The sequence below is a fragment of the Leptodactylus fuscus genome, chromosome 2 (genome assembly GCF_031893055.1).
Source record: "Leptodactylus fuscus isolate aLepFus1 chromosome 2, aLepFus1.hap2, whole genome shotgun sequence".
NCBI lineage: Eukaryota > Metazoa > Chordata > Amphibia > Anura > Leptodactylidae > Leptodactylus > Leptodactylus fuscus.
Genome location: NC_134266.1, coordinates 113969849 through 114086354, shown reverse-complemented (window position 1 = coordinate 114086354; position 116506 = coordinate 113969849). Strand labels below are relative to the sequence as shown.

Genomic DNA, 116506 nt, shown 5'->3' with positions numbered 1-116506 from the left:
CAAACTGGGCTGTTTAGCGGCTCCCTCCACCATGAATTGGTCCAAACTGGGGTTTTTAGAGGCTCCCTCCACCATGAATTGGTCCAAACTGGGGTTTTTAGAGGCTCCCTCCACCATGAATTGGTCCAAACTGGGGGTTTTTAGAGGCTCCCTCCACCATGAATTTGCCCAAACTGGGCTGTTTAGAGGCTCCCTCCACCATGAATTGGTCCAAACTGGGGTTTTTAGGGGCTCCCTCCACCATGAATTTCCCAAAACTTGGCTGTTTAGAGGCTCCCTCCACCATTAATTGGTCCAAACTGGGCTGGTTAGAGGCTCCCTCCACCATGAATTTGCCCAAACTGGGCTGTTTAGAGGCTCCCTCCACCATGAATTGGTCCAAACTGGGGTTTTTAGGGGCTCCCTCCACCATGAATTTCCCAAAACTTGGCTGTTTAGAGGCTCCCTCCACCATTAATTGGTCCAAACTGGGCTGGTTAGAGGCTCCCTCCACCATGAATTTGCCCAAACTGGGCTGTTTAGAGGCTCCCTCCACCATTAATTGGTCCAAACTGGGCTGTTTAGAGGCTCCCTCCACCATGAATTGGTCCAAACTGGGCTGTTTAGAGGCTCCCTCCACCATGAATTTGCCCAAACTGGGCTGTTTAGAGGCTCCCTCCACCATGAATTTGCCCAAACTGGGCTGGTTAGAGGCTCCCTCCACCATGAATTGGTCCAAACTGGGTTTTTTAGAGGCTCCCTCCACCATGAATTTGCCCAAACTGGGCTGGTTAGAGGCTCCCTCCACCATGAATTGGTCCAAACTGGGCTGGTTAGAGGCTCCCTCCACCATGAATTTGCCCAAACTGGGCTGTTTAGAGGCTCCCTCCACCATGAATTGGTCCAAACTGGGGTTTTTAGGGGCTCCCTCCACCATGAATTTCCCAAAACTTGGCTGTTTAGAGGCTCCCTCCACCATTAATTGGTCCAAACTGGGCTGGTTAGAGGCTCCCTCCACCATGAATTTGCCCAAACTGGGCTGTTTAGAGGCTCCCTCCACCATGAATTTGCCCAAACTGGGCTGGTTAGAGGCTCCCTCCACCATGAATTGGTCCAAACTGGGTTTTTTAGAGGCTCCCTCCACCATGAATTGGTCCAAACTTGGCTGTTTAGAGGCTCCCTCCACCATTAATTGGTCCAAACTGGGCTGGTTAGAGGCTCCCTCCACCATGAATTGGTCCAAACTGGGCTGGGTTTTTTAGAGGCTCCCTCCACCATGAATTTGCCCAAACTGGGCTGGTTAGAGGCTCCCTCCACCATGAATTGGTCCAAACTGGGCTGGTTAGAGGCTCCCTCCACCATGAATTTCCCAAAACTTGGCTGTTTAGAGGCTCCCTCCACCATTAATTGGTCCAAACTGGGCTGGTTAGAGGCTCCCTCCACCATGAATTGGTCCAAACTGGGTTTTTTAGAGGCTCCCTCCACCATGAATTGGTCCAAACTTGGCTGTTTAGAGGCTCCCTCCACCATTAATTGGTCCAAACTGGGCTGGTTAGAGGCTCCCTCCACCATGAATTGGTCCAAACTGGGTTTTTTAGAGGCTCCCTCCACCATGAATTTGCCCAAACTGGGCTGGTTAGAGGCTCCCTCCACCATGAATTGGTCCAAACTGGGCTGGTTAGAGGCTCCCTCCACCATGAATTTCCCAAAACTTGGCTGTTTAGAGGCTCCCTCCACCATTAATTGGTCCAAACTGGGCTGGTTAGAGGCTCCCTCCACCATGAATTTGCCCAAACTGGGCTGTTTAGAGGCTCCCTCCACCATGAATTGGTCCAAACTGGGGTTTTTAGGGGCTCCCTCCACCATGAATTTCCCAAAACTTGGCTGTTTAGAGGCTCCCTCCACCATTAATTGGTCCAAACTGGGCTGGTTAGAGGCTCCCTCCACCATGAATTTGCCCAAACTGGGCTGTTTAGAGGCTCCCTCCACCATGAATTGGTCCAAACTGGGGTTTTTAGGGGCTCCCTCCACCATGAATTTCCCAAAACTTGGCTGTTTAGAGGCTCCCTCCACATTAATTGGTCCAAACTGGGCTGGTTAGAGGCTCCCTCCACCATGAATTTGCCCAAACTGGGCTGTTTAGAGGCTCCCTCCACCATGAATTGGTCCAAACTGGGTTTTTTAGAGGCTCCCTCCACCATGAATTGGTCCAAACTGGGCTGGTTAGAGGCTCCCTCCACCATGAATTTCCCAAAACTTGGCTGTTTAGAGGCTCCCTCCACCATGAATTGGTCCAAACTGGGTTTTTTAGAGGCTCCCTCCACCATGAATTGGTCCAAACTGGGCTGGTTAGAGGCTCCCTCCACCATGAATTTCCCAAAACTTGGCTGTTTAGAGGCTCCCTCCACCATTAATTGGTCCAAACTGGGCTGGTTAGAGGCTCCCTCCACCATGAATTTGCCCAAACTGGGCTGTTTAGAGGCTCCCTCCACCATGAATTTCCCAAAACTTGGCTGTTTAGAGGCTCCCTCCACCATTAATTGGTCCAAACTGGGCTGTTTAGAGGCTCCCTCCACCATGAATTGGTCCAAACTGGGCTGTTTAGAGGTTCCCTCCACCATGAATTTGCCCAAACTGGGCTGTTTAGAGGCTCCCTCCACCATGAATTTGCCCAAACTGGGCTGGTTAGAGGCTCCCTCCACCATGAATTGGTCCAAACTGGGTTTTTTAGAGGCTCCCTCCACCATGAATTTGCCCAAACTGGGCTGGTTAGAGGCTCCCTCCACCATGAATTGGTCCAAACTGGGCTGGTTAGAGGCTCCCTCCACCATGAATTTGCCCAAACTGGGCTGTTTAGAGGCTCCCTCCACCGTGAATTGGTCCAAACTGGGGTTTTTAGGGGCTCCCTCCACCATGAATTTCCCAAAACTTGGCTGTTTAGAGGCTCCCTCCACCATTAATTGGTCCAAACTGGGCTGGTTAGAGGCTCCCTCCACCATGAATTTGCCCAAACTGGGCTGTTTAGAGGCTCCCTCCACCATGAATTGGTCCAAACTGGGTTTTTTAGAGGCTCCCTCCACCATGAATTGGTCCAAACTGGGCTGTTTAGAGGCTCCCTCCACCATGAATTTGCCCAAACTGGGCTGTTTAGAGGCTCCCTCCACCATGAATTTGCCCAAACTGGGCTGGTTAGAGGCTCCCTCCACCATGAATTGGTCCAAACTGGGTTTTTTAGAGGCTCCCTCCACCATGAATTTGCCCAAACTGGGCTGGTTAGAGGCTCCCTCCACCATGAATTGGTCCAAACTGGGCTGGTTAGAGGCTCCCTCCACCATTAATTGGTCCAAACTGGGCTGTTTAGAGGCTCCCTCCACCATGAATTTGCCCAAACTGGGCTGCTTAGAGGCTCCCTCCACCATGAATTGGTCCAAACTGGGATGGTTAGAGGCTCCCTCCACCATGAATTTCCCAAAACTTGGCTGTTTAGAGGCTCCCTCCACCATTAATTGGTCCAAACTGGGCTGGTTAGAGGCTCCCTCCACCATGAATTTGCCCAAACTGGGCTGTTTAGAGGCTCCCTCCACCATGAATTGGTCCAAACTGGGTTTTTTAAAGGCTCCCTCCACCATGAATTGGTCCAAACTGGGCTGTTTAGAGGCTCCCTCCACCATGAATTTGCCCAAACTGGGCTGTTTAGAGGCTCCCTCCACCATGAATTTGCCCAAACTGTGCTGGTTAGAGGCTCCCTCCACCATGAATTGGTCCAAACTGGGTTTTTTAGAGGCTCCCTCCACCATGAATTTGCCCAAACTGGGCTGGTTAGAGGCTCCCTCCACCATGAATTGGTCCAAACTGGGCTGGTTAGAGGCTCCCTCCACCATGAATTTGCCCAAACTGGGCTGTTTAGAGGCTCCCTCCACCATGAATTGGTCCAAACTGGGTTTTTTAGAGGCTCCCTCCACCATGAATTGGTCCAAACTGGGGTTTTTAGAGGCTCCCTCCACCATGAATTGGTCCAAACTGGGGTTTTTAGAGTCTCCCTCCACCATGAATTGGTCCAAACTGGGGTTTTTAGAGGCTCCCTCCACCATGAATTTGCCCAAACTCTGCTGGTTAGAGGCTCAATCCACCCTGATTTTCAAAACAAATGTTGGTGCCAACCTCAACTTACTACAAGGGCCAAATTCACTGCTGGTGACAAGCTCTCCTCACTGCAAGTGCCAAATACACATGTTTCAAGGTGTTTTCCTACTGTCAGAGAGGTGGTATTGAGTGTGTAAAGTGTGTAGTTGTTAGGCTGTGATGTTGGGGTAATAGAGGGTCTTTGGTGTGTTAGATGCCCCCAGACATGCTTCCCCTGCTGTCCCAGTGTCATTCCAGAGGTGTTGGCATCATTTCCTGGGGTGTCATAGTGGACTTGGTGACCCTCCAGACACGGATTTGGGTTTCCCCCTTAACGAGTATCTGTTCCCCATAGACTATAATGGGGTTCGAAACCCGTTCGAACACACGAACATTGAGCGGCTGTTCGAATCGAATTTCGAACCTCGAACATTTTAGTGTTCGCTCATCTCTAAACATTACCCCTAATTATGTTTCCATTATTTGGATTTTCTTGTGTAAATACCGTAAAGAAGTCATTTAATAGTTGCGCCTTTTCCTCATCATCCTTCGCCAGAGGTGTTTTTCTCCCCTGTCTGAATGGATTAGTTATTAGAAAGGTGCACCCCTGCTCCATTGATTTCATTGGGACAGAAACAAAGAGCTGAATGTCTGTCTCTGACAGTCTGATTGAAATGGATGGAGAACTTTCTAATGACTACTGCGTTCAGTGTCAAGATAAAGTTTGCTACATCTGTGCACAACAAATAGGTACTCAGAGAGTTAACCTCTATAAAAAGTTAATTTAAAGACTTCTATTTCTGGACACAACATGTGAAGACACAGGAAATGCCAACTCCATTCACAATCCAGCCATTTAAATTTAAGGAGCCTTGACCGGACCTGCTGTTGCTCATATCCCACTTGAATATCTTCCTCTGTGGCTAAAATACATCTGGGAGAGATAAGGTTGAGTCTGAGATGGACAAAGCACAAGAAGATGGCGGCATTGTGCACATCTTTAGAAAGAGATAAGCTAACATGGTTGGATTTAGGGAAAACTGACACCTGCTCAAAATGGGTCAAAATCAATAAAAAAAACTGGCCTCTGATGTCCTAGGAAAAATCATTCATTCAATACAAGAAGCAGTAACAGCAACTACAGCTGAAGCCATACAATCTTTACGACATGCCACGATAAGGCAGAACAGTGCATCCTAGCGATAGAAAATGATATGGCAAAAATCCATTACTGCATTGGTGATCTAATGGGCGTAATATAAAATTTGCCAATAAGTTAGACAACCTGCAAAACCACTCCAGAAGGACCCATCTGAGATCCATTGGTCTCCCAGAGTCAATTCAAGTGAGCACTCTATTTTATATCTCTTCAGTTCAACAGTCCTTACTGAGTGCAACGCGTTCTCTAACTGGGCCTGAAACAAAACTTACAGAGACCCCAACAACAGCCTGCTGACCACTGTAATAAACCTAGGCAAGTCATTGTCAAATAAGTAGATTATTACAATAAAGAGGCTATTCTAATGGCCTATAGATGGCTGACAGCCCCACGGTACCCCACAACCCTCTGAGTATACCAGCCTGATGGCTCATAGAAATCTTACACAGACCCACAGGAGGCAGAGTTGGCATTTGGAACCCTCAACCTGGAACAACCACTGATTGCTGCCTCATTGTCTGCCTCTGAAGTTGACTGGTTGTCCATATGTACTAGACAAATATGTCCATATGTACTTGCCTACAGCAAAAGTCCACAGGTCAAGACTCATGGCAACATCTAAAAGACATGCCGCTGAATCTAGATGAACTAGCCATGGACAAGGAGAGGAAATACTCACACAGCGACCTGGGCATGTAAGCAATATAACCCTATGTCTTAATTATTCCATCCAGTTAAAAAAACATCCATGCTTATTATACATTTCCATAGTTTGGACCTTGTTGCTCGGAACTATTTTGCCATGCCCCTAGACTCTTAATGTTAGTCTTCGTTGCTAGAATTGTTATGGACTTAGACACATTGGAAATATGAGAAGTCTGTGACAAATTATTCCCTACCACTTGAAAAACATGCATATACCATTTAGTATATAATCCTTGAATGTTCAGTTTATTATTTCCAGTTATGTTCATCTGTTAGATGTTTCAGGTATACATTCATTAAATTTGCACAATAGTACAATGTGACAACAGTCAAAACCACTATTAAAATTATTTCCTGGAATGTTAAGGGCCTTTTCATCACCACAAAAGCTATCCCTAGTCCTATGTCATCTAAAAAAAAATCCAAGCTGACATTGCACTTCTCTACGAGGCTCATCTGTAAGCAGCAGTCTGTCACAGAATAAAAAAAATACTGCATAGGGGAGGTTTTTAAGTCGGCAACCAAGCACAAAAAGGGGGAGTCCTGATTTCAATCAACAAAGCCTTACCTTGCACTATCAAATCAGGTTATGCAAATGATAAGAGCTGGATAGCACATATCTTGCACGAGACTTCAGCAAGGTCATATGCGCCCATTGGAGGACCAAAGGAAACGCTCTCTATAAATCAAAAGCAACAACTAACAGAGCTATTATCCAATAATGGACTGACTAATGTGTGGCTCTATCAACATCTAGTCTGTAGAGCGATCACACACTATTCATATGCCCATCAATCTTGGTCCAGAATTGATTGATTGACTATTGATAACACCACCTTTGCCACATTGTTCCATGCGGTTATATCTGATCATTCTCCAATTGCGATAATGCCAGTGGCTCAGATTTTATTTAGCACTACCAGCCTTCTTAGCCAAAGGAAAGGCTTTCTCACAACTCTTAGAAGGATGGTGGCCAGAGTAATGAAAGGGCCAGGGATAACCACCCCCTCTTTTGGGAAATTACAAAGGTAGCAAATAAGAGGAAATATAATAGCTTATGTTGGTAAGCTTAAGAAACAAGCTAATCAAGAATATGATATAAATAGTGAAACCCCCTGAAAAGGCTCAGACTGAGCCCACACATTTTCATCCTGCAAAACTGCAAGGACACACTTCAAGCAGATACTAGACCACAAAAAATGGTTCCGTAGGTCGCAATATGAAGCCTCTGTTTTCAGATAATAATAATAATAAATCTGGCAGGATGTTCGCAAATCTAGCTAACGGAACAAGATGGTACATACACACATATATACAAATCCAGGACAGACAAGGCCAGATACATACAAGCCCTAACAAATTGTAGAAATCTTTAAAGAATATTACGCTGATCTTTATAAAGACTCAGGACATTATGACTCAGACCAGGGCAAACGATATCTGCAACCTTTAAAACTACTAACAGTTAATCCGGAGCAACTAGAGTCTTTAAACGCCCCTTTGTCCCCCCAAGGAATTGACGCAAACCAATAAAATACTGAAAAAACTGAAAGCCCAAGGGCCTGATTTCAATCCAGCTGAATTTTATACAGCACTGCAATAACAACTTTCCCTGACATTAACATCTTGTTACAGTGATCTCTTACAGGATTCACCAGTGTTCAAGGCCTCAAACATGGCTTATATTAATGTGTTGCCTAAATGTGTTAAAGATTCCCTCAAATCAGGATCCTATCGACCCATATCATTAAAAAAACACCAAGGTCTAAAACAAGGTAATATCAAAACAGATAATATCAAATTCAATATAAAGTTGTCAGATGGGATTTGTGCCAGAAAGAGCATTAGTAACTAACGTTTGAAAAGTCATATTGGCCCTGGACACAATGAAAGGGATCCTATCAATGGGAAAACATTTTTAGTTAAGCATATATTTGCATAGCTTTTAGAAAGGCTATTCCACACATACCTTTAATTTGTTAATCCTCCCAGCCGTTTTTAAATTAGCCCACTTTTATTCATATGCTAATTATCCAGAAAGGTGCACCCAGAAGTGTCTGTGATGTTCTCTGAGCACAGTACACAGGGGGAGGTGAGAGCAGGGGGGCTGCTGCTGTTGATGAAGATGATGACTTATCAGTCTCTCTACTCTTACCTGCCCCCTGTGTACGCATATCACACAAGCAGTGTTCAGAGAACATCACAGACACTTCTGGGTGCACCTTGCTGGCTAATTAGCATATCAATAAAAGCGGGCTAATTCACAAACGGCTGAGAGGATTAACAAATTAAAGATATGTCTGCAATAGCCTTTCTAAAGGCTATGCAAATATATGCTTAGTTAAAGGGACTCTATCACTAGATTTTTGCTATTTTAGATAAACATATGACTGAATAGCCTTTAACTCTTTCACTGTCAAGGGTCTCTGGAAATTTTGCACCTCCAATAGCCAGTGCAATTTTCACAGTTTTTAGATGGCTAAATTAAAGCTAAATTGCAACATTAAAAAAGCATCCAACCCCCACATACCTATATATTTTCTTAAAGTAGACACCTGCAGCATTGTCTCAATGCCACTTGGTACTGTATACGAACAGGCACCTTCATTTTGATTTAAAGTGAATGCTTTTATGAAAAAATGCAAATAAATGTATATTAGTTGTTAAAAGTGGAAACCAAACAATAAATTATATGCACCAAACCTCCTAAAAATAAGAGTTCAACATGTGCAGAGTTCATTCATATCACTAAGGCCTACACCCACATACACGTGTCTTCAGAAAATCGCTAGAACTGGAAGGAACAAAAATCTGCTTTGACGCTGGAAATGTTAAAAAGTATCATCCCATAAAATGTAGGGATTACACACCATGAAAAGTAAGTGAACCCCTAAACCCTATATATTTTTTGAAAGTAGACAACCTGAAGATTACATATGTCTCAATGGGTCATCAATAGCAACATCCACCTTCATGCAACTTTGTGACAAACAAAACATTTTTTTGAAAAAATGCACTAAAACACATATTAGCACCTAAAACTCATGTTCAATCTCAGATTCATATACAAAATACATCTAAAATAATAGCTTATGGTGTATACAATATGTATATATACTATATGTACTGCAAACATCAAGCACAAGAAGAGCTCGGACTCCCAAAAACATGAATACAGAAGACAAGCAGGATTTTGCTGTTATTCACTAATATGTTAAAAAGCTATACTGCACCTAGAAAACTGTGACACCAAAATCTAACACAGCATACCGTATATAAAAACACAACTTTTCATATATACAACCACCTTCATGCAACGTTGCGGCAAACAGAGATTGTAAGCAAAAATTGCACAAAAATTCAAATTTGCCACTAAAGTGCGACTCAAGCAATCCCTTTCTGCAAACATAATGTACTGACCATAAAACTGCAATATGTGAGGAGTTCATACATACCACACATGTATATATTTACAGGGGCGGGTGTTAAAGAAACGCCAAAATCACAGAAATGCACCATCCCATTTTGTGCATGTAAATTAAATAGGACTTTACATAAAAATATTATTTTCCAACCCCCTATGAAAATTTTAGCAACCTATACATTCATCTCTAATGATAATCATTATTACTATTATTTTAGCGTGTAACAGATATCACTAGAAATGTATGGACAGGACAGGGTAGGGTGAAATGTAAACTTTATTCACGACTTTGTGTATATGTTGTGTAAGTCTTTGGTGCGACTTTTTTTTTTGGCGTTGCGACCTGGACAATGGTAAATGTCTGGGTCACAGTGCCAATAAACTTCCTGGTTATGTTCAGGGGGTATAACATAAGAATAAAAACTCCATGTGTGCAGTAGATCTATGCTATGATAGAAAAAGGGATCTGAAGCCCCTGCTCTACATAATCACTACTTAGAAGGACTTTGTAGTGACGTCATCACAGGGACAGGCCAATCACAGAGCAGTAGTAACATCATCACAGGTCCTGTACCACTAGCAGAGAAGAGACAGTTGTGAGGCTGTGAATAGAAAGCAGGAGGAGGGTCTTACATAGAAGAACCACAGAGGAGGGCGTGAACAGAGTATGACATGAGGGGCGAATGGGAACACCCACAGTGCATGGAGGGCTCATTTACATATACGTTTAAAAGGTAATTCATTAAAATGGGGGGGGGTGTCTTTTAACAAACGATTAGCAGGACTTAAATAGACTTTTTAAAGGCTATTCAGGAATATGTTTATCTAAAATAGCGAAAATTCAGTGATAGAGCCCCTTTAAAAAATCAGTTTTTCCAATGATAGAATCCCTTTAAGGCCTAGCTCCTTCACGTCTGAGCCCTGTAGTAGTTCCAGGCAAAAGATTAGGGCCACATATAGGATGCTTCCAAAATCAGGAAATAAGCATAACAACTAGAGAGCTGACCTTTCACAGTGCCACGAGCTCGGCATGACATATCCAACACTGAAGTAGCAGATATCTGGAAACATTTCAATTTTCATTTTGCACCATCCACTGCACATTTCTTTTAGGAAACCATCTCTTGGGTCAAAATTCTCATTATATTGCTTGATAAATTCTGTGAGTGGTGTAGTTTCCAAAATGGGGTCATTTTTTGGGAGTTTACATTGTATCGGTACTCCAGGATCTCTGCAAATGAGACACGGCACTGAAAACTAATCTGCTTTTCAAATGCTCAGTGGTGCTCCTTCCTTTCAGCATGCTGCTATGTGCCCAAACATCATTTTACCTCATTTTATTCTGCTCTTTCTATTTCAAGCCCTGCCATGTTTTTTTTTTCTTTAACCCCTTGTGAAAATGAAAAATTTGGGGCTAAATTGACTGTTTATTGGATAAAGAAGTAAGTTTTCACTTTCATGACCCAATGTTAAAAACTTTGTAAAACACTCGTGGAGTCAAAATGCGCATTATACCCCTTGATATATTTTGTGAGGGTTGCAGTTTCAAAATGGAGACACTTTGGGGAGGAGTCCATCATAGGGACTCTGAAAATGTGACATAGCACAAGAAAAATAGTAGAGCTTCGCCATGGACCCATTCAGAAGATTATGACCACGCATGAGGTACTGCCATTTTCAAGAGCAATTTTGTAACACATTTATGGTGCTTTTTCTCTGTGAAACAGCTGTGCAGTCAAAATGGTCACTATACCCCTTGATAAATTCTGTAAGGGGTGTAGTTTCCAAAATGGGGTCACTTTTTGGGTGTTTCCATTGTATTGGTACTCTAGGGGCTCTGCAAATGAGACATGGCACCTGAAAACTATTCCAGCAAAATCTGCCCTCCAAAAGCCAAATAGTGCTCTATCCATTCCAAGCCCACCATGTACCCATACAGCAGATTACGACCACATAATGGGGCATTGCCACGTTCATGAGCAATTGTTTAACAAGGTGTGGGGTGCATTTTCTTCTTTTCCCCCTTGTGAAAATGAAAACCTTGGGGATGAACTGATGTTTTAGTAATTTTTCATTTATACATCCAAATATTAATAAAATCTGTGAAATAGCTGTGAGGCCAAAATTCTCACTATACCCCATGATACATTCTATGAGGGGTGTAGTTTCCAAAATGGAGTCACTTTTGGATGGTTTTCATTCTATTGGTACTCTAGGGACCCTGCAAAAGAGACATGACACCCGAAACCTATTCCAGCAAAATCTTCTTTTCAAATGTCCAGTGGAAATATAAAGCAGAGATAAAGCGGTAGATAATATTTAGTAATGTATTTGAGTGGTATGACTGTCTGAAAAGCAGAGCATTTCACATTTTGAAAATTGCTAATTTTTCGAAATTTCCATCAAATTTCCTATTTTATTTTTTATAAATATTTGCAAAAAAATATTTATCAATGTTTACCACAAACATGAAGTACAATGTGTCACAAAAAAAATCTCAAAATACTTGTGTAAGTTAAAGTTGTTGCCACATAACGTGAAACATCAAAATGTTGAAAAATTGAGCTGTTTCCTTAAGGTGCTTTTTGGTTGTGTCCTTAGGGGGTTAAATAATGATCTGTTACCATTCCATAGAATTAGTATGTTGTCAATATATCTGCCCCCCCCCCCTCCAAAAAAAAAAAATAGGGGACTGGTATAGAAAGACAAATCATCAGTACAAACTATTGTTTGCTCCTACCAACATAAGTTAAGGTTAGCATAAGTGAATGCACATACTGTGCCCATGGCAGTACATTTTCTCTGGTGATAAAAGGCATTGTCAAGAAGAAAATAGTCATGAGAAGAAACTATAAAAGTTTTAAAACAAATTCATTATGTGATCCAAAGTGAACACTTCTGGTGCTCAAGGAAAATCTTTCTGTTTTGATACTTAATTTGTATCTTAATTTGATATTACTGTACAAAGACTCAACATCTAAGCTAGCCAGAAGTGTTGTGGATGTAATGTGAATGTCCTAGACAGCATCTTTTGTCTCTAAGATATGAGGGCAGACTAAGGACAAAGGGAGAGAAGATCTGGTCCACGTATGTGCTGATACTTTGTGTCAAGTTATAATTTCCTGATATGATAAGTCTGTTAGGGATAGAGCAACATTATTTATGCACTTTAGCCAATGCATAAAATTGACTATTATAGTGTTGGGGTTATACAGAAATTTAAATAAGAAGGTTAACCTTTGCCTTAATAATAATTTGCCATAGCTTTTTCAGGTACACAGATGTGGATTATTCTCCAAAATCTCAAATGTGCCGCGATCCTACAAAAAGCTCATGCCCATTGCCATATAGTCTTGCTAGTTCATTCTAACAAAATCCCATCCTTTATCTGAGGATTTGAAGATAATTTCATTATTTTGATACAACACAGGTAGGGCCCTCGGGTACCTAGGAAAATGCCTTTCGAAAGCACCTAAGAAACACTGCATCATCAGTACTAGAAGGAACAGTGCGTTGTAACATAGCAGGACCCACGCTGCTACCAAACCGATGTGGCTTTGGGCCACCTCTAAGAGTGTTATCAGAGCACATTTCCCAGTCTTTACTCTTGAACTCCCATAGGCTGACCTGGTCTTCACTATGGGAAGTCCATCAGACCGCTACCTCCCGAGGTCCTGTTTTGTTTTATAAGAGGTAGGATACCACAGAAACACGATGGACAGATATACAGAAGCTTTGTCTGAGGTCAGGACAGGACATAACACAAGTAGCAGAAAACACAAGACCACAGGTACCTGAAATATTGAAGAAAGCCTGAAGATTCAGGGATATTGCAAGAAGCCTGGAGGATACAAGTATCAGAAGCCCAAAGGCCACAGATACACAGAAACAGAAGAGGACTAGGACTGAAAACAAACTATGCAGACAGAGTCCCTGGAAAACAGAAGTATGTATATATACAGAACAAGAGCAGAAGCTGAACACAACACACATATTACTCTAAAGCTAAAGTAAAACTTTTAAAGCAGACTTAAATATACATAGACACATACGGATTGACAGGAGGAAGTCAAACAGGTAGCCTGACAGCAAGGTCAGCTGAGAAGGCATTGCACCAGTGCATACAGAGAGCTGGCATTACAAGGAGTGCGACAATGGGGTGCTGCGGAATTGTCTCTAACCAATTCACCACAACCAGGGGAGTGATAAGTGAAAATTATGCTATGCATACCCACAGTTTCATCTCAATATGTCTATGCCAGTTGACTATTAAAGATAAGTGAGCAGCTATATGATATGCTCATACATCCAGTGGAACCAATCCCCCCGAAACTTAGGTTTGAAAAGTACTGGTTTGGTGATCTGCACCAGTTTGCTTACCTAAAATTACTCACTAGACAAAAGAAGAGCTTCATAAAGAAGTCTCTGAGAATCTGGATGGGTAGGGATCAGAGGTGAACCTAGCTGCTCTACTACTCCTTGAGACGAACGATCAAAAGAGCCCCCCCCCCAGTATTGAGTCCGGGGCGGGGACTGTGTTCATCTTTTGATCGTCCGCCTCAGGCAGCGCAGGGGGTACGATGCACTAATATTTTGTCCAGTAATACTTACAGGAGACGTCTTCCCACATGTCCCGTCTCTTCCATTTGGACCGCCATGACCACTTCCAGCTGTGACTTCACTCTGTAAAGTTTGCAACACAGAAAACAGATTTTTCTGGCACTCAATTGAAAAAATATTATTGCGTTTATTTAAGGCATCCAAAGTTACACATATACAGACGTTTCGGTCTAATGACCTTCCTCAGTATAACGGATGCAGCAGAAATGGATGCATGGTACAGGGGAAAAAAACCAGTGTTACTGGTTTTTTCCCTTGTACCATGCATCCATTTCTGCTGCATCCGTTATACTGAGGAAGGTCATTAGACCGAAACGTCTATATATGTGTAACTTTGGATGCCTTAAATAAACGCAATAATATTTTTTCAATTGAGTGCCAGAAAAATCTTTTTTCTATGGAATATGGCGGTGAGATGCCTTTTCTGAGCACCTAATTTCCATTTTATTCCGAGTGAAGGATCATTATATACAAGTTTGCAACACAGACATCTTTGACTCCTCAATTCTCCACACACCCAACCCCTATATATATTGTAAGCCGATCGCTGGTCAGGTAATGGAAGGGGTGTACATCTCACCCAGACTACTAAGGTGGGTGACATGAGAAAACTCCAGAAAGAACGTTTCTCAGCAGATAACTATTGTCTGCTGAAGGTTATTGCAGAGTTCTGGTTATTGGGCTGGATTTTTAGGAATGGCAGGTAGGTTGGTAGTAGGACCTGTCATTTCACCCCCCCTCCAGTCCACACTTTGGGGATGTTCCAGCAGGGACTCAGCTGCAGAGAGTCTGCTCATCAAGGGAGGCTTAAGAAGTCAGCTACAGCAGCAGACTGTGGGCAGAGCTTGGCTGGACAGCCAAAGAAAGAGGTCATATTTTTGGAGTCCTGAGTGGCTTTTTTTATTTCTGTTATTCTAGGTGAGGTAACCTATTCTATGTTTAGTTAGAGCCTAGACGGGCAGGTATTTATTTTTATATTGTTTCCTTTTGTTGCTGCACTATATTTTTGAGTGAAGATAAAACTCTACCTTTGTTTTGGACTAAAGAAACTGGACTTGTGTGTCTATGCCACCCCACCTAGCAACCCCAGACCCTGACTATATATATATATATATATATATATATATATATATATATATATATATATATATATATATATATATATATCCCACAGCGGCCCCTATATTATGCCCCACAGTGGCACAATAGACAGTGGGGCATAGTATAGGTTGCAGGGGGGCCACTGTGGAGCATAATAGAGCTTACAGGGGCCACAGTGGACCCTTCAAGCTCTATTATGCCCCACAATTGACCACCCAACTATTATGCCCCACAGTTACACACCAATGAACTATTATTATACTCGAGGGTCTTTTCAGACCCCCGAGTATAATAATCGGAGCCCCAGGGGAGGTGAGGGAACATAATAGACACATAAACACTGTTACTCACCTCTCCGGGACCCCATGTTAAAGGGGTATTCCCACGTCACATACTCACCAGTCTTCGATGCTGTAAATTCTTCTTTCTTCCGGCTTTGTTGCGTCATTGGTGGGCAGGGTTACATATGCAAAGCCAGCGGCGAGAAGACGCTGCTTCTATGCCGCTGGCCCTGCATGTGCGCTCCTGATGCAGCTAGGCATCGGACGTACAGCCTTCACAATGCAATTTAGACCCGGCATCCGCTGTAATAGAGAGGTGGATGCCGGGGAGGGCTAGACGCCGGCACAGGTGCCTGCAAAATCGCTACGCTCCTGCCCTGCATGAAGCCAGCAGCGGCAGGAGCGATGCTGCTATTCCGCTCCTTTGCCCCCTCCTCCCCCTCCGGAATAGCAGCGTCTAACCCTCCCCGTCATCCGCGTCTCTATTACAGCGGATGCCGGGTCTGTATTGGCGGCCCCTTCCCCCCCCAAAGTGTAAACTAACCCCCCCAGGCTCGCTCCCGTGCACTTAGCCCCTCCTCCCTCCCCCCTGAGAGCAGCAGATACATCACTTGACTTTGGACCAGCTAACTCAAGGGATGTGTCAAAAGAGAAATTAATAAAGTAAGATAGTGGACAAAGCAGTTTTGCTGAAGCAATGTATTTAGGAAAAGTCTTACATTCACATTAACAAGCAGTGTAGATAGGATCCTTGTGATGGGACAACCCCTTTAATCCTAGCAGGCTTTAGCCTGTATGATAATGTCCCAGATGTCACGTGATGTCTGGGACATTACCATATAGGCCCGAAGCCTGCTAGGATTAACATCGGATCCCAGAGAGGTGAGTAACACTGTTTATTATGTTCTCCCCTGGGGCTCCGATTATTATACTCGGGGGTCTGAAAAGAACCGTAATGAATCATGGCCTGGGCCCAGGCCTGTTCACAGCCGCCCCCAGCGGCCTATAGTAGAAGGGGAAGCGGGGACAACAGTAAGCAGGCCCAGGTAGGTTGGTAAATAGACCACTACCTGCTGGGGATATTCCAGCAGGTAGCGGCCTATTATAAAACAAAACAAAAAAGTTATTTTAGTTACCGACTTCATTGCTGCTCCTGCTGCTGCCTCCTCTTCACCTCACAGTAAGACGTCTGCGTCTCAGCGTAGGTGGCGTAATGATGCCGCCTGCGCTGAGACACAGAGGTCAGCGCAGGAGAGAGGTTGCTTTCCTGCGTTAGTAGGAGAAAAAAGTAAAAAAAAAAAAAAAAAAATGGCTGCGGCTGCCTCCCCCTCTGGAGCGCCGCCTGCAGCTGTCACCTCGCCTCATTAGAGGTGCGGCACTGGTAGTGCTTAAAGAAGGTATACAATATGCAGAAGGACATTCGTCTTAAAGCGGTTTTTCCATCTCCATTTCAGCAGCTGTGCCTGCTGTCTTGTCTTCTCACTTGCTGTATTCCCCCCAGCTTGCTGAATAGGACACTATGAAGTATCACAATACTTATGATTACTAGAAATATAATATAAATGCAGATCAGATAATATGCATATGCTTGTAAAGAACGGAAAGGCAGGGCTATATCAGCAAACTGCAATTAGCTGAACTGATTGTCCTGCCTGCTGAACTGTAGCTAAAAGTGAGAGTAGAGAGTGACATCACTTGTTCTATCCCACAGGTCTGGCATTATGGAAACAGTGTGTAAGCAATGGGAAGAATAATTTCACAAAGCAGGAAAACAAAGCAGCATTGCAAAAGCAAAAGTTTTCAAATTACATAAACTACCAATATAGATAGGATCCTTGAGATGGGATTACCCCTTTAACCACACACACAGTTCTGAACGAATCTAGCTGGGGGTAATCTATAAGGCACTTTGCTTAACCCCTTCTCAACATTTAAAAATAATAAAAGTTCAAATCACCCCCCTTTCCCTACAACACATATAAAAATACTTAAATGCTTTGAAACATATACACATTAGATATCCCTATGTCTGAGAATGCCGGTCTACAAATCTATAAAAATATTTTTCCCGTACGGTAAACGCCGTAGTGGGAAAAAAAATGAAAAGTGCCAAACCGCTGTTTTTTCACAGTTTTGTATCTGATAAAAATATGAATAAAAATTGATCAAAGCCATAGCAATTCCCCAAAATGGTATAACTAAAAAGTACACTTGGTCTCGCAAAAAAAAAGACGCCCTATACATCCCTGTACATGAAAGTATGAAAAGTTACAGGTATCAGAATATGGTGACTTTTAGAAAAAAAAAAAATTTGGCACGGTTTTGGATTTTTGTTAAGGGGTTAAAATATAACCCTATAAATTTGGTATCCTTGGAATCGTAACAAAACGTAGAATACAAGTGACATGTCATTTTGGCTGCACAGTGAATGCTGTAAAAACTAAGCCTGTAGAAAATTAGCAAAAATGCACTTTTTCTTCAAATCCCCCCCACTCTGAATTTTTTTCTAGCTTCCCAGTACATTGTACAGAATAATTATTGGTAGCATCATGCAGAAAAATTTGTCCTGCAAACATTAAGACCTCATATGTCTCTGAGAGCAGAAAAATGAAAAAAAAAATGTTATGGGGTTTGGAAGGGGAGAGGGGGTGGAGGAGTCAAAAATGAAAATCGAAAAATACCCACGGCGGGAAGGGGTTAAACTCTGATAGCTATGAATATTTTTAGCCCTGAAACGCGAAAGATCAGCATGGACCACGTGTAACTTTGTGTTACTGTCCTTTTTAAAGTTATGAATTAAAGCTTCATTATTATTTTTCTCATCGTTGGATACTGGTGGAATCTTTTTACATTTTGTGGATACTCTCCAAAATGGTATAACTAAAAAGTTCAAAGTTTTCCTCACATTGTTATTCTTTTCGCATTCTTCATCAAATACTGTACAATTTGATTTTAGGCTTTTTTATACATATCACTTCTGTGGTACATGATATTTGATCAATCATATGTGGGCTGCCCTTTTGACTTTATTAAAAGTCTGGACTGTTTTGTTCCACTGTGTAACTTTGACATGTTATTATTTGTGTACATATGTATTTTTTTATAATTTAATTTTCAATAAAGTTAGTTGTAGATAACTAGAGACATGCAGTCTTGTTTGCATGCATTTCTTTTGCTCTGTTTTAACTTTGTACATTGATACATGCAGACTTGCATTCACTAGTGATATAGACCTTTGCTGTGCTGACAATAAAAACAAATTCAATAAGGTTGGGTTGTGGATTTGGCCTTCGTCTGGGAGGCCATTTGCTACGTCATCCTTCCCTGCTTTTACACCACTTATTAATGTATCACTTACTTTTAGATGCAACTTGGCAATTTTGTGGGTCCTCGTGTTCACTACACGACTACATTTCATAGACTACTTGACTACCTATAGATGTCTATACATTGAATGTATGTCATACTTGCAAGCTCCTTACTAGATAAAGGGTACCATGCCTTTAAGGAACCACTCAACAGCAGTAGTACAGTTGCAACTTTAGCACAACTATGGTTGTAAAAAAGGCAGTAGGATTATGCAAATATTCAAAAAGGCAAATAGTAATACCCTCTTTGCTCCAAAGACCTCATTTGTATAATGAAAAAATGGTGGTATCTCTGCACCAATTCACCTTTTGATTGAGGTGACCCTATTTATATGTAGGGCTGGATTGACATGCCGGGTTCTGGTGACTTCTTTGTGATAAAATGGTGTTGTTCTAATCTGTACTTAGAAACTGGTTGTCCTTGATGTTTTGTTTGACTATGTAGTCCAGAAAACAACAAGTGACATTACCAACTCTAAATGGAATTTTTTTATGCTGACATGTACCCTACAGTTTTTGTTTCTAAAAACCTCTTTCATTGTGGATTACTTTTATACAGCCACTGTAAACCTGAAGCGATAGCTCAATATGAATTCTGTTCTTTTATAGCTATAAGCTATTTCAAGGCCAGAGAAATCTGGGGCAAGGTTGCTGCAATGTACAGTAACAGTGTAGTGGATGGGATTTAAACAAATCCCATCCACACACTGTGTTAAAAAATAAAACACTCAAAGCGCAAAGTATCTGGAGCTGCAAGCTTCGGTTTCAATTGTGGATTCTGATCTTTGCAATGCATTGTAGCTGAAAGTGGCAGCAAGCACTGGACAATTTCAGAAGTTTTTTTTGCTGTGTTGGAGTCCTCTATGGAATATCCACATATCTTAAAGGGGTTGTCCAGGTTTCAAAAATGATCTGTAAATACATCCACAGCAGTGCTAATCACTCACTGTTCCCTTGTGTACCCTTTTCTTGGCTTTATTTTACTTGAGACTTCTTGTATGGATGTTATTTACATGCAGTGAAATAACAGTGATACAAGGAATGTCAAGCAAAATAAAGCCAAGAAAATGGTGCACAAGAGAACAGTGAGTATTTAGCACTGCTGTGGATGTATTTACAGATCATTTTTAAAAGTTGGATTACTTCTTTAATTTTCTTATAATCGTAGGGATCAGTGTTGGAGTCCAGGTCTTATTATTTGTGAATATAGAAGTAGAATTGTAATATCTGTATATTTTATAAATCTGTCACAGGATCAGAACATTACTTAATACATAAACTTTCCATACGGGCCAGCTTCAGAAGGAGAACAAAGGCTCTAGAGATACAAATACACTTATTGCCTCTTAGGTTGCTCTAAAAATAAATTAAGTAGCTGCCCTAGTGGTCTTTTGGTCTTTGTCAATTGTCCATGTGGCTTTTCATTTCCCGGATGTCTGTTTAATACATTCAGATAAATTACACAGCTTTTAAATCTTGCTACTGTTACTATGGTTAAGGTCCTCAGCTACATTTAAGTCTCCTTGAAGTCTAATTGGACAAATCTACAGATGACTAAAGGCCCAATTAAACAATTCGATTATCAGGCCAATTATCAAAAAAGGCTCATTCCTGATAACTGGCCTAACTTGGCCAATTGGCAAAACAAACAAATCAGGGGTATCCACAGCAGATTGCCTGGTAGCAATGGTTACTCTCCTATTCAAAAAAAAAATCTACTTGTGAACACTCTTTAGGGGTGGTCGAATAGCAGGTTTATGCACAACTGCAACCTTCTGGAGTCTCATACATCTTGCAGTTTGTGGGACTCCAGAGGTACCAGCAGCTTCAAATACATGTTTGCTGCTTTGTAATGGTATTTTAGCAGCTGCTCTCTTAATCTGATGTATTTGTCTGGCATATACTGTACCTTCCTCGTTGTGCCTTTATCTGCACAAACCTGTCTGTGCTTTGAATCAGCCACAAATCTGTTCACAGTACGATGATCATCCTTAAGTTTTTGTGAAATGTCTAGTGTTTTCATGCCTTGTTTAAGGCATTGCACTATTTGATGCTTCGACAGGAGGGGACATGAAACTGGGGGCAGAAATGGATGGGCAGACATGAATCTGGGGGCAGAGATGGAGGGGGAGACATGAAACTGGGGGCAGATGAAGGGTGTATATGAAGCTGGGGGAGAGATAGAGGGGGGACATATAATGTACGGGTGACTGTAGGAGGATTATACTGTGTGCGGGCACATGAAAAATTAATGAGAATGGGCGGAGTCAACATAACAGTGGGTGGGGCTAAATTTGCTGCGGCGCACCGCACATTTTGTCCCTCTTTTGGTTCTTCAAAAGTTGGGAGGTATGGGTACAGGGGGCAATGGAAAGATGTTAGAAGGTGGACGGGGGGGGGGGGGGGGGGAGGGGGATTGTTGGGGCATCGGGTGTGCGGCACTGCGGAGAGGGAACTGGGGCAATAATATATAATATATAAGTTTTTAGCTGGAGAACTACAAAGCACACAATACCTCTACAGGTATGTGTGCTTTGTATTAATAATGATGTCGGCTGCTAACAGCCTGTTTGGGGGTGCGACTTTCACTTTAAAGGAGTGTTCACATTGCGTTTTTGGCCTCCCTTGCCGGGATACGTTGGTAACCAGTCACAATCAGCTACCCACTTATCCCTGCATGGAGAACTGCAGGCCCCCCTTTTTTTTTAATGGCCAGTTCTTCGTGCAGGGATAAGTTGACAGCTGATTCTGACTGGTTACCAATGTATCCCGGCAAGGGAGGCCAAAAACGCAATGTGAAAAAGCCCTGAGGATTTATTAGGAGGGCTCTTATAGATGGTGTCGGCTCTCTATAGACGCTGTCACACGTAGCAGATTATACCTGCAAATAGAATCTGATTAAGCCTTGTAATGCTGCTAAATAAAGGGAAATCTAATACAGAATTGGTATGTCGCAAAATAAAGTAGTTTTAAAATGGCGGAGGGGGGGGGCCCAGACACTTAGGCTGTATGGGGCCCCAAAATTCCTGATGGCGGCCCTGATAAGGACCATCCAGCTTATTACTATTGGACATTTGTAATGCATGAATCTCTGATGGTATGGAGTTGAATTAGTACATATTACACACCTTGAATGGTACCTTCAATGCTGAGTAGTATATAGTAGTTTTTAGAACAACATATGCTCCTATCCAAACATGACTCTTTCAGTGAAGGCTTTGCATATTTCAGCAAGACAATTCTAAATCACAGCAGCGTGGTTTTGCAGAAGAGTGCAAATATCATTGCATTCTTGGTTTTGTTTTGTTTTACACAGTGTTTCAACTTTTACTGGAATTGGGGTTGTATAATGTGAGCTTTTGGGTCACATCACTATTATTCCTGCCTTAGATACTTTAGGATCAAGACCCAGCAGAGACATATTATGGGTATATAATTACCTGGAATTTTTACAGGCATCTCAAGATACATGTGAGAGTTGTGAGAGATTACCATGACTTGACAGAGAAAGGAGGGTCAGCATTTTCTCCTGCGTCCAAGGAGAAGATTCCTGACATGAAAGATGGGGGAAAAGTCATGTAAGATATTTAAATTTTTAAAGTTAGTATATTAGAAAAATATCTACACCGCAAAAAGCTATAATGGAAACTATTTATTTTTGCATAACAAACCCTTTATTGTATTTTTTTTTTACTCTCACATGTACCCTATGACTTGAATGGCAATAAAACTTAACATTACTATCAATAATAATTAAAATAAAGTGAGAATTCTTTTTCCTAAAATAAGCATTAACTATGGGGATAGTATACTAAGTATTATTGCCACGTATGCCAACCTACACTGGTATGTTGTGAAATGTATAACAAATAGCATTTGAAGCATAAATCAAAACAAATAAAAAAATATATATTCACAACCATATATTGTCTGAATCAGTAATTTTCAGCTGTGTCAGCATCATATGTATTTTATACAACTGCACACTTCTTTCCATATTAAATCTCCATTTCTGAAAATCGTGATTAACTGATTTTTGTGAACAGAACAGAAGCATAGATGGTAACTTTCCTATTTCTGTTTGCTGCCTGATCCCTCAACTTCTCCTTGACTGCTTGTCCTCGCAGCTTACATACAGAGAAAATCAAGGCTATGCTTTCAGTTATATAACACATTAAAGCTTTGTGACCTCAGAACTTTCATGTGTTTAATTGCGCCAGGCTATGGGCAGTTATCGTCTGTGTCTTCTGCAATAGGGTGGCAAGACTATGAATGCTTCTGACCCCATTCAAGGTGTTTCTTTTCTGCCATGCTTTTTTCTTTTATTCCTGTTGTACCACAGGTTTGCATAAAAAATCCTGATTGTAAAACGCCACCAATCACTAAATCTATTGCGGAACAATCCTGTTGTATTTGACATACAATTGCCTTTGATGCAATTATATGCTCATTTTCCATCATCTCATTCCCTCACATACATATAATAAGGGAATTATGCCAGGAAAATTATTTACCTTCTCTCAATAGGATAGGGGATAGCTACCTGATCAGTGGGAGTCTAACCACTGAGAACCTCACAGAACCCAAAAACACAGGCCATCTCTTCCCCTGCTGTGCATTCAGCCTGACTGCAGCCAGTCTGAATGTAGGCATGACTGGTGGTGGACATTGCTCCCAATGACTTTAATGGAAGCGCTAAAGACAGCTGAAATACAGCACTAGGCTATCTCTGATGCTCCCACTAAAGTGAATGGGAGTGCTGTCCACCACCAGTCATGTCCATATGCAGTTTAGTCAAGCTTGATGTCTAGCAGGGAAAAGAACCTCACCTTTTATTATAATATCTTTAAAGGGGTTGGCCACTTTCAGACCAATATTGAGACACAAATGTTATGGTTTGTATAATAAAAAGTTGTACTATTTTCCAATATACTAACTGTATCAAATTCTCATAGTTTTCTAGATCTCGGCTTGCTGTCATGCATTCTGTTACTTCTAGTGGATAAAACTCTGATCATGGTCATGTGATTTACGGTCCATGGTCATGTGATGGGCGCAAAGGTGCTGCTTGTTATAGTCACAGCTCAGTATGAGACATCTGCCTGGTAATCAATTGTCTAGAAAACTGCGAGGAATTGATACAGAAAGTATACTGGAAAATTGTATATCTTTTTATTTGTACAAATAATAACATTTGTTTCTCAATATTGGTCTGAAAGTGGCCAATCCCTTTAACACTGGAAGTCCCAGACATTTCGAGCTCCCATTTGAAGCAATGGGAGAAATGTTAAATGACCCCTCTCTGGGACTTCTAGTGTTAAGGGTATGTTCACACGGCGGAAACCTTTTCTGCCGTGTGAACACTCAGCATAGCTAGCCGCCACAGGATGAAGATGCAGCGCACTGGCATCCCATCGCAGTATCCCACTTCTGATTAGGCCCGAATGAATGGGCCTAATGGGGAGAGAGTCTCGAGTCATGGACGCCACAGCTGTCTCAGCCGCGGAAAGATAGGGCATATCGCTTCTTTTTCCCACTAGCTGAAAAAAATCACTAGCGGGAAAAAGAAACGAGCAACTCCCATTGAAATGAATGGGAGCCTTTTTTGAAGGCGAATTTTGAGGTGGATTCCACGTCAAAATCCGCCTGCAAAAAAACTCTGTGTGAACTAGCCCTTATCGCACATATTTCTGTTTTTCCTGAATACTTACACTTTAGTATGCAATTAAATTGTGCCTATACATGTGGATGCCTTGGCTTCCTTTCCAGGGTAAACAGACATACAGAACCTGGCCGGTTGAGGTTCCCTGGCAGATGACTGGGTGATCGCGGGCACTGGAGCTCTGTTCCTCCCCCTCCCTTTTTATTTTTTTTTCCTTTCTGCTTCCCTCCTTTTCCCTTCCACTTCCTGATTGTTTTTGTCATGTTATCTGTGATTTTGACTGTCTAGGTTTGTTCCGTCCTTGTGGACGCACTTTTGTTATGATTTGGAGCGTGCTGAGCTGGGTACCTTGGTCCTGTCATGCTCCTGTTTTGTACTTTGTTACTGTTTATCTATAAATAAAGAGTCTATAAAAATAAATTAATAAATAAATTAATTGTGCCTATACAGATTGTTAAATGAGCCCAAATCCCCAATGTTACCAAATTGTGAACATTCACACTTTTTTCCTCATTACAAATGGCAGACTAACGTCTACATGGATTACCAACACAGTATGCTTTGTAGATCTGCATAAAAAAAGGCCCTATCAGATGACCAATATTCAGTGCACTTATAGGCTACAAATAATACTAGGAATGCTTTTGCCAAAAACGCCCCATGTTGCAGAAAAGCTTTTTGTTTTTTTTAGCCAAAGTCAGTAGTAGATTGAGCAGAACAGAAAAGTATAAGAACTTCCTCTATATTTCCCATTAATTTTATAGTCACTCCTGGTTTGCCTGAAATAAATGCAGCAAAATCTGCAACAACAACAAAAAAACCCTGCTTTTCCACAATGACGTTAGTGCACCCCCACATGACTGCGAAGGACCAATCACAGGCCTTAGCTGGGACGTCTGAAGATGCTGAAGACATCGCTCCGCCTGGCTCTCTTCAACATCTTCTTTGGTCCTCTTCTGTCTGCAATTGAGGTGATGTCATTATGCCATTTGACCGCTGGGGCAGAATCACAGGCCCCCGTAGTGATGTCTGGGGTGTATGACCTCAGTCACAGGCCAGAAGAGCTCCAGAGAGGATGCAGAGAACCCAGACGAATAGAAATAATTTTTAGTCGTGTATTGGAAAGGGCCGATGACATGGCGGACCACTTTCCACTAACAATATTTAGAGCAGTCGGGAACCAGACTATCTCCACCTAACTCCACCTGGCCATGGGCCCCTGCTGCCACATTAATAATCACTGTGAATGCTATCAAGAATATGTCTTTTAAATTTTGAATTGCTGACTTCCATGGGCACCCGGATAGGAAACTATACTGAACGACTGAGGAGTGCATAGCTTACACAAAATTGTTAGCAAAGAATCTGCACACTGATACAGTCGCCATGCTTTTTCCTACAATGGTACTACGCACGAGTCTCGTGTACTATTCTTGTACTATTTTGCAGCCCAGCTCATTAAAGATAATAGATAGATCTGAGGTGGCACATGAATATTAGCTATGAACTTTTTTTTTTTTTTTTTTTTTTTTATCTCTCACGGATGTGTGCATGTAGCCTAAGGATATGTTCATATCTGTTCTGGAGTCTCCGTCTGGAGACTCTTTCGCATTGAAAATCACCATCCGAAAAAGTGCTGCAAGTCTGACTTTTTCTTGTGTTGGTTTCAGTTCAAAAGAACAGACACCTGACAGAGCCCATTAGAGTCAGTAAGGTCTGTCAGGCACTGTTGGCGTCCATCAATCAGGTAATACAATGGACACGCTGGCACGGATGTGAACATAGCAGAAGATGTACATTGCATAGTATACAGTAGAAGTAATATAGGCCAGTATATGGCTGTTTGGGTCAAACGTCCCAGGCATCCATAGTGAAATAGTACTGTTATATACTCTCAGTGCAAACACAGTGTAAACTGAGTGAAAACAAAGAACAGAAGATAAACATGGGGAAACCAATGAAAATACTTGGGTCTAAATTATTACTGCTAGTGAAAATACCGATCAAATAAGTGTGGAAACAAAGTTACTTAAAGATATCCCCTATGACTCCATGGAGACAACTTTCCTTCATATACAGCAGTGTATGTAAACGAGACAGTATGTTCATGTATGGCAGCCTAAACACCACCCAAACACGTCACAGCACCGGTTAGTAAGATGGGCAGCTGTTACAACGAATCACGTCACGTACTGTCTCCCCTAACAGTGGACATTTTATCTTCGGGCTTCGAAAAAATGGCTCCTCTCGCACTCCATCTAGTGCAGAAAGCCAAATATAGCTACTGATATAACCAATCAATGCCAGGAAGGAAGCAACTCTCAGCCAATCAGAAATCAGACGGAAGTGCTCTAGTCCAATCCTGAGCAGCGACCAAATAAACGCAGCCAATCAACAGCGGTTATAGAAGTCCCTTATCCAATTACAGTATTCCAGGGGAGGGCTCAGGTGGGGCGGTGTCCAAGCTGGTTATCTTGGTGGTTCCCCGGTGTGAGGAGCGGAGACCCGGGGCTAAGGTGAGGAGCAGGAGGGGGTTTTAGGTCCATAGTAGGGGGTGCTTGGCGACAGCTCACATAGGCTTTAGCCGGCTAGAACGAGAGTTGTAAAACCTTCTATAAGGCTGCGGTCTCACAGGTTGGAAAGTTTGTAACTTGTGACATGTTGGGCTAAACTTTACCTGAGATGTGGCAAAGCCTATGACAAGATGAGCGACTGCTCGGGGCCTGTCAGGGTCGCTGTATACTGCTTCATCTGAAACTTCTTCGGCCTGTCAGCAGGCTGTGGCTGTTGTGTCATAGCAGGAACATCCAGGTGAGAAATACTGGAGAGTCTACAAAAGTACTAGAGAGGACCTGGCACATAAGAACCTGCTGGTGTTCATGCAGGGAAGAGGATATGCATTTATATAAATGACTGATCTGTGACAGACCCCATTTGTAACCAGTGTTTTTGGGAGTCCAGGTATTTGTTGTTTGGTTCTCCGATGGACTGGAATAACTGGCGACATTGGGATGAACTTAATGTAAACTTAAAAATTTCCGTGGCGACAGCCTGGTCCCTGGCTTTATTGTCCTTAAAGGGGTTGTCCTGACTAAAATCAAATTTTCATAATGGTGACCTATCCAACAGAAGCCTCCAGAGGATGGGTAGCCCATAAACTGCTTCTATACAAGTAATGGGAGAAGCACTGCAGTTCACTGGAACCACCGCTATGTAGTGGATGACGCTGCTAGGCCACTCCTGTCATTTGTATAGGCGCGCCGCTGAATGTCCACTACCTTGAAGCTACTAGAACACATGATCTGTGTGGGGTCTGGGTTTCAAGCTCCCACCAGATCACATACCGATGGCCTAACCTGTGCCTAGGTCATCAGTATGAAAAGAACAACCTTTTTAATAGCATTTGTGGATGACTTTCCATATGTGCTTGGGTAACCGCTGCAGCTAATTCCTGGCCTGAGAGGTGTTCTGCGCACCAGCTGAATGCCTGCACTGATTGCATGAGCCTTATAGCCCCAGGTCACATCTGCGTTTGGCAAATCCGTTCAAAATCAGTATTTGAAATCTTGATTTTGAACGATCCGGATTAAAACCCATTGAATTCAATGGGTTTTAAAAGTAATCCACAAGTATCAGTTTGTGCCATTTACATCTGGTTTCCGCTTTACAAAAGTAGAACTTGCAGCACCTCTGTTTTCCATAGATCTCAATGTTTAAAAAAAAAAAAAATTGGTTTCTGTCTGACATCCTACCTTATAGCACGGAGACAAACTGATAGCAATCAGTTTGTGTCCATTTTGCAATCCCTTTTTCCTTCTGTGCATGCTCAGAATGAAAGAGGGGGAAGAAAAAGAATGGATTGGTCAATAAGGGCTCGTTCACATCTGCGCCCTGTCTCCGTTCTGCAGGTTTCCGTTTCCTGCACAAAACAGGGGCAGGAGATGGAAAGCCGCAGGACTCTTTCAAACCCATTCATTTGAATCGGAAATGCAGTACTCTGTGTCCGGTTTTAAAAAAACGGTTTCGCGGTGGAAAGCATAAAACGCTCACCGGCGCACACGGCCGGACCCGGTCTGACAGCTTTCCGTCAGCTCAGAACGGACTCCGGGCGCTAGTGTGAACCTAGTGTTACAGACCCAAACGGTCAGGTTTTTTTTTTTTTTTTTTGAACGTTTGGAATCCCCTTTTTTTTTTTATTTCACCAAACTTTTTTTTTTTCCTCTTAATACGGTTTGGATATCAACCCGGCCTTAAGCCAAGGCCCCACGTTGCAGAAATGCAGCTTTTTCTGCATTTTTTTTTTTTTTTTTTGAGCCAAATCCAGGAGTGGATTGAGCAGAAGGAAGAAGTATAAGAGCATCCTATATATTTCCCATTCCTTTTGTATCCATTCTTGGCTTTGAGTCAAAAAAACGCAACAAAATCTGCAACAAAAAAAGCTGCTTTTCCACAACTTAGGGCCTAAGTCTAAGGCCCCACATTGCGGAAACGCAGCTTTTTCTGTTGTAGATTTTGTTGCAGTTTTTTGAGCCAAAGCCAGGAGTGGATTTAGCAGAAGGGAGAAGTATAAGAACTTCATATATATTTCCCATTCCTTTTGTAGCCATTCTAGGCTTTGGCTCAAAAAACTGCAACAAAAAAAAACTGCGGTTCTGCAATGTGAGGCTTAGCCTTAGTCAATTTTTTTTGTGAAGTTGCATGGGTGCCACCATCGGAACGAGATCCAGGGCTGGCGATCATTTTGCAGGAGGGTCACTAAAAGGTTAACCCCTTAGTGACCCTGAGCTCTCTCCATACATGGCGGATGCCAGCTGTATAATACAGCCAGCACCCACCACTAACAGCAGTGGTCAGTGCCCGCATCGATCATGGCTGTTAACCCTTTAGATTCTGCGGTCAAACGGGACCACAGTGTCTAAATTGTGCAGGTCGCACGGGTGCTGCCATTTTTCGCCAATTGATGCCCTCCTGAATGGCACCGGAGGGCGGCGATCGGTTGCTATGACAACTGGAAGCCTATTGAAGGCTCCCAGGCTTGTCAAAGCATTGGTTCTATTGCACGATGCCAGAGGCAGCATCTGATAGAACTGATGGCATTTTGCTATTCACTGCAATACAGTAGTATTGCAGTGAATAGTATGAGTGATCAGACCTCCTAGGTTTCAAGATTCCTAGGGGTCTGGTCATAAATGTAAAAGAAAAAAAAAATTAAGTATTAAATTTTTTTTAAAAAGTTCTAATCACCCTCCTTTCCCTAGATAAGATATAAAATTAAATAAAGAAAAGTAAACATATTAAGCATCCCCGTGCTCCAAAATGCCCGAACTATTAAAATATTTATCCTATACGGTGAACGGCGTAGCGGCAAAAAAATCAAAATAGCCAAATAGCAGTTTTTTCAACACTTTGACTCCTATAGAAAAAAATTGAATAAAGAGTGATCAAACCATCAGATCTTTCCCCAAATGATATCAATAAAAACGTCATCTTGTCCCACATAAAAAAAATGCTGCACCCAGCTCCATACATTTAAATATGAAAAAGTTACAGGTGTTACAACATCGCAACAAAAATTTTATTTTTTTTCTATTTTGCAAGGTTTTTCTTTCTTTTTTTTTTTTTTTTTTAAAAAAAGTATCAAAACATTACACTATATAAATTTGGTATCGCTGTGTTTGTACTGACACGCAGAACACAGTTAACGTGTCATTTGTATCAAACAGTAAACGCTGTAAAAATTAAACCCATATGAAATTGGCACAAATGCATTTTTTCCTCCAATTGCACCTCATTCTGAATTTTTTTTTTCCAGCTTCCCAGTACATTGCACAACATATTGAATGGTGCCATTACAAAGTACAATTTGTCCCGCAAACAATAAGCCATCATGTGACTCTGTGAAGTGCAAAATTAAAAAGTTATGGCTCTTGAAATGTGAGGAGGGAAAAACGAAAATGCGAAACTGAAAAATAGCCTGGTCCTTAAGGGGTTAAAATGTCTGTAAACAAAGTCTCATTCTAGCTGAATTTCTGAAAGTTGCTCAGTCTTATGAACCTTGCATGCTACATTACATCAGGGCCTCAACGGTAGTGAAACAAATGTTATGGTGCCGCACACAATACCTACAATCGCCACTGTCAGAAATCGAGATCTGCATTGGCATCTCAATGTCAAATAGCATTTTCAACAGTCAATCGCTCTGGATCTTTAAGGACTATAATGATGAAATAAAATTCTCATCTTTAAAATGAATCCAAAATCATCTTCATAGCCCTAATACTTGGTTCACACATCAGTATGCCATCCGTCCGTTTGAATTCAGTTTGAGACTTTGAAACGGATTGATGCACATACTGATTGTATACTGACACCTTTTTATACTGATAGCAATTAGCAAACACTGTCCGTCCCCTAGAGGATAATTTTGGTACATCTTGGATAGTCCTGTACATGAGAATTGAAATCTATAACAGTACTACCACTACAGTGATTACCATGTCAGCTCATCTGTTTTACAAATTGGTCTCTGCTTCTTCATGTATATGGCTATATGCTGTGTATCAGTTGTGTGCTGTCTTGCTTCCACAAGACCTCTGGAGACCAGGAAAGTTCTGGAAGGATGCTATATCTCCCCCAGAGTCCCTCTCTTATGTGTGGTGAGGAAGGTTAACACAGGGCTGTAGCAAAACTTCACCTGTGAGCTTAACCACTTCTTGACCTACAGCAGAAAGAATGGTTCAATGACAATGAAGTAAAGGTGCTGGATTGGCCCCCACAATTAATTACCAAGGAACTTTTTTATATGCTTTTCCAGACCAGCATACATAAAGACACCCTGACGGACCTTGGAACTCCTTTTATGTTCAGGGTAATGAAAGAGATGTGAAAGCTCCTGAAAATGAAACACCTGCGAATATATCACCCCCAGACAGATGGCTTAGTTAAGAGGTTCAATGAAATCCTTAAGGACACGTTAAAGAGGGTGGTTAGCAAGGATGGCAGGGATTGGGATTGCCTACTGCCCTATTTAATGCTTGCCATCCTGGAGGTGTCCCAGTCCTCCACAAGCTTTTCTTCATTTGAGTTGGTTTATAGTAGATACCCACATAGTCTCCTAGACATTGCTAAGGAAACCCAGGTCCCTGTCTCTGCGTGTTTGGGTCCACTCTACTGCTGCTACCAAGCTAATTTCCTACAAGGAATACAACTATAGTACCCACAGCTGTGGTTATCAAAACTATGGTGAGTGAGCAGCACAGCACCCAACACAGAAATAACCCTGGGAGCTGCATGCTCTGGGAAACAGCTGATCTACAGGTTTCTAACATTCTAATGCTGTGTTCACACATCAGGGCTCGTTCACTTCTGCGCCGGCACTCCGTACTTCAGGTTTCCATTTCCTGCATAAAACAGAGGCAGGAGACGGAAACCTGCAGGAGTCTTTCATACCCATTCATTTGAATGGGTGAGAAAGCTGTCCGGCCGTGAGCGGCGGTGAGCGTTTTAGGCTCTCTGCCGCGAAACTGGGTTTTATAATCCGGACACAGAGTCGGACATGCAGTACTCTGTGTCCGGATTAAAAAGACCAGTTTCGCGGCGGAGAGCCTAAAACGCTCACCGCCGCTCACGGCCAGACCCGGTCTATGGTTTCAGTCTTCTGGCATGCAGAAGACGGAAACCATAGAACGAAGACCCGAACGCAGGTGTGAACCTAGCGTCAGTATGCCATCGTCCGTTTGAATTCAGTTTGAGACTAAAAACGGACTGATGCACATACTGATTGTATATTGACACCTTTTTATGCTGATAGCAAAGCTGTCCATCCCCTAGAGGACAGATAAGGGGATTAAAAGTAGAAATTGTAAACAGAGTAGAGATAAGGATATATAATAAATGTCCTTATCTCTACTCTGTTTAGAATGTTCTACTTTTAATCCCCTTATCTTTCCTCTAGGGGATGGACAGCTTTGCTATCAGCATAAAAAAGTGTCCGTATATAATCAGTATGTGCATCAGTCCGTTTTAAAGGCTCAAACTGAATTCAAACGGACAGATGGCATACTGATGTGTGAACCAAGCCTAACCAATCCTGGGATATCCTCAGCTAGAAAAGTGCCACCCTGGAAGGAAAATGTATGTTCTTGTACCGTGTTAGCCAGTGGGTAGGAAATATAAAGAAAAAACAAAAAACTTTATAGTCTTCAGTAGTTGATACCTTTTTAATGTCTAACTAATAATGATGACGGATTACAACGTTTTCGAACTCTCGGCTCCTTTCTCAAGTAAATTTTATGTATAGATAAGTGGGCATCAGGGAAAGGGTTAAAGGAGACAAAACACATACAAAAAAACCAAAACATCATTTTTACTGCATGGTGACCTGCAGTTACACTGGAACTTACTATGACATCAACATAAATGATGCGAGTCTAGGTCAGGAAAACCAGTCAGTTCAGGGAATGTGGCCATATGAACTATAGGCTCCACATTCTTGTCTGAATCAAGTCTCAGGTCAGCTTAGGCCACACATTGCCAGTTCGTAGCTGGTGATAATGTGAATACAGTAACAGTGAAATGGAAGAGATTTAAACAAATCCTACCTACACACAGTGGTAAGAACTGCAGTACAAAACATTTAGTGCTGTGGGTTTGGAACCCACAGGCTGTCCTTTATTGGTGAAGACTCTGGTGCAGTTTTTTAACCTTCACAATGCAGAGGTTGAACACCAATCCATAGCCAAAAAAGTTAAAACCAGCCAATTTGCAGCAGGCAGGTTTGGTGCAGGATTTGCAACTGCAAATATCCCACAGTGAATCATCGTCTTGTGTAGCCACAGCCTGAGGCTCCGTTCTCACGGAGTTACGCGCTGCTCATTTATACACGTGTCAGAGCATGGCGCTTCAAAACCGATCCCATTGACTTCAATGGGTGCCGGCTTACGCGCGCTACAGATTGAAATCAAGGCTTTGTAACACATTGATTTCGGTGTGATACGCGCGTAAGCTGGAACCCATTGAAATCAATGGGATCTGTTTCGAAGCGTCGCGCTCTGACACGTGTATACGTGTCTATAAATGAGCGACACGTTACTCCGTGAGAAGTGAGCCTACGACATTCTTGTCCCCATGGCTCTGTGCCTTCCAAACACAGTACATAACTTTAGACTACATAGAGTACTAACTAAACAAGTTTTGCCTGCACCATAGACATTTTACAGAAACAGCTCACTTCCTCTATTCACATTACATCCTTGCAATGGTGTGACATATCCAGAAGCACCCACTTCTTGCAGATCAGCTGTGGAATACTCATTTAAGCATGTGGTTAGAGAATGACTTCATTTATACAACATACAATATGAAATATACCCCAGGAACAACTTTTCCTCTTCAGTAAGCAACAATAGAGAAGTAGAAAATGAAACAAATGGATGAAGGAATGGGAAGTTAAAATGTGCACAAGATCAAGAATAGGGCAGAAAGAGTAAATGAATCATGTTTACACTGCATTTATAGAGTACACTTGGCCCTGAAGCTGCCATATACACCAAAAATATTCACAAGGTCCTACTAACTGAGTATGACATGCTCATTACCAACATAGAAAAAAGTAAATGTTGGATTGATGTAAAACTTTCCACCAGACAGACCTATACCGTAAATGGTTACAGATGTGCTCTGTTTAGATACTGGGTCTTCCCACAAGAGGGCCTAAGGCTGAGGCCCCACTTTGTGGAAACGCAGCTTTTTCTGTTACAGATTTTGCGGAGTTTTTTTCAAGCCAAAGTAAAAAATTGGTACAAAAGGAATGGGAAATATAGAGGAAGCTCTTATACTTCTCCTTTCTGCTCAATCCACTCCTGACTTTGGCTCAAAAAACTGCAGCAAAACCTGCAACAAAAAAAGCTGCATTTCCGCAATGTGGAGCCTCAGCCTAAGGTTAAGGCCCCACATTGCGGATATGCAGCTTTTTTTGTTGCAGATTTTGTTGCGTTTTTTTGAGCCAAAGTCAAGAATGGCTACAAGTGAAACGGGAAATATATAGGAAGTTCTTATACCTTTTGTTCAATCTACTCCTGGCTTTGGCTGAAAACACTGCAACAAAATCTGCAACAAAAAAAGCTGCATTTCTGCAATATGGGGCCTAAAAGAGTTTTTCCCACTGCCCTTTAAAAGGGCTCCCAAAAGATATTTCTGTGTACTCACCTCCTGGTGAGAGGCTGGGTTCTTTGTAGAGAAATGTCAGAGGCATTTTGCCCAGTTGACTTACATTGAGAGGACGGCCATCACTGGAATGACAGAACTAGGATGGTTGTTTTGATCAACTGTCCACCATCTGGGCTGTTCTGACTTAGCTATTGGAAGGTGTTCGTAGTATTAGAGTGGGCGATGGGAAAACCTGCAGGCATGTAGCTCAGTATAATATGGACTGCACTTGCGCAATCCATATTATACTGTTCAGAGTGCGCAGGAACATAATTTGAAAATACTGACTCGATGGTACCGTTGCCTTGATCTCCTCCATAGGTTTTATCCTGGTGTGTCTGACCGGTGTTGGTTCTGTGGCTCTGAGAAAAGGACGCTTTATGATATCTGGTGGGAGCACAACACCCTTAGACACTTTTGGGATGGTGTGTTTACTGTATACACTAAAGTGAATGGTCAATCCCTCACACCCTCCTCCCTATCATACCGGGGTGAAGAGATCTCCTACGACATTTTCTAACCACCGCCAGAACGGTCATTCTCAGGCATTGGCTCAACACTGCTACGCCCACCCTGGTTGAGTTCTTACAAGAGCTTCTCCTTATCCATAGAATGGAGCCCCTGGTGGCGGAAGATTCTCCAGATCCCTCTAAATGAGTCCCTCTGGCGGCCGTGGGTGATTTGTCTTTCTTCTCCTGATCTGGGGATGTCTTGTCGTTTACTTCTAGGAGACTGGTTGTTTGCCTTTGTTACCCCCTTTTCTCCCCCATTCTGTCCGTCCACTTTCCGTTCTTTTTTTTTTTTTTTTTTTTTGATTTCTCATATTGTTACTTGTAAAAAAAAAAAACAAAAAAAAAAAAACTGCTAATAAAAATTGAATAAACGCTGTGCAGGGGATCACTCTGTAGCATATTATACTGTTTGGGGGACCACAGTGGAGCATTACACTGTGGGAGGAAGGGGGGGGGGGCTCAAAATTTCTGCTGGCAGCCCTGTGTGCTATGTGATATTTAACCCTTAAGTACTATCATGGTGTCTATTATAATGATATATGTATGGTAGTGGTGTATGATAGACTCCATGATAGTATTTAAGGGATAGATAGATGGATTGCCATCTCTACTGCACACATCTTGAACTGAGCTCCAGACTGCGCAGGCGCTGGAAGAGGGGAGAAAAGGACCTGTTCCGGATACAGGAACACTTGTAAATATTGTTGGAGGGGGGGGGGGGGTTACTGGTGACGTTCCATTTCGGAAGCGGTACCTCACCGGATTATAGATAATTATACTTTTTTTTTTTTCTAAATTGATGTAAACTAGAAGTTAGGCGGGGGGCTAGTTTATAGGTAGAATTTATGTGGACAACCCCTTTAATGCTGAATGGTAGTTTTTGCTTGACAATGCTAGGGTGAGATTACTGCTGCACTGTGGAATTTGACTTTTCTGAGAAGCATTATCTGTTGCCCACTAGTAGGTTTCTATAAGTACATGTGCTTTTTTTTTTTTTCTTCCCCCAGTGGCGAAGGTATTGTGTACGGCAAAATAACATTTGTTTCACTACAGATGTGGCCCTGATGGTACCAGCCACAATTATTATTGAGATACAGAAAAAAAATATTGTATTGTTGTATGCAAGGTTCATAAGACTGAGCAGCTTTCAGAAATTCAGCTAGAATGAGACTTTGTTTACAGACTTAGACATTTTAACCCCTTAAGGACCCGGCCATTTTTCCGTTTCGCATTTTCGTTTTTCCCTCCCCACATTTCAAGAGCCATAACTTTTTCATTTTTCAGTTCACAGAGTCACATGATGGCTTATTGTTTGCGGGACAAATTGTACTTTGTAATGGCACCATTCAATATGCTGTGCAATGTACTGGGAAGCTGGAAAATGCATTTGCGCCATTTTCATATGGGTTCAATTTTTACAGCGTTCACTGTTTGGTATAAATGACATGTTACATGTATTCTGCTTGTCAGTACGAACATAGCTATCAATCAGAGAGCATACTATACCTTTGCAATCTGATTGTCACATAGAGGAATAATGTAATACCCCTCTGAGCCTAATCATAGTGGGTGTTCTTATGTAATACCCCTCTGAACGTAACTAAGAAGTTTATTGGTGCTGTGACCCAGCCATTTACCATCGTTCAGATCGCAATGCCAAAAGAGTTGCCCCAAACACAACACATGCACAAAGTCATCAATAAAGTTAGCATTTTACCCTGTCTGTACCTGATATTTCTAGAGTAAAATACGCCTCTAGGGCTATCCATTACATGCTAAAATAATAGTAATAACAATTATCACTAGGGATGAACGTATAAATTGCTACAATTTTTTTTATAAGAGGATAAAAAATTATGTGCAAGAATAGAAAAATATAGCGGACACTACCACATTGTGTATAAAGTCTATATATGGTGATAGGAGTACTAGGCTGTATCGATGATATTCAGGAGAGGATCCAGTAGGACTGTCAGCTGTGTATCCACCTGACTTCTGCACAACACAACTGATGGTCCCAACCCCATTTATAAGGCAAGAAATCCCACTTGTTAAACCTGACAGGGCACAGCTGTGAAGTGAAAACCATTTCCGGTGACTACCTCTTGAAGCTCATCAAGAGAATGCCAAGAGTGTGCAAAGCAGGAATCAAAGCAAAAGGTGGCTACTTTGAAGAACTTAGAATATAAGACACAGTTTCAGTTGTTTCACACTTTTTTGTTAAGTCTATAATTCCATAGGTATTACCGTATTTTTCGGACTATAAGGCGCACTTTTCCCCCCCCAAATTTCGGAGGAAAATGAGGGTGCGTCTTATAGTCTGAATGTGGTGGGAGGAGCGGATTTACAGCATGGCCGCGCTACTACCACCGCTGGTTTTCTGCAGTGGCAGGAGCGTGACAATACTGCAGGCCCTGGCAGCTAAAACACTCCCCGGCATCCGCCGGTCTGTTACAGCAGATGCCGGGGACTGTCTTAGCTGCCGGGGCCTGCAGATTGCCACGCTCCTGCCGCTGAAGAAAACCAGCGGTGGCAGTAGCGCGGCCATGCTGCAAATCCACTCCTCCTCCGCAGGTCCCGGCAGTTTAAAGTTAGCTCCGGGGCTGGTCCCCACCGGCCCCATACCTTTAGTGATGCAGGCCGGCTCCTGCACGGCGAGGCCGCAGGAGCCGACCTGTTCCGATGACAGCCGGGAGCCTAATGAAGGCTCCCAGGCCTGTTATAGATATACAGTATATTACTATCGCGGCTGGTCTGTGACACTCCGCGATAGTAATGTATAGAATCTCCCATAGACTGCAATACACTTGTATTGCCGTCTATGGGACTTGCAATCAAATGATTGCAGGTTCAAGCCCCCTAGGCGGGGGATAATAAAATAGTAAAAAAAAAAAAACACTTAAAAAAAATATAATAAAAAATAAAATAAATAAAAGTTCACCTCCTTTCCCTAGAACATATATAAAAGTATAACATTACTGTGAAACATACACATTAGGTATCCCTGTGTCTGAAAATGCCCGGTCTACTAATATTTTTATGTACAGTGAACGTCAAAATCAAAAGTGCTAAACTGCCGGGTTTTTCTCTCCGTTTTGCCTCTGATTTAAATAAAAGGTGATCTAAGCAATAAACATTTCCCAAAATGGTATAACTAAAAATTACACCTGGCCCCACAAAAAAACCTCCCTATACATCCCCGTACAGCCACAGGGTCACCTGTCAATGTGGCCTTGCAGCTGTTCCCATACATTAAATATTTTACCATTTTTTGCCTGAAATTTTTTTTTCCCTATTTTTCGCCTCTAAAACCTGGGTGCGTCTTATAGTCCGAAAAATACAGTAATTCATAGTGTTGATGCCTGTGAATCTACAATTTTCATAGTCATGAAAATACAGGAAACTCTTTGAATGAGAAGGTGTGTCTAAACTTTTGGTCTGTACTGTATATAAATTATGTACACCTGGGTCTATTATTTTATATGTATTTTGTATGTGAATGTAAGATTGAATACGAGTTTTAGGTGCAAATATAGGTTTTAGTACTTTAATTTTTTTTTGGGGAAAAAAAAAATAAAATTGTTTTTTCACAAAGTTAAATGAAACTAGACATGGCTATTGATAACTCATTGAGACACACAATATTCAGGTTGTCTACTTTCAATCAAGTAATTTTATAAGGCTTCACTTGCTTTTCTTTCCAGTTCTGGTGATTTGTGCATGCAGGTGTAGTGATATGAATGAACTCTGCACATGTTGAACTCTTCCTTTTAGGTTTGGTGTATATAATTTGTTTGGCTTCCACTTTTAGCATCTAATATAAATGTATTTGGATGATATATATATATATATATATATATATATATATATATATATATATATATATATATATATTCGGGTCATTCCGTGTCAAGTGAACCAATGATTTTTTCCCTCTATATTTTTAATTCTTTTGAGATTTTATCATTTGGTAATAGTGTGTCAGAGAATGAAAAATGTGAAGAAAAAAAAATTCTAGAAATTTTTTTGGATTTTTAATTGATTTTCAAAGTTCAGAAAGTGCGAATTTCGGTGTTTCCTGCCTTTACATTTCTCCTCATAACTTAGGCTAGAAAAAAGATAGAGAAACAAAATAAACGCCATTCTACTCAGAACTATACAGGCTTTCACCAAATATGTCACAAGAGTATCTTTAATATTTTACCCATGCGAACGCAAACGCAAAATTTTAAAACGCATTTCCGAAAAAAACGTTTTATTTAAAAATTTCAAAAAAATGCACATGGGCCTGCTATGCCCTTAGCCACATCTGTACCAAAATTCAAGTTGGGATCGAGATGGGATAATATTTTAAAATATAACTATTACAGTGTCATTCCGAAAATCTTGAATTCAGATCGGTTCAGCCTGTGGTCTAAAATGACAGTGAAGTCCATGAAGTGGTAGAAGGCGGCACAAGATTGGCAATGGATGACATAACTGGTTATGTGACCTGTGAATATGATCGGCGCTGGTGGCTGGCTACTGTACTCTCCAAAGATTGTGAAAATGAAGACAATAAAATTGACTTTTTTGCATCCTTCTGGTCCAGCACCATCCTTTGTGTATCCAAGAAAACCAGACATTTTACAAGTCAACAAAAATCAGATATTAACTCAGGTGGAGCCGAGCACCGTGACAGGCCGTACTCTTTGACACAAAAGGAAATGGCCATTGCTAGTAAGCGCTTATGGACAAGATTACATTTCACTCACTAGAAAGGACAAATTGATGATAAAAGGCCAGTAGTTTAAAAATGTCCTATTAATTGTTTGATTGGTTCATATTTTATAGAATGAGGATTTATCTACTGGACTATTTTTCTTAATTAATTACATGTTTAGTGATATACCGTATTTTTCGGACTATAAGACGCACTGGACTATAAGACGCACCTAGGTTTTAGAGGAGGAAAATAGGGGAAAAAAATTTTGAAGCAAAAAATGGTAAAATATTTAATATATGGGAGTTGTAGTTTTGCAACAGCTGCAAGGCCACATTGACAGGTGACCCTGCAGCTGTACGGGGATGCATAGTTTTTTTTTTTTTGTGGGGCCAGCTGTACTTTTTAGTTATACCATTTTGGGGAATATCTATTGCTTAGATCACCTTGTATTGAAAAAAAACCCGGTGGTTTATTTTATATTTATATATATATATATATATATATATATATATATATATATATATTTTTTTTCTAGGGACAGGAGGTGATTTAGAACTTTTATTCATATTTTTAAAGCTTTTTTTTTTTTTTTACTATTTTATTCCCCCCCGGGGGCTTGAACCTGCGGTCACTTGATTGCAAGTCCCATGAAGTCCTGGCCCCGGGGGAGAAGGGGCCACCGATACTGACCCGGCATCCGCTGTACTAGAGAGGCGGATGCCGGGGAGGGATAGACGCTGGCACAGGTGCCGGGCCTGAGACATCGCTGCGCTCCTCTGCCCTGCATGAAGCCAGCGGCGGGGGGACGGAGGAGCAGAATAGCATCACTCCTCCTGCTGCTGGCTTCATGCAGGGCAGAGGAGCACAGCGATGTCTCAGGCCCCGGCGTCTATCCCTTTCCGGCTTCCGCCTCTCTAGTACAGCGGGTGCCAGGCGCCACATTCAGACTATAAGACGCACCCTTCTTTTCCCCCCAAATTTTGGGGGAAAAAAGTGCGTCTTATAGTCCGAGAAATACGGTAATAAAAAACAATTGTTACATGTAGAAATAGGTGTTTATAAATATTGGTTCTTGTACTCTTGTTAACATATAATTAGGATGAGACTATTTAGAAAATCGTACTTGAGGATATGAGCAGCTCTTTTCTTTTGGTTTGTTCAATGCATTCAGGTTGAAAATGCTGGACAAGTTGTGTTATGATGATAAGATGTATTTATTCTGGCACTTATGGGATTTGTTTTTTGTTTCTCTTTATTGTTGCATATAAATGTTGAATTCAGCAAGTTGGAATTTGAAAAGAAAAAAGGAAGAAGCTCACACAAACATAAAATCAGATGATTCAAGGCTTAAAATTTTTTTTTTAAAAAATTGATCCCAATTGGGTCCAAGTTGAAAACCTGTACAAATATAACCAAGAACACAAGTAACACAAATGAATTTTTTCACAATTTTAGAACATACGATTTTTTCACAATTGCGCATCAAAATTTTGAATTTGATTTCTCCAAAACAAAATATAAAGAAACATCGTTTTGTGACATATCAAATGAAAGCCGGTACCGTTCTGAGAAAAAATGATGCCTCTCCCACCTATTTATCTTAATTCTAGCCCAAGATATGTTAAAAAATGTAAAGCCATACCAGGCCAAAATTCACACTTTTTCAAAACTTTAGAAGTCTATAAAAAAAAATTAACTGATGAAGAAAAAAATTCAAAACTTTTTATTTGTAATTAACTTAAGTTGTACTTCATAAAAAATAAAAATAAAAAAAATCTAAAGACGTCAGGTAAAAAAAATATTCCTATTTGGATCACTTGATATGGAATGACCCTATCACGAATGTGTTCGTATACAGTAACAAGTAGCGTGTTGACAATGATGCAGGTGTCTTCTTTCAGAAAATATATGGGTATGGGCGGGTAGTATAAATTTTTTTTGTTACAATTTTTATTTTTTTTCGTGTGAAAGAAAAAAAAAAAAAAAAAAAAAAGCCCCTACATAGCTTCATAAATAGGAAAAAAATATTAAGGCACAATATGGTTAAAAAAAAGAGAACTTAGTAAAAGAGAGCCTATTATAATTTTTTAAAAAATTTCTTTTAGTAAAGCATAACAAAAGCTGCATGATTGTGATATCACTATGGCTGTCCTGCAAAATACAGGTAACACTTAAGGAATCCGCCTCAAAATCCACCTGCAAAAAAAGGCTCCCAGAAGCAAGATGCCCTATCTTGCCACGGATTCTGCAGCTGAGTCAGCTGCGGCGACCATGGCTCAAGACACACTCCTATTTAGGCCCATTCATTTGAGCCTAATCTGGAGTGGAATCCTATGACGGAATGCTGATGCTGCATATGGGCATCCCGTCGCGGCTGGCCCCCGGAATGTTCACAAGGCGGAAAAGTTTTCTGCGACCTTTTCCTCTGTGTGAACATACTCTAATTGTTTTACTGTACAATGAAACAAATACTGTATGTAACTGGCACAGTTGCATTTTTTTTCCCAGTTCCAACCTATGCTAATTTATTTTCCTAGTAGATTGCAAATATGAAATGGTGCCTTTATGAAGTGTAATTTGACCTGTAAAAAATAAGCACTCATGAAGCACTCATGTGAAGTAAAAATTTAAAAGCTTATAACTTTTAGGCCTGGTTCACATCTGGGTTCGGTAATCTGTTCAGGAAGTCCGCATGGGGACCATCCATACGGAATACTGAACGCATTGACAAGTGGTGAGCAATGAAAGCACATGGACCCCATAGACTGTCCCCATATGGACTCCCTGAACGGATTACCGAACGGAGATGTGAATCTGGCCTGAGAAGACAAGAAGTAAAACTTAAATGGGCTCTATCTTTGGCAAATTCATTTTCATCACATCCTTGCATAGCCTTTAGAAAGTCTATTCCACACCTACCTTTAGTATGTAAATTGCCTCAGTAATGTTTGAGTAATGGCTCATTCACATCTGCGCCCGGTCTCTGTTCATACAGGTTTCTGTTTCCTGCACAAAACAGAGCAGGAGACAGAAACCTGTAGGACTCTTTCATACCCATTCATTTGAATGGGTTTGAAAGATGTGCGGCGGTGAGCGTTTTATGCTCTCCACCGCGAAACTGTTTTTTTTTTTTAAAACCGAACACAGAGTCTGACATGCTGTACTCTGTGTCCGGTTTTAAAAAAAAAAAAAAAAACGGTTTCGCGACGGGGAGCATAAAACGCTCATGGCCGGAGCCGGTCTGACAGGTTTCCGTCTTCTGCATGCAGAAGACGGAAACCTGAAAACGGAGTCCGGGTGCTGTTGTGAACCCAGCGTAAGTCAGTTTTTATCCATATGCTGATTGTTCTCCAGCGTGCACAGGAAGTTGTCAGCCAGCTCTCCTCTCTATGCTGTGTGCTATGTATGAGAGCAGGGAGGAGGAGTCAGCAGCAGCAGCAGCAGCCTGTGCTGTATATACAGAAGATAGTTTCTCTGTGCACTAATTAGTGTATGAATAAAAACGGACTTATTCAAAATCTGAGGCAATTTACATACTAATGGTAGGTGTGGAATGGCATTTCTAAAGGCTATGCAAGGATGTGATTAGTTAAAAATTACTTTTACTCCAATGATAGAGCCTCTTTATTGCAAAAAATAAGTCAACAACAAAACATGTTAGTAGTGGGAAGGGGGTTAATTATTTCCACTTATGTCTCTGTATATAACTTAAGTCTGGAGAGCTTCTAAATGCATCTTTAGTGGGAAGCCTTTTATTGACTGAACAAACAGGTGAATAGATTTACAGCATCATTTGACAGGCGGCCACCTCAACAGGAGAAACCACGCTCATGTCACTTGGGTTCTCAACATATATTCAACGACTTACAACAAAAAACGCTCCAAGAATTGTTGAAATTGAATGGAACATTCTCTGCGTCAATATAATGATGATCTATGTGATATAGTTGAAGAACTATTGAGGAAAACTGTACAATTGAAAAGAGGCTCTAGTATCCTGTTGGGTAATCTCTAGCCTGGAGACTGTGAGATATGGTTGGGCACGGAGGCAATACAGGTTCTATATAGTAACCTGTCACATATTTGTCCACAGATATTGGAGCTGGGTCTGTAGATTCTGCATATGTGTACGTTGCCAAAGCTGGCATTCTAATCACTCCCATAATTGCTCACTTGGTGATAAATTTGGCGACAGGGCAAGCTGAAGATGTGTTGCAACCTGGTGAAAGTATAGAATAATGACTAAAACAGTGACTAAAATAGTTCAACATAAAACTTAACCCTTGCTATATAGGTAAATTGCCTATATTGGCTAAAAAAAAAAAGCTGGTGGAAACATTCCAGGGAATCTCTCTCTGTGCTTGGGTGAGCATTATCCTACTGAAATGCCAGTCAGAAGCCCTACCATGAGAGGCAAAATATGGGGTCACATGGTGTCAGCCCTATATCGCTAAGCTGTTAGTGTCCCATGTATCGCTACTAGGGGAGACCGACTGTAATTTCTGATGTCTCAATGGATCATCACAGAGGCAAATTGGGCAGTGTGTTGCTCCACAGCAAAGGTAGGATTAAAGTGCTCCCCACAAGGCCTTCATATTTGAACCCAAGTAGAGTAGTAGTGCATTTGTTGACAATACCGATACTATGGTCGTCCAAGTTTCTCATTCATGACACCACTGCAAACAAAGACTCTGCATTTAGGAGCTGTGATCTAGAGCAGACAGTGAAGCCCCGGCAGGAGAAGAAACTCCCATAAAGCTCTTTTCAGCTAGTTTGGATAAAAATAAAATCCTGTTTTTATGATAATGGAGCTGCAATGCAGGATAAGAAAGGTGTTTTTGGAAAGTGTAGAAACCGTCCTACAAAGTACTGTCATTAGTCTGACAGAGTTTCCTGCTGACAGACTACTTTTAAATAGGTTATTTAACCCCTTGCAATGTTATACAAAAAGCTTAGAATACTATAAAATAATGGAATCCGAAATGCTCTCCTTACCAATACCTTCCTGCCATTTCATCACTTTTGAGTTCTTGAGGTGCAAACCTTTTTCTGGCAGAAAATCCATTCTATGTATCCATCAGAGTGGTGCTGTAAATGCATTAAGACCATGACTGTGTAAGCTCCATGCAGATGAATTTGGGAGCTGCAGAAATGTCCCACAGATCTGCTGTATGTGAATATGTATAAATGTCAATTGGGTTATTCCTATAACTTTTACCACTCAGACATGAACATGTTAAACTTGGAAATAAACACTTTTGATATACACAGAAAAAACTTGTATTACACAGCACTTACTGCAGTTTTTGGGGTCAGTTCACACAGGTTTTTTTGCAGGTGGAATTTGCCTGAAAACCGCCTCCCATTAATTTCAATGGGAGTCACTAGCAGTTTTTTTCCACTTGCATTTTTTTCTCAGCTAGCGGTGGAAAAAAAAGGCAACATGATCTATCTTCAGGTGGATTCTGCAGCCAAGTCATCCACGGCGTCCGCGGTTCGAGACGACCTCATGGTTAGGCCCATTCATCTGGGCCTAATCAGGAGCAGGCTGCCACGATGGAATGCTGATGCACTGCATCCCCGTCGTGGCTAGTCATGCGAAAAAGCCGGTGGCGGAAACTGAAGAGGAATTTCCTCTTCACTTTCCGCCGTATGAACTGACCCTTAGGCTGAGGCCCCACAGGGCTGAAATGCTGCCGGAAAACTCGCGGCGTTTTACAGTAGTGGCAAAGTGAATGGGATTCTAGCGAATCCCATGCCCACTTTGTGGTAAAAAAACACCGCGCGGACACGCCATGATTTCCAAAACCGGCACGGTTTAGGAAATCACAGCATGTCATTTATACCTAGAGAAACGCCGGCAGTCTCCCCATAGGTATAATTGTTACAGAAAGTCCGTGGAGGAAAACTCCAAACTTTCTGTCTAGAGCACTACGAGAAGTTCCGCAATGCATTGCCGCCGCGGTTTTTCCCACATCAATTTATTGCTGCGAGACGTCCTGTGGGACCTTAGCCTTTAATGTGCTCATTACCATGTTTTTTATTCACTTATGTTTTTTTCCTGGTGTTGGATATTTTGTACCAATGAAAACCATGAAATCGGACAAAATGCATTGAATAACACCTGGCAATCTGCATTACGTAAACATATTGTTGTGCTTGTCATTGTAGAATTGCAGAGTTTTCTGTTGAAACTTTGTGTACATACCTACATGTAGTGTTTGCCTCTATGTGCATTGAATATTAGACTGTGAGAGATGAGCTGTTGTGTGCAGTGTGACTGTAGTGTTGAAGGGGTTACAGCTGCAGATCTGGCTGCAGGCTCCGAGCTGTAACCAATGAGATGTGGAGAAGGGGTGTGCCAGCCTTTCACACCTGGATCTCTTGGCAGCTCTCTGTCTCTCTGTTAATCCCTCCAGGGCCTGCAGCCTCCGCCTGCATGATCAGGCCAGCGCTGGCCTCTGAAGTGGGGGGGATATAGTGACTCCTCCCATAGACACCAGCCAGATAGCAACAGTAAACATATTGACACTATTCATGAAAAGAAACATATGTGTGCGCGTGTCAGGTACATGCAACACTCCTTGCCATTGCTGACCTATTTCTGGCCAAGTCACAAGTGGCTAGTTGTTAGGCCCATAGATTGAGAGCTGTTTTCCTGTGCATTCAGCAATGAACATGTATGAGGTGATTGCTGACTGCCCTAAGCATGCCCTCTGTCTATGATCCAGCTGAGCAGCTTGGAAAGTGGAATTCAAGTCTGTGTACGTATATGGCGAAATCTATCCGCAGTCCAGTGACCAAGCTGTCTGGTCTGTGCTAAACACTGGAACTCCTACAATCCCCCTTTTTTTTTTTTTTTTTTTTTTTTTATCCAGGACACAAAAAGCCTCTAAACTTTCTGTACAGCGAGTTTTATAATGAGCTTATGTACTATAACTGTGCCACGTAGAAATGTATTGTGGATATTGTGCACAGAAGCTGTGTGTGTGTGTGTGTGTGTGTGTGTGTGTGTGTATAATATATATATATATATATATATATATATATATATATATATATATATATATATATATACACACACACACTTACTAGTGGTACAGCTTAGTGTTGTTAACATAATGAATAAGAAAGTTTCTCTAGATATCCGTTCTTTCCCTTTCTTTAGTGACAATATGTATCTTCCTCTCATTATATAAAAGAATGTGATGTAGGTTAAGTCGGTGGAACACTAATCCTGAATTTTTCCTTTCTAGCAGTCGCTGGTTTCTAGTGTGCCCAGGATAGACAGCGATTTTCGCTTGCACATTTCTAAAGCACAGGCTGTCGTGTATACAGCCGATTAGCAAGTCTTGTGGCTAACAGTGCATGCTGGGAATTGCTAATTAAGGATGTCCGGCAGAGACTCAACTCTCCTCCCGCCTCTCTGGCAAAGCATTACATCCTGTCTATCCGCAGAGCTATCCAGAACATTCTGCTGCTGCCGCTGCTCAACTCCCTTCTCTCTCTCTGCCTCTGATGTGAGGAGAGATGTACAGTATCTCTGTATAGACCAGGAGAGATTAATAATACTTATATATCATTTTCTATACAATATCATGTTGATATAGTTGTAATAAATAAATATATCATTTGATACCCCAGTTCACTTAGCAAGGACTGTGCTGGTTGCATTGTTTAGATATTAAATCCGTCTTCTGTTATGTGCAGTCCTTAGTGTAATTTCCAAATGGAATTGCTGTAGTTTACAGGTATCAGCTTTACCCACAAGCCAGCTGAGAGCCGCCGATTGTAATGATAATCGCCATGTAGAAATGGTCATCAAGATAATCTTCGATTTGTCATCCAACCTATTTTAAAACTGCCCGAATCTATTCACAATGGTTTTCACAAGTACACAGTGTAATTGTCATTGTGGGTTATAAGAAAGTTCTTTTTTCTATTGATGTTTCTTTAGAAAAATTACTTTGCTTTTGTTCAAGGCTTTGTTCACACAATGCAGTTCATAAGTTATTTTATTCCTTTGATAATCCTCTTTTGTGTGTGGTTTTAGCAGAACTGAAAATAAACTCAAGGCCTTACAGTGTGCCTTCAGTCCTTCATGTGCCTCTATGGTTATATTCCATTGTATGTACATTCAGATTTCTGATCTAGAATTTAAAAAGTGACCTTTATGCTGTTTATTATCTTCATTGTGCTCCCTCATTTCAGCATAGACAAAGCAGGAACAGACTTGAATTTCTGCAGGCCTTTTACCTTTCTCCTGCTTGTTCCTGTTTTTTTTTTTTTTTCATACATCAACAAGCACAAGCATCTCTCACGGCTTTCTTGTCCACCATACAGACAAGATGCAGTACACATCTGGGTCTTTGACCAGACCATTTCCAGGCACTTGGCAGAAGGAAATTGTTTAAATAGGAGTGACGTTGCATTGCATCCACCTCCTATCCACTAGCAACTTCCGGCATCCAGAAGCTGCTGGAATGGATGATCTGTGCAGGATCTGGGTGTGGGGTCACAACAGATCACATAGTGATGACCTATCCTGTGGATAGATCATCCGTGTAAAGATTCAATTGTGAGCTAGAAAACTAAACCAACATTGTACACATGCCTAACGTTTACAACGCACAATTTTATCTTGTCGTATAGCAGTAGACTTCCTGATCAATACAGCGTATTACAATTTCTGTGAATGCATGTTGTTGTAAAAGAAACCATGACCAGTGTAGTAATTGGTGACCCTTTCCTTATTTTCCCAGAATGCCACTCGTTGCCCGCTGCATCGAGCCGCGCCATGTGTGTCGGCAGAAGCTTCCCAATGTCCGAAGTGAACTGGAATGTATGACAAACCTTTCCCTGTCTAATGTCATTCGCCAGCTAGGAAGCCTTAGTAAGTGATGAAAATGATAATACTTCAATGTAAAAATAGTTATTTTGTAACTGGAACACAAACTCGAGGAGTTCACACAACACTGGCTTTCACCATACTCTTACACTTCTAGTGGGTACTGTAGGAGAACTTGGCTATAGTCTAATATAGTATATCTAGAACGTCCAATTAGAAATCATGTTACAAAATGAATTGTACAATGTGATATATAATATAACAATTATATTTACTAGCTTATTAAGTCTCCTGTAACCACTGGGCTTTCTTCACTTGCCTGTAGAGATGACATGTCTGTCTATACAAGTGACTGCTGCAGCCAATCATTGGCCCCGGCTACCACAAGCCGCACAGAGATGGCCAGTGATTGGCTGCTGCCGCAGTCGTGTGTATGGGCATGTTATCTTTGTTGTCAAGTTAACAATGACTATGCACCAGTATTAATCTGTAGGTCACTCAAGCACATTGCACCAAATTAAGAAGCGCATGCCTGGGCATCTTGATCTGTCCTTGTGTCTGAATTTGAATTGTACACCAGCTTTGTGCATAAGTGGGTTTGTGCTAAACTTTTCACCAATTTCTGGCACATTTCGTGTCCCTACTACTAAACCCATACTCTACCCATTAAAGAAACTGAGTTAAAAGTAATGGTAAGCTCTCCTAAGGATCGGTCACCTGTATCAGATTGTTGGAAGTCCTAGCACATTTATCCTGCTGTTCTGCACAGCTAAGACACAGAGAATGGCGCAGGAAACAGGCAGGAAGCATCAAAATTATCAAGAGATGCATAAATAATAATTTTGGTACATCTTGGGTGGTCCGTATACCAGATTCTGAACTGTTTACCATTTAAGGGCTGTTAGCTTATCCAGTTTTCTGCTGCAGAGCCCTAAAACTTACCTGCCCACTTTTTTTTTCTTTTTTAGAAGTGGTGGAAGTGTCACAAAAAGTCACAATATTTGACAAAAATACGATGTGCATGTAAAATGGCAACTATTATCATACATTTTACATCAGAAACTAGTGAAAAATGTATAATAAATCTCCCTTATTGTGTTGCATGAATAATAAAATGTATAATACCTTTTGTCACATTTATCTAGAATGGCCTAGTTAAGTCTCTTAAAGTTGTTTTGTAAATTTAATTGCATTGCCTATTGTCCCTGAAGGTCGCTATGCAGAGGATATATTTGGAGAGCTGTTCAATGAAGCAAGTCTGTTTGCACAGCGCGTGGGAATGCTGGGTGAAAGAGTGGAGAAGCTACAGGTCAAAGTGACCCAGCTGGATCCTAAGGAAGAAGAAGGTAAGCGCTTAACAAACCATCACACTGATGAGCATAAGAATCTGCTATGAAGCTGATGCTGAAATGCTCCGTGATAAATGGTAATTCACTACTACGGTGATGTGTTCTTTTTGTAATAGTTATTAAGATTTTCTCTCCCCCTCCCCAGTGTCTTTACAAGGTATAAACACAAGAAAAGCATTCCACAGTAATACCTTGCAAGATCAGCAGCTGTTTGTACGGGACTCTCTATCTATTCCTGTCTTGGAAACCTACTTCACTTGTGACATGCCGCCACCTCTCAACAATCTTTCTCCTTACAGGTAGAGAAACTTTTTAAAGTACAGCTTTTAGTTCAATGTCCTTTTCCAGTAAACAGTACATAATTCCTCTTACAGGGAGGATGGGAAGGAGGCGTTGAAGTTTTACACTGACCCCTCATATTTCTTTGACCTATGGAAGGAGAAGATGTTGCAAGATACAAAGGATATCATGAAAGAAAAACGTAAACATAGGGTGAGTTAAGCTGTCCATACAGTCTGCAATTGAGAATGCTTTAGAAAAATTCTAATATTCTAGTCACATGCATCAGCATAAAGAGTTACGTTATGGTACAACCAAGCAAATTAAAGGAGTTGAACTTTTTTTTTTTTTTTTTTTTTTTTAGGGGGCGTTCACACTACCGTCGGTGTCCGCTGCTAATGTCCATTCAAAATCTTCTGCGGACATTAGCAGCAGACACTAGCTGTGTCCGTGACATTTTGCATTGATTTAAATGGACATCGGGTGCGTTCTTTTACTGTCCGTGTCTGTCCTGTCCGTTCCCAAAGATGTCCGACTCTTCAAGCGGACAGAAAAACCCGACATGTAGGTTTTTGCTGTTCGCTTGAAAAGTCGGACATCTTTGGGAACGGACAGTTAAGGACAGACACGGACTGTAAAAGAACGCACCCGATGTCCATTTAAATCAATGCAAAATGTCATGGACACAGCTAGTGTCCGCTGCTAATGTCCGCAGAAGATTTTGAATGGACATTAGCAGCGGACACTAGCTGCCGGACACCGATGATAGTGTGAACGCTCCCTTAAAGTGTTTGATGCATGATACAAAGGTTCTGTAGTGTTTAAATCGTTGTCATGTAGTGTGCCTTTAGATTGTACACTAGGAAGTGGTTTCATCAGCCCATAAAGGCACAAGATAGATAAAGATATATATGAAACCACTTAGATGTATGGTCAAGGTTGATTGTAATATTTAACACCTGCAATCGGAGTTCTTCCTCTGGGTGTTGCATGACAAGTGACACCCGCGCCGAAGTTATCTGCTCAACTTGTGAGCATCTAATATTACCATGATATAAGCTCACCGAACAAAAAATTAGTCGCCCTAGTGCACAAGCACAGATGAATCGTCAAGCCTATACAGATGGGGCAGCGGTTGAGTCATGTGGTCAACAGCGCACACACTGCCTCTATGTGATCAATTAGACAGTTTGTTTACAAGAAAATCTTAATAAGACAGGCATGTTTGAAAACTGTAGAATCGCAATCTACAAGGTACTGTGGTTAGGTTTATAACCAATTTAATGCTGACAGACTCCCATTAATATTGTATTCTGGTGAAATCTGTAAAGAAATTCCCACAAGCCCTCATCAGAAATGCTAGGATGAAAAACCAAACAATTAACAGCATTTTGTAAAAATTGGTTATGTTCTTTAAGAGGAGCTTTCATGTCCTCCTGCAGATGCGTTTTTATATACCGATAGAAAGCCGACAGTGTGCTGAATCCAGCGCACTGTCGGCTTTCCCGTGATGAGCTGGAGATATTGGTGCCGTTAATTTTGGCACCAATCTTTCCCCACCGTCAGGAGGGCGTTCCTGGTAGCCTAACATCATAGCTGGACTGTGGGGAGGCATTCCGCAGAGCTCAGCATCATCTCTGAGTGTTAAGTAAAGTCCCCCGGTGACAGTACAAGGCTGTGACCGAGTACTTTCCAGGGGTGGAGGCGTTCCTTACAGCCCAGCGATGATGCTAGACAGTCAGAAGCGCCCTTCTGACAGTGGGGATATCTCCAGCATCAGGGCTACTCCAAAAAAACAAATGGGGCAGTGCGCCTTCTCTTCTGAGACCTGCTGTTTACCCAAAAAGCAGTTTACCCAGGATAACCCACTTAAAAGGAATGCGCAATGTAATGGGAACTGACATGGCATATTTATTTAAAAACGTAGGTTTTTACTTTGTACAATAATTTTTGAGAAGCACCCTTGGGCACAAAATAACATCCCATAAGATATTCCTTGAGGGGTTTAGTTTCCAAAATGGGGGTCACTTTTGGGCGTTTCCATGGCACCCGTACTTTAGGGGCTTTGCAAATCATGGCATCCAAAAACGTTGGAACTGAAGTGGTCCCTAATAGAGATGAGCAAACGGCGTTTGATCAAATTGGTATTCGATAGAATATAAGGCAGTTTGATATATTCGATTCCAATCGAATAACACACGGCAAACGTAGTAAAAATTTGTATCCCCTCCCACCTTCCCTGGCAAGGTTTTTTTGCACCAATAACTATGCAGGGGAGGTGGGACAGGAACTACGACAACGTAGGCATTGGAAAAAGCCATTGGCTGCCAAAAACATGTGACCTCTGATACATAAGAATTAGAGATGAGCGAGTACTGTTCGGATCAGCCGATCCGAACAGCACGCTCGCATAGAAATGAATGGACGTAGCCGGCACGCGGGGGGGTTAAGCGGCTGGCCGCAGTCAAAGCGGAAGTACCAGGTGCATCCATTCATTTCTATGGAGCGTGCTGTTCGGATCGGCTGATCCGAACAGTACTCGCTCATCTCTAATAAGAATAGTGTCGGCCATCTTCGTCTCATTTTCGTTTTAGAGTAATAGGGAGAGCTTGGTCTCAGTGAGAAAAATAAAGTAAAGTGAACCTGCCAATTATGCAGCAGGGTAGCAGCAAGGGATGTGGGCGAGGACATGGATATCCAGCTGGGTATCCAGTCCACAGTCCAGGTACTAGATAGGGACTGCCAGCAGTGCCCCTCGACAGTAGCAGCAGGGGACGTGGGCGAGGACGTGGATATCCAGCTGGGTATCCAGTCCACAGTCCAGGTACTGGAGAGGGGCTGCCAGCAGTGCCCCTCGTCGGTAGCAGCAGGGGACGTGGGCGAGGACGTGGATATCCAGCTGGGTATCCAGTCCACAGTCCAGGTACTGGAGAGGGGCTGCCAGCAGTGCCCCTCGACAGTAGCAGCAGGGGACGTGGGAGAGGACATGGATATCCAGTCCAGGTACTGGAGAGGGGCTGCCAGCAGTGCCCGTCGTCGGTAGCAGCAGGGGACATGGGCGAGGACGTGGATATCCAGCTGGGTATCCAGTCCACAGTCCAGGTACTGGAGAGGGGCTGCCAGCACTCATCATCCTCCTCCAACCTCAGCCCCTTCACCCTAATGTAATTGTTAAAAAAACTTTAAATTTTTTTAATTTTTCATGGATACCCCCAAGGGCCTGCAAAGCAATTTTTTAGGGCTTCAGCCCAAGGGCCTGCAAAATAATTGTTTAGGGCTCACCCCCAAGGGCCAAAAAATAAAACGCTGCTGGTGCATAGCTCCAATAGCCTCAAGGGCCAAAAACACTGCTGGTACAAGGCTCTACTCACTCCAAGGGCCAAAATCACTGCTGATGAATTTTGTTCAGTTTCAAAGGACTCTGTGTTTAGATTTGGCTCAGTCGCAGCTCCAGGACATGCCTTTGAAGGCAAGGTTTCCTTTAGTGGCTCCATCTCAGCAGGATGATGATGGTGAAGCTTGGTTAAATCTGGTGTCGGAAGGGAAAGTGGTTTCTGATCTACATCTAAAGTACTGGAGCATGTTGTTTGGACTATTAACACCTGATCAGAACCATGTAGAGTCTGATATTAGAGGACCATTACCGGTAGTAGTGGTTGCAGCTGATTCTCCACCTTTGCGGTTCTCTAAATAAAAGTTACCCCCAGAACGTCATGCCAAAATGTTATTGATTTCCCAATCAAAATCAAGGTCAATGTCTGGGTCCTCAGTCCAATTCACTGCATCAATCCAACACAATGAGAGTGATGGTTCTGGAACCACTGTTTTAAAGGGGCTAACAGTCTGCTCACCCAAAGGGCAAAAAACTCTGCTGGTGCAAGGCTGAACTAAGTTAAAGGGCCTAAAACTCTGCAGGTAAAAGGCTGAAGTCACCTTAAGGACCTCAATCTCTGCTGGTAGCTCAGCTTAAAGAGGACCTTTCACCATATCTGGGCACAGGCAGTGTTATATACTGCCGGAAAGCTGACAGTGCACTGAATTCAGCGCACTGTCGGCTTTCCCGATCCGTGCCCGGTGTAAAGCGCTATCGGTCCCGGTACCGTAGCGCTTTACAGTCAGAAGGGCGTTTCTGACCATTAGCCAGAGACTTCCTTCTGCCTCGCGGCGCCAATCGTGCTGTGGAGCCGGGAGGAACGCCCCCCTCCCGCTCCTGATAATGCTCGTCTACGGACAAGCTGTGTGAGCAGAGGGAGGGGACGTTCCTCCCGGCTCCACAGTACAGCGCGATTGGCGCCGCGAGGCAGAAGGACGTCTCTGGCTAATGGTCAGAAACGCCCTTCTGACCATAGAAGAGCTACGGTACCGGGCCGTAAGCTCTTCACACCGGGCACAGATCGGGAAAGCCGACAGTGCGCTGAATTCAGCGCACTGTCAGCTTTCTGGCAGTATATAGAACTGCCTGTGCCCGGATATGGTGAAAGGTCCTCTTTAAGGGCCTGTAACTTAATTTGGAAGGGCTCATGTTAAGGGCTAGAAAAGGGAATTTTGGAAGGTCTTACCACATCACACTCACACACACACACACACACACACACACACACACACACTAACAGTTCTGGGGGGGTACTGTTGGATTTCCCATTGCCTATTCCATCTGTGGTTGTCATGGGCAACGTGATTTAAAGGAGTGCTTGGTAATATTTCTTTAGCTTAAAATTTGGGTTTCTGTCCATCCAATTGGGGAGGAAGGAAGGTTTCCAGGTATTTTTCCACTTTCATAGTGGGTTTTTTGAGTGTGGACAGTGTGTAGTTGATGGGCTGTGATGTTGGGGTAAAACAGTGACTTGGGCTTGTTAGACGCCCCCAGACATGCTTCCCCTGCTGTCCCAGTTGCATTGCAGAGGTGTTGGCATCATTTGCTGAGGTGTCATAGTGGACTTGGTGACCCTCCTGAGTCGAATTTGGGTTTCCCCGGAAACTAACGGTTTTTCCCCATAGACCATAATGGGGTTCGATATTCGTTCAAATAGCCAAATATTGAGATGCTATTTGAAACAAATAACGAATATTGAATATTTCACGGTTTACTCATCTCTAGTCCCTAACAAAAGGTTTGGGAAATTTGCTATCATACTTGTAAGCCTTTTAACGTCCAAAATAAATTAAAGGATGATTAAAAGATGATGCCAGTATAAAGCAGAGATATGGTAGATAATATTAATGTATTCAGGTGGTATGACTAGCTTCCTGAAAAGCAGGGCAATTCACACTTTGAAATCGTGAATTTTTTTTTTTTTTTTTCAAATTTCCTATTTTTTTTAATTTTTTATAATTGTATACAAAAATAGATGATGAATGTCCCACTTTCACAATGCACGGGATTACTACGATCACTCATCCTCCGCATCGGAACGCGAGTAAGATCAGCTGCTCCCACCTGTACTGATCACACCCTATTGTTGCTATGGTAACCTAGTTGCTCGGTCATGCTTCCCAGTATAGGGGAGATTCTACAATGCATTCTGAAAGTCTTTAAACCCTTTTACCTTTTTTCACATTTTATGCTGTGGCCTTGTGCTGAAATAAAAAAAAATAAATCAAGTTTTCTGCATTAATACCACATACTTACAAAGTGAAAATAGAATGTTAGAAATCTTTGCTAAGGGAGCGTTCACACTACCGTCGGTGTTCGACAGTTAGTGTCCGCTGCTAATGTCCACGCAAAATCTTGCACGGACATTAGCATCGGACACTAGCTGTGTCAGTTACATTTTGCATTGATTTAAATGGACATTGGGTGTGTTCTTTTACTGTCCATCGGTGTCCTTAAAGGGGTATTCCCACCTCACATACTCATCAGTCTTTAGTGCTGTAAAATCTTCTTTCTTCCTGGTTTCTTGCATCATTTGGTGGGAGGGCTTTCACATGCAAACTGTCGTTTAGCTCCGCCCCCAAATTCATGTGTAGCTCCGCCCACCCACATTGGACTATGAAGTACAGGCAGCAGCAACTCCATTCTGTGTTACATACAGAGACTGCCTGTCTCTGCCATAATGAACACAATTGAATTAGCTAGCCTGATAACTGGGAGAACAGATGAAAGCAGCTCCTCTCCTCTGAGTGCAGGACCTAGGTCACGTGGTGTAGACACAGGAATAGCTAGATACACAGGCTCGCTCCCTGCACTTAGCCCCTCCTCCCTCCCCCCTGAGAGCAGCAGATACATCACTTGACTCATGAGCAGCTAAGTCAGGGCTGTGGCCACAAAGAATTGAATAAAGTAAGATAGTGGACAAACAAAGCAGTTTTGCTGAAGCAGTGTATTTAGGAAAAGTCTTAAAGCCACATTAACAAGCAGTATAGATAGGATCCTTGTGATGGGACAACCCCTTTAACTGTCCGTTCACAAAGATGTCCGACTTTTCAAGCGGACAGCAAAAACCTACATGTAGCTTGTAAAATCGGACATCTTTGTAAACGGACAGTTAAGGACACCCACGGACAGTAAAAGAATAGAGATGAGCGAACAGTAAAATGTTCGAGGTTCGATATTCGTTTCGAGTAGCCCCTCAATATTCGACTATTCGAATCGAATATCGAACCCTATTATAGTCTATGGGGGCAAAATGCTCATTTCAGGGGTAGGCAACATTCGATCAAATTATGCCCACACTACAAGCGGACATGTGCAGTCGGCTCTGCCCAGGCCCGATGCCTGGCAGAGTGAATGAAGAGCTGGAAGATGCCACGGGGAAGCTGCACAGAGAAGACTTCTAAAGGTAGGAGAAGAACCAGCGTTAATTGGCCGACTGTATAGCATTCAGCCAATCAATACTGGTTCTGCATCGAACTTTTACATTCAAACAGCGAGTGGTACTTGATCGAGTACGAGTATTTCGAATACCGTAGTATTCGATCGAATACCTACTCGATCGAATACTACTCTCTCATCTCTATAAAAGAACGCACCCGATGTCCATTTAAATTAATGCAAAATGTCACGGACACAGCTAGTGTCCGATGCTAATGTCCGCTCAAGATTTTGAACGGACATTAGCAGCAGACACTAGCTGTCGAACACAGACGGTAGTGTGAACGCTCCCTAATTCATGGAAAAGGAAAAACTCCAATGTTGCATTCATATAAATGTAAAGATCTTTTGCTCTTTATGCTACTTTCTGGCCTCTCTGCTTTTAAAGCTGATTCAGTTTGGTACTGTGGGACTTATGGGGAAGGTGGATGGTGTCAAAGACCACCATCGACCTGTAGGTCCTCAACTAGTAGTTCTCTCTACATATCATGGCCTCGGCTGGGTTAAATGAACTGATTTTACATTTTATATCTAGCCATTGGGGTAATTATATCGGTCTAATACGAGTAGTAGTAACCAGTATTTGTTTTTTTTCCTCATTTTTTATATTATTTCTTCATCTGCTTTTTAAGTAAGGTCCAGTAGAGCAGCAAGGTAGTGGGAGACTATAAAGAGATAATTGGGGTACTATAGTTCAATGTTTGCCTTTGACCCCATCCACCTCTCCCATAGGTTTTGAGGGTATCTAAATACTGGGAGACAGTATTTTGTCCCAGAAATGGCGACTTGCTATAGGTGGGGTTTGTATCTGTTACTGGGGCGGGGGGGCACCGAATTGGAGTATGTTGGACAGTATATAGACAGATCCCTGCTATCATCCAGGGCTGTGGAGTCGGTATGTCAAAACACCAAACCCAACTGACTCGTTCACAAATGGTTGACATCCATTGCCAGATAGATGTAGTAAAGCTCCTCTAATTCAATAAAAAGATTGACTTCCTACAAAAGTAAATGTGCAACAAACTATGTAGCTAATTATATAATATCAATAGTTATAAAAATATTTAAAATATTTAGTTTTTTTTTTTCTTGAATCGGAATCCAAAAACGCCTAAAACTGCCAACTGCGTCTCCACAGCCCTGCTTTTTTCTACATCTCTCCAGGACTGAATGAGTATTACTTTTGTCTAAACCACATATTGTGGTGCCTGTACCTGAGATGGTATATTTAGTACCTATGGCGGAAGGTTATCTGAGATGCCATATTAGGATGCGTCCTACTATTATAAAAATGCCTGCATGTGCACAGTTTATACAAACTTAACTGGTAACACGCTTCCTTGTGATCTTTAGAATGATGATACCTATGTGCAGTAAAGAAGAGGTACCTGAGATGCGATATTACTAATATTAAAATGGTACTTCTGAACTTCAGAAATACTGTACATAACAACATTAGAGTAAGTTCACATGGCGGAAACCTTTTCCGCTTTTTGTCGCGGCTACCCACGACTGGATGTTGATGCAGTGCATTGGCATTCCGCTCCTGATTAGGCCCAGATGAATGGGCCCAATCAGAAGGGTGTCTCTAGCCGTGGACGCCGCAGCTGACTCAGCTGCGGAATCCACGTGAAAATGGGGCATGCTGCTTTCTTTCCTGCTAGCTGAAAAAAATGGCTAGCGGGGGGAAAAAATGTGAGTAACTCCCATTGAAATGAATGGGAGACTTTTTGCAGGCGGATTCCACCTTAAAATACGCCTGCAAAAAAACTCCGCCGAACACACCCTGAAAGGCAAAACTCTTGAGGTAAAGCAGGCTGTAGTATGAGGTACACTCAGTGTGTAACCTGCAGTACTTCCTATCCAATACTTTGTGGACCATGTACAAAAGTATTAACTTTATATCTTTATCATGTTTTTGTGTACAGCTATAAGTTGTTGGCTAAGCCTCTGAGGGATACTGGCTGTTCCAATGGGAAGCATATTGGGCTGATGTGATTATTTCAGTTCCATGGTAGAGTGTGCGTATATTAATACATTGCTACCAAGCAGTATGGCATTGTGCTATATACTGTATGCATGGTGAATTTAAGTGGTTTGTAATATTTTGGGTTTCCACCCAAACATTACTGATACTATTACTCTCTTATGCATTTTTAGTAAATGAGGCACATGAAAATACACCTCAGAACAGTTAAAATGGGACAAAAAATAAACTCCCCACACTATTGTATTAATTTTTGTATTTTTTTTTTCAGAGAGAAAAGAAAGATAATCCGAACCGCGGAAATGTGAATCCTCGGAAGATTCGCACACGGAAAGATCAGTGGGAACAATTAAAAATGGGGCCGGAATTTGTGGATGCCAAAACTCAACAGCCTGGGTATGGTTCCCCAGATTTAGAAACCTGCAAAACATGATTTCAATTTACTGGATTATTCTTATAAACTGTATGATGCAATAGTGGGACAAGAAGTTTTAGGCCCCGTTCATACGGGGCACAGGACTGCGTATTTTGGTCCTGATTTTTGACTCTGGAAGCCGCGTAAGAATGGGTCAAATGAATGGGCCTAGTCCGGAGGGTGCTGCCACGAGGCGGACGCCGTGGCTAAATCAGCTGCAGAATCCGCCTGAAGAAAGGCAGCTCGCTTCTTTTTTCCGCTAGCGGGAACAAACTGCTAGCGGAAAAAAGGAAGCTAGCGGTCTGCATAGACCTCTATTGTGAGAGGGTGGATTTTGAGGAGGATTCAGTGCCAAAATCCGCCCCCTCTTGCCCTGTGTGAACGATCCCTTAAAAATTTTACTATGTGATAATTATGGTATAGAAATTATTCTACACACTCATAAAAATGTATTGTCCATCTTTTTCAGCGTCCAAATAACTCACAATGGATCTCTCAGCCCCATGGATATGGGGGACATTAACCATTACCCTCCTCCACCTCCAAATGAAGACATCATGCCAAGCCCAATTCCAACTCCTGATGACGTGTTGCCACCTCCTCCCATGGAATTCAGGTAAAACAGAGAGTAATTAGTAATTAGTATGTTTAAACATGTATTAATTCTGCCTGCATGTCTTATGCCAGTTGGTATCACCTTGTCTGTACGTTATAGAATGGTATAGCCCGTGGTATAGTCAGTGGTATAGTCAGTCTTGTATGATGCACCCATAAACTGACTAGGACTAAACATGATGTTTGTCATGTGACCATTTTAAACACAATCATACTGTTCAACCTCATATTACTCTCTTGGCAATCCGTATGCAAAAGTTACCATCCATCAACTATGGGATGAATTTACATGAATATCATAACATTGCTTTTTTTGTTCAAATAAAGGTAACTTTGTAAAAAAACAAAAAAAAAAACAAAACAAAACACATAACTGCCTGTAAATGATGCTGTTATTTTGAAGATAAAGTTAATTGAAGGGGGAAAAAAATGCACAAAATAAAAGTATAGCCCTATGCATCACTTAAAAAATTCCCCAAAAAACTAAAATATGTGTGGTCCTGAACCAGGAAAAATGGCCCAGGCCTGAAGTGGTTAACCAACTTAGCATCTGTTAATAGCTCCACTATTTCAGGCACAGTTGGTATTTTTTTTTTCTCTAGCTCCCTCTGTTACCGAACAATCAATACCGTTAGTTGATGACTGATATGCTATTTACTCTGTCAGGAAGGCCGTGTCAGGCAAGAGCAGGCAACGGGTGTGATGCTTAGTTCTGAAACTGGCTGTCATCCCCCTGCCCAACACTGCCATTCTGACATTACAGAGCTTAGATAGCACATCAGACACCAAAATTAACTCCACTTGTTGCTCTGGAATGGGGGACTAAAGACAAAATTCCAACTGTGCTGCAATCAGTGGAACGGCTCCTATTAAAAGATCCTAAGAACGACAATTGGTGGACGTGGTGAAATGGTCCTCTTTAACCACTTCTGAACCACCCATTGGGTATATATGCTAGGATAATGGCTATCTTGTTCTGCAAGGACGTACCTGTTAATACAACCAAAGCTCCTCTAGTGAAGGCAGGGATAGTTTATTACTGTCCCTGCTTTCTCATTAGCTGTGTACATAGCTATGGAAGCTGCCATGATGCGGCTCTCCTCTGACCCAGTAGTCATTTGATCCACTGGGGGTTTGATCCACTGTTAGAGCTGCTAGGTCCTAGAGGGAGGCAGGAGGCTGCATCCTCCTGTAACTAGGGCTAAGGTATCAGCCCCAGTTACAGGGAAAATCACCAAAATAAAAGTGTTAAGATTCCCCCAAAGGTCTATTATGACCTTATGAGGACACAATGTAAAATAAATCAATAGTAAAGTAAAAAATAAAAATTAAAGTAAAATAATAAATTAATACTACTGCAATATCACACCCACATGACAGGTTGTAGTCCGACCCCCAATGACCCAATACAAAGTAAAAATTACCATGACACCGCGACTTGCCTGAGGCGGAAACGTTGCAGAAAAAATCGTGGCGTTTTACAGTCAGAGCAAAGTGGATGGGATTCTAGCAAATTCCATGCCCACTTTGTGGTAAAAACCACGCTGCGGACACTGGGTGATTTTTTTTTTTTTTTTTTTTTTTTTTTTTTTCCAATCCGGCAGAGTTTTGGAAATCGTAGCATGTCAATTTATACCTACGGAAACGCTGGCGGTTTTCCCACAAGTATAATTGAAACAGTCTGCAGAGGAAACCTCTGCAAGCTTTCTGTCTAAAGCACTGCAGGAAGAACTACAATGCATTGCCGCCGTGGTTTTTCCCGCAGCCCCCATGTGGGGCCTTAGCCTTATTTTCTAATAAATTAGCTTGCATGGCTGGCCATGACCATTTCCCTGTCCAGGAACTGGGGCCTGCTGTGGTCTGTCAGACATTGGTTTATCACAGTATGTAAGTCATGTCATATATTCATCAGTTAAACTTACTATGTCATAAATTAGATTGCTAAGCATGCTAATAGTATAATCACTTCATAAATAAATCCTAGTGTGACCATTGTACACTTATAAGGGCTTTATCTCCGCTAATGAAAGGCAATCATAGTTGAAGAAGTTTTCAGCTTCAGACAGTCCCACCCATGCTCATGCCACGCTGAACCCACCCCTTTTTAGTAACCATAGAAATGGGATAGACATTGTCCAAACTATGTAACTGTCTTGATTGTAATTGGGTAAGATATGTTGTAATATCTTGTTTACTGTGGCATTCTTTAAGGCTTACTGAAAAATGAAAACTTGAGGTAATCCTCTGCTCTTTATTTATATATTTTTTTTTAATGTTTCAGTTCACCTGGGAACTCTAATCGATCAAGCCTGGTTAGCCCAATATTCCCACCCCCCGCACCACCAACAGGTCCTCCTGTTGGTGGAAGACCCAGTTTCTCTCCTCCTCCACCTCCACCTGTTGGTGTATTCCCAGATACCACTTACCTACCACCCCCCTCACCACCAGAGTGCCCTCCTGCTCCTGGCTTCCCTGCTCCGCCCCCTCCTCCGGTGCCTTCTGTGGTAGATTATACAGCTGTCTCTCCTGTTCCTCCTCCCAATCCTCCTGCAGGAGGGCCTCCTCCTCCACCACCCCCTCCACCTCCACCAGGCCCACCACCTCCTGGTCCCCCTCCTCCTGGCCCACCACCACCTTCATTTTTCTCCTCCCAAGATGGAGAATCTGCACCACAGATATCCAAGCCCAAATCTTCCCTACCACCAGTAAGCGATGTTCGGAGTGATCTCTTATCTGCAATTCGTCAAGGTAATTATGCACCTTGTTATCTGTTTGCTTGTACCTTGTAGAATTGTGATGCCTAGTTTTATTCAGGTTGTGTTTCTTGTATTGTGTTTCATACAATACTGACTTATTAATATTTTGACTTTTTATACAATTTAAAGTAATTGGTGTGCATTTATTAAAAGCAGAATGGTAGAGCACATGAGTGAGGCTTTTATTGTTTAGTTTTAGCCAATACTAAGGGCATAAATCTGTTGTGAGAAATATACTTTCTTGGCCATGTTTGTATGGGGCCAGATGATGAAAAGACCCATACTAAAAACACCATCCTATACCATTAAACAGAAAATTGCCGTTTATTCATAATTTTACTGTAAGTTTTTTTTATTGCATTATGACAAGTGACAATTTTTGCATAAATTTGTAATGCAATAGAATATGCAAATCTTTGTAATATATCTTATCAAAGCAAAATGCTTCTTTTGCTACTTATCTTGCACTTTTTTTCTCCCTCACTTCTGACCTGAAATTCACTCTGAAAACTCTGCTGAGTTTGCTTTGCTCTAGAAAGATGGAGTGGACTCTCAGAGGTATCAGATTACAAAGAAGTCTATAGAAAGGAGAGGGGAAGAGATGATCAGTAGCTTAGTGGGAGTGGAGAGACACAGAGACCAATGCTGCTGGAGTTATAGTAAGGTTTATCTCACCCCAAGTGCTTAATTTAAATCAATCTATGGTCAGAAGATCTCAAAGTTATCATCTTACAACTCCTAATACAAGTCTATAGAGAGGGGAGTGGTAGCAGTGAACAGGAGTTCAGTGAAGTAGAAAAGAGGTGGACACTGACAGAGATTGCTGCAGATAACAGTAAGTTTAGCATTGCCATAGTAAAGGTCAGTGCTGCTTTATAATGTGCAGCTGCATATGATGCTGCTGATGCTTCTGAGTGTTAGACAGAACAGGAGCAGATGTTTTTCTGATATATATATATATATATATATATATATATATATATATATATATATATATACACACTTAAATGTGATCTTGGCAGCTAGTCTCCACCTTTCAACTGAGACAAATGAAAATAGAGACACAGCTTACTAAAAGCAGGATACAAGTCATATAGTGGCCACAAAAGACCAGGGAGATGGTGGTGGACTTTAGTAAACGGAGAGGTTCTCTGACCCTAGTGGAGATCCAAGGAACATGTATTGAGATAGTCAGGACTTATAAGTATCTGGGCGTGATCCTCAATAATAAACTAGACTGGGCTGACCACCTGGAGGCGCTGCACAGAAAGGGCCACAGCAAACTCTACCTGCTCAGGAGGCTGAGGGCCTTCAGAGTCCAGGAGACACTTCTTAGGGCCTTCTTCAACTCTGTGGTTGATTCAGCCATCTTTTTCGGTGTGGCCTGCTGGGGGAGCAGTATATCAACCAGGGACAGAAACAGACTTGACAGGCTGATCAGGAGGGCCAGCTCTGTCCTGGGGAGCCCCCTGGACTCAGTACAGGTGGTGGGTGACAAAAGGATACTGTCTGTGGTGACCTCCATGCGGGAGAACAAATCCCACCCCATGTATGGGACCTTGTTGGGACTTGGCAGCACTGTAAGTGAACGTCTGCTTCACCCCAAGTGTGAGAAGGAGCGCTATCGCAGGTCCTTCCTTCCAACCGCGAACACATACAAGCTCAGAATAGCAGATAGAAAAGATACTAGGAGTCAGAGAAACTAAAAAGAAAAAAAAACTTCAGGATCATTTAGTTCTCTGTGCGGAGTGATCTCCGCTTAGCCTGATGTAGATTATGTAGCCTGACCGCAGCTAGGAGGAAGGACTTGCGATAGCGCTCCTTCTAACACTTGGGGTGAAGCAGACGGTCACGATCAGTACTGCCCAGTGCTATCACGGTCTCTTACATGGGATGGGATTTGTCTCCAGCATGGAGCTCTCTATGGACAATGTTCTTCTGTCACCAACCACATGTACCGAGGACTCCCCAGGACAGAGCTGGCCTAGTCAGACTGTAAAGTCTATTTCTGTCGCTGGCTGGTATGCTACTCCCCCAGCAGGCCACTCTGAAGAATATGGTTGAAAAAGGCCCTAAGAAGTGGCCCCTGGACTCCGAAGGCCCTCAGCCTCCTGAGCAGGTAGAGTCTGCTGTGGCCCTTTCTGTGCAGCGCCTCCAGGTGATCAGCCCAGTCTAGTTTATTAATGAGAAGCACACCCAGGTACTTATAAGTCTTGACTATCTCAATGCCTGTCCACTGGATTCGGGGCACTCCTCCGCTTACTAAAGTCCACCACCATCTCCTTGGGCTTCCCAGCATTAATCCTGAGTTGGTTCTGCTGGCACCATTCCACAAAGTCCTGGTTTAAGTCTATGTACTTCCTGTCGTCTCTGTCTGTGATGAGGCCTCATGCACACACGCCATGTACTACTGATTTGTACAAAGCTTGTTAAATACACTAAGTGTAAAATTTTTATTTGCTCCAAATGTACATATATTTGTATCCTCTTTTCTACTTTTTAATATTTTGATATGATTGGTTTATTTTCCTCGCAGTGACTCTGTGATTAGACTTGCTGGTCTTACACGGCCGTAATGTAAGACCGCAATTGAGGGTTTTCAATTGCTGACCATTTGCAGACACATTATATTCAATGCGGCCTCTTACACCACCGGATATTTTATCCGTGGTGTGCCGGGCCACAACTGAGGTCCGCAATTTATAGAGCAGGTCTGTAATGGCCGTGAATTGCGGCACTGCACGGACTCGCCCATAACAACTCCATGGGCGAGTGCGGCAGTTCACGGGTGTCTGTTGCTGATCAGCAACTTGCGGACCGTAAAATCATTACGGCCGTGTAAGACCAGCCTTAAAAGTAGAAATTAAATGTGTCTCTCTCTCTCTCTCTCTCTCTCTCTCTCTCTCTCTCTCTCTCTCTCTCTCTCTCTCTCTCTCTCTCTCTCTCTCTCTCTCTCTCTCTCTCTCTCTCTCTCTCTCTCTCTCTCTCTCTCTCTCTCTCTCTCTCTCTCTCTCTCTCTCTCTCTCTCTCTCTCTCTCTCTCTCTCTCTCTCTCTCTCTTCTCTTTCTCTCTTTTTTTTTTTTTTTTTGTTTGTTTTAATTTGCTTTTCACTTTGTTTAGGATTCCAACTACGCAAGGTGGAAGAACAGCTGGAGCATGAAAAGCGAGATGTTGGAGGTAATGATGTGGCTACCATCCTGTCCCGCCGTATAGCAGTGGAGTACAGTGACTCAGAGGATGACTCTTCGGAATTTGATGAAGATGATTGGTCTGATTAAACATGCCAAGATTGGGTGGTGGGATCAGTGTTATGTAAGTTCTGCACTGCCAAGAGATAATCCTACAGTGTGTGTCAGGAGAAAGCTATCAATTTAATGTTTATACAAGGAAAACACATTTAACACTGTTGTAAAACACCATTACCTATGGGCAGTCTGAAACAATAGGTATTGATGGTTTGACTTTTTTCTTAAGCTGTAGGGTGAATCTGTTACTTTGCCTTTAAACTTTCCCTCTAACACTTCGACTACATCTACACATAATGGAAATGCTGCAGATTTCATGTTCAACTTTGCAGGTGGAAAAATCCACAGCAGAGAATGGTCGCAGCAAAATGGATGACATTTCAACAAATCTCATCCACGCGCTGCCGAAAAATATGTATCTTATTCTGTGGTGCAGACATTAAATACAAATTGTTGGTTCTTTTTGCTGAGTTTCACTTTGGTTCTTGCCATGCGTAAGATAAAACTCACTTCAGAACTACTGCAAAATCCGCAATATGGATATACCTATAAAAATGGCAAAATGATTTAGTTACAGAATTGATTGGTAAAGGAAATGGCCCAGATCTAGCATGGCTTACAGAAGATTTGGTGAAATAAGAGTGTTTTCATGTCTGCTGGTGATGACAATCATGACTTTGTGACACAACTGGACAGTAAATGGGTAATCCAGTCCTTGTGGTGTGAACATTCCTAAGGAGAAATGCATATTTGCACTTGATGTGTCACTTAGAGGTTTTTAGGTTCACGTTGAAATAATTGTGCCTTAATTTCGTTTACCTTAAATTAGTTTTCAGTAGTAAGGGAACGTTGGTGGGAGTGGAATTTCTAATCCTATATTCCTATTGTTCTCATAATATAGAGACTATAATAGTGATTTAACAACAACAGATGAACATGTCAGGGATTTACACATAGCCTGCTATTATATTTAGTATTGAGGCAGGCGGGGTACTACTCTATACATATGCTATAGTTATCGATTTACTTTTTGTTATTGTAATTTTGGCTTAGTATCAGACCCAGTGGGGAATATATGCCCTTATGACAGTAGTTTATTGGGATAAACTATTTGGGCCCCTGGGGAGCAACTTAATCTAATGGGGAAGAATTCTAAACCTAATAATTATGTGTAATTTGTTGTTATAATGTATCTAAAGAACAGCTTAACCTATTCCATTCTTTAAATCCTAGTCTATGCAAAGTATAAGCGTACATATTGTGTGTATTCAAATTGTGCACCTCAAGTACATAGATATATCTACACTCATGAAGCTGAGTGACCGATAAGGAAATCTGATGTGCCTTAACAGAAGCGACTTGGGAACTCTGTGCCAAAAGAAAAAAATGTCAACATCCTTTGTACTGCCTGTCCCATGTCCTTCTCTTTATAACTTGCTTTTATAGTTTTCCAAATGATATATTTACCTGTATATGTATACTGTTTAATAATAACTCTAAAACAAATCTATTCCGTGTGCTGTGTTTTGTGATTCGCTCTTTGGGATTTGACCTAAGCATGAAATGAATGTTTATACTCAAGCATTGCTGATGGGACAACCCTTTTATTCCCTATTCAGATGATAAATGTCTGATTTCTGGGACCTCCACTGACCATGAGAACAAGCGTCTTGTAATCCCCCAGCATCACGTATACATGAAACTTGTTTTAATGAATCAGGAAGATACAGGATTCCATTCTTGGGGTCAGTGGGAGTCACAGACATTGGGGGCCACAGCAAACAGACTTTAAAAAGCACTTCAAAGCAAAAGCAAGGTGTGATGTTTAATTCTGTGATTCAGTCCTGTTTCCTCTTTCCAAGAACGTATCCTGGTTAATATTAAGGGTGAATCATCTCAGGGCTCAGGATAGTTTCCTTAAGGGAAGCCATGTCGGTAATGAGCCTCTTGAATTGAATGGGTTCAATTCCACTCAAGAGTTTTGCTGGGGCAGATCCTCCAGGTCTGGGACAGAATTCAGCAGTCCTTAGGTCAGAAGCTTCCAATCTCCCAACAAACAAGGCGCTCTCTTTCCTGGTGGACAATTCAGACAAACCTAGAGAGCGACAGGCCAATTTGCTTTGACCACACATGCTGGCTCATGGGCATCCCTTTTTCTTCAGAGAGCCTGGGATCTTTCCTCACAGGGAATCTCATAACTTCAGAGAATTGAAGGCTGCTTTTTTGGTTCTAAATAAGGCAAGTGGGTACAAGGTCCCTGACTCTGAAGAACCTCTCATATTTTTCTTCTAGCAGAGCCCTCCCTTCTCTCCCTGTCGGCAGTTCACCTGAGGGGGTCAGTCATCTGTTTCAGCTGGAATGGGCCCTGAGTCAGCAGGTTTACAATCAAATTACAGCCTGGGGGGGAAGGTTCGCCTTTATAGAGCTCTTTACCAGGCATGTCAAACTCAGGGTACCCTGAGGGCCACATGAGTAACAAAAGGTTGTTGTGTGGGCCGCACACAGCAGCTAATGGCTAGTGCCTAGGGGACTGATCACTAATACCATGCATCGCAAAAATCCGGCATTTCTATTGCAGGCTACATAGAGTAGCCTACAATAGAAAGTATAGAATGACAGGCTGGAGCCTCACAAGGCTCCCGACTGCCATAAAAATCCACGCAGGCCCCAAATCTTGCTCTGGGTGCCTGCGATTGCCGGTAAAATGGCACCTCAGTTAAAGCTGGCGGACACCATTATTGTGTTGGAGGGCTGGGGGAGGGGGGCTTCTGGATGTCTGGCCCTTCCTTGGGCCTGAGGACTTTTTTTTTCCCACCCACTTGCAATTCTTGCACTTGGGGGTTAATAGGAGCTCTACAGACTGTAATGCTCCAATTAACCCCCAAGTGAAAGAATTACAAGGTGGGTGGGGAAAAAAAAGTCCTCAAGCCCAAGGAAGGGCCAGACAGACATCAAAAAGCCCCCCTCCCCCAGCACCCCAACCCTTCCCCAGCACTCCAACACCCCCCCCCCCAATCATCATAAATCTAGTATTTATCCCCTTAAATACTTGAAAAATCACAATTTCTTCTGCAGAAGCTTACCTGCTTCTGCTCTTCAGCCTGCGCAGCGGTCTTGTGAGACCGCGTAGGACGCAGGCACACGTCGGGTGCGGGCCTGATTACGTGGCCACGTCACCCGTCGTGTGGGGAGGAGGGGCGGAGTGGAGGGGGCAGGGAGGAGGGGGCGGAGCAGGCAGGGAGACCTGCTCTCTGCGAAGGGTGAGGGGCGGCCGCTGGAGCAGCGCTGCGTCCAGCAGGGCTGCCCCAATCCACCGTTCACTTTCCTTGTACATCTGTACATCTCTAAAGTTTAGGGACAAAGTTTGAGACTTTTGTGCGGGCCGAAGATATGCCTGTAAAGGGCCGCATGTTTGACATGCCTACTCTTTACAACCTTTCAAACAGGACAGTAGGCAGGTTTTATTCTCTGTCCCCTCAGGACCTGCCAAAGGGAGGTGGAGGTGGAGCTGGCCTTTTGCCAGCAGTGGAACGAGATCCTCCCTTTTTGACAATTTAAGTTGCTTCTGAGTTCTGAATAAGGTCAGAGAGGATGGAGTCAATGTAATTGCGATTGTACCCTCCATGCTCAGACTGTCCCTTTCCATCAGTTCAAAAATTCCTTGAGACCCGAATCTGGTTCTGAATGCTCCGACGGCCTCTTCTTTGGAAACACTAAATGAGGTTTCTTTTGTCTGTTAAACCAGGCTCTGAAAGGGAGAAAGTTTTTCACACTCTTAATGTAGGAAGGTGTCTTTTGCAATATTTAGAAGTTTCCTACAGGAAGTCATCATAGCTATTGGTGCAGGTTATGGATCCTATTAGGGTTGCAGACAGTAGCAAAGTGGATTAAGAAAACAGTCCTCAAACAGTCCTCAAGCTCAGGGAAGAGGCAGACAGACAACCAAAACACCCCCTCCCATTTCTCAGCACCCAGCATCTACTGCACCCAAAATCTCCAACCTTTTTAACCGGTTAAGGACCGCTGGCCGTAAATTTACGGCCAGCAGTCCTGGTCTCTAAGACCAGCCGATTGTAAATTTACGGCCGGTCTTCAGAGACTCACTAGGCAGGGGGTGGGGCGGGGGGAGGGCAGGGGTTAGGTGTTACTAACACCTAACCACCCCCTCAACAACATTCAGTCGGACTCAGTTCCGACTGAACGTTTTAACCCTTTTGATCGTGCCGTGAAACATCACGGCGCGATCGAAAGGGATCCGCCGCATATTGAAGCTGATCGGCACCCCCCGCGGCGAGATTGGGGGGTGCCGATGTCAGTAAAAGGTAGTCTGGGGTCTGGCCAGTGACCCCAGACTACCGGAGCCCCCACATACCTGGTTGATCCTGCCGACCGATGGAGGAAGTGAGCGATGTGTCTCACTTCCTCTGCTGCTTGCAGGACACGAGCAGGCTCATGTCCTGCTCGTGTCCTGCAAGCTACTATACAAAATCAGTTGATGCTTTCATGAAAGCATCAACTGATTCAAGTGTCCTAAAGGGACACATGAAAAAGTTAAAAAAAAAAAAAAAAAGTTAAAAAAAAGTAAAGTGTATGAAAAAAGTAATAAAGTTATAAAGCCCAAAAATCCCTTTTTCTCTATACAAAATGAACTATATAAAAAAAGTACTAAAAATTAATAAAAACAATGCATATTTGGTATCGCCGCGTCCGTAACAACCTGTACAATAAAACTGAAATAATATTTAATGTATACGGTGTACATCTGAAAAAAAAAACGGAAAAAACCCGCCAGAATTAGTGATTTTTCACCATATCACCTTACAAAATATGCTATAAAAAGTGATCAAAAAATCATATGCACCCCACAACAGTACCAATAAAAAGCGCAGGTTGTCCCGCAAAAAATAAGCCCTCAACCAACACTGTCAACCGAAAAATAAAAATGTTACGCCTCTCATAAGATGGCGATGCAAAAATCACTGATTTATGTCCCCAAATGTGTTTTTGTTCTGCAGAATTAGTATCGCATAAAAAAATAGTATAAATGAGGTATCGCCGTAACCGTACTGACCCGCAGAATAAAGGGAACATGTTACTTTTACTGTGCGCTGCATGGCGAAAAATTTAAAGGGTACAACTCAATGCCAGGATTTTATTTTTTTTTAAATCCAGCAAGAAAGAGTTAATAAAATGTATTCAGTATGTTGTAGGCACCCAAAAATGGTGTCATTACAAAATATATCACATCCACAAACAACAAGCCCTTATATGGCCGCGTCACCAAAAGAATAAAGAAAATATAGCATCTACCAATGTGAAGACAAAAAAACCCAAAATCGCCAAATTATTAGAATACAACTGGCGGCGTCAGGAAGGGAATGTATAAGCTGTGTCAGTGTACTTCAGGAGACACCCCAGATTTACAGTTTACAAGGGAAAGACACCAGAAGTGACCCCCAAAATGAGCCCCAGAGTGACTCCCCCAATCATAGGAGCTACTGGGACATAGTAGGGAATTTGGTGTCTGCAATGTACTCCGCACCGCTTACACATTCCCTCTTCGCCATCCGCTGTGCAGTCATGTCCGGGATACTAATACTCACTACACCCCCTGATACATTCTTTGAGGGGTGCAGTTTTCAAAATGGGGTCACTCCTTTGGGGAATCCACTTTTCTGGTACCTTACAGGCTCTACAAACATGGCATGGCGTCCAGATACCAAACATCTGAATCTGTACTCCAAAAGCCTCATCGCGCTCCTTCCCTTCTGCGCCCTGCCGTGCGCCCAAACTGCAGTTTATGCCACATGTATGACACATGTATGACACTGGTGTACCCAGGATAACGGACATAATGTCATATGTGGGTATAAACTGATATTAGGGCACAGCCGGACACAGAAGGGAAGAAGGGTTATTGGGTTTTTGGAGCACAGACGGTTTGGTTTTTGGATGCCATGACACTTTTGCAGAGACCCTAAACTTGCCCCTACAAAATGGGGTTTACAGTTACCTCCAGGTCTCTCCAAAAGGAACATGGCCCCCAGAAAGTCCCTCTAAATCTGTACCCCAAAAGCTAAAAAGCGCAGTGCTCCTTCCCTTCTGAGCCCTCCTGTGTGCCCAAGCAGCAGTTTACACCCACATATATATATTTTTTGCCCCTCGGGATGGCCCCTTAATAGTTTTAGGAGTGCAGGTCTCTGACAACACAAAGTGGGTGCAATGTATGGGGCACCGAAATGGCATATTTCTTTCAAAATTTAAATTTTCATTTTGGACATTCATTTTTTGGAAGCATTTTAGGCACAAAATGATAATACCCCCTTGATTCATTCCTTGACAGGTGTAGTTTCTAAAATGGGGTCACAATGGGGGGTTTACATTGTATTGATACTTTAGGGGCTCAGCAAATGCGACATGGCACCTGAAAACTATTCCAGCCACATCTGCCCTCCAAAATCCAAATAGCTCTCTTTCCATTCTGAGCCCCACCATGTACCCATACAGCAGATTATGGCCACATATGGGGTATTGCCGTGTTCAGGAGAAATTTTGTAACAAACTGTGGGGGGCTTTTAATTCTTTAACTACTTGCAAAATTAAAAATATGGCGCTAAATGGATGATTCATTGGGAAAAAAAGTAATTTTTCATTTTTACATCCCAATGTTAATAAAATCTGTGAAACAGCTGTGAGGCCAAAATGCTCAGTATACCCCTAGATAAATTCTATGAGTGGTGTAGTTTCCAAAATGGGGTCACTTTTAGGGGGTTTCCACTGTATTGGTACTTTAGGGGCTCTGCAAATGCGACATGGGACTTGAAAAATATTCCAGCAAAATCTGTCCTTCAAAAGCCAAATAGCCCTCTTTCCATTCTGAGCCCCACCATGTTCCCATACAGCAGATTATTACCACATATGGGGCATTTCTATGTTCAGGAGAAATTGTTTAACAAACTTTATGGAGCTTTTTCCCCTTTATCCTCTTGTGAAAATGAAAAATTTGGGGCTAAATTGACAGTTTATTGGAAAAAAAGTAATTTTTCATTCTTGCAAATCTAGAAAATCGCTGTTACACTTGTAAGCCTTGTAACGTCCAAAATAAATTAAAAGACAATCAAAAGATGATGCCGATATAAAGCAGAGATATGGGAGATAATATTTATTTATGTATTTGGGTGGTATGACTATCTGCCTGAAAAGCAGAGAATTTCACATTTTGAAAATTGCAATTTTTTCCAAATTTCCATCAAATTTCCTAGTTTTTTTTATAAATAAATACACAAATATTGATTAATATTTACCACTAACATGAAGTATAATGTGTTACGAAAAAAACAGTCTCAAAACCACTTGTGTAAGTTAAACCGTCTCAAAGTTATTGCCATTTAAAGTGACACATGTCAGTTTTGAAAAAAAAAGGCCTGGTCTTTAACATACTTTTGGGCCTGGTCCTTAACCGGTTAATTTGTGAAATATTCCAGTAGCTGCTGCGAAGACCCCGACTGACCCCCCCCCCCCCTCATTCATGCACGCTCTATTATGCCCCATATTGGCCCCTGCACACACTACTATGCCCCACTGTGAATACCCAAGAACTATTATTATACTCTGGGGTCTGACCCAAAGTATAATAATTGGAGACCAAGAGGGCATACCAACATAAAAACCACTGTAACTCAACTAGACTACGACTAAGAACGTTTAGTTCGAAACGCGTCAGTCCTTGACCACCATGTTTCATTTACAAACTTTTCCTTGGAGTTTATTTTTTAATATGATTACTCAATAAAATCGAGAGATCGTTTTTATGGAAGAAAGTCTGCTGGATTCCTCTTTCGCTATTGTTTTGATGTTCCCTTAAGGGTTGTTTCCTGGGTCGGAGGAAATCTTGGAGGTCCGAGCAGCATCTCCAGCCAAGGAACTGTGAGTGTGTCTCAATCTTAATCTTAATTTTAAAATTTAGTGCTGAGCTCTGGGCTGTGTTCCCTTCCCTCATTCCCTTCTTGACAAATGTAACTCACCTATCCCTGGCTCCACTGCACTCCTCGGTGGTGTTGGCCATCTTCAATGACGTCTGGGACGCCACATGACCCGGGAAGCAGGCCCCGGTCATGTGACGTCAGGGACGTCACAGAAGTAGGCCCGAAGCCTGCCTTTAGTGGTAAGTAACACTGTTTTTGTTATCTTCTCTTACCTCTCCTGGGACTCTGATAATTATACTTGTGGGTCTGAAAAGTATAATAATATTGTTTGTGGGGCCCGTGGTGTCACTTACCGATCCTGGCCCCTGACAGGATCTGTACGTAAATAGGGCCCGTTACCGACTACAGTAACGCCTATTATTAAAAAAAAACAAAAAAAAAAACGCAGTGGGTGGGGGGGGGTGGGGGGCAATTTTTTTTTTTTTTTTTCTTTGAACCAGCACAGGAAGGCTGCTGCTCTCCGTGCGCTGGTTCAGACATCTACGTATCAGCGTAGGCGGAATCATCATGCCGCCTACGCTGATACGAAGACGTCTGAGGTCTGCCGAGAGAAGAGGATCGCAGATGCAGCGGGAGCAGCAGCAGCGCGATCGGTAAGTATAATAATTTTTTTTTGCTTTTATAATAGGCCGCTACCTGCTGGAGTATGTCCAGCAGGTAGCAGTCTATTTACCAACCTCCCCAGACCTGATCTCTGCCGCCCCCGCTTCCCCTTGTACTATAGGCCGCGGAGGCCGGCAGTGAATAGGCCCGGGCCAGGCCGCGATCCCACTTCCGCTATTACTGTACTCGGGGGTCTTTTCAGATAAAGAAGAAAAAAAAAAGCAATTCACAGCAGCATATAGTTAAGGGGGGGGGGGGGGGGGGGCTGTGGCACAAAAGGGGACAATAACCAGATAGCAAGTTTGTCTACAAATAAATCCTAGTCCTTATGGCAGTCTAGACCCACAAGAGAAAGGAATATAAATTCTGCAAAAGTGTTCATGATGTGGCTGACAGCTGTGGTGGGAAGTTGCACAAGAGGTCCCACCTGAACTTTTTCACCAGGACCAATGAGTTTTCAGGCCCCACATATATCATATTGGCCCCCACCTCCAGTGATATCTATATTACATACTGCACTGCATGTAGGTCCTCCTCTGCCCAGGACGCACAACCACGCATGGTGCATCAACCTTACTTTACAAGTAAAACAAGGACTTGTTCATGGTTCTGATATAAGTAATATTTCAGGTGCCTTCACTGTTTCATGGCCAATAAAGCACTTGATGTGAACATCTACATATTTTCTGCGTGGTTGAAAAGAATCTATAATCATGAAACTTTCCCTCAACGACACCCTAATACAAGCCTTTTTCCAGACTTCTTCTCTGGCACTCAGCCTCACCCTGCTTTTACTACACTAGTGTTTCCATTCATTACGGTACTTCTATCATTGACATAGAGGATGTTATGATGTTCAGTTTGTCTATAACCCAAGCATGCAGTAATGAGGACGTATTTTCAATAATTAGCACTAGAGGGCAGTATTGGCATAGACAAATATCGTAAGTTTGTAATGTAAATGATTCATATTGTTACTGTACAATCCCTGATTCTCCATCTGTTTGCCCTCATTCACATGAGAAAGCTAAAGTCCATATAATTGAAGTATACAAGCTTTACCAATTATCTGTACCAGTTCTAGAAATACTAATACTTATCATTTCCTATAATGTTAAATGATTTCTAGATTTGTAGTTATAGCATAAATAACAAAAGAAAGCAGGAAGGCAAACAAATCTCCATATTCAAGCCATATTCTCCAAATCTCCATATTCAAGCCAAAAACCCATTGTAACCTGTGATAAAAACAAACACTTAAACCTAAACTGCAATTGTGGCAAAAAGTTTTGTACGGATTGGACTAGTGAGAGTCCCTGTTATTGTTGTTTACAAGACAGAGCTATAATTCAGGTGTGTATGAGGCCTTATAGTTACAGCCTCTGTCACAAGTTCCATCATTTGGACTAGAGCAATACAACACTGTATTTCTGACACCTCAGTAGAATCTGACAAACTCCATAAGTAAATAGGGTTCCTTCTGCCATTGCTGGTGTCCTCATGCATCTGATTTGTGAGAGTATTGAGGTTTCCACTGAAAGTAGAAGCCAAATTGCAGATATGAAGACAGGCTTAAATAAAAAAAAAAAAAAAAAAAAAAAAAAAAGCAAAGCCATTAGATTATAGTGCATATAATTTGTGGCTATGAACACTGTGGCTCTGTAATGTCAGCATAACTCCCAACTTTCGAAGAACTGAAAGAGGGGCAAAATGCGCTGCAAATTTAGCTCCACCCACTTTTATGTTGACTCCGCCCATTCTCAGTCATTTTTCATGTGTCCCCACACAGTATAATCCTCCTACAGTCACCCGTAAATTATATGTCCTCCCTCTATCTCTCGCCCAGATTCATGTCCCCCATCTCTACCCCCAAATTTTTGCCACCCATCTCTGCCCCAGTTTCATGTCCCCCCATCTCTGCCCCCAGATTCATGTCCCCCATCTCTGTCCCCATATTAATGCCCGCCCATCTCTTCCCCCAGATTCGTGTCCCCCCATCTCTGCCCCCAGATTCGTGTCCCCTCCATCTCTGCCCCCAGATTCATGTCTCCTCCATCTCTGCCCTCAGATTCATGTCCCCCCATCTCTGCCCCAGTGTCATGCCGCCCCCTCAGTAGTGTAACAGCCCCACTTCTCGTCAAACTAAAAAGTGACAGGTGCCCCGCCCCTTTTATGACGTAACCACGCTCCTTTTATTATATGACATGTCCGTACAAAGTACCCTAAACTACCTCAGGCCAGAACCCCCATTTTCCCCTCATCACCCACAGCCTTGGGACTGCCCCTTGCGACTTTATTACCTAAAGTGAGAACTTTTCCACTATTACAGCAAGCGTGGTTAACATTGTAATAATATGTATTGTTTTTTGGGTATTCTGAATAAAATTATTATATTTATAAAATAAATTTTTTTGTGTGTTTGTGGTTTTGCTCGTACGCAGACTGTACGCAGACCGCTATGCCAGGGCCCTGGGGGAGGACGGCATTTTTGCTTACCTAAGCCAGTCCAGGACACGCTGTCCTGGACTGGCTTAGCGTCACCAAGCGGTGGATTGGGGAGGCCGCTGGAGCAGCGCTGCTCCAGCGGCCTCCCCTCACGCTCAGGCAGAGAGCAGGTCCTCTCCGTGCCTGCTCTCTGCCTGCTAACGCCGCTCTGCCACGACCCCTTCGCTCCGCCCCCCTTTCACCTCAGGCGCAGAAGCACGGTACGTAGTTGTATTAGGGGACTTTGTACGGACATGTCACAACATGTTTTGCCGTCTTCAGGGGTGGATGTGTACAAACATGACTCACGATGCCACGCTGTAGTGCTGAAACGCATAGCTGGTTACACCAACAATAAAAAGGTATATTATTTATCTTAAATAAAACTATAGACACTTTTGCGCTGAAATGAATTATATTCCTTTCTATCAAAGAAATATTATTTATGCCAGCGCAAAAGGTAAGCGTATATAAAAGGGGTCGGGGCATCATAATAAAGGGGTGGGGGGTTAATTATAAAATGGGACGTAGTGACATCAAAATAATCATATAAAAGGAGGCGTGGTCATATAAAAAGAGGCGTGGTTACGTCATAAAAGGGGCAGGGCACATGTCACTTTTTAGTTTTACGAGAAGTGGGGTTGTTACACTACTCCCCTCCTTCATCTGCCCCCAGTGTCATGCCATCCTCTCCTTCATCTGCCCCCAGTTTCATGTTCCAGCTCACTGTGTACACACAAAAAACACTTACACTCACCTTTTCCTCGCTCCCCCACTGCTCTCTCCGCAGTCTCGCTAACACAGTTGTAGGCGCGATGTTACATCATTACATCGCGTCTACACAGCCAGTAGCCAGAGTGCAGCGGCAAAGCAAGGAGCTGAGCTCTGGCAGCTACTTGCTTTAGCCGCGTATGTATTCAACTCAGATCTACGTCTGGAGGAAATCGGGACATACCTCCCTCCAACCGGGAACAGGGGACACGTCACCGAAATCGTGAATGTCCTGCGGAAATTGGGATGGTTAGGAGGTATGAATGTCAGACGGAAGGGAGGGTTATGCAGGAGTAGAGTCACACCCCTTGTTTGCTCCAATTAACAGCATTGATTGCTGAGAAACTGGGGGCTAGAGAAAAAAAAAAAAACACCAGCTATGTATATATCAATTAATGTACTTAACTGGACAGGTCCCCTTTAAACTGAGGTTCAACATTGTAGAAATGCAGCTTTTTATGTTCCAGATTTTGCTGCTTTCTTTCTTTATTTATTTTTTAGCCTAAGCTGTGATTGGCTACAAACAGAATGGGAAGTATATAGGAAGCTCTTCTACTTCTCCCTTCTGCTGAGTCCACTCCAGGCTTTGGCTTAAATAAACACAGCAAAATCTGCAACAAAAAAGCCACTTTTCTGCAATGTGGGGCCTCAGACTTAATGATACAGAAAAGTAGAAGATAAAAGGTTGGCCAAGTGTAATCCTATTGTCTGCTTTAGCTATTATAGAGAAGTTTCTACGACATAATTACTAGACTTCTATGTTTACTGCTAATGACTAGAGATGAGCGAACACTAAAATGTTCGAGGTTCGAAATTCGATTCGAACAGCCGCTCAATGTTCGTGTGTTCGAACGGGTTTCGAACCCCATTATAGTCTATGGGGAACAGATACTCGTTAAGGGGGAAACCCAAATCCGTGTCTGGAGGGTCACCAAGTCCACTATGACACCCCAGGAAATGATGCCAACACCTCTGGAATGACACTGGGACAGCAGGGGAAGCATGTCTGGGGGCATCTAACACACCAAAGACCCTCTATTACCCCAACATCACAGCCTAACAACTACACACTTTACACACTCAATACCACCTCTCTGACAGTAGGAAAACACCTTGAAACATGTGTATTTGGCACTTGCAGTGAGGAGAGCTTGTCACCAGCAGTGAATTTGGCCCTTGTAGTAAGTTGAGGTTGGCACCAACATTTGTTTTGAAAATCAGGGTGGATTGAGCCTCTAACCAGCAGAGTTTGGGCAAATTCATGGTGGAGGGAGCCTCTAAAAACCCCAGTTTGGACCAATTCATGGTGGAGGGAGCCTCTAACCAGCCCAGTTTGGGCAAATTCATGGTGGAGGGAGCCTCTAAAAAACCCAGTTTGGACCAATTCATGGTGGAGGGAGCCTCTAACCAGCCCAGTTTGGGCAAATTCATGGTGGAGGGAGCCTCTAACCAGCCCAGTTTGGACCAATTAATGGTGGAGGGAGCCTCTAACCAGCCCAGTTTGGACCAATTATTGGTGGAGGGAGCCTCTAACCACCCCAGTTTGGACCAATTCATGGTGGAGGGAGCCTCTAAACAGCCCAGTTTGGGCAAATTCATGGTGGAGGGAGCCTCTAAAAAACCCAGTTTGGACCAATTCATGGTGGAGGGAGCCTCTAACCAGCCCAGTTTGGACCAATTAATGGTGGAGGGAGCCTCTAAACAGCCAAGTTTGGACCAATTCATGGTGGAGGGAGCCTCTAAAAACCCCAGTTTGGACCAATTCATGGTGGAGGGAGCCTCTAACCAGCCCAGTTTGGGCAAATTCATGGTGGAGGGAGCCTCTAAACAGCCCAGTTTGGGCAAATTCATGGTGGAGGGAGCCTCTAACCAGCCCAGTTTGGACCAATTAATGGTGGAGGGAGCCTCTAACCAGCCCAGTTTGGACCAATTAATGGTGGAGGGAGCCTCTAACCACCCCAGTTTGGACCAATTCATGGTGGAGGGAGCCTCTAACCAGCCCAGTTTGGACCAATTCATGGTGGAGGGAGCCTCTAAAAAACCCAGTTTGGACCAATTCATGGTGGAGGGAGCCTCTAAACAACCCAGTTTGGGCAAATTCATGGTGGAGGGAGCCTCTAAAAACCCCAGTTTGGACCAATTCATGGTGGAGGGAGCCTCTAACCAGCCCAGTTTGGGCAAATTCATGGTGGAGGGAGCCTCTAAAAAACCCAGTTTGGACCAATTCATGGTGGAGGGAGCCTCTAACCAGCCCAGTTTGGGCAAATTCATGGTGGAGGGAGCCTCTAACCAGCCCAGTTTGGACCAATTAATGGTGGAGGGAGCCTCTAACCAGCCCAGTTTGGACCAATTAATGGTGGAGGGAGCCTCTAACCACCCCAGTTTGGACCAATTCATGGTGGAGGGAGCCTCTAAACAGCCCAGTTTGGGCAAATTCATGGTGGAGGGAGCCTCTAAAAAACCCAGTTTGGACCAATTCATGGTGGAGGGAGCCTCTAACCAGCCCAGTTTGGACCAATTAATGGTGGAGGGAGCCTCTAAACAGCCAAGTTTGGACCAATTCATGGTGGAGGGAGCCTCTAAAAACCCCAGTTTGGACCAATTCATGGTGGAGGGAGCCTCTAACCAGCCCAGTTTGGGCAAATTCATGGTGGAGGGAGCCTCTAAACAGCCCAGTTTGGGCAAATTCATGGTGGAGGGAGCCTCTAACCAGCCCAGTTTGGACCAATTAATGGTGGAGGGAGCCTCTAACCAGCCCAGTTTGGACCAATTAATGGTGGAGGGAGCCTCTAACCAGCCCAGTTTGGACCAATTAATGGTGGAGGGAGCCTCTAACCACCCCAGTTTGGACCAATTCATGGTGGAGGGAGCCTCTAACCAGCCCAGTTTGGACCAATTCATGGTGGAGGGAGCCTCTAAAAAACCCAGTTTGGACCAATTCATGGTGGAGGGAGCCTCTAAACAGCCCAGTTTGGGCAAATTCATGGTGGAGGGAGCCTCTAAAAAACCCAGTTTGGACCAATTCATGGTGGAGGGAGCCTCTAACCAGCCCAGTTTGGACCAATTAATGGTGGAGGGAGCCTCTAAACAGCCAAGTTTGGACCAATTCATGGTGGAGGGAGCCTCTAAAAACCCCAGTTTGGACCAATTCATGGTGGAGGGAGCCTCTAACCAGCCCAGTTTGGACCAATTAATGGTGGAGGGAGCCTCTAACCAGCCCAGTTTGGACCAATTAATGGTGGAGGGAGCCTCTAACCACCCCAGTTTGGACCAATTCATGGTGGAGGGAGCCTCTAAACAGCCCAGTTTGGGCAAATTCATGGTGGAGGGAGCCTCTAAAAAACCCAGTTTGGACCAATTCATGGTGGAGGGAGCCTCTAACCAGCCCAGTTTGGACCAATTAATGGTGGAGGGAGCCTCTAAACAGCCAAGTTTGGACCAATTCATGGTGGAGGGAGCCTCTAAAAACCCCAGTTTGGACCAATTCATGGTGGAGGGAGCCTCTAACCAGCCCAGTTTGGACCAATTAATGGTGGAGGGAGCCTCTAACCAGCCCAGTTTGGACCAATTAATGGTGGAGGGAGCCTCTAACCACCCCAGTTTGGACCAATTCATGGTGGAGGGAGCCTCTAAACAGCCCAGTTTGGGCAAATTCATGGTGGATGGAGCCTCTAAAAAACCCAGTTTGGACCAATTCATGGTGGAGGGAGCCTCTAACCAGCCCAGTTTGGACCAATTAATGGTGGAGGGAGCCTCTAAACAGCCAAGTTTGGACCAATTCATGGTGGAGGGAGCCTCTAAAAACCCCAGTTTGGACCAATTCATGGTGGAGGGAGCCTCTAACCAGCCCAGTTTGGGCAAATTCATGGTGGAGGGAGCCTCTAAACAGCCCAGTTTGGGCAAATTCATGGTGGAGGGAGCCTCTAACCAGCCCAGTTTGGACCAATTAATGGTGGAGGGAGCCTCTAACCAGCCCAGTTTGGACCAATTCATGGTGGAGGGAGCCTCTAACCAGCCCAGTTTGGACCAATTAATGGTGGAGGGAGCCTCTAACCACCCCAGTTTGGACCAATTCATGGTGGAGGGAGCCTCTAACCAGCCCAGTTTGGACCAATTCATGGTGGAGGGAGCCTCTAAAAAACCCAGTTTGGACCAATTCATGGTGGAGGGAGCCTCTAAACAGCCCAGTTTGGGCAAATTCATGGTGGAGGGAGCCTCTAAAAAACCCAGTTTGGACCAATTCATGGTGGAGGGAGCCTCTAACCAGCCCAGTTTGGACCAATTAATGGTGGAGGGAGCCTCTAAACAGCCAAGTTTGGACCAATTCATGGTGGAGGGAGCCTCTAAAAACCCCAGTTTGGACCAATTCATGGTGGAGGGAGCCTCTAACCAGCCCAGTTTGGACCAATTAATGGTGGAGGGAGCCTCTAACCAGCCCAGTTTGGACCAATTAATGGTGGAGGGAGCCTCTAACCACCCCAGTTTGGACCAATTCATGGTGGAGGGAGCCTCTAAACAGCCAAGTTTGGACCAATTCATGGTGAAGGGAGCCTCTAAAAACCCGTTTGGACCAATTCATGGTGGAGGGAGCCTCTAACCAGCCCAGTTTGGGCAAATTCATGGTGGAGGGAGCCTCTAAACAGCCCAGTTTGGGCAAATTCATGGTGGAGGGAGCCTCTAACCAGCCCAGTTTGGACCAATTAATGGTGGAGGGAGCCTCTAACCAGCCCAGTTTGGACCAATTAATGGTGGAGGGAGCCTCTAACCAGCCCAGTTTGGACCAATTAATGGTGGAGGGAGCCTCTAACCACCCCAGTTTGGACCAATTCATGGTGGAGGGAGCCTCTAACCAGCCCAGTTTGGACCAATTCATGGTGGAGGGAGCCTCTAAAAAACCCAGTTTGGACCAATTCATGGTGGAGGGAGCCTCTAAACAGCCCAGTTTGGGCAAATTCATGGTGGAGGGAGCCTCTAAAAAACCCAGTTTGGACCAATTCATGGTGGAGGGAGCCTCTAACCAGCCCAGTTTGGACCAATTAATGGTGGAGGGAGCCTCTAAACAGCCAAGTTTGGACCAATTCATGGTGGAGGGAGCCTCTAAAAACCCCAGTTTGGACCAATTCATGGTGGAGGGAGCCTCTAACCAGCCCAGTTTGGACCAATTAATGGTGGAGGGAGCCTCTAACCAGCCCAGTTTGGACCAATTAATGGTGGAGGGAGCCTCTAACCACCCCAGTTTGGACCAATTCATGGTGGAGGGAGCCTCTAAACAGCCCAGTTTGGGCAAATTCATGGTGGAGGGAGCCTCTAAAAAACCCAGTTTGGACCAATTCATGGTGGAGGGAGCCTCTAACCAGCCCAGTTTGGACCAATTAATGGTGGAGGGAGCCTCTAAACAGCCAAGTTTGGACCAATTCATGGTGGAGGGAGCCTCTAAAAACCCCAGTTTGGACCAATTCATGGTGGAGGGAGCCTCTAACCAGCCCAGTTTGGACCAATTAATGGTGGAGGGAGCCTCTAACCAGCCCAGTTTGGACCAATTAATGGTGGAGGGAGCCTCTAACCACCCCAGTTTGGACCAATTCATGGTGGAGGGAGCCTCTAAACAGCCCAGTTTGGGCAAATTCATGGTGGATGGAGCCTCTAAAAAACCCAGTTTGGACCAATTCATGGTGGAGGGAGCCTCTAACCAGCCCAGTTTGGACCAATTAATGGTGGAGGGAGCCTCTAAACAGCCAAGTTTGGACCAATTCATGATGGAGGGAGCCTCTAAAAACCCCAGTTTGGACCAATTCATGGTGGAGGGAGCCTCTAACCAGCCCAGTTTGGGCAAATTCATGGTGGAGGGAGCCTCTAAACAGCCCAGTTTGGGCAAATTCATGGTGGAGGGAGCCTCTAACCAGCCCAGTTTGGACCAATTAATGGTGGAGGGAGCCTCTTACCAGCCCAGTTTGGACCAATTCATGGTGGAGGGAGCCTCTAACCAGCCCAGTTTGGACCAATTAATGGTGGAGGGAGCCTCTAACCACCCCAGTTTGGACCAATTCATGGTGGAGGGAGCCTCTAACCAGCCCAGTTTGGACCAATTCATGGTGGAGGGAGCCTCTAAAAAACCCAGTTTGGACCAATTCATGGTGGAGGGAGCCTCTAAACAGCCCAGTTTGGGCAAATTCATGGTGGAGGGAGCCTCTAAAAAACCCAGTTTGGACCAATTCATGGTGGAGGGAGCCTCTAACCAGCCCAGTTTGGACCAATTAATGGTGGAGGGAGCCTCTAAACAGCCAAGTTTGGACCAATTCATGGTGGAGGGAGCCTCTAAAAACCCCAGTTTGGACCAATTCATGGTGGAGGGAGCCTCTAACCAGCCCAGTTTGGACCAATTAATGGTGGAGGGAGCCTCTAACCAGCCCAGTTTGGACCAATTCATGGTGGAGGGAGCCTCTAACCACCCCAGTTTGGACCAATTCATGGTGGAGGGAGCCTCTAAACAGCCAAGTTTGGACCAATTCATGGTGAAGGGAGCCTCTAAAAACCCGTTTGGACCAATTCATGGTGGAGGGAGCCTCTAACCAGCCCAGTTTGGGCAAATTCATGGTGGAGGGAGCCTCTAAACAGCCCAGTTTGGGCAAATTCATGGTGGAGGGAGCCTCTAACCAGCCCAGTTTGGACCAATTAATGGTGGAGGGAGCCTCTAACCAGCCCAGTTTGGACCAATTAATGGTGGAGGGAGCCTCTAACCACCCCAGTTTGGACCAATTCATGGTGGAGGGAGCCTCTAAACAGCCAAGTTTGGACCAATTCATGGTGGAGGGAGCCTCTAAAAACCCCAGTTTGGACCAATTCATGGTGGAGGGAGCCTCTAACCAGCCCAGTTTGGACCAATTAATGGTGGAGGGAGCCTCTAAACAGCCAAGTTTTGGGAAATTCATGGTGGAGGGAGCCTCTAACCAGCCCAGTTTGGACCAATTCATGGTGGAGGGAGCCTCTAAACAGCCCAGTTTGGGCAAATTCATGGTGGAGGGAGCCTCTAAAAAACCCAGTTTGGACCAATTCATGGTGGAGGGAGCCTCTAACCAGCCCAGTTTGGACCAATTAATGGTGGAGGGAGCCTCTAAACAGCCAAGTTTGGACCAATTCATGGTGGAGGGAGCCTCTAAAAACCCCAGTTTGGACCAATTCATGGTGGAGGGAGCCTCTAACCAGCCCAGTTTGGGCAAATTCATGGTGGAGGGAGCCTCTAAACAGCCCAGTTTGGGCAAATTCATGGTGGAGGGAGCCTCTAACCAGCCCAGTTTGGACCAATTAATGGTGGAGGGAGCCTCTAACCAGCCCAGTTTGGACCAATTAATGGTGGAGGGAGCCTCTAACCAGCCCAGTTTGGACCAATTAATGGTGGAGGGAGCCTCTAACCACCCCAGTTTGGATCAATTCATGGTGGAGGGAGCCTCTAACCAGCCCAGTTTGGACCAATTCATGGTGGAGGGAGCCTCTAAAAAACCCAGTTTGGACCAATTCATGGTGGAGGGAGCCTCTAAACAGCCCAGTTTGGGCAAATTCATGGTGAAGGGAGCCTCTAAACAGCCCAGTTTGGGCAAATTCATGGTGGAGGGAGCCTCTAACCAGCCCAGTTTGGACCAATTAATGGTGGAGGGAGCCTCTAACCAGCCCAGTTTGGACCAATTCATGGTGGAGGGAGCCTCTAAACAGCCCAGTTTTGGCAAATTCATGGTGGAAGGAGCCTCTAACCAGCAGAGTTGTGGGAAAGCAGGGTGGAGGGAGCCTCTAACCAGCAGAGTTGGTGGAAATCAGGGTGGAGGGAGCCTCTAACCAGCAGAGTTGGGGGAAATCATGTTGGAGGGAGCCTAGTATTAGCAGAATTGTGCAACGCTTATGGTGGATGAGTATGAGGATGCGGAGGAATTGGAGAGGTTGAGTACAGACATGGAGTTTCATGTTGGGGTGCTTTACACAGGTGGGCACAAAAATGAAGGCTCTATCCAGTGGTGGTTCATTTTTATCAAAGTGAGCCGGTCGGCACTCTCAGCTGACAGACGGGTGCGCTTGTCAGTGATGATGCCACCGGCTGCACTGAACACCCTCTCAGATAGGACGCTGGCGGCAGGACAGGACAGCACCTCCAAGGCATATAGGGCAAGTTCAAGCCACAGGTCCAACTTCGACACCCAATACGTGTAGGGCGCAGAGGGGTCGGAGAGGACAGGGCTGTGGTCGGAAAGGTATTCCCGCAACATGCGCCTATACTTCTCACGCCTGGTGACACTAGGACCCTCCGTGGCGGCACTTTGGCGAGGGGGTGCCATCAAGGTGTCCCAGACCTTAGACAGTGTGCCCCTCGTTTGTGTGGACCGGTGAGAACTTGGTTGCCTACTGGAGGAACTGCCCTCCCTGCCGCCAACGTCACATGCTGGAAACATCTCCATCATATTCTGCACCAATTGCCTGTGGCAAGCATTGATGCGATTGGCCCTCCCCTCTACCGGAATAAAAGACGAGATGTTGTTTTTATACCGGGGGTCAAGGATAGCAAAGATCCAGTACTGGTTGTCCTCCATGATTTTGACAATACGCTTGTCGGTTGTAAAGCACCCCAACATGAACTCAGCCATGTCTGCCACAGTGTTAGTTGGCATGACTCCTCTGGCCCCACCGGAAAGTTCAATCTCCATTTCCTCCTCATCCTCCATGTCTACCCATCCGCGCTGCAACAATGGGACGATTCGAAGTTGCCCGGAAGCCTCCTGTATCACCATCACATCATCGGACAACTCTTCTTCCTCCTCCTCCTCCTCCTCCATTAAACGCAGTGAAGCGGACAGATGTGTGGACCTACTCTCCAGCTGTGACGGATCGGATGCTATCCCTAACTCCTCTGTGTGATCTGAGTTATCCCTGATGTCAATCAGGGATTCTCTCAGAACACACAAGAGCGGGATTGTAAGGCTCACCATCGCATCCTCAGAGCTCACCCTCCTTGTGGACTCCTCAAAGACCCGTAGGATGTCACAAAGGTCTCTCATCCATGGCCACTCATGGATGTGAAACTGAGGCAGCTGACTTTGTGGCACCCTAGGGTTTTGTAGCTGGTATTCCATCAAAGGTCTCTGCTGCTCAACCACTCTATTCAACATCTGAAACGTTGAGTTCCAGCGTGTGGGGACGTCGCACAAAAGCCGGTGTTGTGGCACATGCAGGCGTTGCTGGAGAGATTTTAAGCTAGCAGCGGCTACTGTCGACTTGCGAAAGTGGGCGCACATGCGCCGCACTTTCACCAGTAGCTCTGGAACATTGGGGTAGCTCTTTAGGAAACGTTGCACCACTAGGTTGAAGACGTGGGCCAGGCATGGAACATGTTGGAGTCCGGCAAGCTCCAGAGCTGCTACCAGGTTCCGGCCGTTATCACAAACGACCATGCCTGGGCCCAGGTGCAGCGGCTCAAACCATATTGCCGTCTCATCGAGGAGGGCATCCCTCACCTCGGAGGCAGTGTGCTGTCTGTCCCCCAAGCTGATCAGCTTCAGCACAGCCTGCTGACGTCTACCAACGCCAGTGCTGCAACGTTTCCAACTCGTAGCTGGGGTCAATCTAACAGCGGAGGAGGAGGCGGTGGCGGAGGAGGAGGCGGTAGAGGAGGAGGAGGAGGGGGGTGTTCTTCTCGTGTCCCTGCCAGGAATGTTAGGCGGGGAGACGAGGTACACCGGGCCAGTTTGGGAAGCAGTCCCAGCCTCAACTACATTCACCCAGTGTGCCGTCAGTGAAATGTAGCGTCCCTGTCCGCATGCACTTGTCCACGCGTCGGTGGTCAAGTGGACCTTTGTGCAAAGCGCGGAACTAAGGGCCCGCCTGATGTTGAGTGACACGTGCTGGTGCAAGGCGGGGACGGCACACCGGGAGAAGTAGTGACGGCTAGGGACGGCATAGCGAGGTGCCGCAGTTGCCATCAGGTCCAGGAAGGCGGGAGTTTCAACAAGCCGGAACGCCAACATCTCCTGGGCCAGCAGTTTAGCGATGTTGGCGTTCAAGGCTTGCGCGTGTGGGTGGTTAGCAGTGTATTTCTGCCGCCGCTCCAATGTCTGAGAGATGGTGGGTTGTTGTAAAGAAACGCCTGATGGTGCCTTTGATGGTGCAGGAGAAGGAGATAAGACAGGACCAGGGGAGGATGAGGTAGAAGTCAACAAAGTGGCGGAGGCAGATGAAGTGGTGTCCTGGCTCGTCCTCTGGAGTGCATCGCCAGCACAGTCAGCAGTGGCAGTGGCAGAGGCAGAGGCAGTGGCAGAGGCAGTGGCAGTGGCGTGAACGGCAGGCGGCCTTTGTCCTGCCGTTGCTGCCTGCCACTGATTCCAGTGCTTGGATTCCAAATGACGGCGCATTGAAGTGGTGGACAGGTTGCTCTTCTCAGAGCCCCTAATCAATTTCGAGAGGCAAATTGTGCAGACAACACTATATCTGTCCTCGGCGCATTCCTTGAAAAAACTCCACACCTTCGAGAAACGTGCCCTCGAGGTGGGAGTTTTTCGGGGCTGGGTACGAACTGGAACATCTTGGGAGATTCCGGGTGTGGCCTGGCTTCGCCTAAGCTGCTGACCTCTGCCTCTGCCTCTAGCTACCCTTTTTGGTGCTGCACCTGCCTCAACATCCACACTACTTTCCCCGCTTGACATCCCCCCTGTCCAGGTCGGGTCAGTGTCCTCATCATCCACCACTTCCTCTTCCAACTCCTGTCTCATCTCCTCCTCCCGCACAATGCGCCGGTCAACTGGATGCCCTGACGGCAACTGCGTCACATCATCGTCGATGAGGGTGGGTTGCTGGTCATCCACCACCAAATCGAACGGAGATGGAGGAGACTCTAGTGTTTGAGCATCTGGACACAGATGCTCCTCTGTTAGGTTCGTGGAATCGTGACGTGGAGAGGCAGGTTGAGGGACAATGAAAGGAGCGGAGAACAGCTCTGGGGAGCAGGGACAGTTTGGGTTATTGTTCTGTAAAGCTTCGGAATTTTGGGAGGAAGGAAGACAAGACTGTTGGGTAATAGGAGGAGAGGAGGCAGAGTCTGACTGGCTGCTGGACAATGTGCTGTAAGCGTTCTCTGACAGCCATTGCAAGACCTGTTCCTGGTTCTCGGGCCTACTAAGGTTTGTACCCTGCAGTTTAGTTAATGTGGCAAGCAACCCTGGCACTGTGGAGTGGCGCAATGCTTGCTGCCCCACAGGAGTAGGCACGGGACGCCCTGTGGCTTCACTGCTACCTTGCTCCCCAGAACCATTCCCCCGACCTCGCCCACGGCCTCGTCCACGTCCCTTTCCGGGAGCCTTGCGCATTTTGAATTCCTAGTTAGAAATTGGCACTGTATACCAGTAGTAAAAATTGTGGGTGCACGTAACCCCAATATATTCTTTGAATTCCCAGTCAGACACTGGCACTATATGGCAGTAGCAAGAAATGAGGGTATTTGTATTCCCAATATACTCTTTAAATTCCCAGTCAGACAATGGCACTGTATACCAGTAGTAAAAATTGTGGGTGCACGTAACCCCAATATATTCTTTGAATTCCCAGTCAGAAACTGGCACTATATGGCAGTAGCAAGAAATGAGGGTATTTGTATTCCCAATATACTCTTTGAATTCCCAGTCAGACAATGGCACTGTATACCAGTAGTAAAAATTGTGGGTGCACGTAACCCCAATATATTCTTTGAATTACCAGTCAGAAACTGGCACTATATGGCAGTAGCAAGAAATGAGGGTATTTATAACCCCAATATATTCTTTGAATTCCCAGTCAGACAATGGCACTGTATACCAGTAGTAAAAATTGTGGGTGCACGTAACCCCAATATATTCTTTGAATTCCCAGTCAGAAACTGGCACTATATGGCAGTAGCAAGAAATGAGGGTATTTGTATTCCCAATATACTCTTTAAATTCCCAGTCAGACAATGGCACTGTATACCAGTAGTAAAAATTGTGGGTGCACGTAACCCCAATATATTCTTTGAATTCCCAGTCAGACACTGGCACTATATGGCAGTAGCAAGAAATGAGGGTATTTGTATTCCCAATATACTCTTTAAATTCCCAGTCAGACAATGGCACTGTATACCAGTAGTAAAAATTGTGGGTGCACGTAACCCCAATATATTCTTTGAATTCCCAGTCAGAAACTGGCACTATATGGCAGTAGCAAGAAATGAGGGTATTTGTATTCCCAATATACTCTTTGAATTCCCAGTCAGACAATGGCACTGTATACCAGTAGTAAAAATTGTGGGTGCACGTAACCCCAATATATTCTTTGAATTACCAGTCAGAAACTGGCACTATATGGCAGTAGCAAGAAATGAGGGTATTTATAACCCCAATATATTCTTTGAATTCCCAGTCAGACAATGGCACTGTATACCAGTAGTAAAAATTGTGGGTGCACGTAACCCCAATATATTATTTGAATTCCCAGTCAGAAACTGGCACTATATGGCAGTAGCAAGAAATGAGGGTATTTGTATTCCCAATATACTCTTTGAATTCCCAGTCAGACAATGGCACTGTATACCAGTAGTAAAAATTGTGGGTGCACGTAACCCCAATATATTCTTTGAATTACCAGTCAGAAACTGGCACTATATGGCAGTAGCAAGAAATGAGGGTATTTATAACCCCAATATATTCTTTGAATTCCCAGTCAGACAATGGCACTGTATACCAGTAGTAAAAATTGTGGGTGCACGTAACCCCAATATATTCTTTGAATTCCCAGTCAGAAACTGGCACTATATGGCCGTAGCAAGAAATGAGGGTATTTGTATTCCCAATATACTCTTTGAATTCCCAGTCAGACAATGGCACTGTATACCAGTAGTAAAAATTGTGGGTGCACGTAACCCCAATATATTCTTTGAATTACCAGTCAGAAACTGGCACTATATGGCAGTAGCAAGAAATGAGGGTATTTATAACCCCAATATATTCTTTGAATTCCCAGTCAGACAATGGCACTGTATACCAGTAGTAAAAATTGTGGGTGCACGTAACCCCAATATATTCTTTGAATTCCCAGTCAGAAACTGGCACTATATGGCAGTAGCAAGAAATGAGGGTATTTGTATTCCCAATATACTCTTTGAATTCCCAGTCAGACAATGGCACTGTATACCAGTAGTAAAAATTGTGGGTGCACGTAACCCCAATATATTCTTTGAATTACCAGTCAGAAACTGGCACTATATGGCAGTAGCAAGAAATGAGGGTATTTATAACCCCAATATATTCTTTGAATTCCCAGTCAGACAATGGCACTGTATACCAGTAGTAAAAATTGTGGGTGCACGTAACCCCAATATATTCTTTGAATTCCCAGTCAGAAACTGGCACTATATGGCAGTAGCAAGAAATGAGGGTATTTGTATTCCCAATATACTCTTTGAATTCCCAGTCAGACAATGGCACTGTATACCAGTAGTAAAAATTGTGGGTGCACGTAACCCCAATATATTCTTTGAATTACCAGTCAGAAACTGGCACTATATGGCAGTAGCAAGAAATGAGGGTATTTATAACCCCAATATATTCTTTGAATTCCCAGTCAGACAATGGCACTGTATACCAGTAGTAAAAATTGTGGGTGCACGTAACCCCAATATATTCTTTGAATTCCCAGTCAGAAACTGGCACTATATGGCAGTAGCAAGAAATGAGGGTATTTGTATTCCCAATATACTCTTTGAATTCCCAGTCAGACAATGGCACTGTATACCAGTAGTAAAAATTGTGGGTGCACGTAACCCCAATATATTCTTTGAATTACCAGTCAGAAACTGGCACTATATGGCAGTAGCAAGAAATGAGGGTATTTATAACCCCAATATATTCTTTGAATTCCCAGTCAGACAATGGCACTGTATACCAGTAGTAAAAATTGTGGGTGCACGTAACCCCAATATATTCTTTGAATTCCCAGTCAGAAACTGGCACTATATGGCAGTAGCAAGAAATGAGGGTATTTGTATTCCCAATATACTCTTTGAATTCCCAGTCAGACAATGGCACTGTATACCAGTAGTAAAAATTGTGGGTGCACGTAACCCCAATATATTCTTTGAATTACCAGTCAGAAACTGGCACTATATGGCAGTAGCAAGAAATGAGGGTATTTATAACCCCAATATATTCTTTGAATTCCCAGTCAGACAATGGCACTGTATACCAGTAGTAAAAATTGTGGGTGCACGTAACCCCAATATATTCTTTGAATTCCCAGTCAGAAACTGGCACTATATGGCAGTAGCAAGAAATGAGGGTATTTGTATTCCCAATATACTCTTTGAATTCCCAGTCAGACAATGGCACTGTATACCAGTAGTAAAAATTGTGGGTGCACGTAACCCCAATATATTCTTTGAATTACCAGTCAGAAACTGGCACTATATGGCAGTAGCAAGAAATGAGGGTATTTATAACCCCAATATATTCTTTGAATTCCCAGTCAGACAATGGCACTGTATACCAGTAGTAAAAATTGTGGGTGCACGTAACCCCAATATATTCTTTGAATTACCAGTCAGAAACTGGCACTATATGGCAGTAGCAAGAAATGAGGGTATTTGTATTCCCAATATACTCTTTGAATTCCCAGTCAGACAATGGCACTGTATACCAGTAGTAAAAATTGTGGGTGCACGTAACCCCAATATATTCTTTGAATTACCAGTCAGAAACTGGCACTATATGGCAGTAGCAAGAAATGAGGGTATTTATAACCCCAATATATTCTTTGAATTCCCAGTCAGACAATGGCACTGTATACCAGTAGTAAAAATTGTGGGTGCACGTAACCCCAATATATTCTTTGAATTCCCAGTCAGAAACTGGCACTATATGGCAGTAGCAAGAAATGAGGGTATTTGTATTCCCAATATACTCTTTGAATTCCCAGTCAGACAATGGCACTGTATACCAGTAGTAAAAATTGTGGGTGCACGTAACCCCAATATATTCTTTGAATTACCAGTCAGAAACTGGCACTATATGGCAGTAGCAAGAAATGAGGGTATTTATAACCCCAATATATTCTTTGAATTCCCAGTCAGACAATGGCACTGTATACCAGTAGTAAAAATTGTGGGTGCACGTAACCCCAATATATTCTTTGAATTACCAGTCAGAAACTGGCACTATATGGCAGTAGCAAGAAATGAGGGTATTTGTATTCCCAATATACTCTTTGAATTCCCAGTCAGACAATGGCACTGTATACCAGTAGTAAAAATTGTGGGTGCACGTAACCCCAATATATTCTTTGAATTACCAGTCAGAAACTGGCACTATATGGCAGTAGCAAGAAATGAGGGTATTTATAACCCCAATATATTCTTTGAATTCCCAGTCAGACAATGGCACTGTATACCAGTAGTAAAAATTGTGGGTGCACGTAACCCCAATATATTCTTTGAATTCCCAGTCAGACACTGGCACTATATGGCAGTAGCAAGAAATGAGGGTATTTGTATTCCCAATATATTCTTTGAATTCCCAGTCAGACAATGGCACTGTATACCAGTAGTAAAAATTGTGGGTGCACGTAACCCCAATATATTCTTTGAATTCCCAGTCAGACACTGGCACTATATGGCAGTAGCAAGAAATGAGGGTATTTGTATTCCCAATATATTCTTTGAATTCCCAGTCAGACAATGGCACTGTATACCAGTAGTAAAAATTGTGGGTGCACGTAACCCCAATATATTTTTTGAATTACCAGTCAGAAACTGGCACTATATGGCAGTAGCAAGAAATGAGGGTATTTGTATTCCCAATATATTCTTTGAATTCCCAGTCAGACAATGGCACTGTATACCAGTAGTAAAAATTGTGGGTGCACGTAACCCCAATATATTCTTTGAATTCCCAGTCAGACACTGGCACTATATGGCAGTAGCAAGAAATGAGGGTATTTGTATTCCCAATATATTCTTTGAATTCCCAGTCAGACAATGGCACTGTATACCAGTAGTAAAAATTGTGGGTGTATATAGCCCCAATTCTATTGCTAGGGGACTTGCAGGGTATTTCTGGGGTGAAGGTGGGGGGGCACACCGTTGGAACGGGTATCGGGGTATATATCGGGTATACGGGAATACACTGACAGTGTATTCCATTCAGGATCCTGGGAAAGCTGGGTTGCGGCGATTGAGCCCGTCAGTGCCACGTTACACTGACAAGCTTCTCCCTGGAATTTAGCTCTTACAAGAGCTGTTGGTTGTCTTCTCCTTCCTATCCTAGCCTGTCCCTGCCTACCCAGAATCTAAGCCCTAGCTAGCTGGACGGAAACCTCCGTCCTCGGTGAATTGCAGGCTCAGAATGACGCGAACCTGGGCGGCGCTGTTCTTTTAAATTAGAGGTCACATGTATTCGGCAGCCAATGGGTTTTGCCTACTTTTTTCAACGTCACCGGTGTCGTAGTTCCTGTCCCACCTACCCTGCGCTGTTATTGGAGCAAAAAAGGCGCCAGGGAAGGTGGGAGGGGAATCGAGTAATGGCGCACTTTACCACGCGGTGTTCGATTCGATTCGAACATGGCGAACAGCCTAATATCCGATCGAACATGAGTTCGATAGAACACTGTTCGCTCATCTCTACTAATGACCTAATATCGCCATGATACCATGGTCAGCCATTATGTTATTTATATATTGTTTTTATACAGTATCGTTTTAACAGCTGATAGATTCATCCCACGCCCTGAATTTCCTGTACCATATCTGTATCCTGCGAAGATCTATCTGCATAAATTCACATTCATACACTATATATGTTATTCACTTCATTCCCAGATTTATTTCTTGTTGCATATAGTAGAACTAAAAACAACTCAACGCTGGGGTACAACTCCATACTACATGTGACATGGTCTCCGATCGCACAGTATGCATACTCAATAAGATCTCATCAAAGGAGCTTCTTAATGTAAATTTGCTGTTCACATCATTGGATCCATAAAGTGGGACGTTATGACAAACCAAGCTGCCTTGAGTTAAAAGCATGGCGGCACATGAGGAAACGTGGATGTTCTCCGTTTGCTGCCCGTGCATGGGCCGTGCTTCCATGGTTCCTTTCATTAAAAGAATAGGAGCCACAGAAGCACAGGCCGCAGAACAGGACAGGACCTTTCCTATCTGATGCAGCCCAGATCAAGGGAAATTGATGCTTTATTTACCCAGGTTGACAGGAAGCCATTTTCACCCCATGATACCATTGGATAAGGTAGTTGTGTGTTGTGTGTTAGATGACATTGCAACTAATATACTGTATGTTGACAACAGTCAGCAGTATAGTAACATTGCAGCGATCACATATCAGAAAACTGGCTGATCACTTTCAGGAATATATTTAACTCATACCATAAAGAAATTCTAATGTATTCTAATGGCTATGTACAAATGAAGAGTATATTCACCCTTATATCAAACATACAGTCCTATGAAAAAGTTTGGGCACCCCTATTAATCTTAATCATTTTTAGTTCTAAATATTTTGGTGTTTGCAACAGCCATTTCAGTTTGATATATCTAATAACTGATAGACACAGTAATATTTCAGGATTGAAATGAGGTTTATTGTACTAACAGAAAATGTGCAATATGTATTAGACCAAAATTTGACCGGTACAAAAATTTTGGTACCCTTCTCATTTTATTCATTTGAATACTCCTAACTACTTTTTACTGACTTACTGAAGCACAAAATTTGTTTTGTAATCTCACTGAGCTTTGAACTTCATAGCCAGGTGTATCCAATCATGAGAAAACGTATTTAGGGTGGCCAATTGCAAGTTGTTCTCCTATTTGAATCTCCTCTGAAGAGTGGCATCATGGGCTACTAAGAACAACTCTCAAATGATCTGAAAACAAAGATTATTCAACATAGTTGTTCAGGGGAAGGATACAAAAAGTTGTCTCAGAGATTTAACCTGTCAGTTTCCATTGTGAGGAACATAGTAAGGAAATGGAAGACCACAGGGACAGTTCTTGTTAAGCCCAAAAGTGGCAGGCCAAGAAAAATATCAGAAAGACAGAGAAGAAGAATGGTGAGAACAGTCAAGGACAATCCACAGACTACCTCCAAAGAGCTGCAGCATCATCTTGCTGCAGATGGTGTCACTGTGCATCGGTCAACAATACAGCGCACTTTGCACAAGGAGAAGCTGTATGGGAGAGTGATGAGAAAGAAGCTGTTTCTGCAAGCACGCCACAAACAGAGTCGCCTGAGGTATGCAAAAGTACATTTGGACAAGCCAGCTTCATTTTGGAAGAAGGTCCTGTGGACTGATGAAACAAAGATTGAGTTGTTTGGTCATACAAAAAGGCATTATGCATGGCGTCCAAAAAAAAAACAGCATTCCAAGAAAAACACTTACTACCCACTGTAAAATTTGGTGGAGGTTCCATCATGCTTTGGGCTGTGTGGCCAATACCGGCACCAGGAATTTTGTTAAAGTTGAGGGTCGCATGGATTCCACTCAGTATCAGCAGATTCTTGAGAATAATGTTCAAGAATCAGTGATGAAGTTGAAGTTATGCCGGGGATGGATATTTCAGCAAGACAATGATCCAAAATACTGCTCCAAATCGACTCAGGCATTCATGCAGAGGAACAATTACAATGTTCTGGAATGGCCATCTCAGTCCCCAGACCTGAATATCATTAAACATCTGTGGGATGATTTGAAGTGGGCTTTCCATGCTGGGCAACCATCAAACTTAACTGAACTTGAATTGTTTTGTAAAGAGGAATGGTCCAAAATACCTTCATCCAGGATCCAGGAACTGATTAAAAGCTACAGGAAGCGACTAGAGGCTGTTATCTTTGCAAAATGAGGATCTACTAAATATTAATGTCACTTTTCTGTTGAGGTGCCCATACTTTTGCACGGGTCAAATTTTGGTTTAATGCATATTGAACATTTTCTGTTAATACAATAAACCTCATTCAATCCTGAAATATTACTGTGTCCATCAGTTATTAGATATATCAAACTGAAATGGCTGTTGCAAACACCAAAATATTTAGAACTAAAAATGATTAAGGTTAATAGGGGTGTCCAAACTTTTTCATAGGACTGTATCAATGAGCCTTTGGTGGAGATCCAAGGGTCATACATGAGATAATCAGGACTTATAAGTACATGGGTGTGCGTCTCAATATTAAACTGGACTGGGCTGATCACGTGGAGGCGCTGTACAGAAAGGGCCACAGCAGACTCTACCTGCTCAGGAAGCTGAGGGCCTTTGGAGTCCAGAGGCCACTTCTTAGGGCCTTTTGTCAACTCTGTGGTTGCTTCAGCCATCTTTTTTGGTGTGGCCTGCTGGGGGAGCAGTATATCAACCAGGGACAGAAATAGACTTGACAGGCTGATCAGAAGGGCCAGCTCTGTCCTGGGGAACCCCCTAGACCCAGTACAGGTAGTAGGTGACAGAAGTATAATGTCCATGGTGAGCTCCATGTGGGAGACAAATCCCACCCTATGTATGAGACCTTGACGACACTTGGCTGCACTGTAAGTGACTGCTGTACCCAAAGTGTGAGAAGGAACGCTATTGGAGGTCCTTCCTCCCAACCGTGGTCAGGTTACATAATCTACATCACCAAGCGAGACCACTCCGCACATAGGACTAAATGACTCTGAAGTCTTCCTTCTTCCTTAGCTTGTGTGTGTCTACTTCTGTAACATATTTACTGTGTATTATCCTGTATCTGTATTATCATGCTGCGGTAACACACTGACATTTCCCCATGGTGGACTATTAAAGGATTATCTTATCTTATCTTCACATAATACTAGTGCTACCTAATACTACTAAAATACATCCCATGTTTTTTGTTGCAGATCTTGCTGCGTTGTTGAGCTAAAGCCAAGAGTGAATTGTCAAGAAGTGAGACGTATAAGTACTTCCTATATATCTCCCATTCCTTCTATAGCCACTACTAGGTTTGGCTATAAAAAACAAACAAAAACAAAACAAAACAGCAAAACGTGCAACATAAGTAATATTTCTGCAAGGTGGGGCTTCAGCCTAAAGAGGTTTTCCTGCAAACATACCCAGAATTAAAAAAGTAACTAAGACTAGTGACAGTCTTTTGTCTGGATCAGTTGCTGGTGGATACAACCATGAATACAGGAAATTTCTATGGCATGGCGCTAAGGTCACACCTGAATTTGGGTCTCTGTTCGTGGGTCCGCTTGAGAACCCCACAAATGAAAACCTAATTCACTTAAAAAAGCGATTACCCACAGTAACCTATAGACTATAATAGGGGCCCCAAAAATTAATTTTAAAGCAGAATGGGGAACGGAATCTCTGAGCGGATATCATGCTTAGGTGTGAACCTAGCCTAAGATTCGTCAGAAACCCAGGCATGATTTCTTTATTGTGGCCAGATTTTCTTGTTCATGTAGAGTCATTTTATTTTGACGCCAGAGTAAAAGTAACTTTTTCCAATTCCAACCAAAATTTGTCCCGACTCTGATTCCACGGAAACCTTATCAGAAACAAGGGATTATGAAGATAATATTGTTTCCCTTAGTCCTAACAGCGGCACAAGTGGGGTATTTTCTGCCCCTGTGTGCTGGTAGGACAGGCGGATTTTTAATTAGCCAGGATTAATTTCACATAGCTAGATCCCTTAAAAGGACACAGCCTCCTCCCTCCGCGTGTACATAGCGAAGTAATACAAGGTAACATATATAATACCAAAAAAGTTTGGGCACCCCTATTAATCTTAATCATTTTTAGTTCTAAATATTTTGGTGTTTGCAACAGCCATTTCAGTTTGATATATCTAATAACTGATGGACACAGTAATATTTCAAGATTGAAATGAGGTTTATTGTACTAACAGAAAATGTGCAATATGCATTAAACCAAAATTTGAGCAGTGCAAAAGTATGGGCACCTCAACAGAAAAGTGACATTAATATTTAGCAGATCCTCCTTTTGCAAAGATAACAGTCTCTAGTCGCTTCCTGTAGCTTTTAATCAGTTCCTGGATGAAGGGATTTTGGACCATTCCCCTTTACAAAACAATTCAAGTTCAGTTAAGTTTGAGATATATATATATATATATATATATATATATATATATATATATATATATATATATACACACACACACATCTTGTTACATTAAATAGGGTGGGGAGTCTGGTGCTGCTGTTAGGACTAAGGGAAACAAGATTATCTTCATAATCCCTTGTTCCCTGTCGTCCCTACCAGCGGCACAACTGGGGAGATACCAAGTAACCCCTTAGGGCGGGAGTTGACTGCAGACCGACCTTAAGACAGCTCGCCCAAAAGCAGTAGATTCAGTAGAGCGAGAGCTCAAACGTTAGTGGCTTATGAACGTAGTCTCTGAAGACCAGGATGCAGCAGCGCATATCTGGTCGAGGGACAGAGCTCTATTCTCCGCCTAGGAGAATACCCAGCATGCTATGGACGCTTTTGATGCCTTGAGGCCTTTCCGGCTACCAAGGTAGTTAATCAGAAGGTTTTCTGAGCTTCTGAAAGAGTGAGTGTGCTGCAAGTAGATTTGCAGGCACCTAACGACATTCAAGGTGTGAAACCTCTCCTCTTCAGGAGAGGAGGGAGATGGGTAAAACACAAGCAAACAAATAAGCTGATTCAAATTTGTACTTGATGGCACTTGATGGGCCTAAAGCCTGGTAGGAAACGAAGCTGCACTCGATCCTCAAAGAACGAGATGTATGGAGGTTCTGAGGAGAGTGCCTGGAGCTCGCTCACTCTCTTTGCAGATGTTATTGCGAGGAGAAATGTGACTTTATAAGTCAAGAATTTAAAGTTCACCTCTTCCAGAGGCTCAAAGGGAGTACCGATAAGACCGTAGTAAGGTCCCTTTGGTGGATGGCAGCAGTAACTGCTGGTCTCAGCCTAGTTGCCCCTTTAATAAAAGTGCTCACTAAAGGGTCCTGAGACAATCGCCTCCCCAGATAGGCGGACAAAGCGGCTACATGTACCTTCAGAGTAGAAGCAGCAAGCCCTTTGTCTAGGCCGTCCTGAAAAAAGTCCAGAATCACCCTCCCTGGGGGATCGGAGGAGTCCACTTCGTGATCAAGACACCAGGCGTTAAAGATGTTACCGGTCCTACGGTAGCTCTGGTTTGTAGATTCAGCTCTGGCACTTGCAAGAGTCTTCAGGACGCCATGGGACAGTCCTCTATTCCTTAATAGGGACTGGTCAACCTCCAGCCTGTCAGGTTGAGTCTCCTCAGATCCTGGCATCTCAGCTGTCCTTGAGTCACCAGATCTGGGAGGGGGGAAGCCTCCAATACACGCCTTGACTCATCCACATGACCTGGGCAAACCAAGGTGGCCTTTTCGGCCAGAAAGGGCAATTCCTGAAACTTGGTCCTGTCTTTTCATCAATACCCTTGGTATGATGGGAATTGGAGGGAAGATGTATATCAGCCTGAACCTCCATGAGATGGACAGGGCATCCACTGCCAAGGGATTGTCCTCTTGGTACAGAGAGCAGAAGGTTCCTACCTTGGCATTGAGTCGGGTTGCCATAAGATCGACCTCTGGGAGACCCCATGTGTGGATGATCTGTTGGAACACATCATGATTGAGAGACCATTCCCCTGATACAGGGATACCCTGACTCAACAGATCCACTACTATGTTCAGGGAGCCCTTGATGTAAACAGCGGATAAGTAGGACAGGTTCTTCTCTGCCCACGCAAAGTTCACCTCTGTTAGTAGGGCTGGAGATCTGGTGCCGCCTTGCTTGTTGAGATATATCACGGTGGTCATGTTGTCTGACCGTACCTTCACTGCCTAACCTTTGAGAAAGGGGGCGAAGTGACATAGCGTCAGGTAAACCGCTCTTAGCTCTTTCTGATTGGAAGTTCCTTCCTCCAGATTCCTCCAACGACCTTGGATAGTCCTGTCATTTAGATGGGCTCCCCACCCCGTGTGGGATGCATCTGTTGTCAACAGGGTCCAATGAAGTTGAACCGAGGACCTTCCGTCTTTCAGGTGTCTCCACCATCTGAGGAAAAGATGGGTACTGGGAGAAAGGTCTTCTTGTGCAATCCCCATGGAGACTTGTTCCAGGAGCTCAACACTTCCATCCGAAGGGGACATAAATGCTATAAAGCCCAGGAGACCGCCTTGGCCAAGGATGTCATCAGGCCTAAGACTCGCATAGAGGTGCGTATTGTAACGCGGCGGATCCGCAGAAGAAATTGCGTGGCGGCCTCTATCCTCGCTCTCCTCGGGCTGGTTAGAAGGAGCTTACTTTGCGAATCTATGATGAACCCCAGGAATTTTTTTCCGGGTAGATGGCACAATTTCTGATTTCTTTAAATTGATAAGCCAGCCCAACTTCTGTAGGCAGGAGATGGCTATCTGGAGGTGGTGATGGAGAATTGAAGTAGACTGAGCTTTTATAAGCCAGTCGTCGCGGTAAGGAACTACAAATAGGCCTTGCAATCTTAGGGCAGCGGCAACTGGTGCGACGACTTTGGTGAAGACGTAGGGGGCCGATGATATGCCTAAGGGAAGAAAAGTGAATTGTAGGTGCTCCCTGTGACCGGATATGAGAACGGCGATCCGAAGATACTTTCTGTGCGGCTGGTAAATAGGAATATGAAGATAGGCGTCTTTTAGGTCCAAAGTAGCCATAGTTTCTTCTTGTTGGAGAAATGTTGTGACCGAGTCTATGGACTCCATCCTGAAAGGCTTCTGTTTGATGTGGCGATTGAGGTACCTCAGGTCTAGAGATGAGCGAACACTAAAATGTTCGAGGTTCGAAATTCGATTCGAACAGCCGCTCAATGTTCGTGTGTTCGAACGGGTTTCGAACCCCATTATAGTCTATGGGGAACAGATACTCGTTAAGGGGGAAACCCAAATCCGTGTCTGGAGGGTCACCAAGTCCACTATGACACCCCAGGAAATGATGCCAACACCTCTGGAATGACACTGGGACAGCAGGGGAAGCAAGTCTGGGGGCATCTAACACACCAAAGACCCTCTATTACCCCAACATCACAGCCTAACAACTACACACTTTACACACTCAATACCACCTCTCTGACAGTAGGAAAACACCTTGAAACATGTGTATTTGGCACTTGCAGTGAGGAGAGCTTGTCACCAGCAGTGAATTTGGCCCTTGTAGTAAGTTGAGGTTGGCACCAACATTTGTTTTGAAAATCAGGGTGGATTGAGCCTCTAACCAGCAGAGTTTGGGCAAATTCATGGTGGAGGGAGCCTCTAAAAACCCCAGTTTGGACCAATTCATGGTGGAGGGAGCCTCTAAAAACCCCAGTTTGGGCAAATTCATGGTGGAGGGAGCCTCTAAACAGCCCAGTTTGGGCAAATTCATGGTGGAGGGAGCCTCTAAACAGCCCAGTTTGGACCAATTCATGGTGGAGGGAGCCTCTAAAAACCCCAGTTTGGACCAATTCATGGTGGAGGGAGCCTCTAAACAGCCCAGTTTGGACCAATTCATGGTGGAGGGAGCCTCTAAAAACCCCAGTTTGGACCAATTCATGGTGGAGGGAGCCTCGAAACAGCCCAGTTTGGGCAAATTCATGGTGGAGGGAGCCTCTAAAACCCCCCAGTTTGGACCAATTCATGGTGGAGGGAGCCTCTAAACAGCCCAGTTTGGGCAAATTCATGGTGGAGGGAGCCTCTAAACAGCCCAGTTTGGGCAAATTCATGGTGGAGGGAGCCTCTAAACAGCCCAGTTTGGGCAAATTCATGGTGGAGGGAGCCTCTAAAAACCCCCAGTTTGGACCAATTCATGGTGGAGGGAGCCTCTAAAAACCCCAGTTTAGACCAATTCATGGTGGAGGGAGCCTATAAACAGCCCAGTTTGGACCAATTCATGGTGGAGGGAGCCTCTAAAACCCCCAGTTTGGACCAATTCATGGTGGAGGGAGCCTCTAAACAGCCCAGTTTGGGCAAATTCATGGTGGAGGGAGCCTCTAAACAGCCCAGTTTGGGCAAATTCATGGTGGAGGGAGCCTCTAAATACCCCAGTTTGGACCAATTCATGGTGGAGGGAGCCTCTAAACAGCCCAGTTTGGACCAATTCATGGTGGAGGGAGCCTCTAACCAGCAGAGTTGGTGGAAATCAGGGTGGAGGGAGCCTCTAACCAGCAGAGTTGGTGGAAATCAGGGTGGAGGGAGCCTAGTATTAGCAGAATTGTGCAACGCTTATGGTGGATGAGTATGAGGATGCGGAGGAATTGGAGAGGTTGAGTACAGACATGGAGTTTCATGTTGGGGTGCTTTACACAGGTGGGCCCAAAAATGAAGGCTCTATCCAGTGGTGGTTCATTTTTATCAAAGTGAACCGGTCGGCACTCTCAGCTGACAGACGGGTGCGCTTGTCAGTGATGATGCCACCGGCTGCACTGAACACCCTCTCAGATAGGACGCTGTCGGCAGGACAGGACAGCACCTCCAAGGCATATAGGGCAAGTTCAAGCCACAGGTCCAACTTCGACACCCAATACGTGTAGGGCGCAGAGGGGTCGGAGAGGACAGGGCTGTGGTCGGAAAGGTATTCCCGCAACATGCGCCTATACTTCTCACGCCTGGTGACACTAGGACCCTCCGTGGCGGCACTTTGGCGAGGGGGTGCCATCAAGGTGTCCCAGACCTTAGACAGTGTGCCCCTCGTTTGTGTGGACCGGTGAGAACTTGGTTGCCTACTGGAGGAACTGCCCTCCCTGCCGCCAACGTCACATGCTGGAAACATCTCCATCATATTCTGCACCAATTGCCTGTGGCAAGCATTGATGCGATTGGCCCTCCCCTCTACCGGAATAAAAGACGAGATGTTGTTTTTATACCGGGGGTCAAGGATAGCAAAGATCCAGTACTGGTTGTCCTCCATGATTTTGACAATACGCTTGTCGGTTGTAAAGCACCCCAACATGAACTCAGCCATGTCTGCCACAGTGTTAGTTGGCATGACTCCTCTGGCCCCACCGGAAAGTTCAATCTCCATTTCCTCCTCATCCTCCATGTCTACCCATCCGCGCTGCAACAATGGGACGATTCGAAGTTGCCCGGAAGCCTCCTGTATCACCATCACATCATCGGACAACTCTTCTTCCTCTTCCTCCTCCTCCTCCTCCTCCATTAAACGCAGTGAAGTGGACAGATGTGTGGACCTACTCTCCAGCTGTGACGGATCGGATGCTATCCCTAACTCCTCTGTGTGATCTGAGTTATCCCTGATGTCAATCAGGGATTCTCTCAGAACACACAAGAGAGGGATTGTAAGGCTCACCATCGCATCCTCAGAGCTCACCCTCCTTGTGGACTCCTCAAAGACCCGTAGGATGTCACAAAGGTCTCTCATCCATGGCCACTCATGGATGTGAAACTGAGGCAGCTGACTTTGTGGCACCCTAGGGTTTTGTAGCTGGTATTCCATCAAAGGTCTCTGCTGCTCAACCACTCTATTCAACATCTGAAACGTTGAGTTCCAGCGTGTGGGGACGTCGCACAAAAGCCGGTGTTGTGGCACATGCAGGCGTTGCTGGAGAGATTTTAAGCTAGCAGCGGCTACTGTCGACTTGCGAAAGTGGGCGCACATGCGCCGCACTTTCACCAGTAGCTCTGGAACATTGGGGTAGCTCTTTAGGAAACGTTGCACCACTAGGTTGAAGACGTGGGCCAGGCATGGAACATGTTGGAGTCCGGCAAGCTCCAGAGCTGCTACCAGGTTCCGGCCGTTATCACAAACGACCATGCCTGGGCCCAGGTGCAGCGGCTCAAACCATATTGCCGTCTCATCGAGGAGGGCATCCCTCACCTCGGAGGCAGTGTGCTGTCTGTCCCCCAAGCTGATCAGCTTCAGCACAGCCTGCTGACGTCTACCAACGCCAGTGCTGCAACGTTTCCAACTCGTAGCTGGGGTCAATCTAACAGAGGAGGAGGAGGCGGTGGCGGAGGAGGAGGCGGTGGCGGAGGCGGTAGAGGAGGAGGAGGAGGGGGGTGTTCTTCTCGTGTCCCTGCCAGGAATGTTAGGCGGGGAGACAAGGTACACCGGGCCAGTTTGGGAAGCAGTCCCAGCCTCAACTACATTCACCCAGTGTGTCGTCAGTGAAATGTAGCGTCCCTGTCCGCATGCACTTGTCCACGCGTCGGTGGTCAAGTGGACCTTTGTGCAAAGCGCGGAACTAAGGGCCCGTCTGATGTTGAGTGACACGTGCTGGTGCAAGGCGGGGACGGCACACCGGGAGAAGTAGTGACGGCTAGGGACGGCATAGCGAGGTGCCGCAGTTGCCATCAGGTCCAGGAAGGCGGGAGTTTCAACAAGCCGGAACGCCAACATCTCCTGGGCCAGCAGTTTAGCGATGTTGGCGTTCAAGGCTTGCGCGTGTGGGTGGTTAGCAGTGTATTTCTGCCGCCGCTCCAATGTCTGAGAGATGGTGGGTTGTTGTAAAGAAGCGCCTGATGGTGCCTTTGATGGTGCAGGAGAAGGAGATAAGACAGGAACAGGGGAGGATGAGGGAGAAGTCAACAAAGTGGCGGAGGCAGATGAAGTGGTGTCCTGGCTCGTCCTCTGGAGTGCATCGCCAGCACAGTCAGCAGTGGCAGTGGCAGAGGCAATGGCAGAGGCAGTGGCGTGAACGGCAGGCGGCCTTTGTCCTGCCGTTGCTGCCTGCCACTGATTCCAGTGCTTGGATTCCAAATGACGGCGCATTGAAGTGGTGGACAGGTTGCTCTTCTCAGAGCCCCTAATCAATTTCGAGAGGCAAATTGTGCAGACAACACTATATCTGTCCTCGGCGCATTCCTTGAAAAAACTCCACACCTTCGAGAAACGTGCCCTCGAGGTGGGAGTTTTTCGGGGCTGGGTACGAACTGGAACATCTTGGGAGATTCCGGGTGTGGCCTGGCTTCGCCTAAGCTGCTGACCTCTGCCTCTGCCTCTAGCTACCCTTTTTGGTGCTGCACCTGCCTCAACATCCACACTACTTTCCCCGCTTGACATCCCCCCTGTCCAGGTCGGGTCAGTGTCCTCATCATCCACCAGTTCCTCTTCCAACTCCTGTCTCATCTCCTCCTCCCGCACAATGCGCCGGTCAACTGGATGCCCTGACGGCAACTGCGTCACATCATCATCGATGAGGGTGGGTTGCTGGTCATCCACCACCAAATCGAACGGAGCTGGAGGAGACTCTAGTGTTTGAGCATCTGGACACAGATGCTCCTCTGTTAGGTTTGTGGAATCGTGACGTGGAGAGGCAGGTTGAGGGACAATGAAAGGAGCGGAGAACAGCTCTGGGGAGCAGGGACAGTTGGGGTTATTGTTCTGTGAAGCTTGGGAATTTTGGGAGGAAGGAGGACAAGACTGTTGGGTAATAGGAGGAGAGGAGGCAGAGTCTGACTGGCTGCTGGACAATGTGCGTTCTCTGACAGCCATTGCAAGACCTGTTCCTGGTTCTCGGGCCTACTAAGGTTTGTACCCTGCAGTTTAGTTAATGTGGCAAGCAACCCTGGCACTGTGGAGTGGCGCAATGCTTGCTGCCCCACAGGAGTAGGCACGGGACGCCCTGTGGCTTCACTGCTACCTTGCTCCCCAGAACCATTCCCCCAACCTCGCCCACGGCCTCGTCCACGTCCCTTTCCGGGAGCCTTGCGCATTTTGAATTCCCAGTTAGAAATTGGCACTATATACCAGTAGCAAAAATTGTGGGTGCACGTAACCCCAATATATTCTTTGAATTCCCAGTCAGACAATGGCACTATATACCAGTAGCAAGAAATGAGGGTATTTATAACCCCAATATATTCTTTGAATTCCCAGTCAGACAATGGCACTATATGGCAGTAGCAAAAATAGTGGGTGTTGAGAGCTGTTGGTTGTCTTCTCCTTCCTATCCTGTCCCTGCCTACCCAGAATCTAACCCCTAGCTAACTGGACGGAAACCTCCGTCCCCGGTGAATTTCAAGCTCAGAATTCCGCGAAGCTGGGCGTCGCTGTTCTTTTAAATTAGAGGTCACATGTTTTCAGCAGCCAATGGGTTTTGCCTACTTTTTTCAACGTCACCGGTGTCGTAGTTCCTGTCCCACCTACCCTGCGCTGTTATTGGAGCAAAAAAGGCGCCAGGGAAGGTGGGAGGGGAATCGAGTAATGGCGCACTTTACCACGCGGTGTTCGATTCGATTCGAACATGCCGAACAGCCTAATATCCGATCGAACATGAGTTCGATAGAACACTGTTCGCTCATCTCTACTCAGGTCTATTATCATGCGCCAGTCTCCTGTAGATTTTGGGACAAGGAAAACTGGTGAAAAGACCCCCCGGCCTACTTCTGAGGGCGGGACCTTTTCCAAGGTCTCCTTTGAGATGTACTCTGCCACTGATTTTTCTAGGCAGTCTTGTTGAAGAGCCGGAAGGGACTCGGTGATGATAAACCGGTCGCAAGGAGGATTGGAGAACTCTATCGCGTAGCCTTGATGGATGACTTGGAGGACCCAAGGGTCCTGGATGGCTAGACCCCAGGCTGTGGAAAATGTAGAAGGTCACCCATAGAGGCCAGGATGTCATCCCGGTTGACCCCGGAATCAATATCGCGTTTCAGGCGATCCAGGCGAACCTTTAGATTGTTTGCCGCTTAGAGGCTATGGCCACTAATGCTTGGGCAGGCGCATAAGAATAAGCCTTTTTGAGAGTAGACTCGACTCTTCTGTCCAGGAGATCTTGGAGGTTAGAACCATCCTCCAGGGGAACAACAGTTCGCTGTGATGGGTTGATGGGGTAGACAGATTTGAAGACCCTAGATGTAACGTAAGCCTTCTCTGGCTGTTTCCACTCACATTCCATAAGGCCAACCGTGGAGGCGTCCACTTGAAAGGCCCTCCGCCTATCAGAGGTGGACACGGAGACTTCCCCTTTTGCATCCTGGTCCCACGACCGGATAGACTTCAGCAGTTTAGGGGTCTTGTCCCAATGAAAAATGGGCCTGCTGGTATCAGAGGATGAGTCATCCGAGGAGGCCGCTTCATCATCCACATGGAGTCTTTCCAGGGATGGCAGAGACTCAGAGGGCCTATCCAGCCTTTGCTTTTTAGTCAGCTGAGATAAAGACTCATGGATGTCCTTCAGGGAATCATCCTGAAAAAAGGAAGAGTAATAGCAGTTTCAGAGGAAACCCAGTGTTCCGCGTCCTACATATGGTTACTCACCATGTACTCCTTAGCCCATGTCACCACTTCAGAGGTGGAGGCTTCCTCCCAAGGAGGGCCTCTACATTGTTGGCAATGAGAATAGTTGTACCCTTAATGAGAAAAACCGGACTTTAGAGCAAATACAGAGCAAAGAAAAAACAACTTTTTTTTTCCCGAGGGAAAAAGAGACAAAGACCGCCACCTACCATCAGGGAGCGGGATGTCACAAGCCACACAAGGCGGATGCCTTCTTTTGGTAGGTCTCTTCCTCCTACCACGGTCACACGGTGGTGAAGTGGAAGAAAACATTTGACCTATAGTAATAAAAATGGGTGAAGGAGACAAAACTTTGAAGGCTGGAGAGGCTTACCTCAGACTGTTAGAGAAGTGCTTGCAGTTGCAACTTTCAGCAATTTTACACTTGCTTTTAGAGCCAGTAGCAGCTAGAAACTAGTCGACTTAGGCAACCTGCCAGAAGATAACCTGGAAGGCAAAGAGGCAACTAACAGCCGCCCCTTTAAGGCTGCCGGACCGGAAGGAGCGGGGCTAAGCCCATCAGTTTAGGACTTTATCAAAGTCCTTTAATATAGGAGCTCTAATTATTTAGGGCTCCTAGGCTCACCCCCTCCTTTGCTGCCACCCAAAATGCAGCAAGGGGAGATTTTTGGTCTCTTTGGCTCACAAAGCGGGCCGCACTTCCGGAGGTGCGCGCCCGCTAGTGTGACCGGCCAGAACTAGGGAAGCTCAGCAAGGTTCCACCTGCTAGAGTATCGAGCGGCCGGCCCACTATGGAAGGAGGAGAGCCCGCGGCAGTTCCAGCCGGCCGGCTTGTTCTTTAGTAAGCAAGGTAAGCGGCCGTAGATAATGAGCTATAAAAATAGCTTACAGGGAGTCAGAGAATGACTCTCTACTATAATCTTCACGTAGGAAGACAACACAGAATAGGAAGCTGTGGGAGAACAAATAAGCCAGAGACAGGTAAGTCAGACCTGATGCCTTAGGAGGACACAACGTCCTCTCCACCTGTCCTGGTCCACACAGAACAGAAAAAAAACACGCGGGGGGGAGAAAGCTGTGTCCTTTTAAGGGATCTAGCCATGTGAAATTGATACTGGCTAATTAAAAATCCACCTGTCCTACCAGCACACAGGGGCAAAAAATACCCCAGTTGTGCCACTGGTAGGGACGACAGGGAAACTATGTTGCTGAGGCATTACATGTGGCAGTTCAGAGCAGCCATAGGCAGAGCACTGAACAGCTAACATGCCTTTAAGGGCTAGTTCACACGGGGACATGGACGCTGATTTTGACAGCGGATTTCGCGGCCAAATCAGAGTCCATACACTGTATCCCTATGTGAACTGCTCGCTTTTTTTTTTCTGCTAGCTCGCTAGCAGAAAAAGAAGCGACATGACCTATCTTTCGGGCGGAAGACGCTCGTGATGAGCCGCGGCTTCCGCCCAGCCGCAGCGCCCTCCATGTCGGCTCATTCATTTGAGCCGACAGCGGAGGTGAACAGCGGGAGCAGTTCACATAGTGTGGACATTGTATGGACGCTGATTTGGCCGCAAAATCTGCTGTCAAAATCAGCGTCCATGTCCCCGTGTGAACTAGCCCTAAGATGGCACACACATGCTCTGGTTTTCTTGTCTAATTTTGACATATGTCAAGCCACTTAAGAGTAAGGACACACATTTTTAAAGGCAAACCCAGAAGTGGATTAACAAATCTATATTGCTGTCTAGTTCTCGCTCTTTATGATCTGCACTTGGCAGAGGCGTAGGTAAGGGTTCAGCACGGGGAGGGGGTGCGAACATGTGGGCCCCCAACTTGGATTTGTTTGTATACTGATACTATCAGTATATGGTGAGCGTTTCGTGGTATATATCGGCTCTACACAGGGCTCTGCAGATGCTTTAGGTGAATACAGTGCAGTTACATTTCGTGACTTACAGGTGACGTCTCTGACTAATCAATCACATTCTCCTTTGGCTCCTCACTTTTCCAAGTACCCAAGTCACATTGTCCTCATCTACACAAAGCCCCCATCCTGCTGCTACCCCAATTATAAAATATATGATATGACCCCCATAGTGAATAATACCCCCAAGTGCATCTTTAAATTAATAACTGCAAAGTGGCAGTTGGAATGGAGGCCACATGTGGAAAAAACCAACAGAAAAAAACCGCGGCATTCTAGCAAATCCCATCCACACATTGCGTAAAAATATGTGTAGCAGACGCAGGGGGATTTCCAAAACAATTGCTGTTTTGGAAATTGCAGCATGTCAATTATACCTATGGAAACGCCGGCGGTTTCCATATAGGTGTAGTGAAAAAAGAAAGTCCCAAGGGAAAACTTCTATGGACCTTCTGTGAAAAGCGCTAAGAGAAAAACCATAATGTTACCGCCGCGGTTTTTCCTGCAGCGCTCTTTTTTGCTGCAGCCTGCTACATGGAAACTTTGTCTTAATAAAGCCCACTTTATTTAAATGAATTGACCCTCATATTATACCCCTGATTACCCCTGACATAAATACTGTGTCCATAATGATCCCTTATATACAGTAAATGACCACCCCCTTATGTTCATAATGCACCCTAATATAAATGATGCCCCCTAATGACCCCTTATATAAATAACCTCCTCCTTGTATTCATAATAAGCCTTATATAAATGACCCCCTTATGTTCATAATGCCCCCTTATATAAATGCCCCCCCATCATCACAATGCCGTCTAATGAATCTTCCCTTATAGTTAGAATTCTCCCTTATACTATTAATAAAATGAATTAATAATAATAATAAAAAAGTTAAAATAAGTTCTACTCACCTACCTGCGATCCTGATGAATGGAGCTGACACACAAGACATTTGTTTCTCAGCGCAGGCGGGCATGATGTTGTGATGTCATTGCACCGCCTGGACTGAGAAGCAGACATCCTTCTGTGGTCTCAGAGGCTGCTTGTAAACTGCAAGTATTAGCTTGCGGTTTACAATACGGTTATGTTTCAGGATACGTTTTAACTAGATCGGTGTCTGCAGACACTGATCTAGTTAGAAATAAAAGATGTATTAATGGCGGCCCCGGGTGGGCCCCACCGAGTCAGAGGGCCAATAGCAGCCTCCCCCTCTGCCTCCTTGCTAGATACGCCTCTGGCACTTGGATTTGTTTTCAGAAACTACATGAACAAACCTGATGTTGTAACTGTATTTTTTTATGCTATATTTTGAAGAAAAAAAACAACACACAAAATGTTTCATCATGTTAAAACAAAAATTGTAAGATTATAATATATACACTACATAATGGCAAGACAGTAGCAGGGGCGGATCCAGGGCCGGGCGACCGCCTGGGGCCCCGCGCTTAGCGGGGCCCCGCGGCGCGGCCCGGACCTAACAAAATGGTCCCGGTCGGCATGTCCCGATTTCAACTCATGAGCTGAATACATAGGCGTTTTAAGCAGGAGCTGTCACAGCTCAGCTCCTGCTTTAACTCTGAGCTCCGGCATTTGTAGCCGCGATGTGATGACGTCATCACATCGCGGCTACAATATGTGTATGAGGGAGAGAGCTGCGGGGGAACGAGGAAAGGTGAGTGTGTGTGTGTGAGAACAGCATGACACTGGGGCAGATGGAGGGGGAGAGAACAGCATGACACTGGGGCAGATGGAGGGGGAGAGAACAGCATGACACTGGGGCAGATGGAGGGGGAGAGAACAGTATGACGCTGGGGCATATGAACGGAGGGAGAACGGCATGACACTGGGGCAGATGAAGGGGGAGAACAGCATGACACTGGGGCAGATGAAGGGGGGGAGAACAGCATGACACTGGGGCAAATGAAGGGGGGGAGAACGGCATGACACTGGGGCAAATGAAGGGGGAGAGAACGGCATGACACTGGGGCAGATGAAGGGGGGAGAACGGCATGACACTGGGGCAAATGAAGGGGGAGAGAACGGCATGACACTGGGGCGAATGAAGGGGGAGAGAACGGCATGACACTGGGGCAAATGAAGGGGGGGAGAACGGCATGACACTGGGGCAAATGAAGGGGGAGAGAACGGCATGACACTGGGGCAGATGAAGGGGGGAGAACGGCATGACACTGGGGCAGATGGAGGGGGAGAGAACAGTCTTCAACAGTTGGAAAGTACAGGTTAGAAGTGCGAGACCCCCCAGTAAGTAGGGCCCCGCCAAAGTCAATTGCCCAGGGCCCCGCAAACCCTGGATCCACCACTGGACAGTAGCTGGGTATATTGAGAGCTATTGTACTAAAGGACTACATGGTTGTTTACAATTGGAGGTAGAGATGAGAGCAGGATCCTGATTGATGCTGCTCGATCTCACCGCGGATTCTGGACTCGAGACTCTCTGCTCGTTAGGCCCATTCATTTGTACTGTATTAGCATTCACTGCAGTGAGCCAGGGGGCCAAAGATGAAGAATCCGAGGAGGATGTCTGCCTCAAATTCCTCTTCATTTTCTGATGTCTGAACAAGGCCTTATATGGTTTCTAGATTTGCTACAAGAAATTGTCATTTCTTTTGAAATGTTCTATGTCATTGGATTCAAGAACATTAATAAATGGATTTCACCAAACACTCTCCTTCTCCATTCATCTAAGTGAGTGGCTTGGTATGTTGGTTTCTCTATTCACATGTATTAATTGTATCAAATTACCATATATACTCGAGTATAAGCCGAATTTTTCAGCCCAGTTTTAGCGCTGAAAAAGCCCCCTTTGGCTTATACTTGAGTCAGCAAAAAAAAAAAAAATATATATTATTATTATTATCGGGGGACTATGACCAGCCACAATATTAATGTATAGAATCTCCCATAAAATAGTGCAAAAAAATAAATAAAAATAAAAGTTCTAAATCCCTCCTTTCCCTAGAATACATATAAAAGTAGAAAATGACTGTGAAACACATACACATTAGGTGTCCCTGTGTCTAGTGAATATAGGGTATCTGCAGTGCTCCTGTTCCGTCGGGAAGGGGTTAATAGGAGCACTGCAGATACCCTATATTTAGCCAGGCTGAATTCCAAGTGGGGGAAGAAAAAACAGTCCTCAAGCTCAGGGAAGGGGCAGACAAACAACCAAAACACCCCCTCCCCTTTCCCAACATCTACTGCACCCAAAACCTCCGACCATTTTAATTTCTGAAGTTTTCCAGTAGCTGCTGCATTTCCCCCCCAGGCTTATACTCGAGTCAATAAGTTTTCCCAGTTTTTTGTGGTAAAATTAGGGGCCTCGGCTTATATTCGGGTCGGCTTATACTCGAGTATATACGGTAACTGTATTTCCATTTAGACACAAATACAGCAACTTCTGTTAGTACATGAACACTATTATAGCAGCATATAAAATACAAAGAGATACCTCTGAAACAATAACAGGTTTTTTTCTCCTTTTACTAATGTGGGCACACAAAGCTTGTTTGCCAGTCTTCATTTTCTTTGAGCTCTTGAGCCAGACTTTTTTGTTTCTGGATGTGTGTACTTACCCATGTGTCTTTCTGTAGCTTGCTCATGCTGAGGTTTCCATGGAAACTAGTTTCTTAGGCCAGAGATATCTATCTATCTATTTATCTATCTAGCTAGAATTTCTAATAACTGAGAAAATATCTATTTATGAATGTTATTTTTACAGTCCACAGGATATGAGCTTATAGTAAACGATAAGTTGGCTCTTCAAAAACATGTCTATAAATTCCCTTTTCACAGATATAAAATCTGCTAACTCGGCATGCCGCAGTAAAATATGGTAAAATGCAAATATTTGACCTAAACACCAATACCATTTTACAAGTACGAATGTACCTTCTGATGTGGATTGTGACCCAAACAGTTCTGTCACTTTTCATCTTGGCTAAAGGCAAATAAAAAAAAAAAATTATAATAGGGCATAATTTTTTCAATGGCGCATTCAACTGACCTAAACAAGTCTGAATATGTTTGTTGCAATCTGGGTTATAGTATTTCTATACATATGGCCCTTCCTGTCTCGTTTGTAGATTTTTTGACTCCCCTTGTAATAGAAATTAATGCCAGTCAAGCCTGGGAGTTTTCAATAAGCTCCCGGCTGTCATAGGAATTGAAAGTGGGGTAAAGTGGAGCCTCAGTCAGCTTTGACCAAGGCTCCAGGGACCTTAGCGGCAGTTCTTTGCTGTGTAATACAATAAATACTATAAAGAGTGTGTGACCCAATCAGAGGCAGCCAGTGTCAGAACTCAAAATCACACCCCTTATCTGCCCCTGCCTCACACCACCCACCTGACAGTACAGAGACTAAATAAGCTATAAACTTACAGCACAAGAATGGTGCGAGCTAGAGAAAATACTCCAACTGTGCCAGAATCAGTGTAGCAGCACCAGTTGCTTAAGTACTGCCAAAGCGGCTGCCACAGGGCCCTGGGCCTTAGGGGGCCAGCAGGCCCTATTTACTTACTGAACCCAACTCCTGCTCACGACTGCCTCGGAGCCACCGAGGTGGCTGTGAGCAGGAGTGGGGATTGGTAAAGTAAGGCCACAGGCCTGTGGCAAGAGTATTTGTTGAGTGAACCCCACCCCCTATCCCTCCCTTCAGCGTACTCTTGATAGCGATAGTTATGAGTACCTGCACAACTGTGGATAGGTTGATCAGTAAGGTCCTAACGGTCTAAGAGATCAGTGGGTGTCTAGCACCCAGGTCCCCTGCTGATCAACCCTTTGAGGGTACTGTGGTACTTTTGCGAGTGCCGTTACTTTTCTATTTACACTGTAAAGTATCTGTTTCATAATCATCATTCATAATCATCATGTTTTATTTCATAATCATCACTGTTATTACAGCTTGTAATAATAGTGTACGGTTGCTATAAAACAAATGGTGTGTGATGTGAATATCGAAGGGGCCCCACACAGTATAATATGCTCCACAGTGGCCCCACACAGTATAATGCTCCCAAGGGCCCACCAAGAAACAGGCTCAGGTGAACCCCACAAAATCTGACAAATATTCGTGAGATTTGGCCATCCACTTTGCTTCGATGCTATTATTATACTCTGGGGTCTCCTCAGAACCCAGAGTATAATAAGTAGAGTTCCAGGGAAGGTGATTAAAAATAACAAACATTTATACTCACCTCCCCTGGGCATCCTCGCTTCATCTGGCTCTCTTCAGCATCTTCTTCGGTCCTCTTCTGCCTGTGACTGATGTCGTGCCCTCCCCAAAGTCACTGATGGGGCCTGTGACCGGTTCTCACCAGTCATGTGGGACACGCTGATGTGATTACACCCACATAAATGCTGCGGCCCAGCAGCGATATCTGTGGCATGTGACCTCAGTCACAGGCTGGAAGAGCCCAAAAGAGGATGCTGAGGACCATTAGAAGCCCAGGAGAGAGGCTGCCTTCTATTGGAAAGGGGCCTAGTCACATATAATCACATAATGCTGGGCCTTTACTTTTAGGAAATGTATAGTGGTTGGGCAACCAGACTTTCCCTGACTGCCGCTCTTGCTCTTGTAGTTCAATACAGGAGCGTACTGCGCAGGCGTCAGAGGTTGGACCGAGACAGAAGACAGAAGAGGTGGGGTTGCAGCTGAAGATGGAGGCGTCTCTGGAGAGAGCTCTCTGGCAGCAGTGGGGATGCCCCATCGCCGTTTGAGAGCTGGCGCCCGCCCACATTGCTGTGGAGAACTCATTTGCATACCGGTTAAAACCGGCATTTCTAAGGAATGGTTCCGCGGAGACCAAGTCTAAGGGTAAGAGACGAATAGCCTTTCTAAAGGCTAATCCGACGTCTAAAGCAAAAAAAAAAGAAAAAAAAAAAGCAATTTAGTGGAAGAATAAGTTAAAAAGCCTCCCATTGATTTCAATGTGCTCCGCACGGAAGACGGAACCCGTTGACCTCAATGGGAGTCTTTTTATCAGTGTTGATTCTGCTGTGAGTTATCGTAGCAGAATCAGCGCCAATTTCCTCTATGTGAATGCCCTCTAAGAAGAACGTTCCACATAATTAAACAGGCCACGGGTATTAAACCATATGGGGGGCAGGGGGAAATAGGATCTCTCTGCTGCCGAAAAGCATCAAATAGTGCAATACTTTGGACAAGGTATGAAAACATTAGATATTCACGAAAACCTAAGTATGATCATTGTACTGTGAAGACATTTGTGGGTGATTCGGAGCCAAGATCAGTTTGTGCAGATAAAGGCACAATGAGGAAGGTATATGCCAGACAAATTCATTAGATTAAGAGAGCAGCTTCTAAAATACCATTACA

General features: G+C 44.0%; 1 protein-coding gene across 1 annotated transcript; it reads left to right on the top strand.

Annotated features, from left to right (window-relative positions):
- The first annotated feature begins 26871 nt into the window (after positions 1–26871).
- On the top strand, positions 26872–67646 carry WASF2 (WASP family member 2). The gene is made up of 9 exons (XM_075264436.1): positions 26872–26937; positions 48607–48737; positions 49904–50038; positions 50187–50340; positions 50416–50533; positions 59390–59514; positions 60003–60149; positions 62430–62896; positions 66025–67646. The coding sequence occupies exons 2-9, from the start codon at positions 48608–48610 to the stop codon at positions 66180–66182; spliced, it is 1434 nt and encodes a 477-aa protein (XP_075120537.1). The 5' UTR covers positions 26872–26937; position 48607; the 3' UTR covers positions 66183–67646.
- Positions 67647–116506: the final 48860 nt, after the last annotated feature.

Bases quoted from the DNA above. Each gene is read 5' to 3' on its own strand.
- WASF2 (XM_075264436.1), top strand. From the start codon at position 48,608: ATGCCACTCGTTGCCCGCTGCATCGAGCCGCGCCATGTGTGTCGGCAG. The intron at 50,534-59,389 runs GTGAGTTAAGCT...TTTTTTTTTCAG, and splicing joins AAGAAAAACGTAAACATAGG to AGAGAAAAGAAAGATAATCC. The intron at 59,515-60,002 runs GTATGGTTCCCC...CATCTTTTTCAG, and splicing joins GCCAAAACTCAACAGCCTGG to CGTCCAAATAACTCACAATG.